This window comes from Haliotis asinina, chromosome 2 (genome assembly GCF_037392515.1).
Source record: "Haliotis asinina isolate JCU_RB_2024 chromosome 2, JCU_Hal_asi_v2, whole genome shotgun sequence".
NCBI classification, from domain to species: Eukaryota; Metazoa; Mollusca; class Gastropoda; order Lepetellida; family Haliotidae; genus Haliotis; species Haliotis asinina.
This window is the reverse complement of record NC_090281.1, coordinates 48,671,640-48,815,818: the sequence shown is the minus strand read 5'-3', so window position 1 is coordinate 48,815,818 and position 144,179 is coordinate 48,671,640. Positions and strand designations below refer to the sequence as shown.

Genomic DNA, 144,179 nt, shown 5'->3' with positions numbered 1-144,179 from the left:
TTATTCATAACATTTAGGTTCGTTACCATGACGACCAGTTAAGAAAAACAGACATCTGTCACATAAGTATCGTGTAAGCTGCCGTGGCTCAGCGATACGAACGTTGCTGAATGCGACGTCCATCGATGCCTAGTAACCTAGGTAGTATCTAGTGACGAGCTGAACTATGGATAGAGTTCCACATCTACCACAATCAGTCTCATCTAGGTCGTCCAGAAATATAAGATTGTTTTGACATAATTTCATTTTAATCTAATGTCTGTTTTTAAATATACTTGTTATTCAGGTTGCCAACATTATATATCATAATATGATATAAAGACGACAAAGGTTATTTTTACATTATTGACACTGATATTGATTGTATATGTGACAGTGCTAGGAGCATCCACATCTGTCAATATTTTGAGCACAAAGTAAGCGTGAGTGTAGACAGCTAATAATTAAACTAGGATTTCCTAGTAATATGGATTCGGTGTTTCAATGAATGATAAGTTAATGTTGATTTGAAAAATGTATTGAAACGCAAAAAAAAAAAAAAAAAATCAAATTGAAATCAATGGTATTAGCATCATGATCAAACGATTAAATTCCATTTTTTATAGTTTAATGGACATGTAAGCTGGCGGACAACAGAAAATATGCCCCGATTGTTGATCCTCGCTGAAATAGTTAATGTGTATGTGTGCGCACGCGCGTATTTGTGGCAAGGCCCGTTTTAAACAAATCGCTTAACGACAACATGTAATTCGCTATTGTTTGTAAGTAATAACAAAATTCTTCCATGAAAAAAATCGTTATGCACATCATCAGGTGAAAATCTCAAGAATTTCAAACATACCATTGTTATTATCCAAAAAAAACCCTACGAGATAAAATCAGCTATCAAAATACCGACCGCTTCCTATGCCACGTGTTTACTTTACAAGTAACATGATATACACTGAATACTTCCTGCAAGAAATAATAACCAGCCCATCTAACATATTTAATTTCCTACTCACTGACGATGCCACTTAGTCTCTATTGAGCTTAATTCAATAGCAGCTACTTTCTTATCAATTATAAATTGCATATATTCACAGTTATTGGGAATTTAAATGAGTTCGTCAATGGAGAGACAATGCGTTCATATCTTTTCCATTTTAAATTTTAATACGAAGTTTTAAACGAAATCATTCTGTTCATTTGAAAAACAAACAAAAGGGGATATTAACGATGTTTAACTATAATTTCCTTTAAACGTTGATATGGAGAATACTGATTCAACATATTTCTGTAAATTTGCACAAATTGGAGTTTAGAAGGAGATGTGGTGATTTGTTGAAATGCAATTGAATGACAACTAGATACTGATTTCATGAATTAGTCATGAAGGTTCAGAAGGAATATGTCGCCAAGAAATAATTGTTGCGCATCAGAGTAACTGACTGTAAAGATAAAAAAGCAACCATTTAAAACAAGCATGTTTATGAAATACGTAGTCTAATTGTTATGCCTCTTTATCGAAACATTAATAGGCAAAAAACTGTTGGTCCAAAACAGAAAGCATTGCATTCATATATTTATCGCCGTCATTAAATAACCGGGCTTTCTTTTTGTTTCTATGTAAGTTACCATCAAACACGAACGTGAATATTTACTACCTGGGAGTTTGTGAACAGTCATACAAAGTTCCGTATCCGCCATCGCCTTACGGAAAACAGATTTTGAAGACGGCATTAAGTCCGTCTTCGATGAGACGTTAAACACCGTTCATATTCAACGACTAAGGGTCATTCGCCCTCTTCAGGACATAAAGTAGAAGTAGTGTAGTTCTTGACCCTGTTCCTTTGAATGAAAACGATGAATCAGTGCGTGAACAAGTTATCGAATACGTAAGTGGATGGGTGGTTTTGTGGGTGAGTGAGTGAGTGAATAAGAAAGTGGATGAGTGAGTGAGTGAGCGAGTGAGCGGAACGGTTGGTGGTTTGTGGTTTGGTGGTGACTAGTTAGCGAACGAGCTTATGCAAATCTAATCTCAACAAACAAAAGTAGTTACACATACCGGTCACAATTACCGCTGTCGAAATGTGTGAGTGAGAGATTGAGTTGAGTTTTACGCCGCTTTTCAAGTTTCAGCAATATCACGTAGGGTGGGGGTTGGGGTGGAGGTGGGGGTGGGGGTGGAGTCGATCATAATTCGATAATTGGGTGTTACATGAGTGCATAATGTACGATGGAACGTGTATGGGGTGAATATCGTATATCTTCCTGCCGTCGATGGATATGTACCCATACAGATCCTTACATGTTATCTTATGTCCTAAACATCCATTTGTATGTATGTATGTATGTATGTATGTATGTATGTATGTATGTATGTATGTATGTATGTATGTATGTATGTATGTATGTATGTATGTATGTATGTATATCTACCTGTATCAGTTTTGTTTGAGGCACTGATATGGCATGTATATCTACCTATAGTAGTTTTGTTTGAAGCAGTGATATGGCATGTACACCTACCTATAGTAGTTTTGTTTGAAGCAGTGATATGGAATGTATATTTACCTATAGTAGTTTTGTTTGAAGCAGTGATATGGCATGTATATTTACCTATAGTAGTTTTGTTTGAAGCAGTGATATGGCATGTATATTTACCCATAGTAGTTTTGTTTGAAGCAGTGATATGGCATGTACACCTACCTATAGTAGTTTTGTTTGAAGCAGTGATATGACATGTATACCTACCTATAGTAGTTTTGTTTGAAGCAGTGATATGGCATGTATATTTACCCATAGTAGTTTTGTTTGAAGCAGTGATATGGCATGTATACCTACCTATAGTAGTTTTGTTTGAAGCAGTGATATGGCATGTATATTTACCCATAGTAGTTTTGTTTGAAGCAGTGATATGGCATGTATATTTACCCATAGTAGTTTTGTTTGAAGCAGTGATATGGCATGTACACCTACCTATAGTAGTTTTGTTTGAAGCAGTGATATGGCATGTATATTTACCCATAGTAGTTTTGTTTGAAGCAGTGATATGACATGTATATTTACCTATAGTAGTTTTGTTTGAAGCAGTGATATGGCATGTATGAAGCAGTGATATGGCATGTATATTTACCCATAGTAGTTTTGTTTGAAGCACTGATGTAACATGTACAAACGTTTATCTTCTTTAATGGTTTTGTTTTCTACAGGGTCATGTCTGTCTCTGTTGTCTAGGAATCATATTCAGCTTGACCCAGTCAGTGTAATATTTCCATATTGTGTGTTCGTCTTACTCCTGTCCACAGCACGTCGCTGACCATCTGTCGCTGAACCCTGTGCTTGAGAACAATCGAGACGCCACACTACCGTGAGATGATCTTAATTACATCAATTAATTATTTACTTAGTAACAGGTAGTAAGGGAATTCACTCGTGAGAACTAGAAACCCGCCAGGCTCCGTGACGTTCGCATTAATCCCATGAACGCTTCACTGAGAACGAACTACCTTGCTGATGTTTTCACATACTTGAAGATTTTGACATTTTTGTCTTGTCACTACCAACATGTAAAAGTAGTCTTTGGTGGCACCACTTGCATGAACCTAAAAAAAGATATTCCTCAGACTTTCAGACGAGTTCCATACTCGCTGGTATTTGTTTGAACAGAGATTACTTGCAAGGCCCAGGGATCTGATATCAAATACATTGCATACCGAAGGATGATGACTATTTTTTATGATTAACGTATTCCTTCACACGTAATCAACATTAATAAGCTATCAGATGTCGAATTTAGCTGTGCTAGATACACATGTCTGAACGCAAGTATATATAGGTGACCTTTCAACAACTGTTTGTCATGTACACAGGTACATATTTGGTGACCATTCAACAAGTCTCTGTCACATACGAAGGTACACATTGGTGTCATGTACACAGGTATACATTGGTGACATTTCAACAAGTGTCTGTCACATACGAAAGTACCCATTGGTGTCATGTACACAGGTATAAATTGGTGACATTTCAACAAATGTCTGTCATGTACGCAGGTACATATTGGTGACATTTCAACAAGTCTCTGTCACATACGAAAGTACCCATTGGTGTCATGTACACAGGTATAAATTGGTGACATTTCAACAAGTGTCTGTCATGTACGCAAGTATATATAGGTGACCTTTCAACAACTGTTTGTCATGTACACAGGTATAAATTGGTGACATTTCAACAAATGTCTGTCATGTACGCAGGTACATATTGGTGACCATTCAACAAGTCTCTGTCACATACGAAAGTACCCATTGGTGTCATGTACACAGGTATAAATTGGTGACATTTCAACAAATGTCTGTCATGTACGCAGGTACATATTGGTGACATTTCAACAAGTCTCTGTCACATACGAAAGTACCCATTGGTGTCATGTACACAGGTATAAATTGGTGACATTTCAACAAGTGTCTGTCATGTACGCAGGTACATATTGGTGACCATTCAACAAGTCTCTGTCACATACGAAAGTACCCATTGGTGTCATGTACACAGGTATACATTGGTGACATTTCAACAAGTGTCTGTCATATGTACAGGTGTATGTTGTTGATATAGTTGACATAGTAACATCACGTGGCTCTCAGGTTTACAATGATGATACTGCGATGTAAAACTGTCAGCAATACAGGTGGACGATGGTAACACGGCGACATAATGTTCAATGGTAGTGAACATTTATATCTCCACACAGTATACCCTTCAACGATATGAATAGTCGTTTTTCAGCATCACTGTCTGAATTTAGGCGTGAGGAAATGACCAGACATGCCAGAGTACACTGTGTTGTGTTAAATAATCGGTCCTTTCCCCGTGGCAAACAATGTATGAAGTCCCATGATACCCATGTGGGGAATCGAAACTAAAATGGTAATAATCATGGTAATAAACTAAAATGGTAATAATCATGGTAATAAACTAAAATGGTAATAATCATGGTAATAAACTAAAATGGTAATAATCATGGTAATAAACTAAAATGGTAATAATCATGGTAATAAATTAAAATGGCAATAATCATGGTAATAAACTAAAATGGTAATAAGCATGTTAATAAACTAAAATGGCAATAATCATGGTAATAAACTAAAATGGTAATAATCATGGTAATCAACTAAAATGGCAATAATCATGGTAATAAACTAAAATGGTAAAAAACTTGGTAATCAACTAAAATGGCAATAGCCATGGTATTCAACTAAATTGAAATAACCATGGTATTCAAACAAGAGAATAATAGCCATGGTAATCAATTAAAATGGTAATATCCACTGTGAGTAACTAAAATAGTGAGTGAGTTGGCTTTCACGTCGCTTTTAGCACTATTTCCGCAATATCAGGACGAGGGACACCACAAAAAGGCTTCACACACTATACATGCCGAGGATTGTAACTAACGTTGTGTTAACCACAGTAATCAACTAAAATAGTAATAACCATGGTAATCAGCTAAAATTGTAATAATCATGGTAATCAGCTAAAATAATGATAACCATGGTAATCAAAGAAAATAATAATAACCTTGGTAATCAACTAAAACAGTAATAACCATGGTAATCCACTAAAATGGTTTTGACAGGAGCATCAGGGTCATCAGCTAGTATCACGTCGGAATGAATCCCAAGTACATCCAATCAACATACATAAGTAATAAGAAGCGGGAAATTAAAGCAAGTAATATTTGCTGGTTAACACGAAAGAGGAAATAATGCGAAAGCTAAAGATGAAGCTAATAACTCCGTTGCTTTAATATCTGATAACTTGCTTATTCAGAGGCATTTTCGTTTTAATACTGTCATCATACCATTCAACTTGAACCCTCTAAATAAAGGAAACGCTATATGAATATATAAAATCAAATTATTCGTAGTAGTATACATTTATGACATGAGCAAATATTCAATTATTGAAAAGTATATATACTTGTAGATCTACCTCGAGTTTGTCAACTTTCATATCGCTTAAAAACTAACAGTATTTCCACCCGTCAGTAGAAACGTGTATTCACATCTCACGGTTCATTTATCCTCGGAACTTTCGTAGAATTTTTAACTTTGATTGTAACCAGTGCGTGAAGAATGGGCTTAAGAAGTTTGTAGGGCTTCGAACTATTCGAAAATAGATAGTCATGTGACGAGCCACAACACATACGTATTGTTACGACCTGTCGTCATTTTGCAGAGCGATCGTAGCGTTACAAGCTATCGTAACTATAGAGTTTATCATAGGATTACGAATGACGAGCTACGACACATGCGTATCGTTATGACCTGTCGTCATTTTGCAGAGCGATCGTAGCGTTACAAGCTATCGCAACTATAGAGTTTGTCATAGGATTACGAATGACGAGCCACGACACATGCGTATCGTTACGACCTGTCGTCATTTTGCAGAGCGATCGTAGCGTTACGAGCTATCTAAACGACACAGTGTATCATTGAATTACGAATGACGTAGACCACTGGGTCCCGAGCCACATCACATGCGTATCGTTACGATATGTAGTAATTTTACAGAGCGATCGTACCGTTAACCTGATCTCAGCTCCCATACCTTAACACAGATTTACGATAGTCCGCAGTCTTACGTTCGCTTTGTAAAACGGGCCCTTGCTGTGTAAATTAAAACTGTTATTGTCATATCGTTGTGAGTTTCACCGACACTTTCCGTTATTTCAGAAGTTAATAGAAACTGAGTATGCGTTTGGTGCCAATTGAAAAAGCTCTGGGTGGCTGGGTGGTTAAATGTCAGTGTTGCTGCACGATTTGTGCGCATGTTGTTGTAGATTGTTCCACTAGTACTATCATGAGTTTTAATATGTTAATGAATCGCTTTGTTTAAGGTCAGCAGTGTATTTCCTAAGTATTAGGATTTGTGTGGGTACGTCCGAAAACATTGGAAATTAATTTCTTTAAACCCACTTAAGAAATGGGAATAATTATTTAGAGTCATTTACTGGCTTATATAACACTGAAAAAGGTAGACATGGTAAAATTACATTAAACATTTAAAGCCTGTGTGAAAAAGATTACACTATTACACTAAAACATGGTTTAGCAATAGACACACACACACACACACACACATATATATTATATACACACACATATGTATATATATATATATATGTGTGTGTGTGTATTATATATGTGTGTGTGTGTATTATTTAAGTGTAATGTTTATCACACAGGCTTTAATTGTTTATGGTAATTTTACCTTGCCGACCGTTGTCAGTGTTACACACACACACACACACGCACACACACACCCACACCCACACATATATATATGTGTGTGTGTGTGTGTGTGAGAGAGAGAGACACACACACACACACACACACACACACACACACACACACACACACATATATGGCACTATATATTTTCAGAACCTGTCAAGACAATGTAGCCTTGTATTAATATGTATATTAATATGTATGAAAATAAGAATTTTTGTGTGGTATTTAATACCGCATTCAGTGGTATTCCATCTTTGGAGGCGGTTTGTAAATAATTGATTTTGGATCAGATAATGCAGTGATTGTTGCCGTGCCCATCGAACTATGCAATTGGTGAGATGAGGTGAAATGAGATTGGTTTCTACATGGCGAACAAGATTATTGCTCTAATACAGCGCCGTGTATGAGTGTTTGTGTGCGCGTGTGCGTGCTTTAGCGTGCTTATGTGCGTGCGTATGTGCATGTTTGTGTGGCTGCTTGTAATATTTAGTGCGGACTGATTTCCATTTTATGGTCCAGTCGAGATCCGATGCCTGACTATGCCCTTTTTGAACAGTTTCTTTAAATTACAAATAATGTATAGAAATGAGAATGAGACCGAAATAAACTATTACATGGCTTTTCTCTCTAGGTATTGTTTAAACGATCGAGTGAGTGAGTTTAGTTTTACACCGCACTCAGCAATATTCCAGCTATTTGGCGGCTGTCTGCAAATAATCGAGTCTCGACTGGACAATCCCGTGATCGCCAGCAAAAGCATCGATCTGCGCAATTTGGAACCGATAGAAGTCAAGTCTGCCAGTCTCACTACCCGATCCCGTTAGTCGCATTTTACGACAAACATGGGTTACTGAAGATCAATATTCAATATTTCACGAGTCTTTAAGCAATCGAATGCCGAAGATGTGAGACTAAGGGTCAAGAAACACCCCCTTAGTGGTAAGGTTTGGTCATGGTTTTGGTTTCGTATGTTGGCACTTGGCAAACTTTCAGCCAAATGACTGTGGTCTGTAAATAATCAGACCAGACAATCCAATGATCAACAGCATGAACATCGATCTACACAATTGGTCTTCACGGGTCTAGAACTAGGGAGCGTAAAGGGACAAACGACTGGGTTCACATATGATACCGAGCTGACGAATGAACGCTGTATCAGTGGACAGCTGACAAACATGAAGCAGCACGTCCTCTGGGGGAAGGGGCGATGGGCTACCTTACTAATGGTTATAACGCTCGGTCGTCATGCCAAAGACCCAGATTCGAGTACATTAATGGGTACAAAGCCCATATCTGGTGTCTCCCGTCGTGACATTACTGTAATATGTGCATAACGACGTATGGTATCGATTTACAACTTGTTTATTACTTACAATACTATGATTCTGGCCTACTTCTTTCCTCTTCATCATGTGAATGACAGAATACTGGGATATTGCTAATAAAGACGTGAAACTAAATTCAATCACTCCTCTGAAGGAATGCGTAGAGCTGTGCGGGGGGAAACATTAGTTTCAGATCTGTGACAAAAAACCCAAAAGCATAAGAAATCGTCTGAAAGCAGTGTACGTTGTACAATGCAGGTTGTATCATAGAACAATACTTCTATTTTGATGACGATGGTGTATGACATTGTTTTCACTATCCCGGATGATGCTATGTCGAGCAGTAGTATTCAAGTATTTACCTGAACGACTTCTTCAACTCTTAAAATGTTTTATCCATCGTTTATAAGTGACAAGAACCCAGAATTTCCAGAACTTCTGAAAATCTTCACTAAATTTGCATCCAGCGTGCGATTCTGATTTTGTCATAGTTCATTTCTATATCACCTTTCAAATAGTAATGACACAGGTGATCGCAGAAATACAATAATATTTGTAAACTTTGTTGTGACAACCCCTAGTGTACAGTACACAACCCTGTGTGCGTAAAAGAACCCACGAATCTATTGGTATAGACGGTATCCAAATAAATACGCACATACACCTAGTTGCGGGTACAGCAACGTGCGGTGAACTTGGACCAAGTGCTGTGATTTTGTGTATTTGGGTCCCAGTTCACTCATGTTCACTCACTCTTGTGTCCCAGTTCATGTATGTATGTATGTATGTATGTATGTGTGTGTGTGTGTGTGTGTGTGTGTGTGTGTGTGTGTGTGTGTCTGTGTCTGTGTGTCTGTGTCTGTGTGTCTGTGTGTGTGCGCGCGCGCCCACATCGTCATCATCAGGTCGAATCTGGAATTCACACCCACCGTTAATCGGAAAATCTGAACATGATATTGCGGCGGCCGCCATGACTGGGACCATACACGCTGGGACCATTAATGGCCATACAAAATTAAACTAGCGGGCACCAAGGAAATTGTTATTAACATCACACAGATAGGTATTAGTCAGCTGATCGGATGATAGAGGATGGCAGTGGTACCTATGTATAGACTTACTGGGAAATATGAACATTATTTCCTTTACAAGAAATTTGCTCTTTATGTCTGAACAAACATCAAACAAACTGACCATATGGTCTCTTTTGAAAGTTACTCGGAGTCACTCTAGGTATTGTGAACTAATTGCTTGTCAGATATCAGTGTGTTAAATCGTCTAGTCCATTACTTGTCAGATACCAATCTGTTAAATCGTCTAGTCCATTACTTGTCAGATACCAATCTGTTAAATCGTCTAGTCCATTATTTGTCAGATACCAATCTGTTAAATCGTCTAGTCCATTACTTGTCAGACACCAATCTGTTAAATCGTCTCGTCCATTACTTGTCAGATACCAATCTGTTAAATCGTCCCGTCCATTACTTGTCAGATACCAATGTGTTAAATCGTCTAGTCCATTATTTGTCAGATACCAATGTGTTAAATCGTCTAGTCCATTATTTGTCAGATATCAGTGTGTTAAATCGTCTCGTCCATTACTTGTCAGACACCAATCTGTTAAATCGTCTAGTCCATCACCAACCTCACTGTGAATTGAAAATAAATACATTTTATACACTGTTTCTAAATCTATTTAAAACAACGCCTGTGGTGACATCTAATGCTATATACTCATGAAAACGAATAAGGTAACACATAAAAGTATCCTTGTTCTTTTATTTATTCCCAGAATTTCACCCAGTGAACAATACATACCTTATGAAGAAACCTGGGAAACAATAAAGAAACACTGAATGTTTCATGTGTTCCCTTGTTCGTTCCTATGAGTACATTTTGTGATGACATCAAATGACACATGCTCTGATGTCGAGATCATATGCTCGAATCGAGATCAAAGTACCTGACAATCCAACTCTACACATTTGAGGTCCAAAGTGACCTCAGTTAACTCAAAAGTCATTTTGTCGTGCATGCAACTTTTCCTGTAACATAGTAGGATATACATCAATGTTAAACGCTCAGAGAGGTCACTTCTTGAGTTAGTGGGTTTAGTTTTACGCCGCTTTTAGCAATATTCCAGCAATATCATGGAAGGGTACACCTGAAAAGGGCTTGACACATTGTACCCATGTGTGGATTCGAACCCGGGTCTTCAGCGTAACGAGCGAACCACTATGCTATCCCACCGTCCCTCACTTTGTAAAGTTTATATTTCTAATACCTTGTCTGCAATACAGCAGACACATGATCATAACCGTGGTGATAAAATGGTGAACTGGTAAGATATTAGTGCAAAAAGTCTTGGCACGTCTTTTCGCCGCATTTTTACATCATCGTTGTATCAATTACATGTCTACCGCAAGTATATGCTACTCATAAGAAGTAAAAACACGCCATTCGGGTGTTTCATGATATTATTGAACGCACTATATTTTATATAAAATACGGGTTTTTCTAAACTTCTTTTGAGGAACATACAGCACTATTCTGGTATCAGAATCACCCTCCTACAAGTTAGACCGTCATATAAATCAACTTCAAAATACCATGACTGGTACAGTACACATCAAACTTTTTTTATGCATTGCCTGGTATGTGCCTCATACAATTGAGCCTCCCTCATCTTCACACACACACACACACACACACACACGCACGCACGCACGCACTCACGCACACACACAGACACACTTATGCCTATGCGCATTCACACTTTCCTATACACTTGTACACTTTTGAAATACACTTCATTGGTGATTCCGCCTGTACACCTTTAAACCTTTGTATCCTAGATAACATTTTTATAAAGTGATAAGCGCAATTTCTTCACCGAAAAGGTTATCAAGTATCGTAGATCACACGTAGATCTGGAACACTGTCATACCGAGACAATCTATTCTATAACGATATCGCCTTATAAAAGACGCATGCAACATTTAAACACCACACTATCACGCGATGTCAGGGAAAAAAACACGATAAAGACGTGTCGAGATATTATTTTGTGACTGTGGAAACACCATATCGCCTGCGCATGATATCTGTGCTTTACGTAACACAATCAGCAAACTTTAGAGTTAAAGAATTTTTTAAAAGAATTGAATATGCAAATGGCAAACAATCCCAAGATGCGATTAAGTATGATTAGCGGTAATTTCCCCAACATTAAATATTACAAGGTTTATTTCAACATTATGTATATGGAGTTTCAAACGGGACCTAGCAGAACAACAATATATACTTGTGAAAAGGCTATATTTATTCCAGTATAAAAGCCCATACAAATGGCAACACAGCGGTGTCGTCATTAGTTAAACGTTTCCATCTGCGACTTCAGCACTTTTAAATAATATTCTGTTACAGACGGACCCTCACCTCAGGACATATACCTGTAGTTGCCTGTGTTCACGGGTGTTCACGGGTGTAGCCAAAGGAGCAAGGTACGCTCGCGTTTCCACGAAACACCTGGTGTCATCACTGATTAATATTATGCTGATTCAGAGAAAATTCACATTTAAAGACTGGATTTCTACAGTGGAAAAATCAATCGATGCAATGTTTGGGTAGACATTTCTGGTTAATATCGTCGTGATTGTTTATTGATAAAATCAGATCTTGTAATATCACACTGCCCCTCCCTTTGGTATGTTTATGATATGAGTTTACTAAATGCGCCTATTAAAATATTTTATGTTCTCTCTTCGCGTTGGTTGTTGACAGTAAAATAGGAATAAATGTGCATTTAAATAGATCATTTACTTAAACACAAATGATTGTAAAACTCATATTGCGTTGTCAATAATACTCTACTGACGAATACAAGTTTGTTTCCGTCAAAACACTGAATAAAACGTATACACTTACATGTTAAGTAATGGAATCTAAGTCTATACTGTTACAAACTCAACATGGGAAAGACTGGAATTAAAACCTGCTGACATACCTATTCTGTATGTATCGTGATGAAGTTCAGACAGCACATTATGCATTGATGTTATGATTATTGTGACTAATGTATTTTCAAGCGGAAAATTCATATTTCCAGTTTATGCAAAGGTGATGTAATTCACACCTTTACGTACCCCGTATTTTGTTTGGTTATGTAGTTTACAGAAACCTAAATGTATTTTTGTTTGTGTGATTTGATCTTAAAAGTGAAATTTAATAAATGTAGAGTTGCGATTTTCTCATTGATAGGACTTCCTTATGTCTGCAGTAGTTTGGCTGTAATTAGTTTGTTAAAGCCATAATACAGCCGTTTACGTCCTAATGTTTTCTAATCTGCAGCATCCATATTCCATATTTCATATTCCATATTACATCATAATATAACTATTCCACACTTCATAAGTTATTTATTACGAGGAATATGAAAGAGAAGAAACGGAGACGTGATTTATGAAGTCTGTTTTAACGTGTAGTAAAGCAGCAATCAGTTAGCTAAGATACCCAAACCTAAAAGAAATAATATACATGTAACTATTTTCTTGCACGATACCATTATATAAAAACGTCAGAAACTTACTTATGCATTAATTTGAAAATTCGCAGTGTATGTGTAAAAGTATAAAAAAAATGCGTTTGGAGAGAATTTGGAAAATGTGAATCTTAGAAACAAATGTATGGACATTATATACAAATGTATGCATATTTCAAATCGATCAAACAATATTCCAGACTAAGTTCATATTTCGCAATCTCGGGAATATCAACATCAGCATTTAATATCACACAACCATATTAACATTTCAAATCCAGATTAAAGGTACGGATAAACGTAACATGGAAAGAGTTACAGAAAACGGGTTCCTGATGATATGTGCCCGTTCGAAACTCTCTTGGACGCGGGCTAAATATCGTGACGTCATAGGGGTACACCATTGTTAGTCTCACCTGTTTAGGCCAGTCCCGACCCCCAGCAATCCACGGGCCCCAGTCCCGTGCGGAAGTCCATTCTCGGCCTTGCACATACTGCATCCTTACACCACAACGTCTGATGGCGATGTAGCGCAGTTGGCAACACGATAAATCGCTCTACACGACCCGTAAATATTTTAACTTCATATGTATGTTTAATTTGTCTAGGATGGGAGTCTCTTATATCCCGGTGCCTGTGTCTATTTGAGATGCTCTCTTTATCAGGGGGCAATTCATTTACAAAATTAAATTATATATAATTCAGGATTAGCTACGTGATAATTGTGGTAACTGTGCAAAGCGTTAGTGCGGAGCTTTGATCTGAATATTATATGCATCAAGCGCCATCACCGTCGCTACTACCAACAAACACTCACAAACAGCACTTGTGTTAATTCTAATAAATTTCTAATATGCTGATATGCGGATGTCGGGGAAGGTTAAATATCTCCTCCGGATGATCGTTTCACGTGATGGGTGGTGTTGGTGTCACTTTCATCAATTTTAATGATGACTTGACGGTAAAATCCGCGAAGACAATGATTATTTTACTTAGGAATACTTACATGAGGTGAAATTATTCAAAAGTGATAGTTAGACTAGTAAGCATATTCATCGACCAATATTGATCCCGTGATGCGTTAAATATGAAATATTCATTCTATTAGACTAATACTATTGTTCAATGTATGCTTTAAACGAATAGAATTACTATATGTGATTTTACAATATTATTTTGAATTATTTATATTCAATTTTATTCTCTCTATGGTTATTAAATGGAGTTATTGAGCAATAATTGTTCAACGGTTTCAGGAACTCCAGCAAGTTTTTGTCCATTAAATTTCTACGAGGACATGAAAGTCGGTTTGCATATCATTAAGTTTCGTGATCAGAGTGTTCCGAGGTACATCGCTGAATAGATCTATAAGTGAATCAACTTGATAATGCACAGTCAACGTACGCCCAACACTTTGAAATGTGCCTATATTTTAGAACTTATGTGGCAGTTTACTTGATGAAATAGTACTTTTGTATTCCAATGTGTATACATCGTGATTATTACATGCAAAGAAAACGGGTTAGAAAAGCTGTCACTGGGGTGCTGAAACTCCTAACAGATACAGTCATTCACGTTAGTCCCTGTTTGCGTATCAAACCAATTACAGGATCATCGGATTCAAATTTACACTTGTTTACAGGTAGCAGTTTCGGTTTTAATTTTCATGTAGTTTGGTTCAGCTCTGATGTCCCCCGCCATGATATTGTTAGGATATAGCTAAAAGCGACGTAAAACCATACTCACTCACTCACTCACTCACTCGATCATCACTCACTCACGTATTCGATACTTTAGTTTTTAAGTATATCTATAACAATAAATAGAAACTTTAGAGTTTTGACTAACAAGGACTCAAATATTGCTGAATGCAGCGTTAACCAAATAAGGCCAAAACTAGCAAGGTTAGACTCACATCAATACAAAAGTCTAATCAGCCATAAAAACTGGATTTTCCACATTTATTTTGGTGGTGATGGTGGTTGTGATGTTGGCGGTTGTTGATGACGATGGTGTATATTTTAGTGGTGCTGGTGATATTGCTCCTGCTACTGATAATGATGAGAATGAATGTGATAATGAGCGTGATGATGATGATGATGATGATGGTGATGATGATGATGATGATGATGATGATGGTGGTGATGGTGATGTGATGGTGATGGTGGTGGTGGTGATGATGATGATGATGATGATGATGGTGGTGGTGGTGGTGGTGATGGTGATGATGATGATGATGATGATGATGATGGTGGTGGTGGTGGTGATGATGATGATAATGATGATGATGATGATGATGATGATGATGATGGTGATTGTGATGTGATGGTGATGGTGGTGGTGGTGATGATGATGATGATGATGATGGTGGTGGTGGTGGTGGTGGTGGTGATGGTGGTGGTGGTGGTGGTGATGATGATGATGATGGTGTTGGTGTTGGTGGTGATGATGATGATGATGATGATGGTGATTGTGATGTGATGGTGATGGTGGTGGTGGTGATGATGATGATGATGATGATGGTGGTGGTGGTGGTGGTGATGGTGGTGGTGGTGGTGGTGGTGATTGTGATCTTAGTGTCAATAACCAACGTAATTCTATTACTTCGCTACATACTACAGGGTGATATTTCATTTCGTTAGACACAGGCGTACAACTTGCTTTCTCTGAATCACAATTTCTTATCAGATCACATAACTCTACCAGCGATCAAATTATGTTCGTTTCCGTAACAACTCAAGCAAAGACATATTTCAAGGAATTGTCTGGACACGCAATTAACTCACGAACGAACGCACGCACACACGCACACTTAAGCACCCGTGCACGCAAACACAAATTAGAAATGCGAGATATGATAATCTATTCCCTATATTGTCACTTTTTGTACTGATTCGTAAATACAAGCTCGCGACATAGACGGAATCGAACAACCGATTCTGCTCAGATTTCCTATGGCTATTTATGTTATGTTTATCATGTTTATTTCCTCATCGTCACCGGTCGTTGCAGATTCAAGTTTTTAAATATTTACCTGTACTTCATAAATCAACTTTTCGGCATAAAACCTGTTCTAGTTATACATTCATTATCATTATGTTTAATATGCTTTAAATGCATTAAAACATGCTATGGACTGAATGTCGACATATTTAGTGAAGTATTTATTGCCTCTTTAAATAATAACAGCTGAACGTGCATCCCACAGCATGATGTCTTATCCCACGCGCTGCACAATGGAGCAATATATCATTTATTGAAAATTTCATGTTATAATTGTGGATAATTCCTAGATCGGCAGGAGCGTATCGTATTATTCAAATACAATTCCATATTCCAAAGCCATTTTTCATATTTCGACTGATAGTATAAAAAAAATCGCCCAAAACATCTAATCAGAAAAATTGACATTAAACGGAATCGGATATTTCAGCACATCGGCGAAATCAATTCCAGTTTAGCCATACGCCCGCCAGTTGAAAGTCATGAATATTCATCAGTCAGCCCCAACCTCTCGGCATGCCGGTAGATGGCGCTGAACAGCCAGGCAGTTTTCATTTAGCCGAAACATTAAATATTCATGGATCCTTGTTCCAAATTGTTGGGCGCATCTCTCGAACTGCAGATGACTGGTTCTGCGGTTCTAAAGGATTCACACAAAAATACCTGACACATCCCCTATATGAAGCGCCACCAATATGGCATATATAAATTATTCAATTATCTCCTTTTAAACTTGTTTTTGGAATTGTAGTTTTCACTGAGAGTATTTGATAATGGTGCGTGTAATTCTCTTGGCTATTGCAACTAACAGAGCAATTGTTGGTGATGTTTATTCGTAAACAATGTCCCAAGCTTTCGGTAGTGATAAAATATTCAGAAGAAAATACGTAAAAGCGTTGGGTTTTCAATCAAGTAAAACGCTGGCATTCAAACTCGTACCTGCAAAATGTAATCGGTCCAGTTTTTATGTTCCATGCAGGAAGGTGGCGTTATACGTGTAAATCTGATGTCAGCAGTCCATGTATATTTATCTCGTTTTACATACGTTTCAAGACACTGCTAGACTGCAAGGCATCATCGCGATAGAGCCAGCTTGCATCCTGGACACAACTACATTACACGTAAGCCAGTGGATAAAGCGTTCGCTTCTCACGACCGGCCCGATTTCGATTCTCCATATAGGTAGAATAAGTGAAGTTTACTTCGGATATCCCTCGCTTTGATATACATTGCTCGAAACGTGTTAAATTAGCCGAAAAAAAGATACTCGAGCACTCACTCACTCAACAACAAAGGGACGAACATAAAAAAAATTCTGGATTTTATCTTCTTTTTATTAATAAGCTACAACGCTTTAGCTTCGGGACTTGTTCCGATCCCATCACCATTTAAAACTAGTGGGCAGTAACTGCTGATGTACATTTACTGTTCATTTGATTCATCTGATAATGGAGTCGTAACAAGCCCGGAAATTTATACCAAAGAATAAAAAGAAGATAAAATCCAGAAAATGTTAATCAGATAGCATCTTCTAAAATTCCAATCAAGCCCTGTGGTTAAAGCGATCGCTCGTCACCCCGAACACCCAAGTTCCATTACCCACTTGAGGCATGATGCCAATTTCTGGTGTCCTCCGCTGTGGTATTGCTGGAATATTGCTAAAAGTGCCGTAAACCATACTCACTCATTCACTCACTCACTCACTCACTCAGTCAAAATAAATAAATAAAATAAAGTAAAGAAATGACAAGACAGTGATTTTTTAAACATGTTTGTAATACAGTAGTAACGTAAAACGGACTCCGGTCATCGTTGATATTTCTTATGATTGCGGACATGCGTTCCTCGACGATATTATTCCGGTAACCAGGTGAATGGCCGAATACTCTACCCATCCTGTGCGAGGGCATTTCTATAACTGGGCTCTCATTGGACAGCTGCTTCTTTCATCTTCACATCATTATACATTTCACGGACAAGAAACCGAAACATGAGTCTCATTAACCAATTCCGACAAGGACCTTCTTTTCAGTCGGTCAGAATTTTCTCGTGTGAAAGTGAAAGGAGACACTATAAACAAGTATGGTTACACTAAATTTTAATTCCTTGCTTCATAACAAAATGGTATTTACAAATTAATTTGAAGTTAATCTTTAAAAAAATCGTATTTCTTTATTTTATATCGAGGTTTAGGCAGCAGGTCGTTAACTAAGAACGTCACATATTGCCCCTATTTGAAGAGGTCGTACAAAGATTCATAAATTAAATTCATCTGGTTTACTTGTTACACCTGTTTCGTGTTTTTGGCGCTTATTAAGTATATATTTATAACGTACTTTGTGACTGATATAATACCAAGGCCGTACAAAACAATCAAGTCTTTCTAGCGGCCGAGCCTCGTTTTGAGATTCCCACGATTTCCAGATTTTCATTTCGCATAACAAGCTGTACGAGAAAGCACGCTGCACGTGTTTGCAAATATTAGAATTGGTGTAGTGTTGCAATATACAACTGATTAGGTGTCTCAAATAATACTGATTAATATTTACGAGTTGAATGAGTTGGTTCAAAATTCTGGTCTTTTTATTGTACTTGTAAGTTGCGCAATAGGACGGAACCCAGTCAGCAGGAAACGAGACTGATGTGTAATTAATGTTTTGACTTGTACTTATAAGCCATTCTCATGGTAGAGAATGTCTCTGTTTGACGTTGATAAAAAGGCCTTTTATGCAATATGGGTGATGAAATTTCATTGCTCTCATCCAAGTGATACGTCATGTGGAATTTTTGGGACATGAATGGAGAATCTCTACCTCGTGGCTTTTGATAGCAAATGTGCTCTCTGAAAACAAACAAAACAAAACCCTAGATTACAGACACGCAAAGAGGTATCGGATGATGGCGTAGGCTGAATCCAGAAGGTGAATACTATGTGAACGATGGCAAACAGCTGGGCATGTTGGCGGAACCTTTGCTATGACTGGAGTCATAACTGGTTAGATTCCACGACAAGTCAGTCATTATACGGCGTAGCGTGGGCCGAGTGATTTCCACATGACAATTTGCGGGATTCCTGTCTACTCCTCTTGCAGCACTTCTCCCAGTTCCACAACGTAGTCCTTGACGTGCTCTTATCAGAATTGCCACCGAAAGTGCTCGAGAAGGGTACTATATCTTCTCTCGAATCTTAAAAAAAGAAACTAATCGCCAAATAAAACACATTGATGTAAGATGCCAGAAAAATCAATCAAGGTTCCTAATCTCAATGCTAAAATATCTGACTTTCAATACAACATACCCTACCCATACTTAATGCTAGAGGGGGACCGCCTCCGTGGTGTAGTGGTTAGGACGTGCGCCCGGAGAGCGAAAGGTGGCGGATTCGATCCCCGGCCGCGTTATTCCAAAAGACTTTAAAGTATGGTACTTGTTGGTCCCTGCCTGGCGCACGGCAAAAGGGAGAAAAACAAGGACTGGTCTGAGTATTCAATGCTTAACTGCGACATGATATCTCAGTGAGCTAGCACTGAAAAAAACCCAGCTTAAATCTGGGCTAGTACAAGCAGCCAAGGCATTTAACTTACCAAATACTTCAATGTTAATTTTGAACCTGTTTGAAGCACAGATATCGGATCGCTGCAATCTCGACAAGAAAAACAGAATTAAAGTTATCTCCCTTCGATCGATTTGTGTTCGCAATACATCGGTAATTTCCGAACACCATCCGAAATTCAACGTTATTCGAGATAAAGAATTACTACCATGATGTACCAAATGAGTTCGGCATTCAAAGTTCGGTACATGGAAATGTTACTCGGTTGCAAAGGGGACTCATTGAAAAAAATAAGAGCGGTCAGGCGGATGTGTGAGGTGAGATAATACAGAAGTTACAGTTGATCATTTATGAAGACTTCTCACTCCTGTTTACGAGGACGGCAGAGACGTGAGGCAGGCATCACACAAGCAGTAATGATATATACGAAATAGGTAGAGATATAAAATAATATAAAATATAAACCGTATATATTTCAGAAGTTACGGTTTCCTACGATGACAGAAAGAAACCTTTTAACAACAGATGGTCAGCGTAAACTGTGACGATACTTTACATTATCGGACGCTGAACACAGACACTGTAGGAAACAACTTCCCTCCCAGACGGGTAACACACCGAACATAAAATTCCACCTTACCGAAACTGGCTGGTATTTCTGGATTATTTGCCAACTGTCGAGGGAAACTATCAGAAATCAAACAGGGTACAATCTTTAAAAAGAAACAGCAACACAAGTTACAAACAAGACTTGCTGTCTGGAATTTGTCATCATAACGATTAAAACTAGTCCCGCAACATGTTCAATATAGACCCAAGCAAACCAATTAACTTTGTTTGGTTCCATTGAAGGGGTGGTGGTTATAATTACTACGATGTATTTTCAGAGATTGTGTCTGGACTAATTAATGTATACTTAGTCCAGTTAAAGATCGCGTAACAAAAGCGACTTCCGGTTCGTAAACAAAATGGCAAATACCATGCGTGTATCGGTCGATTGAAGGTTTTGTAAATAACTGGGCGTCAACAGACATTTTGCAAATCTTGTTATGTTTTTAATCAAGGTGCTCAATTGATTTGAGCACTTTGATGAGGTAAGGCCATTTTCTTAGAATGTAGATATGGCTGATTATCGATCAGATTGTCTTGACTGAGTCGAGACGTTTGTTTGAAACACACGAAGGTGATATTAGTAGGTGAGTCTAAATGACGCAGTCATACGTCCTTCCAGCCCAGTGCACTTTTATAAGCATACTCGTACTTGTCCAGGGAAGATGCATATCGAGTACACGTTGTCTGTTAGATCACACCCGTAACAACATTACATGGAACTTCCAGTGCATACATTACATGCCATATAATTTCCACGTTACAGGACATTACACGCGCTCCGTCACACGCGTCTTAAAGTACAGTGTGTCTCCGTTACATGACACTTAGAAATTACATGTGTGTCTCCGTCACATGACTCTTACAGTACATGTGTGTTTCTGTCACATGAGTCTAACATTACATGTGTGTCTCCATCACATGACACTTACAGTACATGTGTGTCTCTGTCACATGAGTCTTACATGAGCCGCGTGTCTCAGTTCTGATGTCTTACCATTTATATGGCCTCGAACTTGAACACCGCAAGGGCATCTCTGCAGTCTTTCTGGTCAGCGTCGTTTGGAAATATATTTGCCCTTAATTGTTTCAAACTAAAAGTATTTACATGTACCTTCATGTTTCACCGTAACCTGTCAGCACCTATTAAAAGGTTACCTACATAGTTAGTTTTCGTGGTTTTTATGGTCAACTCATTCCGAGCTTGGGTTCACTTGATGTCATGCTTGACAGGTGGCTTATCCCACCGGGTACCCATTTTCTGTTTGGTGTACAGAGGCAATATTGAACAAACTCACTTGTCTGAGGTGAGGTAATTTGTCAAGAAATTCTCATATGTCAAGCTGCCAAACGATCATCCATACAGGGACCACACGTGACGCATCGTTGCTGACCGAATTGTGACCTTGACTGAATAGGACCACAAACCACCACGCACGATGGGATGACGTAATGTTGTGTTGTACGGTTTATATTATTTTAAGGAAAGCTTCAGTGTTTTATGATAAGTGTGTAATGATCTCGACTGTCAGCAACTCGGTCCAGAACCACCTGAACTCTCATCAGATAGATATGTTAAACACCTGACTGTCAACCAGGTACATAATGTCCCCAACTGCCATCTGATAGAATAATAATGTCACCTACTAGCATCTAATGGGTAAATAATGTCGCCCACTGTCACCTAATAGGTCATCTAATGGGTACATAATGTCACCCACAGTCCTCCAATGGGTATCTAATGTTACCCACAGTCATCTAACAGGTAGTAAGATCGCCCACTGCCATCTAATGGGTAAACAATGTCGCCCACTGTCATCTATTGGGTAACTAATGTCACCCACGGTCATCTAATGGGTAGTAAGGTCGCCCACTGTCATCTAATGGGTAGTATGGTCGCCCACTGTCATCTATTGGGTAACTAACGTCACCCACAGTCATCTAACAGGTAGTAAGATCGCCCACTGCCATCTATTGGGTAACTAACGTCACCCACGGTCATCTAATGGGTAGTAAGGTCGCCCACGGTCATCTAATGGGTAGTAAGGTCGCCCACGGTGATCTAATGGGTAGTAAGGTCGCCCACGGTCATCTAATGGGTAGTAAGGTCGCCCACTGCCATCTATAGGGTAACTAACGTCGCCCACGGTCATCTAATGGGTAGTAAGGTCGCCTATTGTTATCTAATGGGTAACTAATGTCGCCTGCTGTCATCCAAGTGGTAAATTATCTCGCCTACTGTCGTCAAATGTTAAATCGCATACTTCATCAAATGGGTATATTATCCAACCTACTGTCATCTAATGGGTAAATAATGCCACCTACTGGCATCATATGGGTAGTATGGTCGCCTACTGTTATCTAATGGGAAAATACTGTTGTCTACTGTCGTCTAATGGGTAAATAATGTCGCCTACTATCATCAAATGGGTGAACAGTGTCTCCTTTTGTTATCTATTGGGTAAATAATGTCGCCTGCTGTCATCAAATGCTAAATGACGTCGCCTACTTGATCAAACTGGTGAATAATGTCACCTGCTGTTATCACATGGACACAAGATGTCGCCTGCTTTCATCTAATGGGTAAATAATATCTCCAAATGCCATTTAATTGGTAAATTATGTTTGGAGCTGTAAGTAAATGGGACATAACACTACTCAACTGTCAACAAATGCCCACACTGTTCCCAGATGTCACGAAGGACTCATACTGTACCCGAATGGTTTCAGATATTGTGACATGCTTGACAAAATGGCGACATTACAAAACGGAAACAAGTACATGTTCTATGTCTTGACAAGTTGTCTTGCAAGATGAAAATGTTAGGCACCAACTGTCAAAGAAAACATGTCTTTGTTCTGAAGAGTGAGGCAAAGATTCTGTGAAGCAATGCAGCAGAGAACAAGTGAAGCAGGCTCTCAAACCAGTCCCTAAACGGTCGTTTCTTGAAGCACCGGAGACTACGATCCATCGCGCTCAGATGCGGTAGATGATTGCAGCTACTGCAGTTGTGTCATCAAACATCAAACACCAAACATCAAACACCATGTCACTATAACGAGAAGTAACCGTTAAATATCGCTGTTAAGTGAAAGGCCACTGGTTCACAGGACATAGCAATCCATACAAACAAGTGTGACATATATTGAACTAATATTGGTTGATGAAGAGGTTTATGTAATTCCATCACACTACATATAAACTTTGAAATCTGCGTAATTTGAAGACATGTGTTGTGCAGTTGATTTTAACAAAGCTTTTAAATTGTATTTATAGGGTGAATGTGTTTCATTCGTCGCCCTTCTGACATGGAAGAATAAAGTGAAGTCAAACTGATAAAGCTGAATTGATTTTATAACTTGAGTACAATGTTCACACAGTCGGCTCTGTGTTCGCTCGCCACGCCGAAGACCCAGGTTCGATTCCTGGGTACAATGTGTGAAGCCTATTTCTGGTCTGACAAGCAAGCGTTTTAACCAAAAGGCTACCCCAATGTATATCGCATGAAAGTGAATTTTCACAATATTACGCATTTCACGTGTAGTGAAACCATACCTTTCCAGTGGAAATTCCTAGTAAGAATACCAGAATTCCATTTTACCATATACCCGTTCCGTAAGTCAATGTTCATGATATCAGTAACTAATTGTTCCTGTCCAGACTTAGTGATTTGCTACCGATGACGTATGGATTAGATATTGTGTGGCGTTCAACAACAATCAAATAAACAAAGATTTTGAAACACAAACCGAATGACCTCCTGTGTAAACAATATTTGTTGAAATACAAAACATATGATGGATTATTGAAATGTCGTTAAGTATTTATTGATAAAGGTAGTTCATAAAAAACCATCGAAGTAACAAAGTGTTTACTAAAACGATTTTAACATTTAATAAAACGATTTCCTTCCGGCAATCATATAATATTATGACCTAGGACCAGCTTTAAGCGTCGTCTTTGTTGGACGGGTACGTTTTCATTATATGCTAGTTGCTATTCTCGAGGGAGCGATGTCACATCGTGATAATGTTAACCTTTACAAAGAGGGCATTTATTGGGATTATGTTGCTTTTATTTATAACAAAAATATTATAGTACAAGGTTGTTTTTTATAAACCGTTTTAATCTCTCATATTTCCATCTTACATGACCTTTTCGGTGTTCCGTAAACCAGCACAGGATTTATAATAATATGTCCGACTTTCAACGGCGGTTGTTGGATAAAACGCGAATTCATTATTTTGTAACTTTGTAACTATAGAAACATTAAAACTTAAGAATTAAACTGTAACACTGGGACTCATTCAGATATTGACATGATATCACCCGATTAACACTCTCAGAGAACAGAATGAGTTGACTTTAGTTTTACGCCGCTTTTAGCAATATTCCAGCAGTATCACGGCCGGGGACACTAGAAATGGGCTTCACACATTGCACCCACGTGTCGAATCGAACCTGTGCCTTCGGCGTAACGAACGGACGCTTTAACCACCCGGGTACTCAACTGTCCCTAACATGTACAGCGTTCATATAGCGACGACGACACTGGCACCTAAAACGTCACCACTAATGAATAATCTAGCTCGACCATCGACCGAAACAAACTTCTTTTTTCACAATGAAAACTAGCCTCATTTTTTATTTTTCCTATTTTTGCATGTTAGTTTGAGTTCCTGATTATCATTTGCAGAAGAAAGGTCGTTGGAATACCTTGTTTACTTCAGATATTTTTATGAAGTGTTATCAAGTAATGGAACCAGAAAGACGGAAATAACCTTCTTTCTTTGTTCCTGTTAATTTAAACACGAAGTTTTCGATGAAGCACCATTGATCCCATCTTCTCACAAATCCTATCGAGAAATGGTACGGCCGTCAATGTCCCTATGAAAGTTAGATTTACACTTTTGTTATTATCCTATTTAAAAAGATAATGTCCGAGAGAAAGCGGATTCAGTGCAAAAATATACTTCTGTTTAAGAAAGTTATAAAAAGTTAACATATTTTGTAGAGCAAAATAATTAAGAATATATTGTTTTTCATATGGCATTTTAAAACGATTTTCTACAGATACAAATCTGGGCACTAGGCTAGCGGTGACGGACGCTTAAATATTAATATCTTCGCAATATATGGTGCTAGGACTTAAAACGATACCCACATCACGATAGCAAACCAAGTGGAGATAAGGGTTGAGAGTATATGGGTGGACTTTTGACTGAAACCATCGATAACGATTATTTGTGGACATAGATAAGGCGAAACAAGAAACAGGTGGACTGAACCAACGCTACGCAATGTCAGCTTCCGATCGAAAACTAGAAATCAATACGAAACGAAAACTCAGCGGTTGGAGAAAGATAACGAAATGGGATCGGTTTACCTTAGAACACACTCGCGTGTTTCGCTTTGAAGCACACACTAGATCGCATTTCACGAGCTATGTAAAATTTAGAAGTCAAGTATGAATATTTAATGCGGAATCTTCGCAGTAAATTCCTTGGAGAGCGACAGGAAGTAAGGATTTTCTCAAACAAGACTTTCCTCTGAAAAGGGCTGTGATTAACAAAAGCGAAAGTTTGTGTCTGAAATACTCTTTGATGATCTCAAATCGATTTCCCCGCTGGGACAGAGCCAAAGGAAAAGACTTTAACATGTCGAATCTCTGGTGACAAAAATCTGAATGTTTTGTCTTATGCATGACTGTATTCAAACATCAAATATTTATGTTGGCTTAGCGCTATATGTGCAATATATACAATTCTGTCTGTGCATTGTCTTTACTATACATGAATTATTGAAACCGACCACTTTTAAACAAATTCTTATTAAGTTTAGTGAATAAGTCAAACAGGTTTGATGTACTTAGAAAACAGAGTCATCGAAGGTTCAGCCACAATCGCCTCGAGGAACGACTGGTGAGAAACGATTCTTCCTTACCTTTATCACTTACAGTCTTTTCGAGTTAATACGGGTGTAAAGATGTTTTTAACGGGAACGTACGTAATTATGCAACATGTCCATAGAAGAGAAATAAATGAAGTATATTGTCGGTGACAGTTTTTTGTCAGTAAAATGATTGATTTGAAGCTATTATTGATAAACCTTTGTCATTTAAAGCGTCTTTTCGAGTTAATACAGGTGTGAAGGTGTTTTAATGGGAACTTAAAACAGATAAAGAAAGTTGTTCGGAGACAACTGTGAAATGATTGATTTGAAACCATACCTTCCCACCTTTATCATTTATAGCGAATTCCGTTAATACGGGTGTACAAATGTTAAACTGGTAAATGCATTTAGCAACTTGTCCACATTTGAAAAAGAAATAAAGAATATTGTTCGGCGACTGTTTTTCATCAGTTAAAAGAACCACAAAAACTTCCTAATGCTCTTCGAAGCATGTTCTAGAAGCGAACTAATTTTAGATAAACTTGACTATAGCTCCATCCGGTATTACAGGAACAAACAGCTTTATTTCAGACAATAATCAAGTATGCAATAGTATAACGTCAACACCAGAGAATAATTAATCTCATTTACTTGTCATTTGACCGTTGAAGGGTAAATATTAGTAAGAATTGTACGAATGGATGTGACGACACCACGTGTTGCCGAACAGGGTAATGATGTCTACAGGTATGATCAGTCTTTAACAAGTGAACCACATACCCATACTACGGGTAAAGAATGTAGGTCTTGACAATCGAGTCTTGACCACACACCAATGCTATGACGTTAACATTTATCAGTTTTGTAGTTGGCATTTAGCAGCGTATGTAGTATATCAGTCCTCACCAAAACCAAGTTTACCAGTGATACTGATGCTAAACTGCATCGTGAACATAGATTTGTCATCAGTATGTTACAATGAGTCTATAATCAAATATCCAATTCCTCCACTGATTTCCCTACGTGACCTTGAAATAGAGGAGCCCCATGAGACCACCTCACGTTTTCATATGGAGATCTGCTGGTGAAGAATCATCTACAAAAACAGGACTCTGTGTCAAACGAGATGATGCCGATTTCCCTTTCCAGTATTCTCACAGCTTCGGCTTTTGGTGTTCTCATTCTCAAGTTTGAAATACATAGGACGTGCTCTTTTTGTCCATATTTTAAAGAGCGTCCAGTGACTCGTGTCCAGAACTTGCTCCAACAAGACATCAGTAAAGCTTTATGGAGGTAACTGTTACATACAAGGCGTCAGTCAAGCTTTGTGGAGGTAACTGTTGCATACAAGGCATCAGTAAAGCTTTGTGGAGGTAACTGTTGCATACAAGGCATCAGTAAAGTTTTGTGGATGTAACTGTTGCATACAAGGCATCAGTAAAGCTTGGTGGAGGTGACTGCAACACACTAGGTATCAGTAAAGCTTGATAGCGGTAATTGCATGCAACATACAAAGATTTGTAAAGCTTTGTGGAAATACCTGCAACACACAAGACATCAGTAAAGTTTTGTGGAGGTAACTTACCAGACATATGTTTATTCAGTATTTCAGGCCATGTGGCCTTTTAGTACAGATGTGTTATATTTGTCCACTGCAGTCACGCGGAAGTATAAATATGCATGCATATATTACCGCCTATTTTCAAAAGTCTTTTCAGGAAAATTGATATTTGGTAGTGCCAGTTTTGTGAAAATATGCCCTTTCATCTTTGCTTAAGGATAAAAGTAAATTACCCATCATTTCCAACATATTGAGATATCCAAACAATCGGAAAACCGGAAGTCTACCAACACATGCAACGGACCTCGATTTATCAATGGATTTATGTCTACCAGCACGTGCAACTGACATCAGCTTGTCAATGGTTCTATGTCTGCCAACAAGTGCAAATGACCTCGGTTTGTTAATGATTCGACCTGACGTCTGTCAGTGGTTCTGGTGTCAACGATTCTTTCAGCAAACCATGGCTTGTCTGTGGGTCTGCTTCTACCAAGTCGTTCGACAGACCATGGTTTGTCAGTGGTTCTACTTCTACCAACACAAGCCAGTGTCTGATTTACAACGCTGCTTGTTGACATGACCAATAATTGAGTCTATTCCAAACACTGTGCCATGACTGATACCACCGTTTCATGTACTGGAGGCGTATTTCACGGATGAGTTTGGTTTGCTCTTTGACGCCACCCTTATCAATATTCCAGACCCCTGTGTGCAAATAATGCAATCTTGATCCCACTTTCCAGAGACCGACATCGTGAATTTATGTCCGGTACGTATGACCTGAATCAACTAGGTCAGCGAACCTGATTACCCTATCGTAGGTAGTTGTTGAAGATCAATTCTAAAGGTACGTTCTCACGGTGCGACAAGTAACATACGACTTGTAAGTAACAGTAAAGATCGTAACGACTTTGTTAAGGCGCATACAACTCGTATCTCAAGAGCTTCTCGCGCATGATACGGCAATGTGGATTCGTTGCATGAAGAGAAGACGCTACCCTTTTGTGACTTTTGTTTTTTGTGTGATTGTTAATACGCATACAAGTCTAGTCTCGCGAGATTCTCGCATACGATACGGTAACATGGATTCGTCGCGTGAAGAGAAGACGCTACCCTTTTGTGACTTTTCACAGTGCAGTCTCTAAAAAGAAGGCGAGTACATCTTTTCCTGCACGGCGAGTATTTCGTCCCCAAAGGAACAGGTGGCATGGTGTACTTTCTATAGACATTCGTTGAACAAAAACATGTATCAGTGGTATCTCCGACATAATGTCAACATGAACAAAAGGGATGTCATTCTGGGGCGGACACAGGTCTAAGCGATTTAAGTAGTCGAGAGTTTGCGAGAGCTTCTACAACTCGGCTGCGACTAATTTCATACGTAATGATTAAATTTTGATTGTTCTCACGTCTCACTTTGCAACTGTGTCGCATGCTACAAGTTATTGCTATAAGTCGCATCGTGTGAACGCACTTCAACAGAATTACCACGGTGTCCCACGGATCTGTAAGGTTCCTGTAACTAACATTATATACAGAAACGCTGTATTATAACGATCTTCGTTTGATTCGTTTGATAAATTATGAATAAATACATTTAATACAAGAAATTGATTTGTATCGATTGATACCCAATTACCGCTGCATGACACATCGATGAAATGTCATTGTGCACAAGTCCTGTTCTCATGTTGAGTGAGTGAGTGAGGTTTTACTCGGCCATAAGCAGTATTTAAGCAATATCCCACCGGGGGGACACCAGAAAAGGGCTTCACACGCTGTACCCATTTCGGGAATCAAACCCGGGTTTCTGACAGGACGAGCGAACGCTTTAATCACAAGGCTACCCACCGCCCCGAGCATCTGATTAACATCTACAAACACATAAATTAAGAATAAGTAATACATAAACCAAAAGGGCACGGACATACATGAAAATTTCCCCAATTGGCATAGTAATAGGTATTCATTGTTTGTGAAGAGACCCGCAGCAACGAGACGTTAGATGAGCATGTCGGGGCAAATTATTTATGGTGAAGCCATCTATTATAAAGGTTTTGCTGTTTTTGTTTTCTTTTGTTTTGTTTGATTTTTTCCCTGACGTTAACCATTCAGAAACTGAGCTTATGTCATTCACCTGAAATTAGGAAGCATGCATTTTTTGTTTATTTTTTGGATAATATAAGCTGAGAAAAAGCTTTGAATCTTTAAATGATGGAGTATACACATCTAGGAATCAATACTGGTTAATGGTTTCTCGCCAAGACACGGAACTTACAATATTTATTTACTTGTGACATTTAATCCGTAATTTCTGGTTGGCCATTCTTCAGATACTAAAACATGTAAAGTTCCAGTGTTAGGTGGGGTAACGTTGATATAATATTTATTAATGTACAGACACCCTGTTATTTAGCAATATGAGGGATATCTGCACACTGTCAGCTAGGATATTACGCATCAAATCTAAACTATGAAAACAGTGGACGAATGGGTAGGTTAGTGGTTAAAGCATTCGCTCGTCATATTGAAGCCCCGAGTTCAGTTTCCCACATGGGTACAATGTATGAAGCCCATGTCCGGGATATAAGAGAGACGAAAAGCCTTACTCACTCACGGAAACACAACGATTGTAGGATAAAATGGCTTTTTTGAAGATCGTGTGGACAAATGAATAATTTTGTACCAATTTTAGTATTTTTTCATATTTTTTTGTCGAGACACAGATTTACTGATTCACGCTAGCTTTTATCCAGAGAAAAGGGATAGCGGATGAATTTTCAGTAATTGGTGAATTAATGTTGAGAAGTTCGAGCTATGGGTATTTTCCACCATGCTCTGTAAACTACATAAACATAGGTTGAGGGAAGAGAGGAGGGACGAGAGATAAGTGGAAGACAACGGAGAGGAAAGAGGCTGGGTGAAACGAGAAAGCTGTAGTTGAAAGATATTGAAGACACCTTTGGTTGCTGTGGGCAATATTTGTGGGTGATGTTTGTGGGCAATGTTTGTAGGCGATGTTTGTGAGTGATGGTGTAGGTAATATGTGAGGGTGGTGGTTGGCAGTAATATGTGTGGGTGATGTTTGTGGGCAATGGTTGTAGGTGATGGCTGACGGTGATGTCGATGAAAAATATTTGTGGGTGATAAATGCGAGCGCTGGTTGTAGGCAATAATTATGGGTGATGGTTTTGGATAATATTTGGGGGTAATATTGTGGGCGATTTGTGGATGATATTTGAGAGTAATATTTGGGGGCGATGTTTGTGGATGAGATTTTAGGGTAATATTTGTGGCCAATGTTTTTGTATAATACATGAGAGTAATATTTGGGGGTAATATTTGAAAGTGATGTTTGTAGGTAATATGTGATAGTGATGGTTGCAGGTAATATTTTGGGTGATGGTTGTGAGCGACGTTTGTGGATAATACTTAGGGGTAATATTTTTAGCGATGGTTGTTGATAATATTTAAGGGTAATATTTGTGGACGATGGCTGAGCTTATTCTCAGCTTATATTTTCCATATTTTTTATCTAGAAAATACATAAAAATGCATGCGTCCTAATCTCTGATGAAGACATGAGCTCGGTTCCTGAATGATTGTTGTAGGTAATATTTGTGGGTGATGGATGTTAGCGAGTGTTGTGTGTGATGATTGTGGATAATATTTGTGGATGATGGTGGTATGTTCTGCTTGTGGGCAATATTTATGGGCGATAATTGAGGATAATATAATGTGGGTGGAGATTGTGAACGATGTTTGTGGATAATAACGGGGTAATATTTGTGGGCGATGGTTGTGGATAACATTTGTGGATCATGGTTGTGGGTACTGTTTGTGTGCGATTGGTGTGGATAGTAACATTTATGGTTGATGTTGTGGATAAAGTTTGTGGGTGATTGTTGTAGGCAATATTTGTCGGCGATAGTTGTGGGCAATTGTTGATACAGGACACATTTTATGGATAGCAACTTCTTGGGTTTATTTTCACGACGTTTCGGAAGTTGCTATCCATAAAATGTGTCCTGTATTACTATGACAACTTCCAAATGCCTTTGAAGAATCACGGCAATTGCTGACATTGCATTGTGACGTCATCAAGTTCATGACGTCATGACATTGTTACGACATTGCACAAAATCTACAATTAAAACGACTTCTCATAGAGATATTGGTTGATCTCACACAAACAGTATCTCTTGTGGAACAGTTTGGGATGATACATTTGTAGAATATTTATACCGAAATTTATTTGGACATAGGATTGAACTTGTGTAGATGCTCAGAGCACAATAAATGACTATGATGGCAATTAACAGATACCAGATGTCACTGAGAGGTTCAAGGAACTGTTCAAACGTTTAGATGATCGGATCACTCTTTATTATATTGTAATGTCGAGATCTTTGGTGTTACTTAATGTAAAATAATGGAATGTGTAAGAAAGTAAGATACTTCACGGATAACAACTGCTCTATTATATATGATGCAACGTTTTAGTGTAGATTCTTATACCGTTGTCAAGCCATAATGAAGCAGTGCAGCACAGAACGGACTTATATACATCAACACGGATTAAGTAACAACTTGTAAGTATGAATCAAGGGGATAAAGGCATCAGTTATCACTGCTAATTGAGTGAGTGGGTGAGTGAGTTTAGTTTTACGCCGCACTCAGCAATATTGCAGCTATATGTAAATAATCGAGTCTGGACCAGACAATCCAGTGACCAACAACATGAGCATCTATCTGCGCACTTGGGAACCGATGACAAGTGTCATCCAAGTCAGCGAGGCTGACCACCCGATCCCGTTAGTCGCCTCTTACGACAAGCATAGTCACCTTTATGGCAAGCATGGGTTGCTGAAGGCCTATTCTACCCCGGGACCTTCACGGATCCACTGCTAATTAATCTTATCAGCCATGTATATTTTTGTTTCGGCCTAGTGGATTAATTGGCTTCCTCTTATTTTTGCTATATTATTATCACCACCCATTGTTGTTAGTTTCTTGACTCACACCTACATCTTGTTATCACTTAATCCCGGACAGATCTGGGTGATTATTGGGGTCTGTTGGTGATGGTTGTGGATGATCATTGTGGGTGATAGTTCTGAGAATGATTGTATGTAGTTTGTTGTTGGTGGTGATTGTGATAATGCTTGTATGTAATGGTTGTGGGAGATGGTTGTGGGTGACATGTTATGGAAATGGTTGTATGCCATATTTGACGATGACGTTTACGGGTGATGTTTGCAAGTGACGTCTGTGGGTGATGGTTTCTCGGAAAGGAAAGACATAGTGACACTAGCACTCAGGCACTGAGACACAGATATCCAAACAGTTGAAACCCTATTTCATTTTGTTAATGGAATATGTAAAATTTCACAAGCGGTGGCATGTTCACGGGTCGTCTAGTCTAGGGGAGATAACTGTGACTCGCAAAGTGTATATTGCCGCCTTCCATTTTATCATGTGCATTTAACAGCGTCTATGTAACCCATGAATATATTCTTTTCAACTGTTTTAAAGATATCTGTATTTTATGTGAACGTATCTATCTCTTACTGCTATCTCCCAATGTGTTTAAGCTACAATAAAACAACTACGATCATGTACATAAACTAATTCATTATATATTAAATTCAGTTCAAGATATCTTGAGTCAGTTCTAGATACCTATATTTTCGTTCAAGATATCTTTAGAAGAGTTGATGATACATTTAATTTCTCAATAATGTGAAAACGGCATGTCATAAACTTGTCCCGGAGTTCCGTGATGCTGAAACTTTTAAGGACGCTTCGGTGTGTTTGACACGCATTGCACCTTGACAGTGAAGTCGGGGCCTCAAACCACTTCGCTAAGGTTTTCCACCAGTTCTGTTCTCTTGTGTGCAGATGATATTCAAACACACCTCCTTCTTATTTGTCAGGCAGGTAAAATTCATAAAAAAAATTGTAACAATCACTTATCAGTAAATCCTTTTTGCCTCCATTACGGTTCTTTCGGATTATTGGTCAAATAAAAATAAACTTTACATAGTAAAAATATTTCAAATTACATTAACTGAAAATGCACACATAATGAGCTTACAATAAACACAGGAATCTGAAATAGTGTAATCGATACGGTTTGTCACGGTTACTGGAGTTGAGTTTCTATACACTAAGTGATGACGTCACCATTTTATGCGTATTTACGCAAATACCATGGCAAATTTGCTTGTCGTCTAATAAAGAAAACAGTTTGAGAAGAAATCTTTATAAGTGTGGACAAGGACAAGAAGTAGGACTCATACATCAACAGAATGGTAATGTATCTTTTGCAGATCAATATAAATTCGCCTGCGATCACTGGAGTAGAAATGGAATGCAAATTGTGGACACTGGCAAGGACAGTGTCGTGCCAACTTTTCGGTGTCATAGTTTCGAATTAACATTGTTCAGTTGTTGGAAAGGACTCTGTATATCCTTTTTGAATACACATATCGTTAGACTGATGTCAATTATATATCATTTGTAAATATGATTTAACCTCTGTCGTGAGAATCATAACAATATTGATCCAATGTAAGTACATTTAATGATTGTGCGATATGACGTCTTATACATCGAAAATGTAAAATCCGGACAGAAAGCACATTGTTATTGAGGGGAACCTTTATATATGTAAGATATAACTTTATGGTATAATCTATTAATTCTTAAAGCTTTATTTATACTAACTCGGAAATGTGATTTATTTAATGATTCTAGTGCAACATTAGTGTTTGACACTGCAATGAAAAAGTATAAGATCTTATATCATGATAACATTGTTTTAAAGCCATCTGAATCGATGAACGTGAAGGTGTTGGCAAGGTGTCGTCCACTGACACAAGAGGAGCAGAACAAAGGTGCCAAATCTGTCGTCAAGGTTGCGGGAGACAAAATAATAGTTGATGCTGCAGGAAAGGTGATACCCATAACTGTTTCTGATCTTTTGGGCTGTTTAAATCAATAATTTGGAATAAATCCATATTTCTTTACACAATGAAATCATTTGTAAGAGTCTGACAAAGTAAAGTTTGGTAATTATTTTGCACCTGTTTATAATAAAATTATGCACTGAAAACTGATAAAAGATAAAGTTCCAATTTTTAATGTGAAGTTGATTGAATGATATTTTAAGACGTTGTTGGAAAGTCTGTAATTGTATATTCAACAGGTACATGTGAATTTTATTTGCAGGAATCTTCATTTTCCTTTGATGCTGCATATTCCAGTGAATCAAACAATGTAGGTTGAATTTTTTACCCTCCTTCCGAGTATGTGATAACAGTTGTCCTTTCAGGGTTTAAATGCACAAGTATACAAAAAACATGATACATGTATAATCATATCCTCAAAATAGTTTACAAACACAAGAGGATGATAGAAAAATTGATAATACTATATGAATATCAATTTGTTGAGTATCATAGTGACAGAAAGCTTAAGTTTAGTGTAAATGTAAGATGAATTAATAGATCTGTTTTAACTGTTAATAATTTTAAACATAACTTGTAGGTCATTAGACTACTGTGTTGCCTGATGCTATTATATGACTGGTTATCAAGAAAACAATATCTGGTCTTATCGCAGTCGTCACCCAGTCAACATGTATGGTTTGTACGTGTGCACTGGACATGAAATAATTGATGGAAATGCTGCATTAAGCTATGAAGAGGAGACTAACAGAAAGGTCTGTTTGCCAGATTAAAAGAATTATATCATGAAAGGTAAACTGAGGTCACAATAGATCTGTATTTCACATCCTTTAGTTATCTTGTGCATCTTTCTGTTTTCTTCAGCTTCAGCTGTACCAGGAGAAATATGAAGCCCTCGTCCAAAGAGCCCTCTCAGGCTATAATGTCAGCTTTCTGGCTTTTGGAGCAGTAAGTCCTGTTGAAGCAAGATTCTCAGTTAGGCAATATGTCAATAAATTTAAAGATACCCTGAGAGAATAGTAAAATATACAGGTAAATAAAGCTTTTTGGAAGGTTTGAATTCTTTTACTGAAATGCTGAATTCTGGGCCATCTGTGCACTAATATTTTTAATTTTTAATCCTCCATGCCTGCAAAAAGGTGTAGTGTTAGGCTCCGTCCATCCATGACTCCATGCGTCCAGCTGTCTGTACATATGAATTAGAATATCTTAAGTACCGTTGACTAGATTCTCTTCATATTTAATTCCCAAATTCATTACACTACAATAAAGAACCCATTTAGGTTTGGTGACTTTGACCTTAATTTCAAGGTCACAAAGGAGCTTTTTACCCTTGTCAGCACGATATCTCAAGAACCGTTAACTGGATTTTCTTCATATTCAACACTAAGCTTTATCTAGGGCAAGGGCAAGGTCCAGTTGAGTTTAGTGACCTTCACTTAATTTTCAAGGTCATGACGACACTTTGAAGATTTCAGCAGGTTAAACTGCATGTTAAGATAGTCAGCGAGATATCTCAAGAACAGTTCACTGGATTTTCTTTACAGACTTTCAAAACTTCCCTTGAATGTTTTTCAGTATGCAGTTTCTTTCTTACTGTTTCTGCATATTTCATACACTGTACATGTCAAGGTCAAACTGAGTCTTGAAGATATTTGTATGTATGAACTGTTACAGGGCAAGATATCAAGAGAGGCTGACTGGTCATGTTTTTGTTGACATTTAACTTTATCTAAAATTACCACCTTCACTTTCGTTACTTTTAAGTTTGATTTGATAATTTGCGGTGGGGGATTATGTTACCTTAGGACAATGCTCGTTTAAAATTAAAATCCATGCATTGCTAGGTTTTATTAAATTGCATTCAGAATGAACAGGATGATAATTTTGATTTGACAGAATTTCTGCAAGTTAATGTTTGCTTATTACATTATTATTTTTTATGGAAATGAATTCCTTTCCTAAATATTATTTATTAGGGTTTACCATTGTGAATGTGATGACAGTTTACAGTATTTCAGCACTCACAGAAGATGGTCTAAAGACAGAATTAGCTTTGACTAGTGTTAACTATTGGTTAAAATCGCATAATTGATGATCTGTTCATTACAATTGATGAATCATCAAAGATAATTAATCAGCGCCATTTATCAAATTTTCATGTTATATTTGTTAATGAAAAAAGGTTTGGGGGTTCTTTTTGCAAAATGCAAAATTCATGAATGAATTTCACATCTTTGAAGGATTGTTGGTATGTTAAGAAAAAAATCAATCATGACGTGGAACGAGCCTGTAGTGATAATGTGAAATGTAATGTGAAAAAGATTGTTAATGCAAGCAAGTGTTCTTAAATGTTTGTGTTCAATTGTGAGAAGACATGATCAATTGCTTGGTCATTTAGTCACTGCGACTGATCTTTGATTATTTCAATTAATTGGACCACCGGTAGTTCTGACTAACATTTGTCATGTCAGAAACTAAGCAAGTGGACTATCTCTGATTATATATCAAAGTATTTTATTTATGCAGGCAGCGTCTGGGCGGAGCTTTTTGTTGAAGGGAAGTGACCAAGATCCTGGTATTGTACCACAGGTAAGTTGAGAAGTTATGCCAGGTTAGATTGATGGAAAGAATCTAAAGATCATGCAGATAAGCATTGTGTTGAAGCTGACAAAACCTTTTGTAAAATACTGATGGGTGCCGGATAACTCAAGCTGCCTGTGAGGGACTAGAGGGTTGACAGGTTAATAGTCACATGACTTATCCCACTGGTTACCCAGTATCTGGTGGGTGAGCAGAGCAGTCTAAGTAAACTTATCCTCAGTACTTTTCGTTACACTCCACCACTGAGTCTAACAAAACCTTTCGGGAGGTTGTGTCAGGTAACCTTTGAGATTGACCAATCAGAACACAGCTTACCAAATCGCGAAAGTGCACATTTGCAAGTACCTTTTGAACTTTTTATCTCGAAAAGGTTCGTACCCGAACAATTCCAAATGCTATTTGGCGTACGATCGCTTCCTTGTGATGCACATGGCGTACGTACAGCCATGACAACGGTGAGTAAACAGTCACTGAAAATAGTGTTTTTGACAGTATTCAAGGATGTTATCTTGTGGAAATATTACCTAATGGTAACCATGTCAACAGAAACCCCAAAGTGTATATACTGCGAGTCAAATAACTGTCTTATATGCTGATTTTTTGTCTTTATAGAGATCTGTGTCGGTGACCTGAATATCTTAAAAGTCCCTCCGATCCCTAAATAGTAGCCGTTGTCTGATTGGTTAAATCTATTTAACCGTCTCGTGTTTGGTTGGACGGTCATTGGTTGCTCAAAGGTTACCTGACGTGACCTTCTACTATGTTTTGTTAGACGCAGTGGTGGAGTGTACAAGAAATACACTGAGACTAAGTTTACTTAGACTGGTGAACAGAGGCAATTTTGAACGAAGTCACCTGGCTAAGGTGAGACCACTTGTATCACATGTTCTATGTTGTGGGGCAGGATTGAAGCCCTAGAAACTCTCAGGTGTGAAGCTGCCAAACACGGTCACCCATCCACTTACTCTCCATGCCCAGCTTGGCTTAACGTCAACTGATTTATGAGATCTATTGCCACACATCACCACAAATACTGTAAAATATACTTGACCTTATATGAGTAGGCAAAAACTAGTCCAGTGTTATGTTTAGGATGATAGACCCAAGGTGAGACGGAATGAGAAAACAGCCAGATATGTCAGAATATATTCCAAAGATATGTCAAAGCATGTCTACCAAACATGACTTAGCTGATTATATATTTCATTGACTGAGAAATTGACACCTGATGCCATTACAATTTTAGAGATGCAATTAATTTTATACGATAAGAGAGAGCATGCAGCTATTTCATGAAATCTTTCTGATGTGATTGGACATTTCACAGCTGATGATCAGTTTACAATAGAAATAACAAACATAGCTCTGTGTATATGCTAAGTGTTTTGCTATGTTACTGTGACAGATGATAGACTCCCTCTTCAGACAGATGGCAGACAGTAGCAAGAAATCTTACCTGGTGACTGTGTCCTATCTGGAGGTGAGTGTTATAGTCGTAAGACAAACTTACGTTTCCTTGGCATGTACAGATGAGCAATTAAAGAGCGACTGAACAACACGAGCTACCTCTTCATCTGTGAGCTTGAGTAGGATTGAGGGAGAAAGTTGGTGTTTGTTTTGACCTTGTGGCCTGTTTGTTATCTGTGTGACTTTATGCCATTTGCAATAACCTTCTACTCCATTTATTGACACCTGTTTTCTGTTTCTGTTGACCTACCTGTAAGTTGACCTATGTGTGTGTTGACCTTGTAGTCTGTTTTTTGATCTTGCTTTTTGTGGTGACCTTACTTTTTGTGGTGACCTTACTTTTTGTGGTGACCTTACTTTCTCATGTGTTGACCATTCCATGTGGTGAACTTGCTACCTGTGTTTACCTTACATCCCACTGTGACCTTGCTTCCTGTGGTGAACTTGCTACCTGTGTTTACCTTACATCCCACTGTGACCTTGCTTCCTGTGGTGACCTTGCTACCTGTGTTTACCTTACATCCCACTGTGACCTTGCTTCCTGTGGTGACCTTGCTACCTGTGTTTACCTTACATCCCACTGTGACCTTGCTTCCTGTGGTGACCTTGCTACCTGTGTTTACCTTACATCCCACTGTGACCTTGCTTCCTGTGGTGACCTTGCTACCTGTGTTTACCTTACATCCCACTGTGACCTTGCTTCCTGTGGTGAACTTGCTACCTGTGTTTACCTTACATCCCACTGTGACCTTGCTTCCTGTGGTGACCTTGCTACCTGTGTTTACCTTACATCCCACTGTGACCTTGCTTCCTGTGGTGACCTTGCTACCTGTGTTTACCTTACATCCCACTGTGACCTTGCTTCCTGTGGTGAACTTGCTACCTGTGTTTACCTTACATCCCACTGTGACCTTGCTTCCTGTGGTGACCTTGCCTCCTGTGGTGACCTTACTTCCTGTGGTGACCTTACTTCCTGTGGTGACTTCAGGTCCATGTGGTGACGCAGTCATGTCTGTGGTGACGTTACTTCTTTGTGTTGATCTTGCCTCATACGTTGACATTCTAGTGTAGATCTTGTGTCTTTGTGTTTACCTTACTTATGTAAGCTGACTTTGTGTTGTGTGTTTGTAGGTACTGGATGAGAAGTTGACTGACCTGCTCAACCCTCATGACCTACCAATGGAGGTCCGTCAACATGTACAGAAGGGCATGTAAGTTCTTTTGCTCTTCGTATATACTCAGTGCAGACAGAAATCTACATCTGCATGATATTATCATAGAAGATCACAAAAATGAGAGATTGTCTTAATATGAAAATTTGGACTACAGCACTATAACCAGTCATAATAAAAGCCTTTGCTAATTTTGTAATTTCATGTTTAGAATTTAGGCTTAGAAACCTGAAAATTTTGGAATAAAAATGTTTGTCTCTATGCTTTCAAAATTGAACAAAACCATTTCTCAGATAGTGGAAACGATTTGTATTATGATGGCAACTTGTCTTTGTGTGAACAGCTGTGATCGGTGTATATTTGTGTCTGCAGCTATGTGGAGAAGTTGTCGGAGATGGTTGTCCAGTCAGCAGAGGAGCTTTACCGCATGTACGACCAGGGCACTCGGGCCAGGAAGATGGGCGCTGCAGACATCAAGACTCACAGGGCCAGGTGTGTGGAATATTTCCCAAAGTAGGATCTAGCACAACTCAGTGAAATCACTGTTTATGTCAGTTTCAAGAACACGTCTGTCAGCCATTCGAGCTTTGAAACTTTATATATTAGTTTATATTTTGTTATGTGTTCTTCAGGGCTCATTCCATTTTCTCAGTGGGTATTCATCAGAAGGAAAAACAGTCAAGCAAACTAGGTGTGAAGTCAGTCATAAACGTGTTTGACTTAGCAGGTGAGTTTCTGTTGCTGTGTCATGATAAATAAACTCTGTTTGGATCGCTACTGCTTACTATCTTGCTGCTTATTGTATAAGTTTACTGGATTTGGTTTGAACCATACATCTCGTCATGGTAAAGATCCAGGTGCAATTCCCCATATGGGTACAATGTATGACGGCCATGTCTGTTGTCCCTTCCATGACATTGCTAGAATAAGTAGTGGTAAATCTATTTACCGTCTGATCAGTGTATAAGCCTACTGAAATAAGCTGGTTAGTCCAACCAGGTCTCACTTGCATAAAGTGATCATAGAACTATGATGATTGCAGCGCCTATTCTCCAACACAGACTTAAGATAGTTGTATTGCTAGGATCACTTTGTGCAAGTGGGCCCTGTCACTGTATCCTAGGCCTTCAGCAACCCATGCTTGCCATAAAAGGCGACTATGCTTGTCATAAGAGGCGACTAATGGGATCGGGTGGTCAGGCTCGCTGACTTGGTTGACACATGTCATCGGTTCCCAATTGCGCAGATCAATGCTCATGTTGTTGGCCACTGGATTGTCTGGTCCAGAATCGATTATTTACAGACTGCCACCATATAGCTGGAATATTGCTGAGTGCGGTGTAAAACTAAACTCACTCACTCACTCACTGTAACCTGAAGGCTTGTGTTGGAGTTCATGAGAGATGAATTTCAACATTTCATGGCATTTATTAGGGGCTGTCAGATGACAAAGGCAAAAGGTTATTGAATAACAACTTCATGAAGAATATGTTATTGACAATATACCAACAATGGCTTTTGAATCTATACCAGAAGGTCACCATTTCAGTAACATAGAGAAGTACTCCCTACTTCTTATTTTCTACTTTGTGTTGAGTTCCAGTTTGCAGTTATGAACATATACTTTTCTCAATTTTAGGTACTGACACAAAGAATTCTGAATCTGGCTCGGGGTAAGTTTTAGTTTCGTAACAATTGGTGGAATTGTGCAGAAGACCTAGCAGTCTCACCTTCCTTAACTAGTTGAATTAAAAAAAGAGATGTGCTGTATTTGGTGCTGTGTACAAGACACAGATCAGGTGAAGTTAAGCTGGACCTGATAAGATGAATGGGTGTACAGCAAAATGTCTTAGGTGTCAGCTCTGCCCAACGTTAAAGCAGATGGTAGATGGTTTCATAATCTCCAGGAGGCAGGTCATGAAAATGGAGTGCACATATATCTATTGAGTGGGACATTATAATATTGTGTGACAAGCATTCACTTAGGAATGAAATTTAGAGTAATGAAATAAATTTTTAGTATCAAAGAAATCAGAATAAAATGATGTGTCCTCTCGTCCCAGGTTGTCATTGTAATATCACTGACTGGTGTTTACAGCACTACTGGGCTGATGAACCTGCTGGCAGCCCTAGGGGACAGCAAGAAGAAGGGAGGTTATGTTCCCTACAGAGAGACCAAAATCACACAGCTGCTACAGGTTATACAGTCTTTGAGTCCACAGTTTGCAGAGTTGCATCCCTTTGTTGTGACAGGATCTGTTTGTCATCATTCACAGTTAATGTCATTGTTGGTCACTCACCACTATATCCATGGTTGTAGGTTTCACTATGGATGTCTACTGTCATGATAGCTGGAATATTACTGAGTGTGGCGTAAAACTAAACTCACTCACTCACTCACTCACTCACTCACTCACTCACTCACTCACTTCATTGTGCTTTCTTCTCATGCTTAACTTGCATAAAATGATAATCATGAAATTTTGTTCAAAGTTTGGTAACATCAAATGACTTACTTGCTCGCACTGTGTTACATTTGTCCACTGACAAATTGTGTGTTTGTTGCAGGATGCTCTAGGGGGCAACTCTCTTTCCCTCATGGTAGGACTTGTGGGACCTGCAGGTGAGTTCAGTCGATATCTTCACCCAGTGGAGACACTGTGAAAAATAGGTCCTCAGAACTGTAAAAAGTGTCACAGGTGACTGGATCAGATGATCTGTGTTAGGGCTGATTATTGAATCATCTGGTCAGAGAGACCTGTTACCTGACATCATAGGTCAGAGTGACCTGGTTGACTTAGTATCTGTCTACCTGACATCATAGGTTATTGCTCATAATATCAGCCTCTGGTTTATCTGTCCCAGACTTGATTATTTGAAAGCTGCCATGATCAAGCTGGAATATTGGTGAAATTGTGAATGATCAGATTACATTGCTAAAAACAGCAGTACACACTTCATCACACTGCAGACATCATGGGGGATGGTGAAATGGAGTGTGTGCAGAAGTAATGAAGTATTGAATTATAACAAACTGGACTTTCAGATTCCTCCTACCATGACACTCTCGCCACGCTGCAACATGCCCAGTATGCTCGCTCCGTCAAGAACAAGGCTTTTCAGAACATGGTATGTGTTCATTGTTGTCCTCATCTGGATCCGACCCGTGAAGATACAAGGTAGGTACAGCAGCCCATGCTTGCCACACAAGGCGACTATGCTTGTTGTAAGAGGTATCAAATGGGATCGGGTGGTGAGGCTTGATGATTTGGATGAGACGTCGGTTCCCAGCTGCGCAGATCTATTCTCATGCTGTCAATCACTGGATTGTCAGGCCCAGACTCAATTATTTACATACTGCTGGAATATTGCTGAGTGTGGCATAAAGCTAAACTCACTCACTCGTCTTGATCTGTTACATTGGAGGTGGGGATGCTGATTTTGAGGAAATAGATATGACCTCTCCCAAATGAAGTAGTGTGTCATGTTTAGGGTTGTATTGCGGATAATGGTGGCCCAGTCATGCAGATGCAAGAATTTGCTGTGCAGAATTGTGTGCCTTACTCAGGTCATAAATTGTGGTCAGTTTATTGTAATCTATATGGATGACACTGCACACAGCTTTCACTGGTCTTTGGTATCATGTTCAAATATTTCACAATGTTTCATGGGAAAGCTGTCCACCTTTGAGAGTGTAGATAAATGTGTCTCAAGAAGTAATTGAGCATTCTAATAAGGAACCCACACATGTTCAGCTAACCAGAAAAGGTACAAATTTGTGCTGTTCTCTGTGGTTGCCACCTGTTGATTAAAAGCAGTAAGCTTGCAATAGGTAACAAGAACTGAATCTGTCTGTAAAGGGTCACTTTGGATTCAAATCCCTGATTAGTATTGAGTTTCAATCTTGATTTGTCATCCCCATGCTCATGTCTTTCATCAGAGTCGTGGATGTCTAACCTACATCTTGCCTCAAATAGAACCACAATATGACTGAAAAAATGTCAAGAGCCCATTCAGCTTGCTTTCATTATGTACCCATGATGCAAGGTTCTGTTAGGAATATGTATAACATGCATTGTGGTGCAATGTTGCTAGTCCAACAAATGATTATTCTGTTTTTCTCACAGGATGAGACATACACCATCATCACCGATCTGAGATTTGAGATCTCAAAGCTGAAGGATAAGATAGCAGCAGCAACAGAGCCAAACAAAGACGATGTGGACAAACTAGAGGTTGGTGTGATGACTGCCGACATGTCACAAAAGTAGACCAGAGCTGTTCTCACCAAATCACAACAGTTAACTGATGTTGTAAGCTGGACCTGAGCCAATCACAACAAATTACAACAGTTAAGTGATGTTGTAAGGTGGACCTGAGCCAGTCTCACCAAATCACAACAGTTGAGTGATGTTGTAAGGTGGACCTGAGCCAGTCTCACCAATCACAACAGTTAACAGGTGTTGTAAGGTGGACCTGAGCCAGTCTCACTAAATCACAACAGTTAACAGGTGTTGTAAGGTGGACCTGAGCCAGTCTCACCAAATCACAACAGTTAACAGGTGTTGTAAGGTGGACCTGAGCTAGTCTCACCAAATCACAACAGTTAAGTGATGTTGTAAGGTGGACCTGAGCCAGTCTCACCAAATCACAACAGTTAACAGGTGTTGTAAGGTGGACCTGAGCCAGTCTCACCAAATTACAACAGTTAAGTGATGTTGTAAGGTGGTCCTGAGCCAGTCTCACCAAATCACAACAGTTAACAGGTGTTGTAAGGTGGACCTGAGCCAGTCTCACCAAATCACAACAGTTAACAGGTGTTGTAAGGTGGACCTGAGCCAGTCTCACCAAATCACAACAGTTAACAGGTGTTGTAAGGTGGATGTGTAAACCATTCCACACAACAGTCTTAGTGCTAAGATGATCAGAACTCCCAGGTGGGTGGGGTAGCTTAGTGGTCAAGACGTTTGCTCATTATGCTGAACAGTTCAAGTCCCCACATGGATACGATGTGTGAAGCCCATTTCTAGTGTCCCCAGCTGTGATATTGCTGGACTATTGCTAAATTCAGAGTAAAACCGAACTCACTCAATCACTCAGCCTCTGTCACAGTAAATTTGAATAAATGTGATTTTGTCTTCATGGATATTCAGATCGATTAATGAATCAATGAATTTTACATCCAACAGAAATGAATAGACTTACGATCATATCTCTAAGATGGCTTGGTGGACCCCATCAGACATGCAGTCTTATCAACAGACCAAACTGCCAGACATATCAAACAACCCCTTGCAAGACATCAGTTCAATATGGAGATCTATGTCAGTTTGGTGTCATGTGTCATTTGTCATGTCAGGGAATATAGGTGATGTGTTCTGTTCAGGGCCTGGTACATGACCTCCAGACAGCCAAGAAGCAGACGTGGGAGGAGAAGGAACGAGTCTCCAAGAAGGTTGAGGAGGAGAGGAAAACCAACCTGGCTAACAAGGTCAGCACTGATTGATCCTCTAGCTTCTAAACATGGTGTATATGTAGATATATATATCTATACTCAGTGTTGCAGTGTCTGTATGAGTTATCTCTGTGAGTGAGATATTTGAGCAGGGAGTGCATCTGTGTCTGTATGAGTTATCTCTGTGAGTGAGATATTTGAGCAGGGAGTGCATCTGTGTGTCCATGAGTCATCTCTCTGTGAAATATTTGAGGAGGGAGAGTAGCTGTGTCTATATGAGTTATTCCTGCGTGTCAGATGTTTGAGCGGGGACTGAAGCTTTGTCAATACAAGTTATTTGTGTGTGAGAGATGTTTGAGCAGGGAGTGTAGCTGTTCTGTAAGAGTTACTTCAGTATGTGTGAGTTTTTGAAGTGGGAGTGAAGTTGTGTCAGTATGAGTTCTGTGTGTGTGTGTGTGTGTGAGATATTTGAGCAAGAGTAAAGCTCTATCTAAGTGTTATCTGTGTGTGAGAGAGATTTGAGCACGGAGAGTAGCTGTGTGTATACAAGTTATTTCTGTTTGTGTGAGATATTTGAGCTGTGTAGCTGTGTCTACATGAGTTATTTCTGTTTGTGATAGAGAGTTATTACTTGATGCAGGGAGTCCTGGAGTGGGTGATGGACTCAATGAGGAAAGGCAGCCAAGAGCTTCGTGACCGACTCGTCATCCTGCAGAAGGAGAAGGACCAGGTGAGGAGGAAAGCAGCAGCAGATTATCATTATTAGAATAATGTCTTGACCTGATTTTTAATAATAATACATAATTTTGATTTAATCATCCTGACTATAAACAGCGTCATTCTCAAGAGTTAGTGTAAAAATCTTACGAAGGCCAATAAATATCCAGAGATTAGAGAGACATCAGTGATGGTACTCATGGTGTGGCCTTTAGTAAGAAGGTCATGGGATTATGTCAACCATGGTGGCTGAGTGGGTTAGATAGCTGTCTGTAATGCTGGCAGGTTTCCAACTCTGAGGGTATAGGTCTGAACCTCTGATGGAACTAAACCCAACAAAAGTACTTAAATCGTAACGGAGAAAGTGTAATTTCAATTATATCATCTGTTTCTTTGGAAATGGAATTGTGTATTCAATCACTCAAGTCATCGAGAGACCACACAGTGTCTTACAACCAGCAATGGATGCTGGGAACATGGTGGAACTTGGAATTTCATGGAATGATCATCCTGAGAATCATTCTGGCTCTTTGACCGGTTTCATATGTCAACATGGAAAGAGAGATATTTGGTCTATGCTTAAAGTGAATTTGAAAGACTTGTGCTGAAGGGAGGTTGATGGTTTTTGGTGTCTTTTGTTTAGCTGACCTTGAAGCAGAAGGAGAAGCGAAAAGAACTTGATGACCTCAAGGAAGATCTGCAGAAGAAGATCACAGAGTTTTCCAAATTAACTGAGAAAGGTGGGTGCTAATTAACTAAGGGGAGTAAAGCAATGATATGTATTAGTGTTGCATCTAGGAACACTCTTGAAGGATCTCACTGGTGAGTATCCATTATTTTCATGAAAAATGGAAGCATTTCATTCTCAGACAGACAGACAGACAGACAGACACACAGACAGAGACAGATGCTGATTTGCAACAGTGTATCAGTCATGAGGTGCATTCTTACTTTTACTGTGTTTAAGGTGTTATTTAACATTTGACAATGAGATGATGCGCTGATCTGTGACTTGAGTGTGAAGACATCAGGCTTACTGTGTTACTGTGCAGGCAAGATGTCTGAATCAGACACCAAGAGCCGTGTGAATGGCATCCAGGCCTTGAAAGAGAAGATCAAGCAGGAGACGGAAGCATTCCGGAAGCTGAGACAGCAGATGAAGGTCATCCAGGACAAGCAGACGGCAGAAAGGGAGGTCAGTCAAGCAGGGTCAGCTGATGCCATTAGTTAATCCTGTAGTGTCGAGGGCTGGGGACAGCCTTATGATCAAAGCGCAGACTTGTCACACCATGCATAGACATTGGGAAGAATAACTGAAGCCTCTTTTCAGGAATCCCTTGCTATGATATTGCAGGAATATTTCTAAAACTGGCATATAACCCAAGCCCACAAACTCACTCATGTTAAGGGTATCAGATGTTCTAGGTGTTAGAATAAATACTTTTAGCACAAATATATTGTCCAAAGCATGACTCCTAATGTTTCTTCTAAGACCAGTGTGTCGTCCTGTCAATCTTGATATCACTGGGTTGACTTAACACATCATATGGATATGACTGTTCACAGGGCAGCCAGATGCAGGCAACAGCTATGAAGGGCAACCTGGAACTGCGGAAGAAGATTTCGGTTAGTAAGAATTAATTTCAGGCTGTATCTGTCTACCTCATTTACAAGAAACTAATAAGTACCAGCGTCAGTGGTGTTGCTGTTGCGTATCTGGTATGCATTGAGTTGTTGATGATGATTTGCAGCAAGAAGAGTTATCAAAGCTGGAGGTGGAGCACAAGGCTGCCCTTGAGGAAGAGCTGGAGAGGGTGAAAATGGAGGTGCAGCAAGACCATACTGATATACAGGTGAGGATGAATATCAGATGGGGGCATGCATCAGATGTGGGGGGTGGAGGGTGGCATCAGATGTTGTAGGGACATCAGGTAGGCGCAGACATCAGACGTGGGTTTTGGGGGTGGGCATAGGTGAGGATGGACATCAGGTGTGGGGCGGACATCAGGTGTAGGATGTGAGAGGGATATGAGGAATGGGAGGACACAAGGGTTAGGACGGTCATCAGGTGTAGGGTGGACATCAGGTGTAGGGCAGACATCAGGTGTAGGGGGACATCAGGTGTTGGGTGGACATCAGGTGTAGGGGGACATCAGGTGTAGGGGGACATCAGGTGTAGGGGGAGGACATCAGGTGTGGGCGGACATCTGGTGCAGGGCAGACATCAGGTGTAGGGGGACATCAGGTGTAGGGCAGACATCAGGTGTAGGGCAGACATCAGGTGTAGGGGGACATTAGGTGTAGGGTGGACATCAGGTGTAGGGGGACGTCAGGTTTGGGGGAGGACATCAGGTGTGGTTGGACATCTGGTGTAGGGTGGACATCAGGTGTAGGGGACATCAGGTTTGGGGGAGAACATCAGGTGTGGGCGGACATCTGGTATGGTGTTGACGGACATCAGGTAGACATGTAGAGTGGACATCACATGTGAGGAGACATCAAGTGCGTGCGTGCGTGCGTGCGTGCGTGCGTGCGTGCGTGCGTGCGTGCGTGCGTGCGTGCGTGCGTGCGTGCGTGCGTGCGTGCGTGCGTGCGTGCGTGCGTGCGTGCGTGCGTGCGTGCGTGCGTGCGTGCGTGCGTGCGTGCGTGCGTGCGTGCGTGCGTGCGTGCGTGCGTGCGTGCGTGCGTGCGTGCGTGCGTGCGTGCGTGCGTGCGTGCGTGCGTGCGTGCGTGCGTGCGTGCGTGCGTGCGTGCGTGCGTGCGTGCGTGCGTGCGTGCGTGCGTGCGTGCGATACATACATATATACTGCTATGGCATTGCGAATGAATATAACAATTCTGTCACCAAAGTCCGTTTATGTGTTACTACCTGTGCATGTCTGGCAGTTGCGTGTGGCAGAAGGTAAGCAGTACCAGCAACAAGAAGCTGCAGCCCTGGACATGGAGCTGGCCCAACTCAGACAGGAAAAGTCTGTGATGACCACCAGGGTGAGTACCTCCAGCACTGGTTCTGTATTGTCACAGTCACATACACAGCCTGCTATGGGATAATATAGCAAGTATCCTTGATCAAACAGAACCTACACCGAAATGTCTCTCAGAATAATAATAAAAAAGTTGCATATTCATAGAACTCTCCCATCACAGCAACTTCTAAATGCCACTAAAAGAAGTTCTCTGCAAGAAATGTACACCTCTTTCATCAAAATAGAAACAATTTTTTGTGTCTGTTGATCAGTATGACCACTATTCATCGTTGTATATCATGTGTGCTTCTGTTACAGCTGGAGTTGCTCCAGAGGGAGAAGGACTTCGTGCAGAAGGAGCTGGACGAGGTTCACCAAGTGCACAAGGAGGAGATGGAACTCCAGCAACTGCAGCACTTCCAGGTAGCTCCTCACCACTAGGTGGCAGCACTTGCACTTAGTATCACTAGGTGGCGGCACTTGCACTTAGTAAGACTAGGTGGTGGCGGCACGTGCGGTTAGTATCACTAGGTGTCAGCACTAGTCCTTAGTACCACTAGGTGGCAGCGCTTGCACTTAGTATCACTAGGTGGCAGCACTTGCACTTAGTACCACTAGGTGGCAGCACCTGCACTTAGTATAGTGAACTAGGCGACAGCACTTTCAGGACACTAGTCGCACATCTTGCCTTTACTACCACACAGTGGCAGCACTTCCAGGACACTAGTCGTACATCTTGCCTTTACTACCACACAGTGGCAGCACTTCCAGGACATTAGTCGCACATCTTGCCTTTACTACCACACAGTGGCAGCACTTCCAGGACACTAGTCGCACATCTTGCCTTTACTACCACACAGTGGCAGCACTTCCAGGACACTAGTCGCACACCTTGCCTTTAGTACCACACAGTGGCAGCACTTCCAGGACACTAGTCGCACACCTTGCCTTTAGTACCACACAGTGGCAGCACTTCCAGGACACTAGTCACACATCTTGCCTTTACTACCACACAGTGGCAGCACTTCCAGGACACTAGTCGCACACCTTGCCTTTAGTACCACACAGTGGCAGCACTTCCAGGACACTAGTCGCTCATCTTGCCTTTACTACCACACAGTGGCAGCACTTCCAGGACACTAGTCGCACACCTTGCCTTTACTACCACACAGTGGCAGCACTTCCAGGACACTAGTCGCACATCTTGCCTTTACTACCACACAGTGGCAGCACTTCCAGGACACTAGTCGCACACCTTGGCTTTACTACCACACAGTGGCAGCACTTCCAGGACACTAGTCGCACATCTTGCCTTTACTACCACACAGTGGCAGCACTTCCAGGACACTAGTCGCACACCTTGTCTTTACTACCACACAGTGGCAGCACTTCCAGGACACTAGTCGCACACCTTGCCTTTAGTACCACACAGTGGCAGCACTTCCAGGACACAACTTGCATTTAGTGCCCCTAGATGGAGCCACTTACACTTAGAACCTCCAGGTGGCAGCACTTGCAATTTGTACCACTAGGTGGAACCACTTTCAAAACACTAATGCTTGTACTGGTGGTTCTTTAGCAGAGATATTGATTCCTTATCTTCCTATACATCACTGAAAATTCCACTTTTCTGAGTTCCCTTACACAAACTGTCATTTTGTAGGTGTATGTAACAGATTCACATGCAGTGGTAAGTGTAACAGATGCACATACAGTGGTTAGTGTAACAGATTCACATTAAGTTGTAATCAATATCAAAGAACCTGACATTTTGTGTATTGTGTCTCCAGTCCTTCCGCCAATACCGTGAGATGTTTGAGGAGCAGAAGGCTGTGATTGATCAGCGGTACCGTGTGCTGTTGGAGGATGCCATCCAGGATGCTGTCTTCCTCTCCAGCCGCAACACTGAGCTCGTCACAGAGAACCAGGATCTCCGGCAATGTAAGTCTAAATGTACTACTTGTAGTTACTGTCCTACAAACACCAAGCTCACAACTGTGGGGTTTAGGTATCAGGTAGTGTGTGTCTGATGTTACAGGTAGTTAACATGTGTGGTATGTCTGATGTTTGAGGCAGTTAACGTGTGGTGTGTCTGACGTTACAGGTAGTTAACATGTGTGGTGTTTCTGATGTTGCAGGTAAATAACATGTGGTGTGTCTGGTGTTACAGATATTGGGGAGCTCAAGGATGCAGTGACCAAGTCCGGAGGCAGAATCCCTCCCTCGGATATCATGCTGTAGACACAGGATCCCAAATGAAAGAATCTGACTCCAAGTGTTATGCTACAAAAATCAAACATTCAATTCTTACAAATGATTTTTCATATCATTATTACATTCCCACAACGCTGATTGAAATATGAAATATAATTCACATAATGAACTACACATCTGTTCAAATATTTAAGAAAAAAATGTGCATTTGTGTTGAAATGTTACTAAAAGTGTGTTTAATATTTTTACCATTTTGATGTAAAATTTTGACCTATTTATATGTATACAATGCAAACTGTAGTAAACAATGCTTAAGAAAACACACTAATACGATGACATTTCAGTCAAGACTTAACATGAAATTTTGTTTGGGATGGGTTTTTTTCTTATTTATTTCCATATTAGTTTTACATGAATCATTGCACAATGACTATCAAAATGGTGTTGGGAGAAGATACCAAATTTATGCATTTATTGTACATTTGAAATTTACTGTAACAACATTCACAGTCTGTGATATTGAACAGAAGACATTACATTCATCTGACCTTCATCTTCTTTTTTAAACAGGTTAACTTAAAACTAAATGTTCTAAGTTCAATTTTGCATCAAGCTCTGTATCACAGATGATAGTGCTATCATGACTTTTTCAAAACTGTTTTCAGTTCCTTAATTTTGGATGATTTGAAGCCAGTTTGTGTTTGGTTTGGAGTAGACATCTTCACATGATGCATGTAATTTTTTTCAGTTTTAAACACATAAAAAAATTTAAAAACTGCTTTGGATACTCATTTCTGATGAAGAATAAAACCGTTTTAAACAATGTTTTTTCTAAATATTTCATAAGCAGTTTTTTGTAAGCCATTATAATTGCAATCTCCAAAAAACAAATCATTGCAACATGGGTAGTGGTGTATGATGTGTTGCACCGACATGCCATTCGGGAAAATTTTGTTTTGTTGCTATATCTTATTATCGTCAACTCATCCACATAGATTATTTCAAGAGTTGTAATTCCTACAACATTTTCCATTTTGTATTTATGGGATTCCAGCTGAGCATCATGTTCTGTTCTAACAGCCACTGGCGGTTGTCAGTTGCAATCAATTTCATTAAGTGACAGTATCACTACTTCAACACATTCTGATTAAATTAAGTTTTGAATATGTGTGATTCTTTTAATGCTCAGATTTCAAATAATATATGTTTTGCAATAGAAATTAGCTATGTACCATTGCAGCATTTGTGTGACAAGCTCAAAATAGAACACTCATATATTTACCAAGATGCATGCATTCCTGGTCAGCAGCAAAACTGAACAATCGTAGAAGAGCCATGTACCTGTGAAGAAAATGGTGTGATTCAGGGTGCAACCTGGCTTTTAGGTTTGGCTGCACTATCAAAATTTTGGTTGCACCTCAAAATATTGTCACTGGTTCTAAAACATAACATAAATGTTTGTTTAGCAATTTTGCTTACAAGTTCTATTTATAAATCTCAATTAGGCCAGACTGATTTTATTACTTGTTTTACGGATCCACTTGTTGTATATCTTCAAGATTAAGAAAACAAATAATAATTATTTTTAGCCTCTCAAAAAATAAAAACAGAAAGTTTTTACATATTGTAAACTTACAAGAAAATTCATTTTTAGATTATATTTTAAATGCCTCATATACACTTCATAAATTTCCAAAAGTAAAATACTTTGAGTATTTAGGAGGAATATTACTTTGATTTGTTATTTCATTTTTACTATTTTCCCTCATTCCTTAGGATTTTTCTGATGAAAAAAATCCATAAAACAAATAACATTGGCTTGGCCTTACATGATTACTATGTGCCTGATTATGGACTCATGGAGTACACAAACGTTTCTACCAGAAACATGTGACAGTCATAAAACAATGGGTGATTTATTGTAACCTGCACCAGGTTCATCCTCTTGCTATGGGCAGCCTGCACCAACTATTTTGAACACACACGTTGTACATAGCGAAATCGCACCCTGAGGAAAGATGTGCAATTCTGAGTCATGAATATGATCTAGGTATTGCTGTTGAAGAAGGAAACTGTATGCTGATAAATATTTTCCTACAAGTAAATTTCACTGAAGTCATCTTTATATTCTGATTGTTGATGTTTTAACATTATGAATAATGCATGAGCATAACCCACAAATTTGATTTACTTGCCCAGTCAGTATTGCAAATAGATTGTTTCGCATCTGTAAATATCAAAAAGTAATTTCACTCTGTTATTAAAGTTCAAGGAGATTTTATCGATATTCCACGCCCTATCGTTATAAAGCGAATGTAATAAGAATATTGTGTTATTGTTAGTCATAATCATCATACTATAACCAGAAAAAGACAAAGTGGTGATGGAATGAATTTCAAATCTGGTTGGGCAAAATGGACAACCAAAACATTGTGGCAGATCTGTCATGCTTTTTATTGAATGACTTATACTAAAATGCTTTTTGTCAATGCCTTGTGACAAGTTCACCCTCTACGAATGCAATACTGTATATTCCGATTGTTTTTATGAAAGAAACATGTTTTTGTGCGGCTGTGTTTCTTGTTACAATAAAAGTCAGCTGCTCTCAATCTGAAATGAGGGATGTGATTGTCAGACATGCAGCAAGGGGAGACAACTATGTCCAGTGAGAGAATGAGTTTAGTTTTACACCGCACTCAGCAATATTCCAGCTATATGGAAGCGGTCTGTGAATAATTGAATCTCAACCAGAGTATCCAGTGATCAACAGCATGAGCACTGATCTGCACAACTGGGAACCAATGATATGTGTCAGCAAAGTCAGCAAGCCCGACCACCCGATCATGTTTTTATGGCAAGCATGGGTTGCTGAAAGTCTATTCTACTCGGGACCTTCACAGGTCAAAGTCGGTCCAGTATTGAATGCTTCAACCATTCAGAGCAGGCCCAGCTCTGTCTTGAAACCATCACAAACAATGGCAGACGTTGAATATATCCATTTACCAAAACATGTTTTTATGGCAAGCATGGGTTGCTGAAAGTCTATTCTACTCGGGACCTTCACGGGTCAAAGTCGGTCCAGTATTGAATTCTTCAACCATTCAGAGCAGGCCCAGCTCTGTCTTGAAACCATCACAAACAATGGCAGATGTTGAAAATATCCATTTTACCAAAACACACTCATCATCAGAAAATACTCCAACAAAACCCAAAATGATCGGGAATCATTTATGATTTTGGAACTTCATTCCCATTGTCATATATCCGGTGCTTCATAAATACAGCACTCTCAAAGCACGTTACTTTGATGTATATCATATGATACTGTTCCATGGCAGTGCTGAATTTCCACCTTGCCGAGCTGCTTGTTCATTCATACACAGTCCTCTCCTGATTTGTCTGAACATGATGTCCGCCACAAAGCAGTAGGCCACACATTAATGAATCCTGCTTCCAGAAATATGATGCCGAGAGGCCTTGTTACTGGCATGTATTTATTTTCAGTTGTTAAATACAGAAAATAAAGGAGACATTGAAAGAAAACAATCTAGCATTTGATTAAAGGTCACTTTACACTTTTCATATTCCATAGACCATCGTTCAAAAAGTGAATGTTGTCCACTCCAATACCTTTGTTCTTTTGTAATCTGAAACACAGAGATTCTTTAATAGCATTTTACAAGTGGGGACGTAAATACAGAAATAACTTACGAAACAGAAGTAGGTATACAGAAAAACTTATCAATACAAAGACACAGGTACTAAAGCAAGAATGGTTAATAAGTGAAGTTTCATGCTGTTTTGAATCATCCACTTGCAATGGTGCTGACAATCCTGGAAACCATTAGATTTGGTTGGTTGGTTGGATTAACACTGCACTATTCCAGCTATATGACAGCACTCTGTAAATAATCAAATCTGGATTGGACAATCAAGTGATCAACAGCATAAGCATCAATCTACACAACTGTGATAGGTGATAAGTGTCAACCAAGTCAGCGAGTCTGACCACCCAATCCTGTTAGTCGATTCTCACAACAAACATGGGTTCCTGAAGACAAATTCTAACCTGAATCTTCACAGGTCAGACAGTCTACATCGCTCAACGTTGTTATTTTACTTACATTTCATCTGTTGACATCTTTGTGAGACCAATAGCTAGTGCATGGTCCTTTCCCTCAGCCATGACTGCCTTTAGAAGCTAAGGATAATTGGGACACATGTTTTGAGTAAGTGAGTGAGTCTGTGGAAGTGTTCAAGTGTTTGAGGAAGTGTTCACACCACACTCTGCAATATTCCAGCTATATGGTAGCAGTCTCTAAATAATCGAGTCTGGACCAGACAATCCAGTGATTAACAACATGAGCATCAATCTGCTCAACTGCGAACCGATGGCATGAGTCAAGCAAGTCAGCAAGCCTGACCCTCCGATCCTGTTAGTCGCCCCTTACAACAAGCATAGTCGCCTTTCATGGCAAGCATGGGTTGCTGCAGGAAAATTTTCTACCCCGGGACCTTCATGGGTCCACATGCTTAGAAATAATCAGTAATGAGATGATGCTAACGGGCCTTGAAGTTGAGTTCTGCTTGGTAATATGCATAGCATGATATTTGCTGCAAAAGATGATAAACTGAGAACATGGGAATACAGATAAGCATGAGTGAGCAAAGGCTTTACAGTTGCTTTTAGCCATATTACTGAGATTGACAAGAGGGTTCTGGGTTTGGGGTGAATGCTTTCACTACTAGCATATCCAGGCACTGTGGTGGTTGTGATTCACTCCCACATATGGTGAATCAAGCAGCTTCAATTCATAAATTTAACTCTATGTTCTAAGTCACTAGAATCAAACATTTCTGAATTCTTCATAAGCAGTTTTTACTTAGACTCTTCTGGCGTCTATGACAGCAAGACATACAAAATGGAATACAGTACATACACACAAAACAGTAGAAGTTACATACTGTAAATACTTTAAACATAACATACACTAAAAATATACATTAAACAAAAATTAATGACACAAACAATGAACTATTGATAAACATGGTCACTTCATGGTTTCTATCTAAAAGTCACCCAGCATGAAGGCACGGAAACATTGTCATGTGTAGACTTTTCCAATCATGCCAAAATGATAAATAAAAGATTCTGTTTTACTGAATATATGTAAAACTTGCCAGCCCTGACCAAAACTTACCTGCCCACAAAATATCTTCATGTACATGTCTAAATTTTAACACCACTGTCGGGCAGGTGAATTTGAGAGTATAAAAATCGTTTTGTAAATAGTACGGGCAGGACAGGCAGGTGTTTCAAACAGTGACTATCTTATCCCTATTTCCATCATTGGAGTGATTGGTGATGATACGACTGGTGTATGGAAGTGCCTCCTAATACTGTAATGTCTCATTACTGGTATTGTGATGTATGTGAGCTGGAGCAACTATGTGTGTACAAGGTAGTTCTGGAAGGATACAACAACGGAATCTTTGTCTACTTTCGTCATCCTGGCACCCGGTGACGTCAGCCCCGGGCACATGATGTTGGCACCACTTAGCACGAAGCGAATGGCACCCTTGTCCACTTGCATGAGGGGAAGCAGGAACGGGTCTGTTGGCATGGAAACAAAATCATCAGTAATAACTGTAATATTAACAATCTTGACCCACTTCAGACTATGACAATTAGTATAGAAGGAATGTATTTCCAGTAGATTTATTGTTGAAATGTTTGAAATTACACTCAGATAATTTCCAGTACTACACCCGTAATCACGAAAAGTAATGTCCCTCCAATGGGGCCTCCATTATACAAGAGCTACAGCTACATTTTCTAAGTGAGTGAGTAATATTCCAGCTATATGGCGGTGGTCTGTAAATAATCGAGTTTGGACCAGACAATCCAGTGATCAACAACATGAGCACTGATCTACACAATTGGGAACCGATGACATGTGTCAACCAAGTCAGCGAGCCTGACCACTTGATCCCATTAGTCGCCTCTTACGACAAGCATAGTCACCTTTTATGGCAAGCATGGGACAATTTCTGAGAAATCAGCACCTTGTGAGAAAGCCTGGACATATTGACTTAACGCACAGGCAGCTACATCATGTGACTAGATCTTGAACCGAAGGCATTGTTTGTGTGCTATTTGAAGCTTCACTCAACAACATTCAAGTTACATGACGGCAGTTTGTAAGAAATCAACGCTCTGTTTGAAAAGTATAATACTCTACGGATAACAACTTCTTTATTTATTATAATGTGACGTTTTGGGACAGCTACTTATAAACATTGTCAAGCAAGAGTAACAACGGTATAGGAAGCTACTACGAAACATCAAATCATAATAAATAAAGAAGTTGTTATCCATAAAGTATTATACTATTCTTATCAAGAAATGAAACTGAGATATAATGACATGTGTCAACAAAGTTGCCAAGCCTGATCATCTGATCCCTTTAGTTGCCTCTTACAACAAACACTGGTTGCAGAAAATTACTTCTAAACAAGATCTTGACAGGTTCTTCTGATAAGGAAATGCAGGAGTCTCATTCAGTTGCAAACACAAGGAGCGAAAATGATCTACTGAAACCCTGGCACAAACTAACCCCCGTTTTGGTTGCCCCTCACTACAAGCAACTGAGTTCACAGGACTTTTTCAGCACAATTAAGCAGAAAACACACGATACTTACACTTGTGAATGAGCCTGAGAGTGGGACAGTATGGACCATCTCTTTGTCGGAAGAACAGTAAGTCACCTGCCTGATTGGCTAGAATTTCTATATGTTCATGACTGTAAATAAACAATACATTATTGACCAATGACCATGTGAACAGACTTGCACACAGACAAAAGTTGCAATGTACTTCTTAAACAATTTATGTAATTACAACAGTTACATTTTGGAACTCATTACCAAAGCAGGTAGAGACTTCATGAATACAATTTACTATAAATCAAGTAGTACAGAGCACAAAAGGACTGTCAGTATGTGTAACAAATGGATGCTGCATAAAAATAAGATGTTTTAACAAGTCTTGTCTTCAGACTAGTGGTCATGTATGAAATGCTGAGTGTATACCACACAAACGCTTTCCAGCAAATTGACAATACTCCTTGATATATTTTGTTGGTGTGAAAACATACCTAATGACATAAACAAATTATATTCCAGATTTATAATGTCCACCTGTACATGTCCGGAGCAGACAATCCAGTGATTGATATTATGAGTATCTATTGATGCTGTCGGGATATGATGACACACCATTACCAAGCCTGACCTCTGGATACCTCAAGTCACCTCTGTTGGTTTCTTAGCAAACACTACACTGTAATTCCAACTGGGCACTAAAGCATACTGAAGAGCAAAAGAAATGTAAGTTTAAAAAAACTGAAATCTCATAAAAGTAAGCTTTCATGGTTATGTCTTCTATTTAAAAATTTGACTAAAAGCCAGAGCAGCATTTCTTTTGCTGTTCAGCATATGTCTAACCCGTTGTATAGATAAATTAGTCTTGGTCACAGTAAGAGGGGTACCCCGGGGGTTAAAGTGTTTGTTTGTCGCACTTAAGACCCGATCTGATTCCCCACATGGGTGCAATGTGTGAAGTCCATTTCTGGTGTCTCCCATCGTGATATTGCAAGAATATTGCTAAAGGCAGTGTACAACTAAACTCACTCACAGAGTTTTATAACCATTGTAACCAGACAGTTATTTCCATATTAGCGGCTTATTTGCTTTCTTTCTCTTCCTTCCAAGGTTCAGTGGTAAACCTCTGTCCTTATGTTCCCAAGAATAGTTATATAAACTAACTCACCCCAATTGGGCCTCTCTGTCTCTTCCCGTCCAATGAGACCCCAGCCACTCAAGCCACACAAACGTATGAGTCAGGATATGCATATAATATCTTTTTATCATAAACATTACATATTTCTCCTTACCCTGCCTCAGCTGCTGGATGACGAATCTTGTTCGACCAAAGTCTAAAGCGTGTATCTCAGATACTTGAGCGGCCATAGTTATTGCAAGGAGGAATAGAGTCCTCTGAGTTAACAACTTAAAGTCTGCTTGCATCAAAGGCTCACATTCATTGCTTGTAAGATGCTGGAGTACTCTATTAAAGTTCCAGGCTGATGCTCGAAACTTGGTCTGCTGATCTTCCAGTTTAAACAATTGCAGCAAAGTGAAGAGTTCAGGAAACTTTTGTAAGTTTTACTCTTGAGTTCACTGCTAAAACTGAATTGATGGTTGCTATGTTGATAAATAAAGCAGATCTCTCAAGATCTAGTGGTGCTTATGTGGCATAGATATTCCACAACTTGAGGATGTGAGGCTTTGATGGCTGATGACCCTTTTTGTTTAGGAAATTGCTCAAAATTTCTCCATTTTCCTTGTAGAAGGACGCAGTGCTAAAGTGACAGCCTCTGCTGCTCTATTAGAGTACCCTCATCTAGTGTGTAAACCACACAAAGAAAATGTATTAAACACCACCAACGACAACTGTGTACAATATTTACAATGCTAGCTAAGAGTGAAAAGTGAAGAAACAGCAGAGCACACAGGGTGTGGGTCAGAAGCAGACATACAAAATCTGCATGCTGAACATGATCTCATCGCAAATAGAATACAAGACGCCCAACCAAAATAAGTCTGAAATTAAGGCCTAAACAAACTGAGTGGTAGCTTTCAAAAAGGACCCAAGGTAACCACTCACCTGTCCTGTAGGGTGTTGAAGGAGACCGGGTCATGTTTGACTTGGCAAGAAGTGACAGAGAGGCCCTATTGGCGTGAGTTAGCTTATAACCATTAAAGGGAACATAGGTGCACAGGTTTATCTCTGAACCTTGGAAGTAAGAGAGAGAAGGCAAATAAGTATGAGACAGGATAAGGATATATAAAGAATATTTTGGGAGACATTTTTTGTAAAGACTGTACAAAAGTTCATAAAAATACCCCCAAAATGAATATGATCTCTGTCTCTTGTTCAGTAAATACAAAGAGAAATCTTACCATTTGACAACTTTAAGTGGCTCCTTCTTGGGTAAAATCTCGTCAACATAGGATTTGATGTGTGGGAACTGGTCTAGCACTGCATTGCGGATACCTTTCTGTACTGACGATTTGGCATTGTTCACGTTAGACACTGCATCTTTACTATCAAACCTGGAAACAATACAATAAATAAAATACACTTTATATATGTATCACCATACAGGGTTTGACTTAAGGAAATAAAGTTGCTTCTCAATATGATATTATACATGAATACATGAAGTCGTGAGTTTAGGTTATGATGATACAGAATATCTGTATCATTATAACAAAAGTATTCCCATGTTCACATATTATCATTTTACTTCACAAAATTTCATGACTTGGCCAGTAACAGTGATTCAAGCACTGTCCATGTACGCTCTAGCAGTTCCTCATAGTACAAACAAGGATATGCAGTCATAGTGCACATACATACTATGCCATGGTGCCGGGTCTAAGAATCAACAACACAGTCTTCCTGTTAATGTAGCCTATACATTGTCTAAAATAGCAGAGTTATGTCTTTAAAGTTTGGTAAAGTCTTTAATGAATAAAATATGGAACTCAATTATTTCTTAACAGATTAACTGTTAATACCTTTGAACATGACCATACACTAGGTTTAAATTGGTTTAAATGTGAGGTTGCCTCTTGCAGTTTTAGGCTGCACCAGTGCAAGTTCTAAATGAACCAAATCGATGTATGATTTCTTTAACTGGCATTCTACAAGTTGGGCAGATGAAAAATAAGGACTATTTTCATGTATATACAACTTCTTAGTTCTATACAGGTGACGCTTTGACACTGATTGTATGTCAATGTCAAGCAAGTCATACATGAGCAGTAATTTTGGGTGATATATACATACATGAGATGTTTGGACAATAGTTGAGGGATGAAGTGAAAATGAGTTCTTTATACCATAGACGAGGTTCAAAACACATAGGTTATTAGATAGACATCAGAATCAGTAAATAAGGGAAAGTGTGCTGAAAATCATATTTTAAATTCATTTTATTCATTGATTCAGCATACTGAAAATGCCTAATATTCCACTTATGAATGAAACAATTATTTTCAGAAGCCTTTTGCAATCATGACCCATTCCTGTACCTACAAAATGTGATGTCACCATGTTTTGTCGATTACATAGTTGCTTACTTTATACCACTTTGTACGGCAGCCAATTGCAGTAAGTATGGTCACCTAGGAAAGCAGAAGACGAGATGTGAAAAGGTTGGTGCTAACAGGATCTTTTTACTTGACATTTTGTAAAATTAATATTTGGTATTGGTGGTATTCATGACCTTGGGCCATTTACTTCAGAACTGGACAACTAGATTTCATGTATTTCAGTGTACTGCAGAGATTCAGAACATTTTTGTCAGTGAGGTGTGTCACTGTACGTACAGTACAACATGATTTAATTCCTGAGATTCCAGCTTCACGTATGAGTAACTATGGTTTTCAGATTGTGCCAAAAGAATTGATATGGATTTGGAAACATGTTCCATGGGTGTTTGAATGATATGACTACTCACTGCCTGTGTATGAAAAATTCCCATATTCTCATTACTCCTGCATGATGAAATATAGGGGTTAAAAAATCCCATTGCCCGATGCCCAGAACAAGAGGGTAAGATGGTAGAACAAGTCAGTTTTCCTTTCGAGCCATCAAATAATTGTACCTTACTTGTCCATGGGCTACTAGAAAACTTCCGGTTTCACACTGCAAATAAACTTGGATTTCATTTCATAGCTGCTCAAAATATAGCTATTAAAGGACTTTTCATGTAATTTATGGCTGTGGTGGTAGTGGTGGTGGAGATGATTTTTATGGACTTGCATGTACAAGTAAGTGACCTCCCCTGCTTGTCTCATATGTATATTAAAATTATGTTTCTTTGATATTTATGAGTTTTTGATAAATAGTCCAGTGAACCTTAAAATCAAATACCATGCTGATTTATTCTGTCATACTTACATTATGATGATTATGTCATATATCAGGGCAAGTGATAAATTACAGGCTGATCATGTTCTAAACCAGGGCCATTTTCAATGATTTTCTGTGTACAACATCATATCGACGACACATTCACCACAAAATTGATATGATAGACAGGAAATAACAAATTGTCAAATGTCGACTTTTTAGAAATCACAGACAAAAGCACATTTATTCTTTAGCATTGCTTACACTGCATTAGAAGATTATTTATGTGATTGAGCAAAAGGCGATCATATCGTCTCGACAGACTGGTCATGGTGACCGTCTATGTCGTTTCCCGGTGTCTAGCAAACTGTACCCCGATCAACATCCACTCATACCCATTCCTTCGCTTTCCGACGATTTCACAGTATTAAACATAATCACAACATCGAAATATATAAGTAACCCATTTGACACTATTCTGTGATAAGTCATATTGACTTACTTCTTAAACATGTTGTAATATTTTGGTTCTTCGGATCAAAGCATGCTCAGCAAAAGTAATACTCCTTTTTGGGCTTGTAAACCCTTCCGTAGAACACTCCGCTGCACTATGGCTTTGCTCCAATGGTAATGGCTTCATTGGTATTTAACTGAAATATCCGATATGTACTGTAAAAAGAGCACACGCGGTCCTGAACCGGCATTGATACAAAATGGTATAATTTCGACGTGATTAAATACATTATTGACTTGACCTAACAACATCCACTTCCTAACATTTTCACAGTATACAAAATACAATCAATGCATTACCATGCAACCAACCTTTTGTGTAAAACATCTGACCATAAAATGAAAGATTCATAGTGGCTAACCAGCAGATCTACAGTAGAATTTCTATATAACTATGTACTTATTGAAAAATATGTGAGAGAAATATCAATACAGCAAAATGGGAATACGAACTTTTAATGAAACTGAACAAAAAGGAGGACGAAAATCAGCGCTATTCCATTTAGTAACACGAAAATGACTAAAGTACAATATGGTTCAAACATCAAAACGGACATTGGCCTAATATAACATTAGCAACACACTGCCTCAATAAAGTGACTCGCGGAGACAGTATAAACCGCAGCTACTTTTCTAATGAAACAGAAGATGTTATATATCTATTTTTGGAATGCAACCAAGTGGACTCCACATGAAACATGAAACCGCAAAGCACAAGGTTATTGTTTGGTTATTTATCGAAAAATATTCATCCTTATAGATCATTATATTGTTAATAGCTGAGCATGCTTTGATCTAAAGAGCCAAAATATTACTACATGGCAGAAAGTCACGCATGGTTGATTTCACGCTCCACTGATCTTGTGTTGTCAGGACCGTCAGCACTTTTCAACATACATCCCCACGAATGTACGTATGTTCCTCTATATGGTAGGACGGAATGATCTCAAGATCTACCTGTGCGTGAGTCATGATTGCGAATGGTTTGCTAAATATTATATAATAGCATTCCTTTATTTAGACTGTGTGTGGAAACTGATCACAGCTATAAATTCAGAAGGTGATGAACACGTTAATTAAACCATGAGCTAGAACTCACCATAGTGACGAACTAGTCATGAGCTGAGACGACACATGGGGCGAGAATAGTAACTGTCACTCCAAATATATGTTTCCCACGTTTTGAGGTTGTAAATGAATGATAGTATATTAATAAGTAGCATGACACAAAATTCGACTAAGTTACAGCGGTATTTAAAAATCTCGTAAAACATTTGGCCAATTGGCGAAAATATTTACTTTTGCTCGAAATGCATGTTTTTGAAGTTTTAGAACTTGTAAATGAATGAGAGTATGTTTGTAAGCACAATGACACAAGATGTTACTCATTTTGACTCAATTCGACTAATTTAGAGCTATTTTTTTTCAATCTAACCCATGGGCCAGGATGTATACTTTTGCTCCAAATATATGGCGTTTTTTTATTGGTTTGGAGTTTTTAAAGGAATGAAAGGGTATTTATAATTCATTTTTTTCATCATGTGTGGACTCCGGCCCATATACAGGTGCTACAACCAACTGTTTGGAATCTGCATGTAACAAACGTTGATATCTCAGACGCAGTACGTTGTGTACATAATGTTAATTGTAACTTAATTAGAAATAACGTGTGTATCGTTTGATATTAGACGCCATTAGGTTGGTGATCTTATAGGATGTACAGACAAACGGTAGGGATTAAAATCTGAAGCTTCCATAAGATGGACATATCATAACACGAAACTCTTCATCAGTCATGTCGAACTTACTCACCGTACACTGTCGTAGTGTTCTCATTACGTTACAACATGGCCCAAGTCCAACATGTAAGCTGGCCATGCCAATACGTAGTTTTGTCAAGTAACGACGATATAAGGAACGGGTTGTAAACTCAGTTTGCGTTAAGAATAAGGGTAAATATCTGCTACTACATTGCAAACTAGATTTCCATTCCTGAGTTAAGATACCACTTACAGTTTTGCTCAAACTAGCGTAAATACTTCAAAATTGCCACCAACCTGAAACACCCAAACGTAACCAAATCCGTAGCTAAATGAAACTTGCTTAATTAACATATGAAACCCGCGATCAACATTATCCCTTGAATGCAGAATTTCAAATCCTTTACGTGGATACCCATATATAGGTATACGAGTAACTCAAAGCCAAAATTTAACCCTTTTACCAAACACGAAACAGACTCACCAATGTTCAGTCGGTCGTAATCTGGTCAAAGCCAAAATTTAACACATCTCAGCAAAGAAGACAAATAAATTGGGAATCTGGGCCCAGATTTTCGAAGCTCTCTTAGCGCTAAGGTTGTCGTAAGTGCCATACATTAACAATAACTTACGACTATCTTAGCGCTAAGAGGGCTTCGAAAATCTAGACCCTGCTTCATGCGCCCATAACTAAACTAATCGTTAAATGTTGTAGTCTCTCTAACACTCCAGACGCTGAAAGCCCACAACTTGGAACCATACAACTACATAGGGTCAAACATGAAAGTCAAATATTGTACAGAAAATCTTATAGGTAAACGCCCATAGGAATACTTCTCAAAACTTCAAATAAGACTCTCTTGGCCTTTATTAAAAGCAACGAAATTACAGCTTTGTGAAAAACTTAATTGACGTGTAAAAACTAGATCCACGTAGTGACAATTAGAAAACTACAACCACATTATTCCTAAGGTAGGTCTCATTTTTCAAAACATGATAATTTGCCACCTTTTCTGAAAACCTTTATTTTAGTTTTATACTGACTTATCACCCGATGTTGTGGTACATAAAGACACTAAGACATATAGGACACAAGTAGTTTATTATACAAACTTTAACCAATTACCAAACATGAAACAGAATCACCAATGTCCAGTTGATCGTAATCTGGTCATGAAACTTTCAAGCACAAAAATCATTGGGTCAAAATGAAATGTTACCTAATCACAGATCTTTCACTAGAGATGAGGTGGTGTGTGGTGTGTAGCAATGTGCATGGAGCTCCGGTCACAAATCAGTTGAAGTTAAGCACCGTTGAGCTCGGACAGTCCTTGGATGGGTGACTGTGATTCTAGGACTGTTGCTTCACAACAAAGCACATTTGATACATGTGATCTCACCTCTAGCATGTTGTTCAAAACTGCCTCTTTTCACCCAGCAGAAAATGGGTGGGATCAGTCACCTTCTAGCATCTAACAGGCAGCTTGGCCTATTCGGGATAATAATATGCCTGCCTTGACTTAGTAATATGAGCATCCATCTCGTGAGTTTGGCACAATCTGAATGCATATATTACTTATTATGTGTTACAGTTCACATTATGGAACTGTCAAAGCCTTCAGAAACATGTGTAATAACCCACTTGAATCATGCCAAAACACGTCTCCTTGTGGATCCATGACATTAGCCGCCGAGCATCCTTGATATGTCCAGGGTATACGTTGCGATAAGTCTCCACTATACATTGGATGTATCTACGGGCCAATGAATCTATTACCTCCCTTGGCTGGCTTTTCAGCCAGTCAGGTTCTAAACTGGGAATTTGAGTGTAGCAATCACAATTCACTGTCGCTTTTTAAATTATCTAACCGATTATATTTGGCAACACATGCCATGAAGAGGTTCTCTGAAAGTGGTGGAAGGGGTTCTTGCTAATATGTTTTTATATTTTCAGACCTGTCAGATTGTCTGTATGATTTCCCCCAAATCTGAGTCATAGTGCAAACAAACCTTTGCAGCTGCGACCACTATCTTTGTTGACCCCGTCAAGTTTGGTTGTAACAGCACATTAGCTGATAGGCTACAATGAGAATACGAAGCCAGCAAAGGGAGGTAACAAAATTATTGTAAATGCCCATAGATGCGTCCAGGGGATAGTGGAGACTTATCGTTAGGTGACTAATGTGATTGGGTGGTCAGGTTTGCCGACTTTGTTGACACGTCATCGGTTCCCAATGCGCAGATCGATGCTCAAGATGTTGATCACTGGATTGTCTGGTCCAGACTTGATTATTTACAGTCCATCGCCATTAAGCTGGAATACTGCTAAGTGCGGCATAACACTAAACCCACTCATAATTTTGAACTTTACGGCAAGCTTCAGATCAACTGCTTTAACTTTTACTTTGTCTGTGGCAATTTGCGTCTTGCTACACTCATGAAGACCTGGGCTAGAACTGGTCTTCAGCAGTCCATACTTGTTGCAAGAGGCGACTAACAGGATGGGGCAGTATGACTCTCTGACTTGTCTAACACAGGTCTTCGTGTCACAATAGTGAAAATCAAAGCTCATTTTGTCAATCACTTGACTGTCATGTCGATTATACAACACTACTGGATCACGGTTAAATAACTGGGGCTTCTTTCTAAAAAGCAACCTTTACTGAAAAGACATAAGAACGGTATAGGAACCAATAGATACCGAAACATCCCCACTGTTAAAATAAAGAATTTGTTTGAGTGGCATTGTAATCCCATTCATCTCATTTTGTTATTTCAAGCTCTTCATTGTGTAATTGTAGCTCATCCTGTAAAGCTCTATGCTGCTTTGTTTTCCCACATTTGTTACATACTGGACAAAATAAATTAGGGATATTGGTATTTTTATGATTCATATTTTATCAGTGTGTCAGTGAATGGATAAATAATTATTCATAATTTCAAAATTTACATACATCCCTAACTATTTTTGTCCAGTATAGTTACAGCATTATCTTAGCGTGTATATAAACTGGTGTACCCTATTATCTCCCATATGCTTGAAGACAGTATAAGAACCCATACCAAACCCTCTCAATTGTTAAAATAAAGAAGTTGTTCATCCATAAAGTTGTGTCACCTCTAAAATAAATAAGTTGATCATTCATAAAGTTGTGTCTTCTATTTACTGAAGTTAACCATAACTCCCATTCTTTAACACTGCACTAATTTACCTTAGTGACTTTCCATCACCTTAGTGCATAGTGAAAGGAGGTCCTGGTAATTTGCTAAGTGTGGCATTAAAGAAGAAAGAAAGATATTGTTCTATCTACAAATCACTCCATGAAGAGCTGGGTTATAACAGGTCTTCAGCAAGGGATGCTTGTCACAAAGGGCACGTGGTTCCACTCGCTGACTTGGATAATGCACTCCATCACATTCCAATCAGGGAGTGAGTGAGTGAGCAAGTTTAGGTTCACGCAGCACTCAGCAATATTCCAGCAATATGATGGCAATCTATAAATAATCGAGTCTGGACCAGACAATCCAGTGATCAACAGCATGAGCATCAACCTGCACAATTGGGAATCAATGACACGTGTCAACCAAGTCAGCGAGTTTGACCAGCAGGTCCTGTTAGTCACCTCTCACGGCAAGCTTAGTCGCCTTTTATGGCAAGCATGGGTTGCTGAAGCTAGGTCCATCTTACCCCGGACCTTCATGGGTCTCCCATTAGGAACATAAATGCTCCTGATTCCAGTGACCTTATCGCCATTCCAAGACAGTATTATTCTGAGACTGGATATGTGGGGTACCCTAGTGGTTACAGCATCCACTCGTCATACCGAAGATCTGGGTTCGATTCCCAACATGGGTACAATGTGTGAAGCCCATTTCTGGTGCCCCGGCTATTTATATTGTTGGAATATTGCTAAAGGCAGTGTAAAAGCTTACTCACTCGCGTTGAGTTTTTAGACAGCTGCTGATAAACAACAAGCAAATCATCAAAAAAAAAAAAAAAAATGTAACAAAACGCAAGAACACACAATTTTACATCTCTCCTGAATATTATTCATGTGTTTAAGAACACTAAAGGCCATGAAAGTTACAATCTAAATGACATTTGTACCAGTTACAAATACCTCTCTCTCTGCATACATAAACAACACTTCCAGTCCTGAGACATATGCAATCAAATCAAGACACATAAAACATTCAAATGGACCTACCTGAACATACATATGACACAAATACATATGAGAGGTGTCACAAAAGTGGTCGGCCTCACTATATTCTCGATGTCCACTGTCAGAAAAGCTTCCACTTTAATTTGAAGGAATCATTAGCACAGGCATGTCCAGAATATCACATATGTGGTTAATGTGGTTAATGAGATATTTGTCATCGCAACACATTTGATCAAAAAAGAAAGTGAAGAACAATCTGGTATCTCGTGGATGATGGCATTTGCTCAGACAATATGATATTAAGTATATTCAGTATAGTATGGATGACTTCATATCATAATCACCATTCAAACATTCGGACTCCTTGATTTATATTTAGATAACATCCTCTCACAATGGCCTGTGCATATGAACATCTCGTACTTCTCTGCTATGTGACCATCATGAAGCAATGTTTCAAATGGGCACTTTATGCCCTCATATACTGAGGGAAACAAAAAAGGGAAGACCATTTCATGACGGTGTTTCTTTTTTTATTCTCAGATTTCCACCTACAGTGCTATTCAAAGCTGGTGATGAAAACTAGAACATATTAAAGGAAAACTTGAATTTTCCACAGTTCCTTTATTTGATTCTTTGAGTATATTAACAAAATCATATTCTAATTAAGTATGAAGATGCTTAAAACAATCTGTTGTCCTTGAGAGGAATTTCCCAGGAAATGTTGAGGTTAGACACATAACATGCATAGTCATCAAACACATTATCCCTGAGGGAATTCTTCATGGGAATATACAACAGACATATCCGTACTTTGCTTGCAGATAATGCCAACACACACACTGTCAGCAGAGATCATAAAGGGAGACAAAAATAACTACATTTCCCTGTTACTTCCAAGATATAAAATGTTTTTCATCTTAGTTGATCAATGTATGCACTTACAAGTGGAGCAGCAGAGGTTGCAAACAAGTCAAGAATTCTGGGATATCATTATAGACAATAACATGCACAAACAAATAAGCAGGCCCCTGAAACTGCCTAGATTAGTGCATCAACAATGTAGGCAAATCTGTAAAGAAAAGTACTAGTATTAAAACAGTTTGATTATCACAGAAGACAGTAAATGTGAAATATTAAAAAACATTAAAATAAATAACAGTTGCAAGGCACTGAGGCTCACCTACATATGTAGTGCAAGAAAATATGTACTGAGAGCATGGCCCAAGTGCCAAATAGTCCAATAAATAAATGTCAAAATGTAAAGATATAAAAAGAAATTAAAGAAATCTTTATGCAGAACAGGAAAATCTGTTTTTCAAACCACAAAGTTTGAGGCTTCTTGCTTTTCAAGGAACAAGTGTACTGTGTTGGTACGGCAACAGAAGATATGTAGTCCCACAGTGAATTTGTTTACTGTGGTGTTAACCAATGTTAACACTTCGTCATGACCTTTAAGAGATTAGCTCACAGGTTATATAAGAGCCTGATGCAAGCGACATCATTGTCTTGCATGTCAGTGATTCGAGAAGCAACTCCACTGCCTCTGCAGGGGATATTCCCTGTGCTCGTTAGGTTAACCCTGACTTGCTTATTGATGTTGTGGTTTTGAATGGTAGTTGGGTAGGGAAAAGGAGAGACAGTATTTATGCAGTAACATGTTAGATTTATATACATGTTAAAACATAGTACATTTTTATTGGGTATTTTTATATCATGTAGACAGTTGGGGTTGGGGATGAATTAGCCATAGGAATGAAGTAGAACATGCAGAATTTAGGCATGGAGTAGGGAAGGTGTGAAGGAGAGCTATTTTGTTCAGTTTTTGCGATTATTTTCCTTTAACTTAATAAACTGCTGTAAATTATATTACTGCCTACATATTTCTGTCATATGTAGCTGAAAGGATTGACAAATGCCATTGAACTGAAGGAGAATTATACACTGTTCCTCTCATTTTGGTGGAACATTGAAATTACATTGAAATTACTCAATGCAAACAATAAAACCATGAACAGGAAAACATCTGGGTACATTCCATGTTGAAACTCCTGTTTTTGAGCTGCATATTATAGGGCACCTACTACAACTTCATTATTTTTACCTCATGGACATATTGAAAAACCAAGTTTGATGAAATGAACGAACTTTAACCCCTTCCTAGTAACAATCAGATAACCTGCTGCTGATTCCAACCGCCTATTTCAGAGAAACAATACGGGTAACTGAGGACAACCTGCAACAACATACGCTCACGGGACTTTTCTGTGCAGGTGAGCTACAATGGTGAAGGGTATTAGAAAACATTATTGCATTACAATTAACCCCATCTGTTCTTTTGGACCTTTAACAAAGTGCCAGCATTTCTACAGTCTGTTTTGAGTGACAACATACTGTTGAATTTCACTTTGCACACTAAAAAAGTAAATCAAATTACAGGGGGTAAGCGCAGTAGTTGGAATAGTGAAATATATGCATGTGCAGGTCGTTATGACCTTTATGTTAGACCAACCCCAACTTGTTCTGGTGTTTCTATTAATGTGTCTACCCCCTTGTAAACCACTGACAGTTATTTGAAACTATGATCATTTGCTAAACAACTTTTATTCGAAGTCCAACAAAATTCTGAGATTTTAATGTTCAATTGGCAAGGTAATTGCTAACCTACTTTTATTCAAAGTCAAATAAAATTCAAATGGCAAGGTAGAATTCTGAGGATTTGTAATGTTAATTTTACTTCATTTATCTTTTGGTTTAAAGTGAAATTCATTGGTACATTTTCAATACAAACAGACTATAAGTAAGCCATTTTCAGTCTATACATTCAAATATATGGTTTGAAATATGAATTTTGACATACTTTGGTTTATCATGGTAGCATGTGATGTGTGTATACACTGATGAACAATAAAAACCTTTTGACCAGCAAATACTGTTTCAAAATTCACACAGTTATAACATATACACTAATCATTAATCTCATAACAAATAAGTTACATGTAAATATGTTTTAAAATTGTCATATGTTGAATCAATCCTTAACAAGATATAAGAAATATAAATTTAACATAAATCCTTCATAAACAATATCAACCATGTGTGTTTTTAAAAAACAACAAACTTTCTTGCTTGTGGTGGTCTTAAAACATATATCGTAGAATCATGATGCTACAATCTGGAAAACCAGGCAGCTGAAATCATTGAAGTAGAAATATATCTAAACTGGCAGCCTTCCAATCTGGCAAGCTTTCCACATTGGCACTAGAATTTGGTCCTGGTTTAAGCTAGTTAATTTGTGATTATTTATACACCATCTAATCCTTCATCAGTCTATTTCATATTTCGGCACAACATAGACCGTACAATTGGCTATTCAGTAATTAACACTCTCTAAACCAGCATCCAGTATCTTGGCTCTCCTGTTGTCTTTCTGATTGGCTGTACATGTATTTCCGGTACTTGTAACGACACAGTTGATTCCCATCAGCATTAAGCTCATTCATGTTGCATCACGAAAAGAGTATAGATAAGGATTAGACCTAAGTAGGTGAGGTAAATTTGTGAGTGACACGTTCCACATGTGTATTAATTGTCATGTGAACGAAAACAATAAATTTGACAAAGCTACCACACAGATGCATGATTGTTTTTTCAACTGCCCGCAGTAAATACATGCCTATTTTTGACCCTAATTGAAACAGAAAGCTATTGTTTGCAGAATTTAATGAATAAGAGTTGTTCAGTCATATTTTAAGGCACACAGAAGATCATTCTCACGTTGAAAAGGGTAAAGTTCTCTAAACCAACATTTTCCTGGTACCAACGAATGCTGATTTAGAGAAACAGCTGAAAATACTTTAGTCTGTAGTCTCAGTCCTTGACTGATACTAAACAGCCAGATATGCAGTTGCTAAGGCTTGCCTTGCCAAAGTGGAAGACATGATTATGTAAGTCAGCCATTGATATTGTATTATTATTTGATCATTAGTCATCTTGACAGCGACCTATCTTCGTGTTATTTGATCATTAGTCATCTTGACAGCGACCTATCTTCGTGCTATTTGATCATTAGTCATCTTGACAGCGACCTATCTTCGTGTTATTTGATCATTAGTCATCTTGACAGCGACCTATCTTCGTGCTATTTGATCATTAGTCATCTTGACAGCGACCTATCTTCGTGTTATTTGATCATTAGTCATCTTGACAGCGACCTATCTTCGTGTTATTTGATCATTAGTCATCTTGACAGCAACCTATCTTCGTGCTATTTGATCATTAGTCATCTTGACAGCGACCTATCTTCGTGCTATTTGATCATTAGTCATCTTGACAGCGACCTATCTTCGTGTTATTTGATCATTAGTCATCTTGACAGCGACCTATCTTCGTGTTATTTGATCATTAGTCATCTTGACAGCGACCTATCTTCGTGCGGATGTTGGAGTCTGTGAGTTCATTCAGTTGCTTCTGTTTCTTTGGAATATTGCTTTCTCTAGCCCCATCATTGGAGATTCAAACGTCAGGGAGACAATGGCTGCTACAGCATACGATATCCCCATGTTGCCCAGGAAACAGTAGGCCTGAAGTAGAGACAGAAAGTGGAATGCTTGCATAAACAACCTCGTATCTTGTTGCTAATAGAATGCTATACCAACCTATCTGAACATCTGAATCCCCAGGACAACCCAGGGACTACGTACAACTCTGAATATTTCCATCAAGCTTCACACAGGTAGGTCAACCCAGAGGACCATGTACCTGTCTGAATATTTACATCAAGCTTCACACAGGTAGGTCAACCCAGGGGACCATGTACCTGTCTGAATATTCCCATCAAACTTCACACAGTAGGTCAACCTAGGTGACCATGTATCATTCTGAATACTCCCATTAAGCCTCACACAGGTAGGTCAACCCAGGTCACTATGCACATTTCTGAATATTTCCACTGAGACCCAGTTTTGTACATCAAACACGCTACACTCACCATGTTAAGGTCTGAGACGTAGAATAGCTGCCGCTGTGAGAAGTAGTACAGCTCCATGATGACAGGATGAACCAGGTAGGTGCAGTATGTGAGGCGGCTCAGAGGAATGAAGGCTTCCCAGGACAACAGGGTGTTCACAAAGCCTGCACACAGACAGTTTCATTCAGTACTCAAGTCACCTTCACAGTGCTCAAGCCACCTTCACTCACCTCAATACCTGCATACACAGTTTCATTCAGTACTCAAGTCACCTTCACTCACCTCAATACCTGCACATAAACAGTTTCATTCAGTACTCAAGTCACCTTCACTCACCTCAATACCTGCATACACAGTTTCATTCAGTACTCAAGTCACCTTCACTCACCTCAATACCTGCACATAAACAGTTTCATTCAGTACTCAAACCACCTTCACTCACCTCAATACCTGCACATAACCAGTTTCGTTCAGTACTCAAACCACCTTCACTCACCTCAATACCTGCACATAACCAGTTTCATTCGGTACTCAAACCACCTTCACTCACCTCAATACCTGCATACACAGTTTCATTCAGTACTCAAGTCACCTTCACTCACCTCAATACCTGCACATAAACAGTTTCATTCAGTGCTCAAGCCACCTTCACCCACCTCAATACCTGCATACACAGTTTCATTCAGTACTCAAGTCACCTTCACTCACCTCAATACCTGCACATAAACAGTTTCATTCAGTACTCAAACCACCTTCACTCACCTCAATACCTGCACATAAACAGTTTCATTCAGTACTCAAGTCACCTTCACTCACCTCAATACCTGCACATAACCAGTTTCATTCAGTACTCAAGTCACCTTCACTCACCTCAATACCTGCACATAAACAGTTTCGTTCAGTACTCAAACCACCTTCACTCACCTCAATACCTGCACATAAACAGTTTCGTTCAGTACTCAAGTCACCTTCACTCACCTCAATACCTGCACATAAACAGTTTCGTTCAGTACTCAAACCACCTTCACTCACCTCAATACCTGCACATAAACAGTTTCGTTCAGTACTCAAGTCACCTTCACTCACCTCAATACCTGCACATAAACAGTTTCATTCAGTACTCAAGTCACCTTCACTCACCTCAATACCTGCACATAACCAGCTTCATTCAGTACTCAAGTCACCTTCACTCACCTCAATACCTGCACATAAACAGTTTCGTTCAGTACTCAAACCACCTTCACTCACCTCAATACCTGCACATAAACAGTTTCGTTCAGTACTCAAGTCACCTTCACTCACCTCAATACCTGCACATAAACAGTTTCATTCAGTACTCAAGTCACCTTCACTCACCTCAATACCTGCACATAAACAGTTTCATTCAGTACTCAAGTCACCTTCACTCACCTCAATACCTGCACATAAACAGTTTCATTCAGTACTCAAGTCACCTTCACTCACCTCAATACCTGCACATAAACAGTTTCATTCAGTACTCAAGTCACCTTCACTCACCTCAATACCTGCACATAACCAGTTTCGTTCAGTACTCAAACCACCTTCACTCACCTCAATACCTGCACATAAACAGTTTCATTCAGTACTCAAGTCACCTTCACTCACCTCAATACCTGCACATAAACAGTTTCATTCAGTACTCAAGTCACCTTCACTCACCTCAATACCTGCACATATACAGTTTCATTCAGTACTCAAGTCACCTTCACTCACCTCAATACCTGCACATAAACAGTTTCGTTCAGTACTCAAACCACCTTCACTCACCTCAATACCTGCACATAAACAGTTTCGTTCAGTACTCAAGTCACCTTCACTCACCTCAATACCTGCACATAAACAGTTTCATTCAGTACTCAAGTCACCTTCACTCACCTCAATACCTGCACATAAACAGTTTCATTCAGTACTCAAGTCACCTTCACTCACCTCAATACCTGCACATAAACAGTTTCGTTCAGTACTCAAGTCACCTTCACTCACCTCAATACCTGCACATAAACAGTTTCATTCAGTACTCAAGTCACCTTCACTCACCTCAATACCTGCACATAACCAGTTTCGTTCAGTACTCAAACCACCTTCACTCACCTCAATACCTGCACATAAACAGTTTCATTCAGTACTCAAGTCACCTTCACTCACCTCAATACCTGCACATAAACAGTTTCATTCAGTACTCAAGTCACCTTCACTCACCTCAATACCTGCACATATACAGTTTCATTCAGTACTCAAGTCACCTTCACTCACCTCAATACCTGCACATAAACAGTTTCATTCAGTACTCAAGTCACCTTCACTCACCTCAATACCTGCACATAACCAGTTTCATTCAGCACTCAAGTCACCTTCACTCACCTCAATAACTGCACATAAACAGTTTCGTTCAGTACTCAAACCACCTTCACTCACCTCAATACCTGCACATAAACAGTTTCATTCAGTACTCAAGTCACCTTCACTCACCTCAATACCTGCACATAAACAGTTTCATTCAGTACTCAAACCACCTTCACTCACCTCAATACCTGCACATAAACAGTTTCATTCAGTACTCAAGTCACCTTCACCCACCTCAATACCTGCACATAAACAGTTTCGTTCAGTACTCAAGTCACCTTCACTCACCTCAATACCTGCACATAACCAGTTTCATTCAGTACTCAAGTCACCTTCACTCACCTCAATACCTGCACATAAACAGTTTCGTTCAGTACTCAAACCACCTTCACTCACCTCAATACCTGCACATAAACAGTTTCGTTCAGTACTCAAGTCACCTTCACTCACCTCAATACCTGCACATAAACAGTTTCATTCAGTACTCAAGTCACCTTCACTCACCTCAATACCTGCACATAAACAGTTTCATTCAGTACTCAAGTCACCTTCACTCACTTCAATACCTGCACATAAACAGTTTCATTCAGTACTCAAGTCACCTTCACTCACCTCAATACCTGCACATAAACAGTTTCATTCAGTACTCAAGTCACCTTCACTCACCTCAATACCTGCACATAACCAGTTTCGTTCAGTACTCAAACCACCTTCACTCACCTCAATACCTGCACATAAACAGTTTCATTCAGTACTCAAGTCACCTTCACTCACCTCAATACCTGCACATAAACAGTTTCATTCAGTACTCAAGTCACCTTCACTCACCTCAATACCTGCACATATACAGTTTCATTCAGTACTCAAGTCACCTTCACTCACCTCAATACCTGCACATAAACAGTTTCATTCAGTACTCAAGTCACCTTCACTCACCTCAATACCTGCACATAACCAGTTTCATTCAGCACTCAAGTCACCTTCACTCACCTCAATACCTGCACATAAACAGTTTCGTTCAGTACTCAAACCACCTTCACCCACCTCAATACCTGCACATAAACAGTTTCATTCAGTACTCAAGTCACCTTCACCCACCTCAATACCTGCATACACAGTTTCATTCAGTACTCAAGTCACCTTCACTCACCTCAATACCTGCACATAACCAGTTTCATTCAGTACTCAAGTCACCTTCACTCACCTCAATACCTGCACATATACAGTTTCATTCAGTACTCAAACCACCTTCACTCACCTCAATACCTGCACATAAACAGTTTCATTCAGTACTCAAGTCACCTTCACTCACCTCAATACCTGCACATATACAGTTTCATTCAGTACTCAAACCACCTTCACTCACCTCAATACCTGCACATAAACAGTTTCATTCAGTACTCAAGTCACCTTCACCCACCTCAATACCTGCACATAAACAGTTTCGTTCAGTACTCAAACCACCTTCACTCACCTCAATACCTGCACATAACCAGTTTCATTCAGTACTCAAGTCACCTTCACTCACCTCAATACCTGCACATAAACAGTTTCGTTCAGTACTCAAACCACCTTCACTCACCTCAATACCTGCACATAAACAGTTTCGTTCAGTACTCAAGTCACCTTCACTCACCTCAATACCTGCACATAAACAGTTTCATTCAGTACTCAAGTCACCTTCACTCACCTCAATACCTGCACATAAACAGTTTCATTCAGTACTCAAGTCACCTTCACTCACCTCAATACCTGCACATAAACAGTTTCATTCAGTACTCAAGTCACCTTCACTCACCTCAATACCTGCACATAAACAGTTTCATTCAGTACTCAAGTCACCTTCACTCACCTCAATACCTGCACATAAACAGTTTCATTCAGTACTCAAGTCACCTTCACTCACCTCAATACCTGCACATATACAGTTTCATTCAGTACTCAAGTCACCTTCACTCACCTCAATACCTGCACATAAACAGTTTCATTCAGTACTCAAGTCACCTTCACCCACCTCAATACCTGCACATAAACAGTTTCGTTCAGTACTCAAACCACCTTCACTCACCTCAATACCTGCACATAACCAGTTTCATTCAGTACTCAAGTCACCTTCACTCACCTCAATACCTGCACATAAACAGTTTCGTTCAGTACTCAAACCACCTTCACTCACCTCAATACCTGCACATAAACAGTTTCGTTCAGTACTCAAGTCACCTTCACTCACCTCAATACCTGCACATAAACAGTTTCATTCAGTACTCAAGTCACCTTCACTCACCTCAATACCTGCACATAAACAGTTTCATTCAGTACTCAAACCACCTTCACTCACCTCAATACCTGCACATAAACAGTTTCATTCAGTACTCAAGTCACCTTCACTCACCTCAATACCTGCACATAAACAGTTTCGTTCAGTACTCAAGTCACCTTCACTCACCTCAATACCTGCACATAACCAGTTTCATTCAGTACTCAAGTCACCTTCACTCACCTCAATACCTGCACATAAACAGTTTCGTTCAGTACTCAAACCACCTTCACTCACCTCAATACCTGCACATAAACAGTTTCGTTCAGTACTCAAGTCACCTTCACTCACCTCAATACCTGCACATAAACAGTTTCATTCAGTACTCAAGTCACCTTCACTCACCTCAATACCTGCACATAAACAGTTTCATTCAGTACTCAAGTCACCTTCACTCACCTCAATACCTGCACATAAACAGTTTCATTCAGTACTCAAGTCACCTTCACTCACCTCAATACCTGCACATAAACAGTTTCATTCAGTACTCAAGTCACCTTCACTCACCTCAATACCTGCACATAACCAGTTTCGTTCAGTACTCAAACCACCTTCACTCACCTCAATACCTGCACATAAACAGTTTCATTCAGTACTCAAGTCACCTTCACTCACCTCAATACCTGCACATAAACAGTTTCATTCAGTACTCAAGTCACCTTCACTCACCTCAATACCTGCACATATACAGTTTCATTCAGTACTCAAGTCACCTTCACTCACCTCAATACCTGCACATAAACAGTTTCATTCAGTACTCAAGTCACCTTCACTCACCTCAATACCTGCACATAACCAGTTTCATTCAGCACTCAAGTCACCTTCACTCACCTCAATACCTGCACATAAACAGTTTCGTTCAGTACTCAAACCACCTTCACTCACCTCAATACCTGCACATAAACAGTTTCATTCAGTACTCAAGTCACCTTCACTCACCTCAATACCTGCACATAAACAGTTTCATTCAGTACTCAAACCACCTTCACTCACCTCAATACCTGCACATAACCAGTTTCATTCAGTACTCAAGTCACCTTCACTCACCTCAATACCTGCACATAAACAGTTTCATTCAGTACTCAAACCACCTTCACTCACCTCAATACCTGCACATAAACAGTTTCATTCAGTACTCAAACCACCTTCACTCACCTCAATACCTGCACATAAACAGTTTCATTCAGTACTCAAGTCACCTTCACTCACCTCAATACCTGCACATAAACAGTTTCATTCAGTACTCAAGTCACCTTCACCCACCTCAATACCTGCATACACAGTTTCATTCAGTACTCAAGTCACCTTCACTCACCTCAATACCTGCACATAAACAGTTTCATTCAGTACTCAAACCACCTTCACTCACCTCAATACCTGCACATAAACAGTTTCATTCAGTACTCAAGTCACCTTCACTCACCTCAATACCTGCACATATACAGTTTCATTCAGTACTCAAACCACCTTCACTCACCTCAATACCTGCACATAAACAGTTTCATTCAGTACTCAAGTCACCTTCACCCACCTCAATACCTGCACATAAACAGTTTCGTTCAGTACTCAAGTCACCTTCACAGTACTCAAGTCACCTTCACTCACCTCAATACCTGCATACACAGTTTCGTTCAGTACTCAAGTCACCTTCACTCACCTCAATACCTGCACATAAACAGTTTCATTCAGTACTCAAGTCACCTTCACCCACCTCAATACCTGCATACACAGTTTCATTCAGTACTCAAGTCACCTTCACTCACCTCAATACCTGCACATAAACAGTTTCATTCAGTACTCAAGCCACTTTCACTCACCTCAATACCTGCACATAAACAGTTTCATTCAGTACTCAAGTCACCTTCACAGTGCTCATGTCACCTTCACTCACCTTAATACCTGCACACACACTGTTTCATTCAGTACTCAAACCACCTTCACTCACCTCAATACCTGCACATAACCAGTTTCATTCAGTACTCAAGTCACCTTCACTCACCTCAATACCTGCACATAACCAGTTTCATTCAGTACTCAAGTCACCTCCACAGTACTCAAGTCACCTTCACTCACCTCAATACATACAAATACACTTATGCACAACATTATACAAGCTAATGCTAAAAACACTGACTAATCTAACAAAGGTAAAATCTGGTTCATCCACACTTCAAAAACATCACATGTATCTGAGCCCTTGAATCCAATATTCAAAGACCTGCACTTCAGTTGGAGGAAAAGAAGCCATGTTCCAATCACATTATTATTGTTTATCATTGCACTGGGAGTGAGATAGCTGAGTGATTTAAGTGTTTGTTCATCACACCAAACACCTGGATTCCATTCCCCACGTGGGTACAATGTGTGGAACCTATTTCTAGTGTTCCTTGTTGTGATATTGCTGGAATATTGCTAAAACCAGCGTAAAACTAAACTCATTCACTCTATATATCTGACATCTCTCTGTGTGAACATATGACATCCCTGTGGTATTTCGCATAAAACAACAACTAGATCATATAATGTTTTGTTTCAAGACTACTGAACTTAAATTCAATTTAAGGTAGATGAATAGTCGGTCCTGTCTTCTCACCTCCATTTCCTGTGGCACAGGCGATGATCACCCAGGCAACACCCACAGCCCAGGCTGTGCGGGCAACCGTGTTGTACAGAGCTGCCACGGAATGGCTCAGTTTATGTCCATGTGAATCGCCATCAAGGCCATATAGCACCGCCAGACATATCGCTGCTGCTGACGCCCATCCAAGAAGGCACAGGAACTGAAACATGACATTCAGCATCTTGACGAATCTACTCAAGTGTGAGGAGGGCAAGGATGCCATTTAAATAGTTTGGTATTTCACAAGAACGAGTAAAGGACCTTCCCAATTTTCAATACTTAAGTATTTAATAGTTCACTCAGGATCCATTTCCTGAGTTTGCACTAATTTGTGATGCATTTTAGACTAGACCCTCACACTCGCAATAAACTTGAGCCTCATTCATTTCAGGATTTACACTATTTCACAGTTAGATGAAGATTCTCACCTTGTTCATCCTGATCTTGCACTTGGTTCTGTACAAGATGTAACCAGCGAGCAGACCAATGATATAGGGCCCCATCCGACACCATGGTTTAAAATAGTACTTTGACATATAGTACTCACTCCTGCAAAAATGGAAAGTCAACTTCTTTGTGATCACAGTGCACAGGAACAGAATGTTTCAAATAATTCACCTGATACAAAATTGGTTCCAATATAAACATACCTTTTTACAACATTACATTACTTATACACTTCCATGATAAACTACGAGAGTTCATGTTGTTTTAAGTCATGCTGTGTGCATCTTAAAGGTGAATCTGTCCAGTAGTTACATCTTACTATGTTTTTCAATACCTGTACTGAAAAAGTGGGTGACAATCTGTGCAAAACCAGACTGGTCTGATAAGTTTTATGTACTTGAAAACAGAACCAGTTATGTTTGTAATTGTATTATTCTCTTTGTTGCTATAAGGCCAGACAATACATACATTTACTTGTAATAACTGTTGAGGTCTTGGTAAATTTAAATAAATATAACATTACTATAATATCAAATGGAAAATGTATATTATACAACACTCAGAAAGTGCAAGTGAGTTTAGTTTTACGCCACACTCAGCAATATTCCAGGTATATGGTGCTAGTCTGTAAATAACTGAGCCTGGACCAGACACTCCAGTGAGTGACACCATGAGCATCAACTATGACTCACACATCATCCTGTTAGTCGCCTATTACGACAAGCTTGGGATACTAAAAATAGTATATTCACATGATGTATTCTACTTGTTTTCCAAAGATTTTCTCCTCAAATTCACACCCAAGGGCTAGCTGGTTTGTGATACCCAGAGTCTGATTATTTCCTACTTACCCTGGGGCCTGAGTCAAAAACTCACTGACGCCAGCAGGGATGGAGTAGTAGCTTGTGATCACACCGGTAGTGATGAGTGTCGCCAGAAGGAACACTCCGGCAGCAATGGCACCAAACACAGGAGAACTGCAACATTAGGGTTTTAACTGACACAGAACCTATACACCTAAAAGTTATGATCAGACAGAAAAAATTCTGCAGTTGGAATTCCCTGAGATCAGTGCCAGAATTCTTCACAATTACTTGTGTTTTAACTTAAACTACAAATTCTCATTGATAATAATAATACTTCATCGCCCAAAAGTTCCGTAACAAATTGTAGTCTGCAGGCTTCAACCGAGCACAACATTAATAACATTCTCTGCTCCTCTATTTGATAAAGTTTACACAACCTGCCATTTGTGCCATTTGACCTCCCGGGTCATACATATGCAGAGTAGGTCAGGTCAAGCTGAACAAGCTATAGTGTGTGGGTATTTAATGACACCTTAATGATATCAATATTGTATCAAGATACCTGATGAAGGGATACCTAGGTATGGGACATTAGTGTCAATATCAAGGAATATGAGCAGTCAGGACAAGCATGTGTGTTCTTAACAGCTAGTCCAAAGTCCACATGTGTTAATAAAAGTCAATATGTAACTGAAATGGCCTTGATAGACATACATAGCTCAGTAGACAAAACATGTACTCACAAATAGAGAGGCACAAATATAAGAGGACTGAGAACATAGAACTGCATGTCGTTTGCAAGGTACCAAGCCCATCCCATGCACTGAAAATAGATTATGACAATTAAACATTTTCCACAAACAATCAATCAGGGTCCTGTTATAGTGCTTGACAAGTTCATACTACAACTGGTTTGGAAAAAGAGTTTAACGGACAGACAGATGTACAGACAAAAGATGGGAGGAGAGCTGGTCACAATTGTTTCAAATGACAAATTCTACCCATGAAGATCCATGCTTGCCGTAAAAGGCGACTAACTGGATCTGGTGGTCAGGCTCACTGACTAGGTTGAGACATGTCAACACTTCCCCATCATGTATATCGCTGCTGATGTTGATCACTGGTCCAGACTCAATTATTTAAAGACCACCACCATATAGCAAGAATATAGCTGAATGCAGCATTAAACCAAAAACCCAGCAATTCATGTCTGAGCAGATTAGGAGTTTCATCTTAAAAAATTCTGAAACGCTGTCAAAAGCTTGATGTTTTAGATACTCCTCATCAAATGCTATTGAGCTGAGTTAATACGCTTTTCCAATAATTCAGGAGAGTTACCTGCTTATCGTCTCGGACAATGTTCTGCAGGTACAACATGTTCACCCAGAAGTTGGTCTTACAAGATGGGTCGTTGCCTGTCTGGGGGAAAAATGGACCACTTCCCCAATACTTGAAGAGTGGGACATATACCATGATGAACAACATGTAAGGTGGAGTCAACCTGAAACAGTGGACACATACCATGATCAACAACATGTATGGCAGAGTCAACCTGAAACAGTGGACACATACCATGATCAACAGCATGTAGGGCAGAGTCAACCTGAAACAGTGGACATCTACCATGATGAACAGAATGTAAGGTGGAGACAACCTGAAACAGTGGACATCTACCATGATGAACAGCATGTAGGGCAGAGTCAACCTGAAACAGTGGACATATGTATACCATGATGAATAGCATGTAAGGTGGAGTCAACCTGAAACAGTGGACATATGTATACCATGATGAACAGCATGTTGGGTAGAGTCAACCTGAAACAGTGGACATATGTATACCATGATGAACAGCATGTTGGGTAGAGTCAACCTGAAACAGTGGATGCATACCATGATGAACAACATGTAGGCGGAGTCAACCTGAAACAGAGGACATATACCATGATGAACAGCATGTAGGGCAGAGTCAACCTGAAACAGTGGACATATACCATGATGAACAACATGTAGGCGGAGTCAACCTGAAACAGAGGACATAAACCATGATGAACAACATGTAAGCGGAGGTACCTGAAACAGTGGACATATATCATGATGAAAAGCATGTTGGTCGGAGTCAACCTGAAATAGTGGATGTATACCATGATGAACAGCATGTTGTGTGGAGTCAATTTGAAACAGTGGGACATATACCATGATGAAAAGCATGTAGGGCAGAGTCAACCTGAAACAGTGGACATCTACCATGATGAACAGTATGTAGGGCGGAGTCAACCTGAAACAGTGGACATATGTATACCATGATGAACAGCATGTTGGGTAGAGTCAACCTGAAACAGAGGACATATACCATGATGAACAACATGTAGGCGGAGTCAACCTGAAACAGTGGACACATACCATGATCAACAACATGTATGGCAGAGTCAACCTGAAACAGTGGACACATACCATGATCAACAGCATGTAGGGCAGAGTCAACCTGAAACAGTGGACATCTACCATGATGAACAGAATGTAAGGTGGAGACAACCTGAAACAGTGGACATCTACCATGATGAACAGCATGTAGGGCAGAGTCAACCTGAAACAGTGGACATATGTATACCATGATGAATAGCATGTAAGGTGGAGTCAACCTGAAACAGTGGACATATGTATACCATGATGAACAGCATGTTGGGTAGAGTCAACCTGAAACAGTGGACATATGTATACCATGATGAACAGCATGTTGGGTAGAGTCAACCTGAAACAGTGGACATATACCATAATGAACAGCATGTTGGTCGGAGTTAACCTGAAACAGAGGACATATACCTAGATGAACAGCATGTAGGGCAGAGTCAACCTGAAACAGTGGACATATACCATGATGAACAACATGTAGGCGGAGTCAACCTGAAACAGAGGACATAAACCATGATGAACAACATGTAAGCGGAGGTACCTGAAACAGTGGACATATATCATGATGAAAAGCATGTTGGTCGGAGTCAACCTGAAATAGTGGATGTATACCATGATGAACAGCATGTTGTGTGGAGTCAATTTGAAACAGTGGGACATATACCATGATGAAAAGCATGTAGGGCAGAGTCAACCTGAAACAGTGGACATCTACCATGATGAACAGTATGTAGGGCGGAGTCAACCTGAAACAGTGGACATATGTATACCATGATGAACAGCATGTTGGGTAGAGTCAACCTGAAACAGAGGACATATACCATGATGAACAACATGTAGGCGGAGTCAACCTGAAACAGAGAACATATACCATGATGAACAACATGTAAGCGGAGGTACCTGAAACAGTGGACATATGTATACCATGATGAACAGCATGTTGGGTAGAGTCAACCTGAAACAGTGGACATATACCATAATGAACAGCATGTTGGTCGGAGTTAACCTGAAATAGTGGATGTATACCATGATGAACAACATGTTGGGCGGAGTCAACCTGAAACAGTGGGACATCTACTATGATGAAAAGCATGTAGGGCGGAGTCAACCTGAAACAGTGGATGTATACCATGATGAACAGCATGTTGGGCGGAGTCAATCTGAAACAGTGGGACATATACCATGATGAACAGCATGTAGGGCGGAGTCAACCTGAAACAGTGGATGTATACCATGATGAACAGCATGTTGTGCGGAGTCAATCTGAAACAGTGGATGCATACCATGATGAACAACATGTTGTGTGGAGTCAACCTGAAACAGTGGATGTATCCCATGATGAACAGCATGTTGGGTAGAGTCAACCTGAAACAGTGGACATATACCATGATGAACAGCATGTTGGTCGGAGTTAACCTGAAATAGTGGATGTATACCATGATGAACAACATGTTGGGCGGAGTCAACCTGAAACAGTGGGACATCTACCATGATGAAAAGCATGTAGGGCGGAGTCAACCTGAAACAGTGGATGTATACCATGATGAACAGCATGTTGGGCGGAGTCAATCTGAAACAGTGGGACATATACCATGATGAACAGCATGTAGGGCGGAGTCAAACTGAAACAGTGGATGTATACCATGATGAACAACATGTAGGCGGAGACAACCTGAAACAGAGGACATATACCATGATGAACAACATGTAAGCGGAGGTACCTGAAACAGTGGACATATGTATACCATGATGAACAGCATGTTGGGTAGAGTCAACCTGAAACAGTGGACATATACCATAATGAACAGCATGTTGTGAGGAGTCAATCTGAAACAGTGGATGCATACCATGATGAACAACATGTTGTGCGTAGTCAACCTGAAACAGTGGATGTATACCATGATGAACAGCATGTTGTGCGGAGTCAATCTGAAACAGTGGATGTATACTATGATGAACAACATGTTGTGCGGAGTCAATCTGAAACAGTGGATGTATACCATGATGAACAACATGTAGGGCGGAGTCAACCTGAAACAATGGATGTATACCATGATGAACAACATGTTGTGCGGAGTCAATCTGAAACAGTGGATGTATACCATGATGAACAACATGTAGGGCAGAGTCAACCTGAAACAGTGGATGTATACCATGATGAACAACATGTTGTGCGGAGTCAACCTGAAACAGTGGATGCATACCATGATGAACAACATGTAGGGCGGAGTCAACCTGAAACAGTGGATGTATACCATGATGAACAACATGTTGTGCGGAGTCAACCTGAAACAGTGGATGCATACCATGATGAACAACATGTAGGGCGGAGTCAACCTGAAACAGTGGATGTATACCATGATGAACAACATGTAGGTCTAAACATAAACCTAGAAGAACAAGAACAAAACTGGTTGATGTCTCTCTCGCACACAATTTCTGCACATAATTCGTTTTCAGTATAAAGTATAGATTTTCTTGTGGCATATATGAGAGAATACAACTTTATATTTCTTCCTCAAAAAATGTCCTCCATCACTTCAAATGACAAGCTGTTAGACCAAACATGTCAACCTCACCTCCAGTATCTATGGAAGTAGAACATGAACCAGTTGATACGACCTTCACCTTTCTTCAGCTCCTTCAGTGCCAGATATGACACCAGAAGTCCACTGAAACACATGACCACATTTTCATGGACAACACAGTCATCTACACTGTTTTTCATGAGAATTAAGTTCACTTTAATCTTTCTAGGGGAGAAATACTTTATAATCCAACATCACAGTATACAGAACCACTGTTTTGTCTTTTGAAAAAATGCATAAGCAATTTGGTCTGTTTGGGGCAGAAATGACTGTGAAAATCTTTGAATATCGCATTCACACTTTCAGTCAGAAAAGCTATACTAAATATTTCATGAAGCTCAGGAGGTCTTATTACATGAAATAAAAATATCCAAGGGAGATAATCATTCCCCATAAATGAACAACACTACTAAATACAAACTGCATTGACAACCATTTTAAGCTCATGCATAAAGTTCATGATTGGTTCTTTCAGCATGGTAACCTCCCAGATAGCTTCCACCATTGGCCTAACATAAGTGATGATGTTGTCCCAATGATGTCCCAATGTCGGAACACAAACTGGGCACTGTGAACAAAGTTCGACTGAATAACATACCTGAGAAGGAAAAACGTGTCCACAGAGACAGAAGCGTTATCAATGGCATCGAATGTCCACCGAGTCACCAGGTTTGGTAATTCTGATATATTTGCTGGAATAAAACAAAACAAAGTGTTTATCAAATTCACCTCAGTCTCATCATCTGTCAGTTCTAAACCCAAAATGGGATACTCTTTTCTTCAGTCGAAGGAAAGCTTTATCTGAATACTGCACAACAGACATGACTTGCTTCAAAGAAGGAAGGGATGTTGAGGCAACCTTGCAGTTAAAATATTTGTTCATCATGCTGAAGAGCCAGGTTTCATTCCCTGTATAGGTACAGTGTGGTCTCTGCCATGATATTGCTGGAATACTGCTAAGTAATATATAATAATAAAACTAAACTCACTTGCCCATTCACTGATTGAAGGGACCCGTGAAGGTCTGGGTTAGAAAAGGCCTTCAGCAACCCATGCTTTGCCATGAAAGGCAACTATGCTTGTCGTAAGAGGTGACTTGGTGACTTGGTTGACACATGTCATCCATTTCCAAATGCATAGATTGATGCTCCTGTTGTTGATCACTGGATTGTTTGGTCCAGACTCAATTATTTACAGACAGCTGCCATACAGCTGGAATATTGCTGAGTGTGGTGTAAAACTCAACTCATTCACTCACTCACTCACTGAAGGCCACTGGCCTCACGATGTATAAGGGTTAAGTACCAGAATAGAGTATTTGTTGCCTTAATACAAATACTAACAGAAATAACAATTTTGATCTTGCTAGTTGAACTTTTGAGACTTTGATGAATGAGACATAAAACAAGCAAACTCAACATACCAAATGTTGTAAGCCCGAAGAAGTAGGTGTGTCCGAGTATAACCCATGACATGCTGATGAAACGGATCCCATGCACTGCCCGCAGACTGTCTGATGACTGCTTGGTACTGAGCAGCTTGCTCCCATTAGTGTACACTGAGAATGCAAGAATCATCTTGCCACAAACACCTGCAACACAATATCACACTTGTGAACACCAAGAACACCTGAATCACCTTGGCGCCAACACCTGAAACACAATATCACACTGGTGTACACCCAGAATGCCTTTATCATCTTGCCATGAACACCTGCAACACAATATCACACTGGTGCATGTACACCCAAAATACCTGAACCATCTTGCCACCAACACCTGCTACATTAACCAATCAAATATATCATCCATTATTACCCAACCATAAAAAAACACTATCATCAATCACCAACCAATGACAAAACATCCACCACTAATCACAAACCAATCAATTTCATCATCTGTCACCAACCAATCAAATACAACATCCATCACCAACCAATCACAAAATCGAATCATCAGTCACCAACCAATCACATAAGACCCACCTGGAGAGTACAGGTCATCTCCCTGCCTGAGGATGTGTTCAGTAAGCAGTGGGGTATGTTCCCCTGAAGACAGACTGCTGCCAGATTGTCCCAGTACATCAGTGCTGTATTTACTGTTACTGGACACAGGGTTCTTCAGTTCCTCAGTTTTCCACTTGGGCATCTGGATGTAGACTATGTCAAACGCTGTCCCGGTCAACAAGAGGAGGCCAAAAATAGCCAACACAACGCTGGAAAACAAAGAGAAAAAACCAATTACAGATAAAGATCATTTTGCATCAATAATACAGATAAAGATCATTTTGCATCAATAATACAGATAAAGATCATTTTGCATCAATAATACAGATAAAGATCATTTTGCATCTATAATCTGTTAACATGGTTATAATAACATACTTACATGACCACAGAAGCAGCAGAGTCAATGGGCAAATCCCTCTCCTTGCAGCTCACTGAGCTTACGGTCAAGTTGGGGTTTATTTCCTTAAGGACTGAAACATTTATTAAACAAAAGTGATAACAACTTTGCAAATAAAAAATGTTTACTCAGGATAAATCTTCCCTTGACAAACTAATGCTGTTGCTGATGTTCAATCTTACTTAGCAGGCTTAGAACATGTGTTCTAAGACAGAACATGTCTGTTCCATACTGACTGATCCACAATGAAAGGGTTTGTTTCAGATCATTTTGTGAAACATAAGTGAGAAGTACTTATGATAAATTGATTATTTGAAATGAATGTTCATGACTTGACTGGGAACAGTTGCTTGAGTTCAAATCCACTTCATGCTTCCGGAAACAGAAACAGTTGTGAAAATGCATTTTTCTCATTACATAGAAAGGCAACCCTGACAATGAAAATCCATGTAACTTTGTGAGTTTTTTCCGTATAATGCATGTGTATTGAGAGCTCAGCAGCCTGTCTTAAACATGAGATGACTGAATGTATAGCAACGTGCAGATGCTCTGGAACTCCTTGAAGCTGGTATTTCACAAAATGTTGTTGCTAGGTGCCTTAATGTCAAACATTAGCCATCTTGTTAGTCATCAATAGATGACAAAGAGTGTTACTGAGCACCCTTTATCAGGACGGCTTCCTCTTATGACAGCCAGACAAGATCAACAGATGTGATTGGCGCACTTTCGAGATTGCTTCAGAGAGGCAGTAGCAATGATTGGTAGCCAATGATTGGAAGAAGGATCCACTTTCAACAGCCATTCAACACCTGCGACAGGCCAGACTTAACAGTCAACGTCTACTAACAATGTACCATTCCAACATGACAACACCTGTCCTCATACCGTCAGGGTGACACAAGCATTCATGCAGCAAGCTGGACATAATGTGATGAACTGTCAGCTTATTCACCAGATCTAATCCCTTTTGGACATTTGTGGGATGAACTGGTGAGATGTGTTTATCGATGTCAGCCACCGTCAGCCACTATCTCAGATCTTACACTGGTGTGGCAGCAAGAATAGGGAACATTCCTAGAGCACTGCCCCATCGTCATCATATCTGTGTCAGGGTGAATGGAGGATGACAAGATGCTGACAGTGTTGAAAGGGGTGAACTTGTTTGACCTCATCTGTATCACTCACACTGATATGCAATTGTTTTCAAAACCACAATCATTGCTAATTACCTATGTCTTAAACTGGAAATGATTTTGCATCTAAACCTCTGTTTTTTGTCACTATATCCCACATCAAAATCAGTGTCATAGCCGGTCAGTATGTTTATAAAAAAATATAAAAAAATAAAACATAATGAAAAGGAGCCTTTCTTCAAAAGCTCTGGAAATCTAGACTTGCCACATTTTATTGACATGCATGGGCTTTCTTGGATATATCTGCAGCAGGGTCGGTATGACAAACTAATATATAAACATATACCAAAATAGTTCTTGCACATGTTCTTAATACAAAAAGTTTCAAATGATTTCTTGCCTGTTGCTATCGCAAGAAACAAATATATATATATATTAACAATATATAAAAGCATCAAAAATAATAATGACGTAACTGCAACCAACCTCCATTGAGAATAATCGCGACATCCATATCACTGCAGGAGTCTGGGAAACACGTTCCAAGTTCCACCACCATCTGTATAGCAAGGAATGCAGTGATTACATTTCTCTTAATCTTGGAGTGATAGAAATAAAGCAACTGTTCGTGTATACTTCTTTCACAGAGAGGATTGTTTCCTATACCATTCCTAACACAGGGTGTTTATGAACTAATCATCTCACTTGTAATGCCACAAGATGGTATGCTCACCTGTGGTCTCACAGAATGGTATCCCCATCACCCGTGTTGCCACAGGATGATATACACAACTCACCTGTGCTGTCAAAGGATGGTATGCATATCTCATGTGTGCTGTCACAGTAAGGTACACGCATCTCACCTGTGCTGTCAAAGGATGGTACGCACATCTCATGTGTGCTGTCACAGTAAGGTACACACATCTCACCTGTGGTGGTATAGTATGGTATGCAGGACTCATCTGTCATGTCAAATATGGAAAGCACTAATGCACCTCAGGTGTCACAGTATGGCATGTACATCTCTCCTGTGTTGTCAAAGAATGGTATGCACATCTTACCTGTGTTGTTGCTGGATGGCATGTACATCTCTCCTGTGTTGTCAAAGAATGGTATGCACATCTTACCTGTGTTGTAGCTGGATAGCATGCACACATCTTACCTCTGTTGTTGCAGGATGGAATGCACATCTCACCTGTGTTGTCACAAATATGCACAACTCACCAGTGGTGTCACATGATGGTATGCACAACTCACCTGTGGTGTCAAAGCACGGGATGCCAAGCAGTACTGACTCTGGAATGGCTCTCTCATCCCTGTGGAATTGTCTGGTATCACCTTGATGCTGTTACACTCATCATATGATCCCAACCAGTGTAGCTGGTACTGCAGTAGATTACTGCCAGGCTTGCCAAATGAGTCCAGAACTTCAAAGAACAAAACAGGTTGATGGAGCTTGGTTGCTTTGTTGTTTATGGAGGAGAAGGGTTGTAAATAATTGAGTTTGGACGATGCAATCCAGCAATCAACAGTGTCAGCACTGATCTACGCGATTAGGATGCGACGTGTGTCAACAAAGTCAGCAAGCTATGTCTTTCAAGAAGAATGGGTTGCTGAAGACCAATTCTAACCTCACATCTTCACTGGTCAGGTAGATGAAGACTCACAAAGTATCCTCAGGTGTCATATACCACCTTCTCATTTGACAAGTTTTATCACACATGTAATGATCTAGATTTGGAATAAAACTCGGAAAATACAAATTAGCTTTCTACCACTATTATAAGTGGTCACAAAACTCTGAGGTCAAAACTAGGACAGCATTTTTATAAACACAAAAGCACAGGGGCTTGTATTGCTGAAAACAATACGTCCTGGGTCAAACAAACCTACACTGATATCCATACACATATAACGAAGGAAAGGGATGTAACACGCACAAAGCTGTCAAACACCCCACTCTCGATTATAGGTGAATTCTGGGTGGGACACTGAGGAACATTGAGCCACAATCCCTACTGAAATAAAGCCTGATAAATTCCCTTTCGAATGAATCCAAAATCATCAAAATCTGTGCACTATGTACCAAGTAACTTTGCTTGGAACTCGGCAAAAGACAACTTTTTTATTTGTACGCCATTAAGCTGCATACGAAAACCATTGCCTCTTGGGGAAGAAATATGATGTATTTCACTTTAAAACACTTGATCGGCGATAAACACAACATTACCATAATCGCTAGATATTCCGCTTTCGTTCTACAACCTCTGGAATGAAATAGGTTATTCTTTCACCTGCAATACACGACTTTATTGGGAAATTAGCGGTATCGAGTGATTGAATCCACCATGTTTGTCCTTCACCCTCAATAGGCTCGCACCAACATGATATATCGCACCACAAAATAAAAATACATGTAATACTCATGTTATATTTTGACCAATCAGAGAGCAGCTCGTCGTCCACTTACACTGGAGTGCCCATCTGTCTCTGTCTATTATCCCCTCCACCAGATGTACAGTGTCGTTTGAACATTGGGGAGTTATCTCCTCTGGAATCTCTGCAAATGTCTCCAGATAGCGGGTACTTGCTGCGATCACATCTTTCTGGGTTATCCCTGAAAAATCACCAAATTCCTGTTCACAACCATACAACTGCTATACACCCCACGCGCTCACCATACACACATTCACTGAAAGGTTAATATATCAAAAACTCTGGAAAAGTGTTCAGCGGTAGAAATAATAGTGGTAGAAAGCTAACAAGATTTATGTCATGATCATGGTACAGTGTGCAAAACACTGTGGTTAGTAATAATCTGGTCCGGTCTGTAAATCTCCAAAGTCACTGGCCTGACTAGCTAGTGAATTTTCATGTGGTTATTTTGTAAATATATCACTCTCTCTGACTTGTTAACTTATAACACACTTTTAAATCCTGCAAGATTATCGTCTGATGAAAACATTCATCATATTAGGAGCTTAATGATGAAACTCGTGTCTACTTTCAACTTTTGGACTAGTGAATAATTCTGTGGGCTATTAACATTCAGTTGTATCTATCTCGACAGGCTTGCAAAATTTGGAAATGTTTTGTACACTGTTATGGTGCATGACGTAACCTGCTGTGACGTCATTTGACAACAGAACTGATGATGGTCCATTGTTAAAGGAATCAGCGGTCCATTGTCACTTGCAGCAGCCCACTCATTTCTGATAACTGGAGGGCGGTTTCATGATATTTCCGTCCATTTTAGATATAACACTATGACTTTTTCATCATTGTGATATTTAGTCAGTGTGTACAAAGTAAAAGTGTTTGCGATGGCATAAGTTCAAGGAATGATATGCTTAACCTTTGACCTAGAGGAACTTTGACCTGTTTAAAAATGAAATTCTTTCATGAAAAAACAGGGTAAAATGAGTTGAATTAGAATTGGGATAGCTGTACTGACACTGTTTGATGCATTGGGGATGTATACTGATGGTTATATAGAGTTATCCCCTAGTATATCATAGTCAAAGAACAGTGTCCTAAGTGGTGACAGGTAGTAAAAAATGTAGTACTTGCTTGTCATAACCTAAATCAAGTACCTAAGAGTTGCTCACTTCAGGTCAGCTGATAACAGTTACGTCTTATTTACAGACTACACCCTGCTTGTATCAGCTGCTTAAAATATATATGTGAATAATTACCTTCATTATTGCAGCAATGTCAAAACTGCAAGTTTGGAAAATCTAAAAGGAGTAAATGAGTTTGGTTTTATGCTGCACTCAGCAATATTCCAGCTATTTGGCGTCAGTCTGTAAATAATCAAGTCTGGACCAGATAATCCAGTAATAACATCGATCTGTGCAACTGGGAAGCGATGACATGTCAAGGAAGTCAGTAAGCCTGGCCACCTGATCCCAACAGAGTCATCCTTTATGGCAAGCATGGGTTGCTCAAGGCCTATTCTACGCCAGATCTTCATGGGTAAAATCTAAAAGTACTTCAAATAAGCCCATAAGTCCAAATCGACTAGCACATGCTGCTAAATATGTTAAAGACTTAAGTGAAACACAAGGAGGCTGGTTGGTTGTTTTGTTGTTTAACAAAGCAATTACTGCAGCAATATTTCAGCTATATGGTGGTGGTCTGTAAATAATTTAATCTGAATCAGACAATCCAGTGATCAACAGCATGGGCAGTGATCTCAACACAATCTGGGACAAAATGATGTATGTCAACCAAGTGGGTGAGCCTGACCACCCCATCCTGTTAGTTATCTTTAACAGCAAGCATGGATGCTGGAGATCAATCTTAAGTTGTAACCCTGATCTTTACTGATCTAAACAACACACGGAGACAAGTCAGGTAAATATATCACAAATGTGATATGAAGTGATGAAGACATAATTGGTTTTCGAATATCTGAACATAACTTGGAATATTAAAGGAACACCGATCTATTAGCTTCAATCTGGCAGTGTAACAGTACCACTGCCATCTTGGTCTCTTCAGATACGATCTGACGCAGCTGAGGGAATGTGTGAGTTTAGTTTTACGCCACACTCAGCAATATTCCAGCTACATGATGGCAGTCTGTAAATAATCGAGTCTGTACCAGACAATCCACTGATCAACAGCATGAGCACCGATTTGCGCAATTGACCGATGACATGTACCAACCAAGTCAGCGAGAAAGCCCACCCAATCCCGTTAGTTGCCTCTTACGACAAGCATAGTTGCCTTTTATGGCATGCACGGGTTGCTGAAGGCCTATTCTACCCTGGGACCTACACGGGTGTGATTCAGCTGAACGTGACATGAGACTGAGCTGTTAACTGTAAAATCGGGTGGTTGGTTTGCTGCTTAACACCAATGGATTTAAACTTCGAGACACAATAATATGCACACCAAAAGGTGTGTTGATTAATTTTTCTTCAAGCCGACCAAAGGGGAAGGGAAGCCATCAGATGCCATTATTTTGAAATATCCCTGATGGTTCTAGTCTGTTTCAGTGAAGCATCCTTACTGAGCAAGCATTTTCGGATTTCAGTGGCGTTGGTGGCTTTGACGACATTGACTGATTTGGATATAATTTCTGGGAATTGAGAGATACATGCCTCAAATAACTTAATGGCCTGATAACACTAATACAACCTTAATTTAGAATATCAGCATTTTTCAGATTCATTTGCTTAGCATTCTGAAAAGAGTCTTTCCAAGAATACATGATACATTAATATTTTTATGGGTAACGACTTCTTTTTTATGTGAACTGCTGAAGAAAGGAGCATGAATTAGCTCTGAAACGGCATTTAAGTAACAAAAACAAAGTTTTTATTCATAAAACCACGTATTCATATTCATCCAACATCTAAATGCCTTTCAAAAAGTTTAAAAAGAATCTTTCCTCTTTATCTGTCATTGTTGGGAATTTCATCAATGCAAGTCATACATAACAAGTTTTCACAGGCCTTTCCACTGTAACATGTGGTGAATATTATCTGATTTAGAATTCATATAAATGAATATAAATGCACTACAATAAAAAGCTTGGCTGATTTTTTTAATGAAGTTCCCAAGTGCATAAAGCCAGAAAACATTATATGGTCCCTGATAAAACACAATAATAGAGTGAGTGAGTGAGAGAGTGGGTGAGTGAGTTTAGTTTTTTGCCACCCTAAGCAACATTCCAGCTATATGGTGGCAGTCTGTAAATAATTGAGTCTGAACCAGATAATCCAGTGATTGACAGCATGAGCATTGATCTGCACAAATGGGAACCAATGACGCGTCAACCAAGTCAGCGAGCCAGACCACCAGATCTCATTAGTCGCCTCTTACGACAAGCATAGTCGCTTTTCATGGCAAGCATGGGTTGCTGAAGGCCTATTCTACTCAAGATCTTCACGGGTCCTGAATTCAGAGCTTTACTTCCAGCAACATATACACTTAGAATACTAAGCCTAGAGTTTCTTTTGAATTCACATATTCTATAAATATAACAAAATTCAAGATTATCTATGAAGATGACGTTATTCGAGTGAGTGAATGAGTGAGTGAGTTTTTTGCCATCCTCAGCAATATTCCAGCTATATGGTGTCAGTCTGTAAACAACTGAGTCTGGACAAGACAATCCACTGATCAACATCATGAGTATCGATCTAGTCGGTGAGCCTGACCACCCAATCCATCAGCTGCCTCTTACAACAAGCACAGTCAATGCCTTTTGTGGCAAGCATGGGTTGCTGAAGACCTATTCTACATTGGATCTTCACGGGTACACAATAAATTAGATCTGATATGCTAAGAGATATAAATAAACACTATGAACTCGATGGTGTACACTGATTTCCATGTTCTTTCATTTCTACATTTGTGTACCATGAGTCACTAGGAGTGGAAGAAGATTAAACTAAGATAAACTTCTTTCCTTTTAGAAGTATTATAAAATAAAGTTGGACAAATTTTGAGGCCAGTTGTATGCTCGCCACAGCAAAGATTGCTAGCCAGTTGAGATTTCTGGGCAATCTCTGTGTGTCAAGGTTTTAATTAATGGTCACATGCAACATACACAAAACTCTACTTTGCTGATTCTGATACTTTCCCGTATGGACTGACAATAACAAATTATTCAAAAAGCAAATTTATCGCATAACACATCTTATAAAACAACAAGAAAAAATATTGCACTTTTGATTTGCTATTGGATGCTTACAATTTTGTTCATTTGAACAAATGATAATTGTGTTTTAATGATGGGTTGCATCCATTTAGCTACCAGCTTTTCAGGATCTTCTTCTAACAACTAACATACCTTCAATGCGTTCAAGCGTGTCTTCAAGTCTATTAACAAGCTCCACATCGTTAATCCTGTCAACTCCATTAAAAACCCGATTCACGATTTCGTTGTATGACTTCGGATGACAGGTGCCCGTTGTTAAGATTGTCATTAAGAAACATGCAGTAAGAAGTGCGGAAACATAATAGAAGTGTCCACCCGTGGAGACCATCATTACCACCTACTGTTTGATGTGCATATCCTTGTCAGCGAAACCTTGAGTTTGTGGACCGGTAAGATATAGTGTCACTGCCCTGTCATTAGCATGTGATATTATTGTCGTTATCGGTTGTGTTCACACACACGTGATGACACTACTGCACCCCTGCCGAAATAGGACGTGCTTGTTTACTTGATTTTTTTTATCAAACCGGTTTGGGAATTTAGAATTCTGATTGGCTCTTGTGGTGGTGTATCCAATGAAACGACGAGAAACTCGGACTGTCCCAGTTGAACGTTCGATTGCCCCGAAAACACACCTGTGAGCAGATCGAGTCACTGTAGACGCTATTATACTGAGCCTCTTATGTTATCGAAACCGAATTCCTTAGCATTTTTTTTATTTCGGATTTGCAAATTATTTGACTGAAACGATTTTTATCGGGGACCAGATGTATATGGATCGTCGTAGAAACATCACTCACTCATTTTCGTTAATAGTGTAAAGCAAGATTAATGTCTCACGCTTCAAAATACGAACAGTTAATCTTAACAGCACACCGAGAGATTGCATAACTGGCAGTAATGCGCACAACCACTGTTTATTCGTCTATTGGCCCTTTGGACTAGCCGACAAATCACAGTGACATAAACTCTCTGTCATATACATTTGTCATACTGTCCCAATTGTAAAACTGCATGGCTTTGCTTCATGGCTGTTATACACGGAGACCAAATATTATATAATGTATGTATTATATGGTCTCTGGTCGGACTGTGCACAGTAATAAACATACATATATGATTATGTCACTGTCAATATATATAAAATGGGATTCACTGAGGCTTCAGACATATGTCCAGTTGTTTGGCAAATGAACTGACTAAGAAGACTGATAAAGAGGTTCAAAATGAAGTGACTTAAAACATATTAAACACTAAATTTGGGCTGGCAAAAAATTAAGATTAAAATTAACTCTCTCGACTTGCGTTGCACGCTTTAGGCTGCTTTTATTAATATAACAATACTGCAGCAAAATCACGACGGGGGACACCAGAAATGTACTTCGCACATTGTATCCATGTGTGGAATCGAACCGGTATCTTCAGCTTGACGAGCAAACGCTTTAACCACTAGAATCCGTGAAGATCTGGAGTAGAATAGGCCTTCAGCAACCATGAAAAGTGACTATGCTTGTCGTAAGAGGCGACGAATGGAATCAGCTGGTCTGGCTCGCTGACTTGGTTGACACGTCATTGGTTCCCACTTGTGCAGATCAATGCTCATGCTGTCAATCACTGGATTATCTGGTCCAGAGTCGCTTATTTACAGACTGCCACCATATAGCGGAATATTGCTTAGGGTGGCGAAAAACTAAACTCACTCACCCACTCTCTCACTCACTCACTCTATTATTGTGTTTTATCAGGGACCATATAATGTTCTATGGCTTTATGCACTTGGGAACTTCATTAAAAAAAATCAGCCAAGGGTTTTATTGTAGTGCATTTTATATTCATTTATATGAATTCTAAATCAGATAATATTCACCACATGTTACAGTGGAAAGGCTTGTGAAAACTTGCTATGTATGTCTTGCATTGATGAAATTCCCAACAATGACAGATAAAGTGGAAAGATTATTTTTAAACATTTTGAAAGGCATTTAGATGTTGGATGAATATGAATACGTGGCACGTTTTATGAATAAAAACTTTGTTTTTGTTACTTAAATGCCGTTTCAGAGCTAATTCATGCTCCTTTCTTCAGCAATTCACATAAAAAAGAAGTCGTTACCCATAAAAATGTATCATGTATTCTTGGAAAGACTGTTTTCAAAATGCTAAGCAAATGAATTTGAAAAAGGCTGATATTCTAAATTAAGGTTGTATTAGTGTTATCAGGCCACTAAGTTATTTGAGGCATGTATCTCTCAATTCCCAGAAATTATATCCAAAACAGTCAATGTTGTCAAAGCCACCAATGCCACTGAAATCCGAAAATGCTTGCTCAGTAAGGATGCTTCATTGAAACAGACTAGAACCATCAGGGATATTTCAAAATAATGGCATCTGATGGCTTCCCTTCCCCTTTGGTCGGCTTGAAGAAAAATTAATCAACACACCTTTTGGTGTGCATATTATTGTGCCTCGAAGTTTAAATCCTTTGGTGTTAAGCAGCAAACCAACCACCCGATTTTACAGTTAACAGCTCAGCCTCACGTCACGTTCAGCTGAATCACACCCGTGTAGGTCCCAGGGTAGAATAGGCCTTCAGCAACCCGTGCATGCCATAAAAGGCAATATGCTTGTCGTAAGAGGCGACTAACGGGATTGGGTGGTCAAGCTCGCTGACTTGGTGACACGTCATCGGTTCCCAATTGCGCAAATCGATGCTCATGTTCTTGGTCAGTGGATTGTCTAGTCCAGATTCGATTATTTACAGACCGCCGCCATACAGCTTGAATATTGTTGAGTGTGGCGTAAAACTGAACTCACTCACTTTAACCTCTAGACTACCCCTCCGCCCATTTCTGAATGAAATCTTGAGGATACATTTTACAGTTTCACTGACAAACGAAAGGGTTCTTGAGAGTCATGTAGAAGTTGGGGATTCAAGTTTAAGACAAATGTCAACTTCTGTATTGTTTGCACAACGTTTCTGATCTATTTCTTGCCCTTCGTCAGGTGGAAGCTTCTTCTTTATTGTTTACGTAGCGCTTCTGGGCTATTCTTAAATTGCCCCTCCGTCAGGAATTCATTGTTTACCCTACGTTTCTGGGCAATTCCGTGCCTGTTGTTTCAAAGGCATTTAGAAGTTGGAGGAATCAAACTAAAAGTGCTTTATGGTTCAACTTCTTTATTATACAAGGTCACAACGTTTCGAGACAGATTCTAGTCTCTTCTTCAGGTGAGGTGAGGATAAAACTAAAGGGTTGTAGTATGTATACACATAACAGTAGAGCGATAACAATGGGTATTCTGTATATCTTGTTACCCATTGTTATCGCTCTACTACTGTTATGTGTATATATACTACAACCCTTTAGTTTTATCCTCACCTCACCTGAAGAAGAGACTAGAATCTGTCTCGAAACGTTGAGACCTTGTATAATAAAGAAGTTGAACCATAAAGCACTTTTAGTTTAATTCCGTGCCTCTTCGTCAGACGAGTCTGAGTCAATCAGCATCAAAAGAGTAGCACCACACATGAACAGAGATCAAGGGGTTTACCTACCCAATACCTGGGAAATTAATCAGACCCAATCACCTATTAATCCACTGTAACAGCTTCATCCCTGCCTTTCGTATCACATCCCAGCATTGCATTAGACTATCAGTCACCCTATGAAACCCAATCAGACTCAGTGGCTGCTATTGCTTACCCACTTAATCCGATGTAACAACACCATATTTACTTTTGTATATTTCATTTTCGTTTATCTGCTATTTAATAATCTGTGGTTGGTTTATTGTGTATACATGCTCCAAAATCATCACTCTGGCGTCATGTATATTATTTGGATATTTATCCTGTATATTGTATATTGGCGCCAGCCAGAAGCCGGCGTTACACCTCAAATTGAGTGACTGAGTTAGCATCCATCTGAGAAGGGGCAAGGAATAGCCCCGAAACGTTGTGTAAACAATAAAAAAGTTGACATCCATAGCATTTTGTATTAGAAACGAAGGGATGTATCAATTTATCATCCACTGGAGATATCGTTTCAACAGTAGATATTGTACAATGCCCCGACAATGCTATGACGTCATGATCATGATGACGTCACAATGCCACGACATAGTTGCATTGCATGTCTAATGGTAGGACAGTTTTGAAAAATGTACATTTTTCACTGAAAACTATTGAAGGATGAAACAGAATCTTACCCTCGTGTCTACTGATATCAATTATACCAACTCTCGTTGATAAAGGTAAAATATTCTCGACAAGCCTCGAAGATTTACTTTATGAACCCAGCAACTTTATGAAATCAGCAAACTGTTGGGTGAGATTCTCTATGTATTTCATGCTATTAGAAATGTCCTTCAGCACGAGGCTAATGTCCCTTTTTTCTGCTGGACAATAGATGAGTCAGGGTACTTGTGGGATGATACAATTCACGGTCGAAGTGTAAAGTCGATAGCAACCGCGCTAAGGTGACTAACAGTCGAAAAGTACATACATGTATATAGAGGATACTAAACGACCTTCCGTGTAATACCATTTTTATTAAACGACTTAATGATTTGGTATCAGACGAGCGAAAACGAGTTTGATACTAAATCTCTAATGAGTTTAATAAACATGATATTTCACGGAAGCGAGTTTAGTATTCTGTTTATTACTCGCCAACATAAATTGACAGAAACTGCGGCGAAATTGCCTACAGTGTGAAGACTCTCAGCTTTCAAGTCAAGCAAGGTCTAGTAAAAACGCGACATCAACATTAGCATTGTGACGTCACAACTTTGAACCATTTTGACGTCATAGGTCAAGCGGTATTACACTAGTGTAATATTGAAGTGAAAATATTACACTGCAGTATCTTCAACGGGCGAGTAATAAGGTTGATTATACCACATACCACTGTATACCGATCGGCATAAGGCCCATGATCATATGAAGATCCGGGTTACAATTTGTCTTCGCCAACTGATGCTCGTCGTAAGAGGCGACTAGCGGGATTGGCTGGTCAGGCTTGCTCACTTACTTGACACACGTCATCGTATCCCGTATCCCTAATCGCAGGATTGTCTGGTCCAGACTCCATCATCTACATGCCGCCGCCATATTGTTTGTACATTGGTGAGAGTGGTGTTTAAGAACAAAATCAATAAAAATCTGAATATGTGAAGATAAACAACAAAAACTAACCCGCCTATGTCTGGTCTCTCCCTTGAGCATTGCTAAATGCGGCATAAAACCATTCTCACTCACTCCCTGCGCGATATGACGTTAATGAGGACCAGGGATAATCTTCGTCTTATATAGTCTCCCTGTCAGAACACAACCAGATAAACTTAGTACCCGATGTCACTTCGAAGTCCTGGATTATAAGACACCTGTCCACTGTCGATGGGGTCACTGGTGATGCAGCTACCTGATTTGTGCGCGCATTGAGTTTTCTGGATGGTCTTGTTATGACATGGTTGGACATAGCGATCATTTCGAGGAAGAGGGCCCTGCAGCTGTCTTCACATGAACAACCTCGTCAAGTGGTTCTGTTTATGTTGGGCGTATTATATTGATGGTAAAATCTGAAGCAACACCTGAATTGATATGATATAAGTAGAAATAGTGTAATGTACACAATATCAAACTATCTCAAGGAATAAGCCATATGCACGTGCACTGAGTGTTTTTCACGTGCATGCAGAGAAAATGCTTGCACGGTCGTATCTCTGAAAAATCAATTTCGAGGGTAGTAGTGAGTAGGTTTGATATTCATTGAAATAGCACGTAATCAGTTACCTGGGGCTACCAAATGGCAGATCGTGGGCATGAGACAAAGTGGCATGTCCCTACGTCAGATTGCAAGACGTGTTGCCATAGCGTTGTAAGCAGGTTGCTTAAAAAACATCGTACAACCGGTGAAGTCAAGGTCGCCGCTAGAAGAGGTCGTGTCAAAAAGACAAATTTGAGGGATGATAGAAGTTTACTTCGTATTGCACGTCAGGAACCATTCTGGTCAGCCAATCGACTCCGTCAGTGATGGTAGCAAACAACAGGAGTAAATGTGTCGCGGGAGTTGGTTAACAGACGTCTTGTAGCCGCTGGTTTACGAGCTCGTCGTCCCTTGAAATGACCCCGACTGACCGATAATCACATGCGTCTTCGTCTGGTTTGGGCACTGGAACGACGAAACTGGAATTTGCGCACATGGCGACGTGTCATTTAGTCTGATGAGTTGAGGTTCAATCTGTACGTTGTTGAGGGCCGCTTACGTCTTCCCAACACGCTCAAAACATACTGATAACAGTAGCTGGAGGTGGTGGGTTAGCCATGGTCGGAGCAGCCTTCTGTCATGACCAGAAAGTAGACATCAAAGTGATCCAAGGCACGATGAATGCAGAGAAGTATGGTCGTGACATCATCGAGAACACTCTCCTGCCATCTTTGCATGCCAATCCTCACGTTGATTACCTCTACCAGGATAACAATGCCCACCCCCATCGTCCTGGGATGATCACTGACCTCAAAAGGCAGCACAGCATCGAATCCCTTGACTGGCCAAGTGTCAGTCCAGATCGAAATCCAATAGAGCACATCTGGGATGCCATCGGGAGGAGCATTTCCTCGAGAGATTGGCCCCTGACCAACGTTCGCGAACTCAGGCAGGTTGTCCTAGACGAATGGAGCAATCTGCCAATGCAGTTCCTGCGTAATCTGGTGGTATCAATGAGACGGCTTTGTCGAGAGGTGGTTCAGGCTCGTGGTTGGATACACTCCCTAGGAACGTTAACTGTGGATTTCATTACAGGACATGATGGACTTCATGTAACATGATGGAACTGACAAAGTTCAGACATTTCTTTAACAAAATGAGCATACTTTTTAGACAACACTTTTTTAGTTGATTTGACCTTATCTTTCTAAAATGGAATAAAAGATCTCGATTATTTTCAACACACATTTTTATCACTGAAGTTGGGGACAAGATGATTAAACACGTATTGAGAAATCATTTTGGACTGGTACACGTTAATTGTCATACTTATTGAAACATGTAGAAATAGGCCTCGAAGTTTTGACTTATGGTCGAGAAAATGCAGGAAACTGCAATTTCCAGAACAGACTGAAATCGATAGTGAACTCAAACATAGCAGACAATTTGAGTTTGGTGTATAGATTACTCAAGTGGATTGTGCTTTTTAAAAATGAAAATGCTGTTGAGCTAAAAATTCCGTAGTTTCAAATTGTCAAACTCAGTTATAATAGAAACTTATGTTTGTTTCGAAAATCTGGGCTAGGCAACGCATGAGCTGACACACAGAGAGACGCATACACTGCATAATGTGCTTTTTCGGTTTCATTTCATTGTTTATGACCCGAGGTCCCATCTGCCTTTACAGTGGGAGGAAAACCATAAGATCAAATATATGCACAAGATGTTTATTCCTATTTGCGATACAAAGAAATGATGTTTGACAGAAGTTACCTCAATGATAAGGTTTTTCTAACAGTGAATGTGTATTTGTGATTCCTCATGCCAGACTGAATGATGAATTGCAAAACCAATTTGACTGATTCCTCACACTGCGACAAAGGCCATTGTAGAATATATACATGCTAGAATACACATAATAGGAGGTACAGCATGAAGATAAAGGCCAGATTTCTTTTGTTTTGATTTACATGGAAAAGAGATAAAAACAAAGTTCCAATTTATTTAGTCTGAGTTTTACTAAGTGTCATCAGTTTGGAAAAACATGTTTTATAGAAAAATGTGAGTGAGATTTTAGAAGAGGCTGTTGGTATAAGGAACTCATATTTTACATTCAAATTTTAAGGAATTGGTTAATTTGTAAACTAGGCTTAAGAATAAAACCTGGCCTAACTTGAATAGATCACTGGGATACTGATTACAATATGTCTGAGTGAGTGAGTGAGTGAGTGAGTGAGTGAGCGAGCGAGCTGGACACAATGCCACTTTCTGTTACAAAATGAAGCAATGAAGTGATGATAGGGTAACACATCTTACTATGTATGTGTGTAATGAAAAGTGTGATGGACATGATTTTAAAACACACTCTAATTTAGCACTGCCATCTTAAACAGATGAAATTTAAGCACAAAAACTGATGATTTCCCTGCATGACCTCACTTGAATTATCACTACATGCATAATGTTTAAAATATCAGTTTAAAACAATTCAAGCTTAACTATAAAAGAAAATTAGCGCCAAATATTCCACACAAAACTTTCTGTTACAGCTTGGTATTTGTCAGGTGACATACTTGACATTTTACAACTGATCAACCCCTCCTACTTGTATTGACAATTCAGAAACTGACAGATAATCTCTACAAAACGTTCACAATCAAACTTTAGAAGTCATATACAAAGTAACATCATTTAAAATTAGAAACCATAAATATAATCTCAAGCCACATTATCCAAATGGGTAGCAAGTCTAAACCTGACATTTAACCCTCACGAACAATGAAATATAGAATGTAGTCTGAAATTGTACAACATTTTGAATTGCTGGATACAGTAAATTTGCAGACTGAAAACAGAACCAAAGAAACATACCCTAGCAAACATGTTATTTCTGAATAAGCTATCTAAAGTTCAAGCCACTGTTGTCTATGGGAAATGCTTGATAAATTCTGTAATACTGAACAGCATGAATCGAAAGGCATAAAGGACTCGTCAACAAGAACAATATGAGTGAGTCACAAATCTTCAAATGGTATACATATTGGCACACAGATAAACTTGAAGTTTAAACATTTCACCTACCCTTGTATTACTTGTTTAAAACTTCATATCACCTTGTCGATCAGCAGGATATAATGGGAACAATGTGTTTTCTAAGGCATACAATGAAGTTACTTGATGTTATTGGGTGAACAACACAATTTAAAAACAAACTCCATTTCAAATTGAGAAACTGTTTTCAGAGTCTCAAAATTCTTCCAAATGTACAATTCAGTGTCAATTCCTCATTGCCAGCTCTAGACAAGTCATCACTGGCTGTCTGCGTAACCATTTTGTCCATGCAATGCCCAGCTTTTTTGTCACACTCAGGCTGTGTATTCCATCTGGTCACCAGTATTATCGTCACACAGAGATATATCTTCGTCTTTCAAACCAGGACCAGCATCCCAATCCCCACCGTTCCCTTGCAGGTTCCCAGATACAAACTTGTTCCCCTTCCCTCGGCCACGCCCACGTTTCCCCTTATTCCCGCCCCTGGGTGTACTTGTCTGGAAGGACACATTCCCACGACCTACATTTGAAAATGGAGATTTTAATTTGGTTTTAGAACCAGAAGTTGAAGTATCGAAGAAGGTAGAATGTGCAGTTTCATATTCTCCAGATGTCTCGAACGACTGAGTGACAGACCCTTTCCCTTTCTGGCCTTCTTGTTTAGGAGGTGGCATCAACTGGTCCTTGATGTCAGCATGTTTGGGAAGAAGTTCCTTTGGGATGATGGAGTACTTGCCACTGTGGCCACCATTCTTCCTCAAAATCTCTGCCATCTTGTCAGGCATAAACTTCCTGAAGATGACAGAGTATGCATGTTCCTTGTTCTGCTTGGTGGAGAAGCGGAGGTCGTAACTGCGAGCAATCAAATTCAGCAGTTTCTTCTCCCCTGGAGGAAACCCCGGTCCAAATAGGAGCTCCTCCAGATTCTCCTCCTTGGCAAATTTCTCCACCATCTGTTCAATGACCAGCTTGATCCACTTATTCGCCATCAGAGGCTCGGATGTTGTCCCTTCCCCATTGGCTGTGCCCTCCTTCTCTTCCATCTTTGGCTTCTCCTCTGTAATGGAATCAGGGGTCACTGGGACCATGTCATTGGTGCCAGTGTCACCACTCTCAGCCTTCAGCTTGTCAGCTTTCTCCTGAATTGTCTCGTATGTAAACCAGAAATTAGACTCATCTCGGGATACAACCTGAAATGGTAAACAAATCCAGTTTAAGAGTACACACCAATAATGAACCTGGGCCCCGTTTCACAAAACTCTCGTAAGCCTAAGGTCTCGTAACTTTTCTCGTAGCATTTGTACCTGGCATACTGTAACATAGGAGGTGCAAAGGCTACGAGAAAAGTTACGAGACCTTAGGCTTACAAGAGTTTTGTGAAACGGGGCCCTGGACCTTTCCTCAAGAACAAAGGTCCTTTATGGGGTTTCAGAGGAAGAATCAGAACCAGTGCATTTTCATTAGGGGTCAATTAAAGGATGCTTGGGTTTAAGTTGTACTTGAAGACAAGGAATGTTGTTTTAATAAATACCAACAATATTTAACTCAATGTTATCATTCACAGTCTTCTTTGAGTATTTCCCCTCTTGGATTTAGAGTATTGCTCACCACTTGAAATGCTGCTCCATGTTCTAATTTGCATCTGTTTGTGTAGTGGTCCAGTAGATTACCATTCTCTTCACAAAGAGGTTAGTCATAATCTTCCCATGAACCTCTATTCTAATACGGCCCTTTTAGGGTGAGAGTGCTCAGGATTCATGACTGCTTGCAATCAGATTTTGTTCATTGATTCCTGCACTCTCTATAGCTAGTTTCTGATTTTCAGCTAAACATGAAATACCGAATCTATCCTTGCCATTTTGATAAACTAACTCCATGGCTGCAACATGTTCTGATTGGATAGAAAGAAGGGAGATAATCTCAGATGTAATTTTATTTGCTACTAGGAGATTTCACATGAACTGGAAAATATGGACGTACTAGAATAGAGACACATGGGAAAATATGACTTGAGTAACCTCTGAGAGAAGAGAATGGTACGTTATAGTAACTCACAATATATTGGTCTCCATTTATCAAATAATCAACAGTTAGTGTTTCTTTTATCTATTGATCACAACTGAAGTGTCAGTGTATGTGTGATGCTGACATGTGATTAGTAAACTATGGTTGATGGTCAGATGAATACTAGAATTACATGCTATAAAGGATGCCTGGTGACTTTTTTTACATCTTTTTTTTCAAAATAATCTTGCATGCAGAGATGCTTGTAACTCAGTTTCATTACACAATGGTAACATATTTTGCATGTTTTATGCTAACACTCAGCTTATTTTGATGTCTGGTACTATTTATTGACATTTGACTATTTACTAGGACATCTGTCAACTGCATCCCTGTTCAACATGAGACATATATCCTTCCACACAGTAGAACTGGGCTTGACTCATCACCTTGATGGTTGTCTGTGTCTGATACAGCTTGAACAAGGCATCTCCGGCAGACAGGTTGCGAGCTGCATTCTTGGCTGGAGCACATGCCTCTCCCACCAGTTCCTGTTGGATGTACATCTCACACCTGGAATGACGAGTAATGGATGAATGAGCAGACTTAACCAGGGCTCCAGATAAAGACCATATCAACATATGTATGGATAAAATATAAGCAAGATGCTGAAAATAATTCAGAAAATGTAGCAGATAGGCACCACAGCAGTGGTGTACGGTCTTAACGCTAAGCAATTATTTTCACTGACTGTATGCATGAGAGTAAACTTGTGTATGAGTGTACTTTTATGTCTCTTTCAAAGGAACGACAAGGGATTTTTAACTCAACTTTCACAATAATTTTGACACTTTTGTTTGTGAAATCAGTATGACCAATACTGCTCATATGATAATTCCCAAATATCCTTCATCTTTTAAGTCAACCTACTTGAAAAATGTCCCAACTGGGCTGATCTTCCATTCCAGCAACATGGCATTCTGGGTAGCACTCATGTTGAGGATGCAGAATGCTTGTCTCTTTCGGTCAAATGCCCACTCATGATGCTCGATGAGGACGATGTCATTCTTGTCCTTGCCATGCTCCATCGGGTCCAGCTTCATCCGCTTCAATCTCTGCAGGTTGGACTCCCCAGTCCTGCTCTGGCCTTTGACCCATACTTCCAGGACACCTGGACCCTTGGTGTCTTCTGGGGTCAGTCTCTGAAAGTCATTGTAGATTATTTCAGCTGTGCTTGTGGACAGGACATCTAAGGCTTTGACATAAGCATCACACTGTGCATCTTTGCGCTTCTCCCCCTCCCCAATAGCCAGCAGGATATTGTCCAGGTAGAGGTCACATTGAATTGAGCTTTTGACATCCTTGGATGCCCCTTTCCTGTAGACACATGTTGGCACGAGCTGGAGCTGATGGGCAGTGACATCCAGGAGGTTGACCACTGATTCAATACCTGGGAATTCGGGGACAGACATCAAGAGTGTCTTCAGCTTCTCAAGAGTCCGCTCACTGGGTAGACTGGCATTATCTTCTTTAAAGTCTTGACCTTGTGCAGCTGCAGCTAAAGGATCAGACGTGGGCATGTCTTCAGCTTCATCCAGTGAGATACCCTGCATGATGACAGAGATAGGTTTTGTCTTCAGGAACACCATGGCCTTTTCAAATGTCTTCAGCTTTGCCTCCTTCTTCTTATGACTTGTGGCTGAAGCTATCAATGTGTCGTTAATCGTCAGCTTCCCTTTGAACCATAGCTTCCCATTGGGCAGTCGTGTATTTTCTTCCACATATTTGTGATTCAGGTTACAGAAGGATGCAGAGAAGGACTGAGTCAGCTCACTGATGACATTGTTGCAGTTGGCCTTTCCACTGTTCAAGTACTGGATCAGTTGATCAAAGTTGACCTCAAGTCCAACCAAACCAGCAGCTGGTTCTCTACCCTCTTCCAGACTTGCTACCTTCTTCTGGGCATCCATAACTGGGTTCGAGCTCCCTTCATCCTTCAGTGATGCGAGCAGCTCAGCTCTCATCTTCTCAGTCCCAACATCCTCCATCTTCATGATGGCAGCTACACTCTTGGATTTCAGGACATCTACAGCCTTTCGGAAACACTCATGCTTTACTTCCTTCTTGTTTGCACCAACACTTCTTGCCAGGAAAACAGATCCAATGAACAATCTCCCAGTGAACATCATTTTGTTGCAGACTTTCAAGAGCTCCTCCACTTGGTAGTCGGACTTCAGACCGAGCTTGCTGCCTGTCAGGCCATTCTCAATAGTCTGAATGTCATTGACTCTCTGGCTATCATTCTGGATGAACAATGCAAAACGGCGCATCTTCTCTGCCATGGACATGTTGGCACTATCTATGGCAGACACTTTAGCCAGGCTATGAACAGGGGCCACCTGACCAAAGCCTCCCCTGTTTCCACGCCCTCTGGGGCCTCCTCGACCAATCTGGGAACCCCTTTGGTTCCCACGCATCCCTCTGTTGAACTTGTTTGGACCTGCAACAGATGTAAAATAGTGCACTAATGATAGGTGTGTTGTGCACTGACCTTCAGTCAACATTCCACAGGTGTTAAGTAATAAGTTTCTTAAAAATATATATTAACCATCCATGTAAACTTGAATTAATATCTAAAAAATCATATTCTACCCATATCCCAATACTGTGTCATTCCCAGTTCCTGTAATGCCTATTGAATATGTACATAAATGAGGAGTGTATGATAGTACATGTATTTAGGACAGGGATTCCCCAAGTGAAAAGTCCACATCCATCAAACTTGTCTATTTAGGGGATGATGAACCGTTTACTAACCACCAAATCCAGCAGCTTTGTCATAGGGTGTCATCTTGGCAAAGCCTCTACCACGACCTCCTCGTCCTCCACCTCCAAAGCCACCAAAGCTTTGCCCATCATTCCAGCCTTGATTGTCATTCCAATTCTGCCTGTCATTCCAGTTACCCCCTCTTCCTCCTCGTCCCCCTCTCTTGACCCTCCCTCCATCAGACTGCTGATTCACTAGTTGGAGAGCCTTCCTGATCTTATCAAAGTCCACAGTTCCCTGCTTCTTATACTGTATTTCCGCCGCCTTCAAAACAGCAAAGTCATCAGTAAAGTCTGTATCTCCCGACTGGTTACCAAAAGAAAACTGTTTTGTCCTTCCCCCTCTACCTGCTCCACCCCAATTGGACGACCGTCCAAAACTTGAGCCCCCTTTGTAACTGGACACCCCTCCATAGCCAGTGTCCCCCCCATACCCGGATGACCCAGTACCTCCCCAGGCCCCACCATCATTGTTCCAGTCAGCTCCAGTGGACGAAGATGCCACTGTCGAGGAGCCTATGTTGTCGTACTGTCGCCCCATCTTCCAGGGATTGTCGTAATTGTCCATACCACTGTCAAACATGCTATTCATGCTGCTCATACTGCTGATGTTACTCATGGTATTGGTCTGGTTGCCGTATGGAAAGGGTGGCGGGGGTGGGAGCGCCATGGAGTCAGAATAACCTCCCTCGTTCCACATGTCAGTCTTCCGTTTCTTGTTGTATGGATCCTCAGATCCTCCCATGTCCTCATACGGACGTCGTCCACCAGTATACATCGCAGAACTGGGGCTTTAATTATATCTGAAATTTGTGAGAAGCAAATATTCTAGGCATGTTCATTTGCAGTAATACAAATTTTTGGTCAAACAGTTGTAATCAGGTTAGGGAAGATATTATACTCAATATTGATTTGATTTTTAGAATTCCATGAGATGTAATAGACACAATGTACAGAAACCAGTAACTCTTCTGCAAGTGAATATGTCATCAAATACTCATAAACACTGTTACACTGAAGTTACATTTACTAAAGATTATATGATTCAACTTAATGCTGTTTTCAACACTTCAGTTACATTGCAGCATTAGAAAGGAGAAGTCAAAACAAATGTTATTTTTTAATATTTAAGCTATACTATAATATTTGTTTGAAATCAGGGTCATTAAAATCACATTTTGTACTCTGATACGATGCCAACAATTCCATCAAAAGTCAAATCAGATGAACCCTGACTGAACTTCTAATCCCAGTCCGAATGAATGTGTTGGCTCCCAAGACATTCAGATGTCAGCTTCATTAATATAAATAATGTATGTATGTCTTCAAAATATCAATAATGATAAAACAGAACTTTTTTCATTGTTTACATCAGGAACTGTCTTACCAACTTCATTTTTTAACAAATGTATCTTGGTGCAGTGTATCTCATTAAAAAATGTGATATATGGTGACATCTGCAGGTCTTAATATCAAAAGGTATATCAGAGTAAAAGATCTGATCTTAATGATATTGATCTTTCACAAATATCCTTCAACATTCTGAAAATTTTGAAGTCTCATTATCATGCATACAAGAAGAAGAAATTGAGTTATTCCAAATTCTTTCAATATGAATCATTGTGATCAAGACAGTTGCAACAAGTGATCACAACAATACCAGTGTCTTATCAATAACTTAATCATTAAAGGAGCACAAAAGTTGCACTATTTTGGTCATGCTAATCTCATACATCTTTGTGAAATCTTTCACACGTACAAAACTGAAGGTTCTCTTTTTCACACAAACACAATGATTGGTAGTCACTGTGAGGCATCACTATTGTGTGCTGTGTTTGTGTCACTCCCAAATATTCCAACAGCCTCTAAGCAATCATGTCTGATCTTAACAATCCTGTGGTGGATATTGTGAGCATTCTGACAATGAGGATGCTCAAGTGTCCAGGTTACTGAATCTCACACAACAATCCATTGGTCAGGTTACAAATGTTGCTATTGACCAATATTCCTATCCTGAAAACTCCACAGGTTGTTCAAGGACCTATATTCTTAGTCTGAATCCTGATGGAGAGATAAGTTGGGACCAATAAACCTATCATGAAATCGTCATGGGGACACAACAAATTGGCTCCAGTGAACTGACATCCCTACCCGGAAGCCATGTTATTAAGGACCAGTATACATTAGGGCTGCTGGCTCTTGTACACCAGACACAAAATCAGCATGATAACAACAGTGCAGTTTTACACAAATTTAGCTGACTGTTGTATCTTTGACACTGGAACAGCAGATAGATTCAGTCTTAACCAAGTCTGACAAGAAAGCCATATTCCAGCTATGTACAGGTGGCTCATGAATAATCAAGTCTTGATCACATGCTATAGGTCATGTCTGTCAGTCAGTAGCTCATATTTAATTAGATTTCCTGGGACAATAGTCACTAGGTTCGGATATATGAAAGAATAGAAATCTTGAGTAATGTCATGTCATCATGGGAGGGACTGTGACACTATATGAAAGAGTTGAGCGATGTCATGTCACCACAAGAGGTACTGCTACACAATAACCCAATCATGGAAGATGAGTGGGTGAGAAAGATTGTACGCCACTTTTAGCAACACTGCAGCAATGGGGTTCTCACATTGTAGCCATGTAGGGAATTTGGGAGCAGGACAATTCCCACCCGAACAATTGAGACCTAGTTATATTCACTATACTCCCCACCATACTGAAATACAGAAATTGAAATTGAAAAGAAATTTTACTTTAAATTTTTTGTGTGTAATATTTACTTTCATAAAATTGTGACGTTAAAACAAATTGACTTTGATGAAGTTTTTGCTTTGTGTGATTGAAATTGAAAGGAAATTTTGCTTTGATGATTTTTGTGTGTGTGTGTGTAATATTAACTTATCAGATGCTATCTGGGTGGAACATTGTCCGATCAAGGAAACAGTATCGGCCAGCAGCACCTGCAGTCAATCGTCAAAGACTACCCCAACAGACTGTGTCTAGACTTCTCACAAAGCATTGCCCACAATACATCACCTTACATAAGTATACATGCAAACATAGCAATATCATGTAAACATGGCAATATCATTAAAAGTTACAGTATCCTTATGTATGTCACAAAATAGTGCTTCCTTACTTAAAACATGCTATAATTTGTTATGTATTCAACAGGATCAGTAAAACTGATACTAAAGCATGTCAAGAAGAAAGTAATAGTTCATGTTTGTTTTTTATGGAATATTCTTATATGTTACACATTAAAATGAATAAATGTTGAAACTGAACTATGTTCTCCATGTTACTTTTATTTTGGGGTGGGAATTGTCTGGGTGGCAAATGTCCTAGGTGGGAATTGCCCTAGGTGAGAAATGTCCGGGTGGCAATTGTCCTAGACCCAGGGAAGTTAACCCAGGTTTTTGGTGACAGACAAACTTTTTAACCACTTGCCTACCCTACTGCCCATCACTGACGCTGACCATCATTCAGTCCCATAGTTGATGGAGCCTATTTCATTCTGCATCACCATGGAAACTGCCTCAATTGATACATGTTTGATAGTAGGTTTGCCATGGCATCACACCAAAGCTTCAGATTGCCTATAGTTTCATACTGTGTCTGATACTGGCAGTGTTTTGTGTGAAAAAGAGACCCTCTCATTAGAAGTGCTGATTTCTATTGTAAGAATGCAATAATGGCAATGCCTGACGTTTTACATTGGTTAAAAAACAGAATCTCATTGATAGATTTCCCTTATTAATGAAAGGTTATTCTGTGTTCCTAGGAAGGATAGAGTGTGCATTACTTAAAATAAATGACCCTATCCGAACATTTCTGAAACTGATCGTAACACACTTGGTTTAAGCATGCTGGGATCATTTATATAAACTGGTCATGATTTTGTTTTAAAAGGAAAGACTGTATATCTGATCTGATCATATTTCTTTCATATTTTAACCCTATATTTCCAAAACCAACCAGATGTAAATGTTTTAATGCTATATCATTGAATGCATTCTTAGACATTTCTGTGCTCACTAAACAATCCTTTTTGTACGGAACTAAGTTACCATAACCTGACATCAAATTAAAGTTTTTGCATAAATAATGCAGGCAATGGCATCTCTATTTCTCATCTTAACAGGGTAAATGACAGTTTTTTTCAAAACATCCTGGTGGTATTGAAAAGGAGAACAGTGCCATTGTTCTCCATGAATACAACTGAAATGTAAGAAAAGAATGTAAAATCACTGAGCACTTGTGATTGCAGTGTTATCCTTGCAAAATTACACATCTATCCAGTGGGGGATGATGACATAAGCTTATCAAGATATTGTCAACTATTTGTTTCACATCAGACATTCTCTTCTTTAGTGTGTCCTGTGTCCAAAGATCACCAAACAGAAAATCCAGAACAGCTCAAGGTTTTAACTTGTATATCAAAAGACATATTAGTTGGAAAAATGCTTACAAAACAACCTTTAACCCACATCTAGCCTCCTAAGGAATTATATGGTCTGAAATACACTCAAGTCTTGTTAATCCAACATCGTCTGTTGCACAACAAACTGTCCAATTAACAAGGATGTCGGATTAAATAAACAAGACTAAATTATGTTTTTTCAAGTTGTTACCAACAAAAGGGTCGGATAAACAGGTCGGATTAACAAGACTTGAGAGTACATGTATATGATATGTAATCATTATAAGAACTAATTTTCATCAATAAGAAATCTTCACTTGTAACCATGGTAACCAACAACAACTCAAAAAAAGTCTTCCCCAAGCCACAATAATACTTCAAAACACAAAAAATATGTGCCATGTATCTGAAACTTGGTCTGTTTTAACAGGCATCCCATATCTTCAGCATCTTACAATAGCCATCAGCATCAACATAAGCAACATAAATACTGAGCCCAAGTCTGAACTCACTGAAGAAAGGACCCCAGATCTCCTGCCATCACGGACAGCACTGAGAGTTGGGGCTAATATATCTTTCAGTAAGTGCAGTTACCTCTCTTGAAATTGTCAACTGATTTCGTTGCTAAGAGACGACTGCTGAGTTAAAGATCAGACTGTACGTGGCACTCTGATCTTGAACACAAAAGGCAGTTTTACTCAGTGTCGTCTTGCTTCAATCGGATCCTGTAGATCAAAGAAGAAAATGACAAGTTAAAGCACATTCTGATATGGCTCTGTGATATATAGTTATTGCTTCCAATCCACAATGGATGAGAGCCAAGATATTGAAAACTGTTACTATGTGATAGTATGACAGTCTGTGATATGAGCTTTTCAGTCACGTAGCACAAACGAGCCACTGTGGATCATTTATCAAGTTTATCATATTCATATGATATAAACCCAGCTGAAAAATGCTGAGGCCTTGTGCAACTACTGAAAGTTGCAAAATGTGTTAGCACAAGTGTCAAGATAAAAACACATGCTTCAACACTAACCCTTCTTGAATTAAGACACAAAACTGATTTGAAGATAATAAGCACTGTCAGTATCTCTACCCTGTCACTAGCTGAGGACAGCGCAGGGTCTTCTAAGATCTTTCTACCCATTAAATTATTGCTGTTATTGGATATTAATCACAAAAAAACCATATTTAGATCTATGGCAGAGAGCTAGAGATGTGAATTCTGTAGCAATGGTTACTAAACTACTATCTATCTTCTGTTTAACACGACTTTTGTTCCTGTTGCCCTCCTAATTCATCCAGAAATGTCCTATGCCTATAATATCATGAAATTTGCAGCATGATGTTGAGGTGTGTTACGGTGTCCCAGCTTTTCAAAATCACACACTTATCAAGCTATACTTACCTTTCGGTTATTTCTTCAACCACTAATGTAACTCAAAACACATATATGTGACATAAGCATGATTTCTCAGAAATTCATGGTGAATCTTTTGTCTCATTCTGTCAAGCTTATTGGCTTATTGATCATGATGATACTACCTCTACCATGTCTACATCTGTCTTGTCCATACAATTTCATTAGAGTTCTTATGTAGTTCTGTTCCTTTACATTCACCAATGTTTGCATGAGTGTGAGAGTTTGACTGGTACCTACAACTATGTTCAGATACAACAAGTAGGAACAGCAGGGCATATGCAAAATATTCCACTGGGCAACAGTTTTGACATTCGAGAAGAAATTGCGGAGTATGAAGTTGACTTATGTCATACAAATATATAATTTATTTCATATGATAATTTTTCACTATAAATTGCCATTAGCCACGTTACAGATAATGACAAGAAAGACCTAATCATGGCTGATGTCACCACAAGTATCTTTGTGGAGAAGTAAACATTTTATATTAGACAGCGCTTAAACATTCATTTCCAGATTTCCTGAGATATCTGTAAATAAATAACTCTTAAATTATTCTGAAGATCATAACTGCCCACAGCAATGAAAAAGTAAAAACATTTTTTGCCAGGCCTCATCTTGCTTCCTGTTCTACTTCTAGGTTGAGAATTTCTTTGTCTCTTACTTTTCATCTTAGTCATTCGGATAAACAAATGACACAGAATTACTGAGTTTCGGTTTAACATGGAAAGTATGTCTTAAATATCTCTTGGGTGTGCAAAGTGCTAAACTTATCAAGATATATTCTGAGAAACTCTGTTTCAGTGAAATTGTGTGAATATTATGGTGAACGCTTTTCAGGCGGCGGATACTCCGATACATTTCGAAAAACGGATGCAAACATTTGTTGGTTCCAAGGGTTATTCTTAACCTAAAACATAATAGGAATCTGGGTATTTGTTTGTAGTGCACAACAGTTACTCAAATAAAGCATTAATCGGTTTTGCTCTTACCCAAATTATTCTTCATGGTTAGTTCAACGCGAAACCATGCGCTATCGCGCCCTCTAGAGCAAGTTCGACAACTCCTCTACCATTGTTCACTAAAAATCACCAGTCGTGTTCCGATGGCCTCGGTCATGGGCGGATACAGATCCTGGAGAAAGTGGCACGCACAGATAATATTAACTCGTTTCACGAGTGTGTCAATAGTCATTTAATACACTTTCAGGACAAAAGAGGCCACCTCGCCCCCTAGGCTTCAATATCTCCTACGGACATACTATCTCCTACGAAGGACTTAAATAATGTCATACGTAGGACTTGTTACTTAATATCTCCTACGTAGTACTTATAGTATCTCCTACGTAGAACTCAGTATCTCTTGCGTAGGATCGACTTTTTATCTTGTTCCTACGTAGGACTTAATATCTCCCACGATCAGGGATAATCTACAACAGGGATAGGTCACTCCCTTGCTTTCTTTACCATTTGTACTAATTAACGCGTGTCTCATCATGCTCCAACGCACACAGTGACTTTGCTCGTTCCCAGTATCGGTCGGAATTTACAATGAATGAATGAATTCTAATGAGAATCAAGAGCAAGAATTATCAGTGAATAAAAAAATGAAATAAAAAAAGTAGTACATATGTGAATGAATGAAAGAATAAATGATACGCCACGGCCACTCCCCCCAAAACACGTTTAAGAAAGCAAAAGTATCGCAAAAGTAACTCATGAGTTAATATCACATGTATTTTTAAAAGCTGCATGTAGGGAATGGCATGGACATTAACAAAATGTTAACTGACACTATCACACACCACACAAAAACAGAAAGTTTAAAATTATCACAAAACGTTAAAAGCACATTTCCAGTTTTGTCAAATAATAAGATCAACAAAAAATATTAAGATCAATAAGAAAGAAAGAAGTTAGAGAATTATAACCCTCAAACATCACCAACATCAATTGCGGATCAGATTAGATCGTCATATTTTTCACAAACATCACATACGCCCTAACAAGTTTTTTACAATCATAAAACTATCACTATTACTTGCAAACACCTTTCACCTGATGGTAAATTCCCTTCATAAAGATTAAAGGTGTATGGGAAATATGTTTTATAAAATAATAACTAGAAACACTCGAACAACGCAGTTTAGTATTTCCATGGCTGATCAGATCAAATCAGCGACATGTCACTTTTTCACACACCTCGAATACACCATAACATATGTTTTGTAGATGATGAAACTCTCACTATTACATGCAAACACATTTCACCTGATAGTATATTTCCCTCACAAGAATGAAAGGTGTACGTGACAGACGGTTTTGAAGCAATAACTACTGGTAAACACATATAAGATGATCCAAGACCTGACAAATGACCCTAATTTGCATACTTGGGAACGCCCCACAGAACGATCCACTTGAAACAACAGGGAGACAGGTTGTCTGATAAATATCGAAATCTGTTTAACAGTATTGAGACAGGTGTAAAACAGTAGCGAGACAGGTGTTACACAGTAGCGAGACGGTTGTTAATCAGTAGCGGTGTTGATTTCATGTCACGGTTAGCATGTATTGCCCGTGCATAATCGTCAAGCTACCTGTAGCAACCAAGTTTACTCGCCCAATTCGTTGTACCGCCTCTCTTGTCACAAATGCGTTTAGTGCGCAGGATCATCTAATATGTGTCTAGCAGTAGGAACACTCAAACAACGTCGTGTAGTATTTCAGTGGCGAAACAGAACAGATCGGCGATATGTCATATGTTTCACACAACTCAAATACGGTGTAATCATTTTTTCAAGTCATAAAACTATCACAACTACTTGCAAATACCCTCCAACTAAAGGTATGTTTCCCTTCTAAAAATTAAACGAAAGTGTGAAAGAAGTTTTTGTCGACTTAATTTAGCCTATCTTCTCGGTGAATCGAAAATGGAAGCCAGTGAGCTATAACATACCGACTTCAAACGTAACTACAAATCTACTGTCCCAATACTGACCCTAATAATAACTATTTGACTTAATTAAACTGAAGTGACAAAATAGTTAACCTACCTTCTACATATAGGTTTTCAGTTGCTACAACACTCAGCGAATGTAATCAGCTGTTGAAAATAAACCGGGCTCAATCTTAATACTAAGTCGCCGCCATATTGTCTACATTGGTCACGTGACGAGGCGAGACATACGTACTTTTCGAGGAGTTTCTTCTCCCTCTCTACATAGGCTCCCTGCTACGATGGACGTAATTCATTCTTAATATCTCCTACGCAGAACTTCGTATCTCCTACGTAGGACTTCTTATCTACTGCAATAGACCTCCAGACAGGATTCTATGCTCTATATTGCCTTACGGTCAACAAATACAGATTGAGTAACAAACCATTTGTGCATGAAAACAAGTTAAATTTAATAAGTTTTAAGCCCATCTTTTGAGGAAAAGAATACTTTTTCTCAGTTAACTACTTAGTCAGTTATTCTAATTATTATATTGCACTTATTATATTACACTTGTTACTTGTCACAAATATGGATGTCCGTACAGGACAGGGCTTTTTTGTTTTGTTATATAGCAGACACGTACACATTACATCTGTAATCACAATAAATACACTTGTTTAGGCATCATAAGTTTTGAGTCTACCTTAGACAGACCGACAGTAGCCAGCAAGGAAGTTGTACAACGTTAATTTGTAAATTTGCAACATCAGTGGAGTATGGAGTGCATCAGAAATGAACGTCTGACATTCGTATCGACTCTACCCAAAGCAGAGGTGGGCAAACTTGTTTCAGTCCAAGTAAAAGCTCAGGCGAGCAGTACACCCGACTGATCGATTCCTAATTAGAAGTAGTTAAATTGTAAATACTTCTTGAATTTTTATTTGGAGATGTTGACGAATCGAACTGATTCATAATTAGATCAGCCAACCTTCTTGTTATAGATGCAGAAAACTGCGACACAAACCTGTTTAAATCTGCCAGGTCAGGGACAGATGCGTCTCTTGTTAGTCACTGACAGGCAATAAATTATCTGTTATCCATGGCACGGTTGTGGTTTGTGTATGGAACATTCAAAATGTCAAAGCCATCCGAAACGTGCTTCATGTCATACCCCGTCCGTTAGTTGCTTCTAACAAGCATAGTCGCCTTTTATGATAAAAAGAACTTGCGTAAATTATTCTAGTTAATTAGAAGAACTTGTGTTAATGAAGTAAAGTATGAACTATATGTATTGCCATTACTTGAAAACTGCATGACCATTAGTATGCCATTACCATTCTATTAATGTTACGATGACATTATGTGTTTCAGTGCCATATGCGTCAATAAATAATGGAAAACCTTTCTAACCTTTTTTCTGTTGGTCCATATGACTAGGAATAAGAACCTTTTGGCTTTTGTCACGGCCCTTATGACTTTTCCAACAGCCCTTTTGACTTGGCACTTTTCGGCCCTGTTGTCTTCCGCCCGTTTGATTAGTTCCCATTATAAAACCGACATTAACGCAGACGAGTTCACACAACCATACATGCAGGACCCTGACGTTGCTGTGTAATTGTCGTTGCAAGCCCATTTCACATCCATGGTGACACTTTCACGTAACGAATCGTGTCTGGACCAGGCAATCCAGTGATCAACAGCATAAGCACCGATCTGTGCAACTGGGAACCAATGATGTGTCAACCAAGTCAGCGAGCCTGACCACCTGCTCTGGTTTGTCATCCCTTATGACAAACATGGGCTACGGAAGGCCAGTATTCTAACCAGGACCTTCACGGATAGGACTGAATAGTATTGACAATTATTTAGACCACCATTGTAGAGCTAGCAAATTGTTGAGTACACTGTTACACAAACCAACAAACAAACCAGTGTGTCCTCTAGGTATTTTCTAAAGTCAGACTGGCCACTTCCATTTTTGTATTCAGGTCACATGACAGAGTCACCGAGTCAGCAAGATGCAGATTAAATTTTAGAATGATTTGGGTCTTTACCACCTTTACCTATGACCTATGAGCAAGCACAGGCGAACATACAAACATTATCTGGCAAACCTGATTCATCCAAGGGATGCAACTCTGCATACCGAAATGTGGCTCATCAGATGACAGAAGTAAAGTAATATATTTCATAAAAATGTTTCAGGTTTTAGTCAAAATGTCTTACTAACAGGATTGGGTTGTCAGGCTCATTGACTTGCTTGACACATGTCAGTAATCCAAAATGCATAGAACAAAGCTCAGAATGTTGATCACTGGATTGTCAGGACTAGACTTGGTTTTTCACAGACTGCCGCTGGAATATTGCTGAGAATGGCGTTAAACAATGAAACAACCAACCAGATGCCAAGTCTTGAATTTTCACGAACTAAAACCACAGAAACATGGCTTCCATTGGATGTTTTATTTCAGATTAAAGTTAATGTGATCATAAATTCAGCCAAATATTTGACTAACGCGAATGTGTTTTCTGTACAACAACTGGATTACAACAACTAATACAATCTCATTTAAAAGAATTTACTCACAAAATTTGAAAACAATATCAACATGGACACACATAGAGAAGTTGAACTGGGTTGAAATAGGCAATAATGGTCCCAGCAAGATAGAAACACCATCTGCTCTCCAGTTTGGATCCGATAGCTTCTTGTACTTGTTATCAGACTTTTCTCCACAAATCAGTAAGTTCTGTCATACAAGAAGTACATTTGTTCCAAGTGGTCAGTTGGTTGGAATAAAGAAATTTCAAAAGCAACATTTCAGGACTAATTCCTCTCTCCCACAATATACTTTAATTTGTTTCTCAGGCCAGACCAATTTCATTTCTTGTTTTACAGATTTTTGTCTCAGAAAACCTACAGACAGGAGGGGACAAATATAAAATTACCAATCAAAGTAATATTCCATCTAAATACTAAAAGTATTTTACTTTTGGAAAATTATGAAGTGTGTAGTTTTACATTTGTGGACAATACAATTCAGTTTTTGAGCGGGGAAAATCAATATATACAATTTTTCTCATTCATGAAAAAATACAGCTGGCAGATCTGTAAAACCAGAAATAAAATTGGTCTGGCCTCATTGAAATAACATTCCATCAAGAAGTGAAAATATGTTCATCAACAAGTTTTTTCCTATCATCAGGTGGTGAAATTTGTGAAACAAGTAACAAATCCAGGGTAACTGATGCAACTCCTGTCCCCAATACACACATGAATTTACATGGGGGACTGATGCAGTGTGCAAAATACCCACAGGCCCGCTTGCACATGGCTAGTAAAAATCCTGTCGGGCCAGTCTATCTCCATAATCACTGGACAGACTAACTAGTGAATTTCCATGGGGTCATTTTATAAATGTATCACTCTCCCTGACTTCTTAAGTTATAATTCACTTTTAAATCATGCTAGATTATGACCTGATACAACTGTTAATCATATTAGCAGCTTAACGACGAAACCTGTGTCTGCATTAATGTTTAGGGCCAGTGAAATGGGCTAGTAACTTTTAGGCATAGCTAGCCTGAATCGCCAGCAAAATTTGGAAACTATTTCACACACTGGACTGATGTGAGGTGTTGTGGTGTTGGTGCCCACAAAGTGAGCTCAGCACTGTGATGCTGGTGCATGTTAAAGCATGGGAGTTACACTCACCTTACAACTAAAATGGCTTTGTGGAACAGGCCCAAGTAACAGACCTGATCATCGAGACTAAGTCTTTATTGGAAAGAATGATTGACTTAAACAGAGAAGCCTGTACCATGTGGACAAGGAACGGAAGATGCTAGTAGTTGATGATTGTGATTCTGCAACTAGGGTTGGCTAAAATCATTGATGATTATTGACTGAAAACTAGTAATTGATAATATCATACAATATTTCTCTGACAGAAACAAGTTTAATTTTCTTGCACAATGTAGAAATCTAGGACAGTATTCATATAAGTTATGGTAACTATGCTGTTTTGTTAGTAGTCCATGCAAAGCATGTCACCACTCACAAATGATATATATTCCTTTCTTTCAGACCTTTCAGCATTATTACTCAGTCATGTCTGTAATTAGTTAATGATCTGTATGATATATATCAACACAGCTCTAGCAATAACAGCATGGCTGTCACAGGGATGAGGGAGGTGGGGAGTGCGTCTGTCACCCATTTTGTGTGTGCACAGCTCTTAAGGTTGTACAGCAGGAATGAAGAACTCTAACAAAGGGAAACAACTCTCATGATAAAGTTGCATAATGGGAGAAGCAATGACAACATATTTTTCCAAATATCCAATTGTGTTAGCAGGCAGAGTATGGAGGTTTCAAACGTTAAATATCTGCACAGCGTTTCATGTCTTTCATCTGTGGGTGTTGCCGATGACTAAACAATTCATTTTGGAACAGATCTGATCCAGATGTTTCAAATGAAACAGTTTTGAAAACCACATACACATCAGTGAGTGAGTTTATTTTTCTGTCTCTTTAAGCAATACTAAAAGGAATCTCAGGAATCTAACCTGTGTCTTTGCAAATGTTTAACCTCTAGGCTACCCAGTTGCCTCCATATAAACATGAAGGAAATCTGAATAAAATTCAGATCATACCATTATCAGAAATTGTAATGAGCACTGTGAGACAGCCATAACGTCACTCAATATATAACATCAATGATGTAATGTCATGATCCAATATTTCATTGAATGACATCACAGGTTTCCATGACAACTTAACTTTGGGATAAAAAGTATGCAAAGAAAAAATAATGCAACAAATCGTTTGTAAATATTAATAAAACTAAAACTATATTGTTCATAATTCAGGACACCACTTCAAGTAATGCATTCAAAAGCTGAAATTTTACCAAAGACAGTCCTGGTAGGCCAAACTAGATATATAAATAAGTTAGTGAACCTAAACCCATTATTTTCGCCTTTTGCAAACAGATCCTGACACACACTCATTCATTTCACAATAATCAGTAACCATGGTAACCATGAAAAGACAATACAACTGTAAAATCCTCACCACTGCCATCTAGCACAACACAACCCAAAGACAGAACATGGTCACAATCTGGACCTCTCATACATACATTGTATACCCAACCACATACCTACCAACCACGTTGGCCCAATATTCCAAGGTCAGGAATCATTGTGACTTAACTCGACCTTTGGCAATTATGGCCAGATATTCCCTCTTTCATAACATCTCAACCTGTAGCAGGGATAAATTCAAACACAAGACATAATTTTTCGTGTTCTTCAAAACATTCCTGAATATATCATTATGTGGTTAATAAAGCAAATATTATTGGTCTTGAAATCTACAACAGAATTTACACTTGTTAGTTAATGTTCATTTCTCAGGAGGAGAAAGTACCAACCATCAAAGGATGTGCCTTTATCTGAAGTCAGAGGTCGTAGGGAACACTCAATATGTACGTAAAATAATCATAATGAAGGCATTTCTGGGTTTACAGCAAGAAACCCTTGATGTTTATGCTTCATGCTGAACACCGATGTCAAGGAGAACTCATTCTCCTATGGGGAGGTTTCTTCAGCAAACAATGTAACAAAGCTGCCAAATGTGTTATAGTTGTACAGGATGTTGAAGGGAACAGTCTATTCTCATTCATATGTCCAAAGGCTATTTCTAATAGATGTGTTTTGGAGAGTATAATGCTACAAGACGATTTCCCACTGACACAGGTTAGCATATACATGAACTAGCTGACCATGACACATGGTGGGCTTTTGGAACTAAATGAACAGATGAATGTCTGGAAATATACAAAGTCATTTCAAATTTTTCAAGTGAGGTTGATTTCCTGTTGTCACATAAAAATCAATGTTTCATTCAAACTGCAACACTATCTGTGCAGTTAGGTACAAACAGGCCAGTATGAAAACCAATGAGAGATGATTGTTGAGTCTCAATGATGGCCTTTAAGCCTTTCCAAAATTCAGCATATCCTCTATGTCGGCATGACATGGCAGCCCTTCCCTAGGAACAAGTTCATATCTGCCACTGGGTTCGCCAAGCTTGACAAGAATCTCCACCATCTGATCTGGGGTGTTCTTGCGGTACAGCTTCAAGAAACGATCCTTGATCTTCTTCTGCATAATTTTCAAGCCTGTTCTCTTGGCAAGGTACTTAATCTGATCCCAGTCACCCTGCTCAAACCCATACACAAAGCGCAAATCCCGAAGGGTGTCCATCTGTTTGTAGTCCAGCATGACCTTCTCAATGGCATCCCTATGCCACTTGTTGATTCGGCATCTGTTAGGAAGTTCTTCCTCCTCAGCACCACCATCTTCATCCTTGCCCCCTTCCTCACCCTTATCGTCATCACCTTCCTTATCATCCTCAGCCTTGCTTTCATCACCATTACTTTCTTTATTTGCATCACTGCCTTTAACATCTGAAGTAATAGCACCTTCAGGTGCTCCTGACACAGAAGGATCTCCTGAAGGATCTCCAGAAGTGTTTGCAGAAGGATCTCCTGAAGGATCTCCAGAAGTGTTTCCAGAAGGATCTCCTGAAGGAGCTTCAGAAGGGTTTCCAGTAGGATCTTCTGAAGGATCTTCCGAAGTGTTTCCAGAAGGATCTCCTGAAGTTGATGACTTGACCTCAGCTTCTTCCTCAGCCACATTTGGTGCAGCCTTCCTTGCAGTTTTAAGAGGTGGTGCAGGGATGTCTTCCTCATCTTCCTCATCATCATCTGGGTCATCCCGGAAGTACCTCTTCCGGGTGACAATGATGTAGTCGTCTGTTCCAGTATCTCCACTCGCTGCCTTTAGTTCCTCACCCTTTTTAACAATGTCATCTGCTGTCACCACAATGTCATTGCACTCCTTTGTTGATCGTACCTGAAAGAGTAGAAAATACATTGCATTTCACATTTTCAGATACTAGTTGTTTTGTTTCTACAGTAATGATTTCAGTCTGCATGTTGACGTAATTACATCATGAATTTGTAAATCAAACCTAACTGATTTAGAACTGCTCAAATTCAAATGACAGCAATGAACATACAAACCTTGAGCACTGTCTGAGTCTCATAAAACTTGAAGAGAGCATCTGCAGCAGCTAGAGTGCGGACTGTGTGTTGGTCCCCAGCAACGGCCTCTCCGACCTTCGTCTGCTGCAGGATCATCTCACATCTGGAACAATGCCCATGTACATAAACACATCAGCACACACCTCATCAATCAAGTACAGTCATGCTGGTATCCCTATCAGTAGTGCATGAAATAATGACCGCCAAAGAAAGGCTACATTTCTGATGGATGGACTAAATACACACTCGACCACCCGGACGGTCTGATAAAATTTTTTGGTGTTCCAAATATTGGAGTAAATTCACCATATCTGGTCATCTGGTTTGGTTAAATCCTTTGAGGCTGGCAACATTTTGAAGTTACCAACTCCAATGTCTGGCTGGATTTTTGGCTTATTTTATACACTGCCGGTGTTGACTGAGGACTCTATCTGGATTAATGCCATGTTGTGCCTTCATGGATCACTAGCAGAATGCTTCACATATTTTCAGGAATATATCTACAATCAAACTTGTGAGGACTGCCATCATGCTGTTAAACACCTTTGGGTGGTTTGAATGTTGAATCAAAATTCCTTCCTTGCTTTACACATGTTCACCTCCATGACAATAATCATCTACAGTTGTAAGACATACAACTCTTCCATTATGACTGATTTGGTGATAACAGGAATATTAGCAAAGCTAGAGGTTGGTTATTTGTATTCAAAACGTGAAAATTTTTTACAGACAATCTCTGTCCATGCCTTGGAAAAGAAGGTACAGTACTAGTTAATAAAGTACCACAACACTTTACATCATCATTTGTCTTAACTAATGTCACTCTCTCTCTCACTCTATCACTCACTGACACGCACGCATGCATATAACACACTCTACATCATCACTTGTTGTAACTAACATATCACATAAGGTACTGCATCAGTATTTACCTGTATCCTCCACACATACTGCATCATGAGTATTTACCTGCATCCCCCACACATACTGCATAATCAGTATTTACCGGTATGCTGCAACACATACTGCATCAATTTTTACCTGTACCCTTCTCTCATACTGCATCATTAGTATTTACCTGTATCCCCCCCCACACACTGTATCATCAGTATTTACCTGTATCCCTTCTCGTCTGGTTCAATCTTCCACTCCAGAAGCATCCCATTCCACATCGCACTCATCATCAAGATACTGTATGCATTTTTTCTGCGATTGAAGGACCAATCATGTGTCTCCACAATAACCATTTCGTTCCATTCTTTGTTTCTCTGTATGGGATCTCGTCTGAGTAGTTTTAAGCGGCCAATATTTGACTCTACACCTTCTGTTCTCGATTTTGCCCACACTTCAGTTTTGGCTACTTTCAGCTCTTCTTCTGGCGCTGGCTTGCCTGCATCAAAGATCTCCTCACCTGTCATGGTTGTAAGTTTATGGTAGGCATTCTCGTAGGCTTCAGCATGTGCATTTGCCCGAGTCTCCCCCTTCCCTGTTCCAATCAGAACCTTCTGCAGGTAGTAGTCACAAATAACATTCTCCTCAGCTGGTCGGTTCTCGTCTGGTTCAAGGAACTTAACAACACATTTGGGCTCCAACCCAATACGGAACACATTCCGATCCAACAAGTGCATGAGTGAGGCATTAGGATGTCGTGGTGTCTCAAGGCAGTAGGAAACCACAGCTGCCAGCTTCTCCTTTACCTCATCATCTGTCAGCTCCAGCTTGAGCACTTGGTCTATGGATGTTCCTTCGGGGATGTCAACCTGCATCTCTCCTTTCTCGATTGAAATGAACCTCTTCAGAGCAATAGCACCTGGGTCATCATACTCTTCATCTTTTTTGAAGAAGGATTTGGCATCAATTTTCAGAATCTGTATACCAACATCTCTCAGACCCAGTATGTGTCGGATGGATTTGTTGCGGATGATGTTGATGGCCTTTCTGTAAGTTGACTGTTTTGTTCTTTGCTTGTCTCCCCCTACACTGCGGGCTATGAACACTTTATTGAGTTTGAGACATCCGGTGAATATGTACTTCTTGCCCACTTTGTGGACAACTTCATGGCTGTAATCAGCTCGGAGGCCTGAACGGCTGGCAGTAACTCCCTTCTCAATCACCTGAACATCATTATTGCTGTGATACCTTCGGAGATATTCACCCAACCTTTCCAGTCTTTCAGCCACTGTTAAAATAGCAGGTTCAGATTCTTCATTGTATGGTGGATAGTATGGCTGTGAGCCGCCTGGATGGCTCCAGTACCCACCATCAGGCTGGTACCCTTGGTGTCCCCATCCGCCACTAGGGTCCGACATGAACCCTGGGGGGGAACCTGCTGACCCCACCCACTGCATCCAACCTTGGACTTGTTCCGTCAAATGGTCTTTGAAAAAAGAAACAGACCGTTTAGCTGAGGAAAGCAAAAAATTAACTGAAATTTTTAGAAAAAACTGTCAATACCATTACTATTCCACCTTAATACATATAATATTAATATAGCATCTAATCACAACAAACAGAATCAACACACTGCTGATAAACCATTCCAAAGACATGCTTTCAAGGTAAACTGTGAACAAATAATGTGCCCCTTCCAGGGCAAAAGTAATGCATTGTCATGATGCATGACTAGAAATGATGCATGACATGATGCATGACTAGAAAGTGGAATCTTAACCATTTTTCCCTTATGAATGTTCGGGAATGATCCATGATCCTTATGTTATGATAACTTACAGCTTTGATTCTTGGTATTTTTTTTACAGCGCTTCATGCGTAGGAATGTCAACACCAATCATTAACAAATATATAATGGGCTTTGCTAATTGATTTTTTAGAAACAGTGGGAAACTAAACAGTCTTTATTGATTTGACAAAATGGGCCTGCAGACTTCATTCAAGGCATAGACTTTGATGTAGATTCAAACACCTGCAGGCAGCAGCAGGCCCTGAGAGTCAACTGGCAAAATGAAGTACCTTATTACAAACACTGGCCCATTCGCCATGAACTTCACTTTGGAAATAAGGGTCACTTTAAATGAGTGAGTGAGTGAGTGAGTTGAGTTGAGTTTTACGCAGCACTCAGCAATATTCCAGCTATATGGCGGCGGTGTGTAAATAATCGAGTCAGACAATCCAGTGATCAACAACATGAGCATTGATCTGCACAACTGGGAACCGATGACATGTGTCAACCAAGTCAGCTAGCCTGACCACCTGATCCTGTTAGATGCCTCTTACAACAAGCATAGACGCCTTTTATGGCAGCATGGGTTGCTGAAGGCCTATTCTATCCCGGGACCTTCACGTGCCCACTTTAAATGACTAGGAAGTACTTGAATATTGAAACTATCTACCATTCTGCGCATAGTAATCATTCCTCCTGCCTCCGTAGTAGCCTCGTCCACGGTTCCGGTCAAACCTCCTCTTCTTGGACCGTGAATGGTCACCCCAACCGTCGTTTGACCGGTTAAATGACATTATTCTGCAAAGAGGAAAACGTGAAATCTGTTGAGGACTACTTTTCTGGATATGCAACTTGGCAGGCAACCTTTTGACATTGATTATAATGTTGTTGCCAAGCAGGTGATGTCATCACCCAACAATGACATTAAAATGTATTCCATGTCGAAACAACAAGATTAAAAACCATGTTGAAATGTTGCCCATTCAGAATAAAGAGGTCCTCATACTTCATCTACCCAACTTCTAGAATGCCAGTCAAAGAACAGACAACTGTTGATTGTTTGGTCATAACAGATCTGAAACTCATCTGGAGTGAGTGAGTGAGTGGATGGGTGAGTGAGTGGATTTGCGTGGATGGGAGAGTGAGTGAGTGAGTGAGTGAGTGAGTGAGTGAGTTTTAATGCCACTTGCACAATATTCCCGCCACATCACAGAACACTTTCTGCAACTTACAGCCAACTTCGGCCTCAAACATGGACCTTAAATACTAGTCCCCCCCTACCAGAGCTGCAGATAACATTTGGGGCCACAGAGTTATTGTATATGTGCACTGCATAGATTAACATATAAATTTGAGCATGGTCAGTTTAAGTATGAAATGCACAGAAATATCACCAATAACAATGACATAACCATGCTGCAAACAATGGCTAACACACCATTCCCAGGATTTCTGGTCTGGAACTGAAACTAAAAGGCTTCAAACCAACACCAAATATTCTTAAAGCATACAGAAAAGATTCTACAGTTACCCAATGCACAATTACAAATAGTATTTGTTGAAACACAATTGTAAACCAAAAGTCACTGTGTTCTGTAATCTGATTGGTTGATAAACATGATCAAATGGTATTAGATTCCCGGAAACTGCAAGACTATTCACTGCGTATTGACACGTAAACAATTGTTTTGTTGTGTCATCAACAGTGGTGACGTCATTCAAATCATACTGTGACGTAAAGTTAGAATGACGTCACAAATGAGCAACTCCAGATGCTACAATGGGAACCAGCTGAAACGGCCAGCTGATGAAACTTCACTGCTGTACTCCTACTCCATGTGAACGAGTGCAGACAGTAAAACCCCCTTTGTTTACTTTTTGGTTTACAATGTCGATAAACATCATGTGTTGGCCAATTTCCGGGTGTTATTGAGTATTTGAAGCACCGGAGGCCGGAGGTTTCAAATGAAATATTCCCGTGCTTCAAATACTCAATAACACCCGGAAATTGGCCAACACATGATGTTTATCTCCTAAGTAGAGAATATTGCTCATCTAAACAGTCATTGGCAGGGGCCTCCAGGTCATAACATGAAAAGAGCAAATAACAAACCCTGCATACATAGCACCACAGACTTTACTTTGAAATAAGATTATACCTTAATGTTAAAGTAGAAAGTATACCATCTGCAATACCTGTGTAAGTGTTCATGCTTCGGTTCATCTCAGTTAATGTTATTAGTTACACAGTGTTTTGAAAGGGAGTACTCGGGCCTGTTTCACAAAACTCTCGTAAGCCTAAGATCTCGTAACTCTTCTCGTAGCACTTGCACCTGGTATACTGTAACATAGGAGGTGCAAGTGCTACGAGGAAAGTTACGAGATCCGAGGCTTACGAGAGTTTTGTGACTCTAAGACCCTTGCAAATTTTGAAGTGATCAGCTGTTTGGCATCCACATTCCACCTAAAGTCAAGGTCATTCTTACAACCTGTGTAGTGTGTCATGTGACAGATTTGATGGGGTGTAGGGTTCGTTCACCCAGGCAAATCCATCTACATGGTTTTGTATGGTGGCTGTTAACTAATCAAAATTTGACAAATTTATCTTAAAGGTAATACTATTAACATCTTAACATTCCTTTGAGTAACAAAATATATCATATCCACCTCACTCAAAATCAGTTTGGTATTTTGCCATTTTCCATTCATTCTAAAAAATAATAATAAAATTCAAATGTTTGTTTATGTATTCGTTATTTATATCTGATCTGTAATGTGAAAATAAGAATAAGACTAATAATAATAAGAAGAAGAACAAGAGTAAGAAAGACTGCAAGTGCATGTGCCAAAATTGAACCTCTCAGTATATCTCAGCTATTTTATGTAACCACTGGTATGCAAACTAAGATCTGACATTTTTGTGCGTTCTAATTCAAATCTTTTGAGTATTTACAAAAAATCAAGCATACTTGTACACAACTGAATCTGCCTACTGCCTCCTATACCACCCAACATGGGCTTCACTTGGCTAGAGTTCACATACATAACAAAGTATATTTATTTTATATGAACACAGAAAATTATTATCTGCTTGATTGGTATTTTAGAAGTTAACGATAACAAAAGAAAAAAACAACAATAAAAGGCAAGATTATGTATGGACGACATCTTCTTTATTACATCACTCTTACTCTTGCATGACAGGTTTAAGAATTTATACAAAAAAACATCATAATTTCATAAAGTCTGCAATAAATCATCTTGACTTTTAACATGTTTAAGTATAGAAAAGTATTGCACAGAGTACAATTACATGTATGTTTCTGTTTGTAAAGAAAACAGTATTCATAGTAACAACTCATTTCCACAAAAAATCATGGAAATAGCTGCAGAGGAAATTTAATAAAATGTTTCTCCCTCTACTTCAATATTTATAAGCAAAAAACAATTGTATTGCTATTCAGATAACAAAGGGAGATAATTCAATGACTTTGCAACTTCTTTATTACAAAAGGATAAATGCTTTGGTATAGATGCTGACACTGTCACCAAGCCACTGATGTGCAGCAATGCAGACTAGGAAGGTCAGATATTCCTGGATAATTCATGTATTTACATATTACTTGATAACAGATTGTTACACTACAAGTCGGTCAATTTTGGTTCCCAGAAAAATGTTATCACATTTAAGAAAGACGCACTGCGTGGAGTCATATATAAATTTGTCGTGTAGGATGGCGCAAGGTCAGTTTAAGTAAGAAATATATACAGAAATATCACGAATAACAATGACACCACCATGATGATAACAATGACAAGCCCACCATTCCCACGATTTCTGAACTGGAAGTGAAATAAAAACGCTTCAGATCAACACCAAATACTCTTAAAGTACGCACGACAGATGCTTTAGTTACCCAATACACAATAACAAAGAATATTTGTTGAAACACGAGAAGAATTGTTTCTCTTCTACAAAGATCGCCATTGAGAGCAGCTTCCGGGTCATTACGGCAAATAACAAACCTTTCATTGCCTAGCACCGTAGTTTTTTCGATGAAACATGATGAATATACCTTAATGTTAAAGAATACCAACCGCAATACTTACGTAAGTACTTTTATATGCAGTGATATCGCATATACCAGAAACAAACCGGTAGATAATTTCTTCCAGAGAATACACACGCTTCTCTTTAGGGGGAGGTAACTCTAATTCGCACTTCCTGTTACGGTGTCTCGCAATGTAGAACTCCCGAAGGTTTGAGTTCGAAACTCCATAGCAAGTTGCTGTTTGTTATTATTATATGTCAAAGTGCGATAATAACATACTGGTCAATAAATATTTGCTTCTACTTTTTGTGTTTTATTCATCTTGTTTTAGGAACAAAATCATGACATCATGTGACAGCTTAATATTAAACCATGCGTCATTCATTGACAAGTATATCATACATATGGTAAGAAAGTAAGGAACGTCTAAGTCCATATCAGTCAAACAGTTGATGGTAATTCGTACTAACAGGGATAACAAAAACGCTTCATGGAATACAATGTCAGGCTACTACCTTGTTCAGGAATGTATCGATATCCACGTAAAAGAAATCGTATTTCATTCATCTGCAGCTGGTAAATAATCCTGCTCTGTGTCGCGTGTCTTACACAACTGTCTAAAGCAACACATCGTTTCACGTCATTCGTTGGTGAAAACCTGATAAACCTCTCACTGGTCACCCAAGATAGCACACCTGGCAACTAATTGTATGATGTCCGCTATTCTAAGTAATTTAGTTAACCAATAAAGAGCAATCAATCTATCAACGCAAGGGTGGTTAATTCTTTGAAGGGAGGATGTTGTTTTTACAATCGCACTTTACGACAGGGTGTAGTCATCTACACACACTACCTTTTGACAAAAGTAATTAATCAATCAGTGTGTTATCGGTTAATCTTTTGATCGATGTTTGTTTTTGTAACTCAGCTGATAAACCCTCTTGCATCACATACATGCACATATTACATAACATACAATAAATTTGCCGTTACAGACCTTAATTTATAATGATGAGTATTTACTCCAGACAGGAGAAATGCCAATGGGAATCTTTGTTGAGTAATCTGAGTGGTGTTACTACTAATTATACCTGTTATGAATTCATTAATTGACCATCCAGAGAATGATGACAAATAACACGTGTAGGTTTACACCTACACCATCAAACGCAAGTTACAGCAAGGAAGATGTAATCTCTGTGTCGCATGCAGCCTGAAAACACTTATGGGCTGAAACTGTTTTGAGGATACCAACGGAATTTCGTTACATAAGTAATACATACAGGCATTTGCTGTGTACTTGGGTAAATAGATGAAATAAGGGTTTTTTATTTACATAAGAAAATTTTCAGATTTCTCTACCAAAGGCAAAGTCATCGTTTATTGTTTACGAATTCAAATAAATCAACTGTGTGTTTTTATTATCATAAATAATAAACCATTGTAGCTTCCATAGCTACAAAAATTTACGTATGATAGTTGCTATCACAGCTGAACCAACACTCAAAATTACCTAAATATAAAGCTTTGCAATCTTCCGTACTGAAACAAATGGCTTGCTACGTGCCTGTAGACATCATATTTTCATGTAACATGATTGAATAGCGAGGTTAAAAACAGAGAAATAGGATAAAATCGACTAACTATACCATCCAAGCATCCGAAAAAAACTACACTGCTGGGATATTTTGTTACGATCAGACAAGGAATACCATGGATATTTTTAAATAATGGCATATGATGGGCATCCGGCCTCCTGACTCTTTTGGGTGAAGAAATTCTGCTAATATGGACAAGAGCCCAGTTCCTTTGTCCGTCACGGTCGAAGGAGCGGGCGCTGACCAATTTGCAGTTTGGTTCCGTAATTAGACCGTTGGCGAGAAACATTATTCGCTCCGCATCAGTGCCCCTTTAAGAGTTACCTCCCATGCTTCATACGCCCACTACGCCAGAAGTGTGTTTATTGTAGAATAAATGTTACAAAAGATCTAACAACAACGCCGACACTTAAGACAAATACATTCCAACAGAATCATGATAAAATTAGGCAATATGGTATATCTTTATAATTTTTGCTTATTCTTGTTCCTTCACTCCGTTGAGCCGGAAGCTGGCAGGGGTAATGGAGGCGAAGAACGAACTGAATATCACGAGTGGCGCTTAAAATGTTGAATAAAACATATTTCATCTGAGTAATTATTAAATATGGGGTTGGAAATCGGAGAGCACAACCTAGTGAGGAAATGTGAGTGTACCTTTGATAGTGGCGACATTTTATTTTGACACGTAAAATACTTTTTGAACCGAAGCGAGGGAAGTGTGTTGCCAACCTTTGCAATCATATCGAAACATGTAGTACGTGTATATATTCATGTTTAAAAAAAAGAGTAAAATTTGACAGTTGTTGTCAGAGGATTAAAGACGGCGTTCTTTTTTCCCCAAAAATCCAAACATGATTTTCTCCTTATCGATATTCAACGTGGCATCTGTTCTTGTTCTTGTCAAAGCGAAAAAATGATTACGTATGCTTTTGGATTTTGGACAGTTGCAAATGAGACGAAGTGCATTTCTGGTGCATTTTTACGAAATGAACACAACTTACTCTCTACACATTCCATCTTAAACAAAAGTAGGTTTGCTGGCAAGATTCTATGCACTAACGAATACTGAAAGCCGAAGTTTGAATTTATATGAATTCGAAATATGCTCCTTTGATAGGATTTCCAGTCCTTTTCACTTATTATGTGTTTCAAGTTCATTTTCCCTTTTCGTTTTCGTGATATAATTGTATCGTAGTTTAAAACTGAATGAGTAAATATTTGATCTCTATGTAGAAAGAAAGAAGGACCCAAAGTGACACTGTATCAGATATAGTACTTGAGGAAAGCAATGGCTTGGTGCTCACAAATATAAAAAAAGTAATGGGGACAAGGAATTCCAACCCACAACCAAAGGCTACAGTGTTACATTAAAGGGACGCAACTCTGCACTACGTGGACTTCTGTGACCTCACCTTACCAGTATGTAACCTCACCTGTAAGTAGTTCTGCTAAGACATTACGTAATATACACAAAAAACTCTCTCCGAAACAAGAATTAGTTATCCTTGTTGGAAACGACAATCGTCTAAATTAATGGTGTTTTTATATATAATATTTCTTTATGTTTATTTTTATATTTTTTAATCAGCACTACAGTTAACAACATTCAATGACATCATGAGTATCGTTCTATGCGACAGGGATACGATGACATGCATCAACCAAGCCAGTCAGCTTGACCACCCGACCTCGTCACCTTTTACGCCAAGCACGGGTTTATGAATTTCAATTCAGTTCCAACCCGCATCTTCTCGAGCAAGGCTTAGTGTGACGCTTTCAGCATTGAAACGCATTGACGACACTGTCAACATTTAGTTAGGAAAAAGTACCATGTGTGTTCAGTCAGTAGTTAATAAAATTCCTCGTTTCAATACAAACAACCCAAAGGTTTGACACTGAAACTCCCTCCAAATCGAATTCAACCGCATCTATTTTATGGTTCTGTGAGTGTGTGAGTGTGTATGATTTTAGGCCGATTTAGCAATATTCCAGCAATATCACGGCTGGAGACACCAGAAAAGGGCTTCACACATTGTACCCATGTGTGGAATCGAACCCGGGTCTTCAGCGTAACGAGCGAACGCTTTAACCACTATGCTATCCCACCGCCTCATTTTCAAATAGCGCCCCAGGATGTGGGTGGTCGGCGACGCCATTAATGTTTCGATAACTCCTGACCAATGCAGATATCGTGTTGCGATGGCATTGGAAATATGCTACCACCTGTTGTTGGCCCATTCCTGCTCGAACCATTCCAGCGGATTCAAAGATGAGCATGTGACTTCTCATGATAATGTGGGAATGTTTGAATGACGAAAGATCTAGCCTTTGACAGTCACTTCCGGGATTCACATATTGCGCGCATCTACACGAGCTGGACTTGCAGTAAAAACTGTGTCCACAAAAGCCTATTGTGACTAGTATATATTTATTTGATGTTTTCCATATCTGTTTTGGCAGATTCAGAAAAACTGAGCCGTTTCCACAAAACCGGATACTCCTTTTTGGCGCTGGACGGTTTTGACATAGGTTGGAGTCAGAAAAAGAGAGAATAACTTTCGGTTTTAATTTAGCTGAGCTACTCCACTCTAGCAACCGTGATCGCTGTGCAGAATGTTATACTGACTTATACACTGTACTTCTCTGTAAGGGGTATTATATTTATTCACGACAGGTAAGCGGACAAGACTTTTCTTTGCAGGAACTGAACTAAAATGACACTTCCATTAGAGAAGTAAACGTGGGTGTTGCATACGTCATAGCATACGTGTTACTTCACTTGCATTGATAACAGTAAAGCGAAAGTGAAGACTTCTGCTGTGATGTGTACCCTGTTATTCTGAGAAACGAGCTCTCCATGTAAGGAAAACAAAATCTTTGGAAATAATAAAAGACAGATTTGAAAGACGAGAGCATTTGAAAGGACAGTGTTTCTATAAAATGTGACTGTATTTTTAAATATGAATTATTGGACAGTGAATCATCCTATAAACTACGACACCTCATGTGTCCTCCTACATACCATGATACCTTGTGTGTCATCCTATATTCCACGATACTTTGTCCATCACCACATGTAACATGATACCTTGCGCGACGTTATATTCGATCAATCAGAGCGTCGTTACATCAGACCAGGGAGCCCATATAGATGGGGAGAAGAAACTCCTCGAAAAGCTGCTGAACGTATATCTCGGGTCGTTACGTAACCAGTGTAGCCAATATGGTGGCAGCGTAGTATTTGAGATTGAGCCCGGTTTATTTTCAACAGCTGATTACGTTCGCTGAGTGTTATAACAACTGAAATCCAACATGTAGAAGATAGGTTAACTATTTTGTCAGTTCAGTTTAAGTCAAATAATTGGTATTAGCGTCAGTATTAGGACAGTAGATTTGTAGTAAAGTTTCAAGTCGGTAAGTTATAGCTCACTGGCTTCTATTCTCGATTCACCGCGAAGATTGTGCCGATAGAGACTTCTTTCACGCATTCGTTTAATTTTTAGAAGGAGAACATACCTTTAGTTGAAAGGTATTTGCAAGTAATAGTGACAGTTTTATGACTTAAAAAATTGTTAGGGTGTAACTGAGATGTGTGAAAAATATGACCTTTCGCCATTGAAATGCTATACGCCGTTGTTTGAGTATTCCTAGTTACTTCCTCAAAAACATTTTTCACATACACCTTTAATTCATATGAGGGGAATATACTATCAGGTGAAATGTGTTTGCAAGTAATAGTGATAGTTTCATAATCTAAAAAAGAATGTTAGGGTATATTTGAGGTGCGTGACAAATGTGACATATTGCCGATCTGCTCTGATTCGCCATTGAAATACTAAACGCCGTTGTTTGAGTGTTTCTAGTTATTACTTTAAAATCATCTTTCCCATACACCTTTAATTCTTATGAGGGGAATATACCATCAGGTCAAATGTGTTTGCAAGTAATAGTGATAGTTCCATAACCTAAAACAAAATGTTAGGGTGTATTTGAGGTGTGTGAAAAATATGACATGTTGCCGATCTGATCTGATTCGCCATTGATGCTTGAGGGTTATAGTTCCCCTTTGTGAGAGTTTTACTCTTTATTTTTGAGGGCAGTGTGACAGTGTAAGTTAACATTTTGTTAATTTCCATTCAATTCCCCACATGCAATAACCTACCTGAATAAATTATTAATGTAAACAAAAATGTTTCAAAGTAGATTTTTTAAAAGGGCAGCTGATGTTAACATGTGTTCTTGCGATACTTTTGCGTTCTTTAACATGTATTGGGAGGGAAGGCCGCGGTGTATCCTTTATTCTTTCATTCATTCACATATGTACTTTTTTCTTCTATTCTTTTTCTTTATTTCGTTCATTCATTCCCATAATTCTTGCTCTAAATTCTTACCATAATTCATTCATTCATTCATTGTAAAATTCCGACTGATACAATAAACTGGCTGAAGTTCTGTTAAACCAGGGATAATCTAAAACGTATATACTCTATATAGTCTCCCTGGTTAAACACAACCGAAGTTGCACTGGGAACGAGCCAAGTCACTGTGGGTGTTGGAGCATGACGAGGTACACGTTAATTAGTACAAATGGTAAAGAAAGCAAGCCAGTGACCTATCCCTGTTGTAGAATATCCCTGATCAGACCAATAGGGCGTCGGTATCCGACCAGTCAGAGCGTTGCTCAACAAATATGGACAGTGGCAGTCGAATGTGCGTTTTCCAAACATGAGTGTTTCAATAAAATATATAACTTAAACGGAAGACACCTTTTACATTCCGTATTGCCATGCAATATTAGACACAATATATTGGATATTATTACAGACTGCTGTTTTGTTCAGTTTTGAAATGTGCATGTATATATGTTAGTAAATCGCCTGCAATGGAAGTCGCCAAATAAGACCTAATGTCGACAATAGCAGCTTTCTGATTGGCTAGTGTCAACTTCCTGTTGGTAATTTCATTGGCCGGTCAGAGTTTCAGTGGTCGGCCAGAGTTTGAGAAACATTGTTCTTAGGTGACCCCAACATTAGATGTCCTCGGATTTCATACCTTCAGCATTATCAACCTTGTGGATCTGCCTTTAATGTGTATACGGCTGATCCAACTATTGTGTAATTTTGATAAGATACACAGTTACCTCAGAAAAAATGACAATTACATCATCAAAAAACTGTCATAACTGCTTCAGTCTTTCCCGACAAAATGTCTTAATATTTTACTGTAAAATTTGTCAGTATCTCGTCCATAACATGAAAAAAGCGTTGTTTGCTGGGAGTAACAGAGTGCCATTCATGTAGGAAGTAACAACGCGCTTTGAGATATTTTGCAGTCAGACGAAAAGGAATTGGTTACGGGTAAATTCATATATATGTCTTTGGCGTTGATTGAAGTATAGACAAAAAAGCTGGCACTTCATAGCGAAACGTTGTTCTGACGTGACCCCTTCATTTTAGATATCCTCGGATTTCAGATCATCAGCATTACCGACTTTTTGGATTGGCTGATCTAACTGTTGTGTAATTTTGACAGGATACACGATTGCATTAGAAAAGATAACAATTACATCATCACTAGAAAATTCATCATTTCTTTTGCTTTTGCCGAGAAACCAGAAAGAAAACGCTACCAAAATAAAACGACTGTAAATTGTCAAAATAATTACCAGTCCGTTTGAAAATAGCTAAAAACACATATCTCGAACAGAATATGTATATTCCCTGTGACCATTTGCACTTGCATTTCGTATTTTATGACCAAGCGCCAACGGTATTGGACATCTAGTCAGCAGAGTGTGACCAGACGACTCCGCATTCATAGTCTCTGTGCCGATTAACCTTTCAAGGGCATGACGTTGACGTGCCAACACCGACGTGCAAGATTGAGATGAACAAGGACTGTGCCACCGCGAAACAGGCATAGAGTGAACTATGGTGACAAAAACAAGCGAAACAGGCATAGAGTGAACTATGGTGACAAAAACAAGTTCCAGCTTTTCAAGATCTGTCCCCAATTGAGTATGTTATGGGAATAACTGTGACGTCGTATTCGGAAACGCCAAAATCAGTCACTGACGAGCAGCTGCTCTGCTAAAGGAATGGCTTCGGATCCCTAATCAAGACTCAGCTAAGTTCGACTCCGGGTTCGGGCCTGCATCAATGCTAGATGTGGCCACACCCGGCATTGAACAATATGTGCTGCCCAGAAAGTTGTAAACGTTCCCAGTTAATTCTGTATTGGTGATCGTTGTTTGTTGGGAGTGAAAATTTCTTCTTTTTTTTCTGTTTCAGCTTAACTAGCCTATTCGTGAAGGAATTAACAACGCGCCTTGATATATTTTGCTGTCAGACGAACAGGTACTGATTTCACGAAAATTTAGCTATACATTTGGCAGCTGCTTCCGTGGGGAAGTGGTCAGTCGGGAGGGCTCTGACCGCGTCATGCCAAACGACGTTAAACCCCATTTTGCCCCACCCATCTTTTCGGCGTTTATGGAAATACAGACGTAAAACTGGCGTGCATACTTAGCGTAATTCCGCTGTATCGGCACCCTTCAGAATATGACAGCTAATCTCATAAACGTCCAATACAGGCTCGGCTTCGTTTTAATGTGTGCATGCTTGTAATTCAGACCACCACCGTACCAGGTTACTGCTATAACAGCATACCACTGTACCAGGATAACACCATACCAGCCTACCAGCCAACCAGGATACCACTAAAACAGCATGCCATCATACCAGCACCCTGCCCACATGAAGTACGAAAATGACAATTATTATCTCTTAATACTTACCTTGATAAAGGGAATTTCAATTGTGGTGTGTAAAATGTGCTCCAACAAGAACAGTAAATCCGTAGATTTGGTACTGATTGGGACCGGTGTCTCCGTCTTCGGGGATATGTTTATGATAGTGAATTACTATGCTGGGATGGTGATTCTAATTTATGCTCGTGTTATGTACTGTATAGTATTTAACGAGAAGTGTCACTCTCCTTGTCTTGCTGTATTGCCGTGCTTACTGTGTTGTATGTTGTTGCATGTTGCCGAGTTCCAAGTTAAAGGCTACCTTTTCATTGGTCATGTGATCGTCGCCACGTTCTTCCCATGCCAAGCAATTACAGCTGCACGAGGCCCAAGTTACAGCAGGGCATTATGCGGCAGCTTAATGCTGATGGTAGCGAATGTTGTAAACGCTGTGTCCCATGACACAAATTTAAATGTAGCCTCTGAGATTGTTTCATTGATTGGCCACGGTTGTGTAATGGCGTCTACTTTTGTTATCGGCCATGACACGTCGATCTTGCCGTTGTAACAAGGGGCAGATCTGACGGGAGATTTGATCTGTTTAATAGTAATGAAAAATTAAGCCCGTTTGGATGAAAAAATATCATAGTGCATACAAGGAGAAAATCCTTCAAATGCATTTGAATTTCATAATTTAAAAGTTCTATGTTCTCTATCAATATTTACATATCTACCTTTTCCACATAACTTACTCGATAGTTTGTTAATTTAAACATGATAGATAGAATTAGATAAAATTATTGTTTTTAAACATTAGGTAAGTGTCCAATTTGCTTCAAATAGATATTGTTTTGAAAATGCCTAGCCTTTAGTCTTTGAGTAAATGATTCCTTGGTTATGCCACATATTTCCAAATCCGGTAGAAAATCATAATTGTTTTAGTCATTCACCCAGTCTTTGTGTCCATTCCTATCATTATATAAGCATCTTGTGTGTCAAAGGTTTCTGATACTATATTATCATTTCTGACACAAGTTTTAACATTCTCACATATTTGTCTTTAGATTTATTCATTTTAGGGCTTAGTCCATTTATGTTTAGAGGATTCCATAATTTCTTTCTTTAATATTTAGGTATCTCTGGTATCTCGCATAATTATTAACGTTACATAAGTCGCCACATTTGTGCAAAGGAATTATTATATCTGTTTTTCCATTCTTATTTCAAGTATCAGGTTGAATAATAAATCTAAGTTGAGTTATTGGCGAGTCTAGCACATGTTCTGTGAGTTTGCAATTTACGTGTGAGTTTACGGTATTCTCATCATTTTCACATTCAGATATTTCACCATTTCGAACGAAAACAAATTTTGCAGTGATCGAATCAATGATTTGTGCCAATTAACTCATTCCAAAGTCTTTTTGAACCATTTTACTTGTTTCTGTTTTGCTTGTTATCCACCGCTGCGTGTTTAGCGCGAAGGTCCCAGACAGGTTTAGTGGTCACAAGGGGACTGTAACGTTTACCTTTTTTAACGAGATATCTCAAGAACCATTCGCGGGATTTTGTCCATATTAGATACCAAACTTTATATGGGAAATGCACAGGCCGTAGTCGATTTTGGTGACTTACGCATGATTTTCAAGGTCACGGCGACTCTGAAACTTTCAGCATTTTGGGAATTTCAGCATGATATCTCAAGATCGTTTCATTGAAATTTCTTCAAAGACTTTCGTGACTTATCTTGAACGTTTATCTTGAACAGCCGCAGAAACAGGTTGACTGGTTAATAAAGACAGGTTGACTGATCATTGTTTGTTTTTGTTGACATTTAACATCATTTTAAAGTACGATTTTCACTTTCATTACTTTATGACTTTGATTTGATAATTTGGTGTCGGGGATTATTCCACTGCTTGTTCATTGTTAGAACATTCGATGCTGTTTCGTTTGCACACGGAATGGTATTCGTTTCCTATCTATGTATAGTTTACTAATAATCTTATTTTTATGTTTTCTAGATTTGTTCAGACATCTACAGCGTTCTTTTTTTAATCGCATTCTTTACCAAACCAGTCATTTACATGTACAGATGTTTGCTTTTCCTAAGTT

General features: G+C 39.3%; 5 protein-coding genes and 1 long non-coding RNA gene across 8 annotated transcripts in view; 2 read left to right on the top strand and 4 right to left on the bottom strand.

Moving 5' to 3' along the window:
- The first annotated feature begins 33,942 nt into the window (after window positions 1–33,942).
- LOC137273842 (chromosome-associated kinesin KIF4A-like) lies at window positions 33,943–53,782 on the top strand. Its single transcript, XM_067806714.1, has 24 exons — window positions 33,943–34,075; window positions 34,591–34,719; window positions 34,995–35,042; window positions 35,597–35,680; window positions 37,262–37,324; window positions 38,742–38,816; window positions 39,935–40,014; window positions 40,348–40,467; window positions 40,608–40,702; window positions 41,615–41,648; window positions 42,074–42,173; window positions 42,544–42,598; window positions 43,022–43,104; window positions 44,103–44,210; window positions 45,362–45,466; window positions 46,071–46,160; window positions 46,791–46,887; window positions 47,200–47,342; window positions 47,714–47,773; window positions 47,899–48,000; window positions 49,034–49,135; window positions 49,432–49,536; window positions 50,904–51,054; window positions 51,284–53,782. The coding sequence occupies exons 1-24, from the start codon at window positions 34,073–34,075 to the stop codon at window positions 51,352–51,354; spliced, it is 2,103 nt and encodes a 700-aa protein (XP_067662815.1). The 5' UTR covers window positions 33,943–34,072; the 3' UTR covers window positions 51,355–53,782.
- On the bottom strand, window positions 53,761–62,905 carry LOC137273843 (malignant T-cell-amplified sequence 1 homolog). Its single transcript, XM_067806715.1, has 6 exons — window positions 62,814–62,905; window positions 60,352–60,504; window positions 58,030–58,130; window positions 56,808–56,941; window positions 55,452–55,519; window positions 53,761–54,974 (listed from the first exon to the last, which is right to left on the bottom strand). Exons 1-6 carry the CDS (start codon window positions 62,822–62,824, stop codon window positions 54,893–54,895), a joined length of 549 nt encoding a protein of 182 aa, XP_067662816.1. The 5' UTR covers window positions 62,825–62,905; the 3' UTR covers window positions 53,761–54,892.
- Window positions 62,906–72,752: 9,847 nt separating this feature from the next.
- Window positions 72,753–97,815, bottom strand: LOC137272609 (nose resistant to fluoxetine protein 6-like). The gene is made up of 16 exons (XM_067805003.1): window positions 97,617–97,815; window positions 93,282–93,428; window positions 92,069–92,238; window positions 91,298–91,370; window positions 89,661–89,751; window positions 89,258–89,487; window positions 88,694–88,861; window positions 87,869–87,962; window positions 87,262–87,354; window positions 83,612–83,774; window positions 83,017–83,096; window positions 82,319–82,444; window positions 81,449–81,569; window positions 80,994–81,180; window positions 73,741–73,883; window positions 72,753–73,333 (listed from the first exon to the last, which is right to left on the bottom strand). Exons 1-16 carry the CDS (start codon window positions 97,813–97,815, stop codon window positions 73,211–73,213), a joined length of 2,208 nt encoding a protein of 735 aa, XP_067661104.1. The 3' UTR covers window positions 72,753–73,210.
- Window positions 97,816–104,902: 7,087 nt separating this feature from the next.
- LOC137273844 (uncharacterized) lies at window positions 104,903–117,995 on the bottom strand. 2 transcript variants are annotated; one of them, XM_067806716.1, is made up of 6 exons: window positions 117,924–117,995; window positions 116,100–116,230; window positions 111,062–111,873; window positions 109,175–110,744; window positions 108,694–108,817; window positions 104,903–107,430 (listed from the first exon to the last, which is right to left on the bottom strand). In XM_067806716.1, exons 3-6 carry the CDS (start codon window positions 111,846–111,848, stop codon window positions 106,555–106,557), a joined length of 3,357 nt encoding a protein of 1,118 aa, XP_067662817.1. In that variant the 5' UTR covers window positions 111,849–111,873; window positions 116,100–116,230; window positions 117,924–117,995; the 3' UTR covers window positions 104,903–106,554. The 2 variants fall into 2 exon arrangements, with proteins under 2 accessions (XP_067662817.1, XP_067662818.1); XM_067806717.1 differs by having other exon boundaries at window positions 116,018–116,230; window positions 117,924–117,966.
- A 4,325-nt stretch (window positions 117,996–122,320) lies between these two features.
- Window positions 122,321–133,884, bottom strand: LOC137273845 (uncharacterized). Of its 2 annotated transcripts, none has more exons than XM_067806718.1 (5): window positions 133,777–133,884; window positions 130,337–130,464; window positions 128,103–129,363; window positions 126,966–127,089; window positions 122,321–126,795 (listed from the first exon to the last, which is right to left on the bottom strand). In XM_067806718.1, the coding sequence occupies exons 2-5, from the start codon at window positions 130,458–130,460 to the stop codon at window positions 125,872–125,874; spliced, it is 2,433 nt and encodes an 810-aa protein (XP_067662819.1). In that variant the 5' UTR covers window positions 130,461–130,464; window positions 133,777–133,884; the 3' UTR covers window positions 122,321–125,871. The 2 variants fall into 2 exon arrangements, with proteins under 2 accessions (XP_067662819.1, XP_067662820.1); XM_067806719.1 differs by having other exon boundaries at window positions 133,773–133,856.
- A 3,960-nt stretch (window positions 133,885–137,844) lies between these two features.
- LOC137272608 (uncharacterized) overlaps window positions 137,845–144,179 on the top strand; it is a 6,950-nt gene continuing 615 nt past the window's right edge. The window contains exons 1-3 of the long non-coding RNA XR_010956105.1: window positions 137,845–137,993; window positions 141,610–141,675; window positions 141,951–144,179. The exon at window positions 141,951–144,179 is cut by the window's right edge and continues 615 nt beyond it. This is a non-coding gene — a long non-coding RNA (uncharacterized lncRNA). The remainder of the gene's footprint in view (window positions 137,994–141,609; window positions 141,676–141,950) is intronic.

Excerpts from the sequence above, each read along its gene's own strand:
- LOC137273844 (XM_067806716.1), bottom strand. The coding sequence starts at position 111,848 with ATGTATACTGGTGGACGACGTCCGTATGAGGACATGGGAGGATCTGAG. Across the intron at positions 110,745-111,061 it reads CAAAGCTGCTGGATTTGGTG|GTCCAAACAAGTTCAACAGA; the intron begins GTTAGTAAACGG and ends CATCTGTTGCAG. Across the intron at positions 108,818-109,174 it reads CCAGTTGGGACATTTTTCAA|GTGTGAGATGTACATCCAAC; the intron begins GTAGGTTGACTT and ends TCGTCATTCCAG.
- LOC137273845 (XM_067806718.1), bottom strand. The coding sequence starts at position 130,460 with ATGTCATTTAACCGGTCAAACGACGGTTGGGGTGACCATTCACGGTCC. Across the intron at positions 129,364-130,336 it reads TGATTACTATGCGCAGAATG|ACCATTTGACGGAACAAGTC; the intron begins GTAGATAGTTTC and ends CTTTTTTCAAAG. Across the intron at positions 127,090-128,102 it reads CCAGACGAGAAGGGATACAG|ATGTGAGATGATCCTGCAGC; the intron begins GTAAATACTGAT and ends GCATTGTTCCAG.
- LOC137273842 (XM_067806714.1), top strand. Across the intron at positions 35,681-37,261 it reads GCTTTCTGGCTTTTGGAGCA|GCAGCGTCTGGGCGGAGCTT; the intron begins GTAAGTCCTGTT and ends TTATTTATGCAG. Across the intron at positions 45,467-46,070 it reads AAACCAACCTGGCTAACAAG|GGAGTCCTGGAGTGGGTGAT; the intron begins GTCAGCACTGAT and ends TACTTGATGCAG.
- LOC137273843 (XM_067806715.1), bottom strand. Across the intron at positions 56,942-58,029 it reads TCTCAGGCTCATTCACAAGT|ACCCGTTCCTGCTTCCCCTC; the intron begins GTAAGTATCGTG and ends CCATGCCAACAG. Across the intron at positions 54,975-55,451 it reads AAGATGTCAACAGATGAAAT|ATTACAAAAGAACAAAGGTA; the intron begins GTAAGTAAAATA and ends TCTGTGTTTCAG.
- LOC137272609 (XM_067805003.1), bottom strand. The coding sequence starts at position 97,815 with ATGATGGTCTCCACGGGTGGACACTTCTATTATGTTTCCGCACTTCTT. Across the intron at positions 92,239-93,281 it reads AGACAGATGGGCACTCCAGT|TTCTGGACTCATTTGGCAAG; the intron begins GTAAGTGGACGA and ends TGTTCTTTGAAG. Across the intron at positions 81,570-82,318 it reads TTTTTGACTCAGGCCCCAGG|GAGTGAGTACTATATGTCAA; the intron begins GTAAGTAGGAAA and ends CCATTTTTGCAG.